General features: G+C 39.2%; 4 protein-coding genes across 7 annotated transcripts; 2 read left to right on the plus strand and 2 right to left on the minus strand.

Moving 5' to 3' along the window:
• Positions 1-17,379: 17,379 nt before the first annotated feature.
• ctsl.1 (cathepsin L.1) lies at positions 17,380-21,112 on the minus strand. Its single transcript, XM_044142044.1, has 9 exons — positions 20,829-21,112; positions 20,443-20,547; positions 20,189-20,331; positions 19,685-19,882; positions 19,404-19,595; positions 18,150-18,315; positions 17,959-18,064; positions 17,755-17,858; positions 17,380-17,600 (listed from the first exon to the last, which is right to left on the minus strand). Exons 2-8 carry the CDS (start codon positions 20,540-20,542, stop codon positions 17,759-17,761), a joined length of 1,005 nt encoding a protein of 334 aa, XP_043997979.1. The 5' UTR covers positions 20,543-20,547; positions 20,829-21,112; the 3' UTR covers positions 17,380-17,600; positions 17,755-17,758.
• A 6,620-nt stretch (positions 21,113-27,732) lies between these two features.
• On the minus strand, positions 27,733-35,395 carry vgll2b (vestigial-like family member 2b). 2 transcript variants are annotated; one of them, XM_044142045.1, is made up of 4 exons: positions 35,095-35,393; positions 34,339-34,687; positions 30,185-30,631; positions 27,733-28,798 (listed from the first exon to the last, which is right to left on the minus strand). In XM_044142045.1, exons 1-4 carry the CDS (start codon positions 35,179-35,181, stop codon positions 28,755-28,757), a joined length of 927 nt encoding a protein of 308 aa, XP_043997980.1. In that variant the 5' UTR covers positions 35,182-35,393; the 3' UTR covers positions 27,733-28,754. The 2 variants fall into 2 exon arrangements, with proteins under 2 accessions (XP_043997980.1, XP_043997981.1); XM_044142046.1 differs by lacking the exon at positions 27,733-28,798 and having other exon boundaries at positions 30,189-30,627; positions 35,095-35,395.
• Positions 35,396-47,533: 12,138 nt separating this feature from the next.
• Positions 47,534-56,410, plus strand: ythdf2 (YTH N(6)-methyladenosine RNA binding protein 2). The gene is made up of 6 exons (XM_044142047.1): positions 47,534-47,754; positions 47,982-48,006; positions 50,078-50,157; positions 51,062-52,756; positions 54,264-54,329; positions 54,617-56,410. Exons 1-6 carry the CDS (start codon positions 47,728-47,730, stop codon positions 54,638-54,640), a joined length of 1,917 nt encoding a protein of 638 aa, XP_043997982.1. The 5' UTR covers positions 47,534-47,727; the 3' UTR covers positions 54,641-56,410.
• A 157-nt stretch (positions 56,411-56,567) lies between these two features.
• On the plus strand, positions 56,568-121,082 carry si:ch1073-358c10.1 (mitochondrial peptide methionine sulfoxide reductase). 3 transcript variants are annotated; one of them, XM_044142050.1, is made up of 9 exons: positions 56,568-56,638; positions 77,682-77,880; positions 86,620-86,688; positions 86,804-86,923; positions 90,310-90,414; positions 104,569-104,675; positions 116,399-116,568; positions 119,268-119,291; positions 120,743-121,082. In XM_044142050.1, exons 2-9 carry the CDS (start codon positions 77,700-77,702, stop codon positions 120,960-120,962), a joined length of 996 nt encoding a protein of 331 aa, XP_043997985.1. In that variant the 5' UTR covers positions 56,568-56,638; positions 77,682-77,699; the 3' UTR covers positions 120,963-121,082. The 3 variants fall into 3 exon arrangements, with proteins under 3 accessions (XP_043997985.1, XP_043997983.1, XP_043997984.1); XM_044142048.1 differs by lacking the exons at positions 119,268-119,291; positions 120,743-121,082 and having other exon boundaries at positions 116,399-116,603; XM_044142049.1 differs by lacking the exons at positions 56,568-56,638; positions 77,682-77,880; positions 119,268-119,291; positions 120,743-121,082 and adding an exon at positions 82,742-83,693 and having other exon boundaries at positions 116,399-116,603.
• Positions 121,083-144,179: the final 23,097 nt, after the last annotated feature.

Here is a 144,179-nt window from a genome sequence, read left to right on the forward strand (position 1 = left end):
TTTGATTCCTTTGTTCTCTACCTGCGTAGACTTTTTATGACTTCCTCCTTGTACGATCTAAATTGTATTTCAGTAAAGTATTCTGTTTACCTCAGGTTTCCTCGGCATTTGGGTCCTTTCTACCTCAAAATTGCACCAAAGAGCATGTGATTTGTCTTTTGAACCAAATCAAAATTCAGTTTCATCTGAATATTTGTGCCTGTATGTATAATTTTGACCTGATGAGGATTTTATAATGTGCATCCACCCAATTTGTGTTTCTAAAGTACTTAATTTTAAGCCCCAAATTATCATACCATTCATCAGTGGTGAGAGTATGTACACTTTTGGCTGGACATTCAGATCCAATCTGCTGTGTTTTCAGAAAATGTTCCTTTTGACTGTCTTATTTAAGTAAATTAATCAACGGAGATGTGTTTTCCAATTTATATTTTTAAATTAATTCATAATTCTCACATTTATTTAAGTAAATTAATCAACGGAGATGTGTTTTCCAATTTATATTTTTAAATTAATTCATAATTCTCACATTTTCCATCCGCCTTAACTTGCCAAACAGATGTGGTTGTCTGCAGCGCTGTCAGTATGAAAAAGGGAAAACCGCAGTCAGATTGATTTTTTCTGGAAGACATCATATTAAAATTCAGTTGTGTTGCGTAATAATGCATGCTGTAATCACAACAGATTTGGTTTGCAAATAAGAATAGCAGTTTGCAGCAGGTAGATTTTAAAAGTATTTGGCGTAGGTTGTTTCTCAGCATGTGTCTGATCAAAGACGCAGTGGATGAATACAGACATGGAAAGTGCCCTCATGTTGCTGAAAGGCAGCTTTGAAAATTTATTCAGAAAAGCCAATACGCTACACACCAAAACAACAAATAAAGCCAGAAATTGCAGTTGCGTGGGAGTGGTTGTTTGTATGTCAGTAAGCCAAGTAATATCAAATCTCCTGACATTGACATCTGATCGCAAACAGCTTTGATTACAGCAATGTTACTGAATGACAATCACATGTTTGTTTGTCATTTTTAATTTTTCAATTAAACGTTTTGGAGGGAGGAAAAATCTGGAAAATAATAGTAGAATTAAAGCTGCAACATGTAACTTTTATTTTTAAAAAACGTTTTTAACATACAAATGCAGAAATGGACAACTCCTGGCCAACAATTATCCTGGTCATACTGTACTGTCATGATGTATTAACAGTTTGAACAAATATGAATAAAAAATATTTATTTTATAAAAGTTTCATTTCACAGCGGATAAGATTAAATTTGTTTTTCATATTTTAGTAACCTGCGAGTTTGTGAGGTGATGAGCTCTAAGTCCTCTTTGGTGCAATCAAGAAAACAACATTCAAGATGGGTTTTGTTGTGAAGAACTCCTTTACAATGTAAAAAAATTTTTATTCAGAGTTTTCTTTATTGTAACAAGTTTAAATTGCGCTGAAGAAACAAAAATGGAAGCTTTTTTTGTGTGTGTTCGATGCACTTCGCCCCTGAGTAAATAAACTCAGAATTTCTTTGCATTTTTATCCAAATGCAAACGCTTTTGAATTCCTCTTGCATCCTGTTGTGGGTTAACCAGCAGAATGGAGACGCTTTGTAAGAGTTTATCTCAGCCGCAGAACCGTGCAAACCACCTGAGACTCTGAGATGTGATTGCTCCTTCCCATTTCACCCCCTTTCTCTCCACGCAGCGACTCTCCACAACATTTGGATGAGTGATGCTGTCTCTGCCTCATCTTTGACTGGCAGAATAAACACTGTAACCACAACAGAAGTGCTGTGAAACAAACTACTAGCAACAACAGAGGCACACAGACACACCGCAGCTGTGACAGTGTACGACAGGGGAGATAAAGCGGTGCACTGTTAGCAGAGATAGGAGTGTGAGCCTCAGGATGATAATAGAGTTAGCAGGCAGATATAGAAGTGTGATACTATGAGAGAAGATTCAGATGAATATGACAGTTCAGGAGGGGGTCTCGGTGAGGAAACTTTGAAATATGATAGCTGGTGAAGGCTCTGACTCTGTGACGGAAAGCTTGACTGGGTTTAGAATCACAACGAGGGTTTGTACCGCAGAACGCTGCTGTTGTCACAAAGACTAAACAGCTTTTTAAAAGCATTAAACAGATAAAGCTGGGTTCAAAACAACAGCCATCCAACATCACTAACCTAACAGATCATTGTTTTTGGTAAAAATTGTAAATCTACATTAGAGTTCCACAGTAGAAACTCTTTCAATGGCAATTAGAATCGTTAAATAATGACTATCAGTTGTAATAGTTTCTTCTTCCTCTCTTTCTACCACTCTGTGACCTTTTGCATTTTGGGGAATGTGATTTGTGTCTGATGTGAGCACCTGCTGTCAGCAGACAGAGTATTACATTAGCATGAAAAATGCAAGTTTACAACACTTGGAATATATTAGCTTAATATCATTGCACTCTGAACAGTCCTTTGTGATGTGAATATTGCACACTGATATAGAGAGGATGATATACTGAGCAGACTTTATCTAAATGGGTATAATTCAATAGTAAGTACAGTAGAGTAACAGAAAACTAACAGATTCAACAGTTGTACATCCTTGTTACAGTGCATTACTCTCAGAGTAAAACAGTTTATTGCAGATCAAAAGCTGATGAAAGAGAAGAAAACTCAAAAGGAAGTGCTGGGAACAAAAGATTACTCAGCTAAAATGAGCTCATATCCTGAAAAATGGGAACCCAAACCAATAACATGTGGGGAAAAAAATGGTAAACTATCACTCACATTGACAAAACGACAATTAAAATTGTAAACCTGCAGTCAATGTTAAGCTCCAGAGTGTTTAAAGAAGATCTGCTGTTAACTGTGAGTTAGCAAGTCCCCATAAAGTTCTACATAAGTGAAAGAGATTAAATGATTCTGAAGAACAAGTTCATTGGCCTACAGAGAACTGGAGCAACATTTGTTAACTGATGAAGGCAAGATTATTCTTCTCCTTTGAGTTGATGCAGTGAGTTTGTTAAGAAAAATGCTGACTCTACTGTTTTTTAACAGATTAATTTTCATTTTTTTCATCAGTTTCTGCAGAGTCAGAAGAAATTTCCTCCATGTTTTTTCATGAGTAGAATATGCAGTTTCTAATGCAATTGTCTGTATGGAAATGCAAGCTGTTTAGAAAAAATGAGAATAGTCTCTCTTTCAAACACAGTGTTATTTTTCATATGGCGAAACTAAGCAGCATTTCATCATTCTCTACTGATTAAAACTAGAAAGTGGTGAGCAAAGCAGAGAAACTCAACCTGGAAAGGATGATGGGTGAGACGTGAGCGGCGAAAGGCAAAGAAGACGATGTTGAAGAAAGAGACATGAAAGCAGAAGGAAGCCGCCTCCAGAAACAAGTTTCCACAGTAACAAAATGTGTGTTAGAATCAAAAGACAGAGCAAGCACAGAACGAAAACAAAAAACAGCCATTCAAAGACAGAGAGCGACGCAGCGACAGGCAGCACAGACAAATGGAGAGATTGACAGGCCAAAAGGGAGAGCGTGAAAATGCACAGCATCAGGCTGATATTGTCATTCTGTACAGCAGCCCGGCTCCAATGTGCTGATTATGAGAGCATCATTTGAGACTGACAGCCTTGTTCCTACAGTACAGCATGCCAAGCACACTCCCAGCCCCCATCGCTCTCTTTCTGCGCTCCCCCACCCTTTCCCACCGAGCTCACACAATTGCTGTCTGATGAGGAGTGAATGATTGGAGGAGGAACGGAGTGAAACGCCAAAGAATAACAGGAATACAACAAAAAAAAAAACACCTAGAGAAGCTACAGATAGGGAGAAAAACACAGCAAGGGAGAGAGCATAAAGGAGGTGTGCAGAACACAGACTCTGTGCAGCTGCAATTAAGTCAGCAATTTTGTGCCAGGGAATATGCTAATTCCTGCTTTGTGTGAGCTGTTGATTGGCCGCTGCACCAGGCAGCGAGGGGAAGTCATGGGCTTGGACGCCGCCGTCTAGCCTCCTGTTCGTCACAGGACTTGTCCGTCTGCAGCGTCACATTTTACAGCAGATTAGAGAGACTAAAGGAAACAAAACATTAGTCAGCATTATTTTAACTGAGTTAATGAAGGAAATAAGATGGGGGAAAATTCCTCATCACTTCGACCTTCATGCACTGGCACCATCTTGGGCAAATTATGTTTTTAAAAATATATTCTTAAAAATCCTATTTACATAACTTTGACTTCTTATTTTAATATACATGACATTACTGTACTGTGTTTTATTTAATCTTTTTTGTGTGTATTTTTGTGCTTTCCATTTTCCTGCCTTTGGCTGCTAACAGAAAAAGTATTATTCAATTCTATTCTAACATGTAACGATTTTACCAAATCTCTAACACATGACGACAGAAGCACGCGTGTTCAAGCAGTAAGGATGCATTATATTGTTGAGACATTAGTTGTCATTCAGCATTTTGCCCCCATGGCCTCACATGTAATTAGACGCTCTATCGAGAACAGTGGAGGTAGAGCATCACACGGCAGCGGCAGCCTGTCAGCCGAGTGCGGCTGGTGATTAGCTCTCCCTGAGAAACGTGCACACCTGTCCTTATCACATTGCGCAGCATGCGCTTGAATGCTGAATCGAAGGGAAAGGTGACATGCCGTGCTGATGAAGCACTTATGGAGGATGCTGTTCTTTGTCCTGCCATGTATTCATCCAAATTCTTAAAATGTGTGGAAGCCAGGCTTGTATTTAGATGTAAGTAAACAGCTGTGTTTGACCTTGTAGCTCTTAACAGTCGTTACTTGTGTGATGTTGAAAACAAGGAAAAATGTGAGATAAATTGGAGAAACACCAAAGGGCAATTAGTGAACCATGGAGTCGTTGCATAAAACAACGGTCACCCAGGAAGAAATCTGTATCTCAAATGTGAGTTGATAAAGTGAATATTTATCCAGTGAGCAGAACAGCTGAGAGCAGGTATTAAAGATTTAAAGATGGGGTACTATGGAAGATTAACTTTTTTTTTTAGCTTTATATCCCTCATCACAAACAGTGTTGCTATGATCCGTTCATGAATGTTTGGGTAATTTGTGAATCTCCAGAGGCGAGGTGTTGTGGTGGCACACTGGTAAAACACAACCCACTTATGGAGGCCTCACTCCTCGATATGTCACAGGGTCAAGTCCAAGCCTGATGACCTTTGTCTTCTCCTCTCTCAGTACCCAACTTCCTCTCCAACCACTCTCAAATAAAGCTCATCAGAGAAAAAAATCTTAGAAAAAAAGAAAGAGCAGAAGCTTCGTAAAGTGACAGAGGACATTTTCAAGGCATCAAATTGCAATGTGAATTTTTTTCTGTTATGTTTGATATCTATGCAGCCCTTTTCTAATGACATAAGATAACATAGTCACTTTATTATGCTACAAAATGGCACTATCTGCCTGGAAAATATAACACAACAAACCACACATCCACTCAACAGTGGATGTGTTGTGAATTTAATCTGCCTACAAAGCATATTGGTGAAAAAAATTCTCCCAACTCTCAACATTTGTCACTAAAATCCTTATATTGTTGCAGACAATCCTTATATTGTCTGCAACAATGTAGTAGTGAATAGAAGCAGCTGACAGTCAAATTTATGAGCATAATTAGGCTGTTTCACTCATGAAGCTTCAGCTGCAGTACAGTCGTGGAACTGTTTATTCGGAACAGACACAGAACAAATGCAAGTCACTGATGCAGTAGGAGTTTTTATGAGATGGGTAAACATGCAGGAGGAGAGTTTGGCGATGGCTGTTATTTAATTAAGTAACTCGCAGATGACGAGAGGTTTGTTACTGACAGACGGCAGGTGAAAAGTAAAAACACATTTTCTTACCTGGGAAACTTTGTTTACAACAAACAACTGCAGTTGCTAAAGCTACACTATGCTGCTAATAGCATTGGGTTACCCCTCCAAATCATTAAATGCTGGTGTTCCAACCAGTCCGGCGGGCCTATTTAACAAGTACATAAAATGAAGCTCCTTGGCGTGCATGTTGTTTCTACCAAAACTGTGAAAGAATCTCTGGAGTTGTGTGAGTTGTTCTGTAATAGGATGCAATCTGTGCGAGAAGGCCTTTTGTGGAATTTCATCATTATAAAACCTTGCATGGTCAACTGTTATTGGTTATTTAACAAAGCGGAAGCAAATACAAACAGCAGCAACTCGGATACAAAGTAATATGCCAGACAGACAGGGATCAGTAGGTTCTGAGTGATAGCCTGCAAATTCATTCAAAGACAGTGTCAAGAAATTCTTGCAATGGTGTTTCTATGTCAGGCCAGCTACATCCAAGTGTTACTCCTCCAGTTTAAATGCAAAGTATCAAATGCAGTCACCTCCACTGGACTCAGTAGTGGAGGACTGTTCTCTGGAGTGATGGGATATGCTTCATGCAATCCAGCATGAGTCTGGGTTAAGCAGTTGTTAGAAGGTCAATAATTACATGACTGTGCAGTGTCAAGAGTAAAGCTTGGTCCACAGGGGATTGTGGTTTGGTTTTTGATGCGGCAACTTGTCAAGACATTTTCAAGAATTTCATTCTTCCAACTTTGTGGGAACATTTTTGTGACGACCTCCTACATGACCTTGGACCAGTGTAAAATAACTGGCCTTCTTGGAGTTTTGATTTAAACTTGAAAGAACATGCTTGGGATGAATTGGAGTGGATACTGTGATCCAGCACTTTTCATCCAAATGAGCATCAGCAATAATGTCACAATTTCCCTTGAATACACCTCTAAACCTTGTGGAAAGCCTTCCATGAAGAGTTGGAGCTGTATGGTGGGCAAGTAATACTAAACCCTATGAATTAAAAATGAGAGGTCCCTGAAGTTGTAAATGGCAAATTAATGCATCTATTGTCATCCCAAATAGAGTTGTATTGCCATTTGGACTTTTTTTTTTTTTTTCAAATAAATAAAAAGCCTGATATTTCTTGCTTCATGTTTCAAAGTTTTTAGGTTCTCTGGATTGATCTGAATTGTTCTTTAACTATTTTAAATGGATAAAATTAGATTACTTTAATGCAGAAAAATGATAATTGCTGAAAGGCACAGTTTCCATTCTCAAAAATAAGGAACAATGACAGCAATATACGTGACCTATGGAGTTGTTTTTCTTTGTTTCTTCGTCTCCCTGTCAGAAACAGTGGAGAGCAATGGCAGGTTCCATCACCATCTGGTCCCAAGAAGAGGGAGGCACAGCAGTTCTCTCGCCATGCACACCCACTCACCAGCCCACAAAACACAACGAGACACACACACGCACTCACACAACTTCACTCTGAGGCCAAATCCAAGATCCTGCAGTACTACCAACATGGACACACACGCCAACACACATGCTGGCACCGCTAGGAGCATTCAGAAGTAAACATACAGGGACAGGCAGGCTTTTCCACCCACCATTTCTCCGAGGTGCAGTCCATCTGCTCTCTCCATAGATTTAGATGGCATTCCAATATGTGGTATATTGGAATGCCAGCTCGGTTTGCAATATAGTCCCTTGAGGTGCAGGTGTCTGAGGTACTCATAAACCACAACATGGCTGCTAAAATCGGCCTATAATATATTTCACTTATTTGTGGCACAGAGGAGCTACTGTGTGTTTGAGGTACTTTACAAAATATGTCGCCAATAAAACTTTGTCCTGTAGGGATCCCAGCAAAGTTTGTTTTTATTGCGCTAAATAATACTGCTCCCTCTATGTCTTGGCATCAATTTTTCAAGGACTAAAATGCTTCTTTTTATGTTAAGGATGTTTTGTTTGTACCACCAAACAACTGTTAACGCAGTTCTTCACAGGAAACAGGCGAGCACAGCTTCAGGTCATAAAATGCCCTGCGGCATTAAAAAGAACATAGAAATATTCATGAATAAAATATAAAAACTGCTATTCCAAAGAGGATATGAGGCGAGAACGCAAGATTGGACACATGTAAATCCCACTAAGTAATAATAAACCAAAAGAGGAACATGCTGAATGCAGGGTGTCGGATGCATACGTGAAAATGAAACTCCCACAGCATTTTAATTGCTGCACTCAGTTCAAAGTGACGCTGAATGCCAACTGAGCTGAGACTACAGACGAGATCAGCCCACGGTACAGAGAGCTCTGAGCGCTCAGGTTGCTGCTGCAGCTTAAAACATCACTGATGGCTGTTTCACCCTCTGACTCACTAAATTAACTCCAAATCCATTTACTAGCGTTGCAGCTTAAGCCCTCCAGTTTGGTTCGGGTCTTCAGCAGTTTCTTCTAATTGAGTTTCTAGTAATTACCACAAGGCTAATGCATTGTAAGTGCCTTCTAAATCAGGGGTAAAGATTTTGTTTCAGACTACAAGAGCAAACAGCAATCGTATACATCAGGATGCAAGAAGGGGGCTTCTGCGATGTGCCAAAAATAAGACAGATTCACAGGAGATCTTTGTGACAAGCAGCTCCCAAAGAGAGGATCATCGCGCCTCACACGGCCTTGTCTTGAACCTCTTCGCCTTTTCTGCTCCCCTGTTTAATCCACGGTTTTGCGTCAGGGTGCCAAGCAGAGGTAGCCTGGCAGACATGCTTCATCTTTGATCTTTGCTGGCAAATTTTACAACAATGAGTGGGCTGATCCTGGTTATATAAATACACTAGGAACTGTGCAAAACCTTACAATATATATGATGGTGTGCAAGAAGTATTTGTCAGCTCACAGATTGCTTGCTTTTTCCTTTGAAGAGAGACTCAAATCTTTCAGATTAACAAATTCATTTTGAAATCACACAAAGATAACCTGAGTAATACAAAAGGCAGCAAAAGTAGCAACAAACTGTCGTTTGTAGTGGTTGTGGCAATGAGTCTTTCACTTTACTGTGGAGTAATTCGAGCCATACTGTTTGATGTCAGTCCACAGCCTCTTAAATACGACTTTGACTACACCACTTCAGAAGGTTAGTTGTGGTTTGGTCCCTTTAGGTTCTTTTCCTTTCAGAGAGCAGACCTTATGGGTCACACAATGATATTGTCCAGGTTCTGGCGCAGGAATCAAACCCAGATCGTGACATTTCCACCACCATATTTGACTATCAGTATGACGCGTTTTTTTTTCCTTCAAATGCTGTGATAGTTTACATTATTTTTAACAGGACACACACCTCCCGAATTTGTCTCCTCAGATCCATCCATCCATTTTCTGTTCACCCTTGTCCCTAATGGGGTCAGGAGGGTTGCTGGTTCCTCTCCAGCTACGTTCCGGGCGAGAGGCGGGGTTCACCCTGGACAGGTCGCCAGTCTGTCGCAGGGCAACACAGAGACAGACAGGACACACAGAGAAACCAATTAACCTGACAGACATGTTTTTGGACTGTGGGAGGAAGCCGGAGAGAACATGCAAACTCCATGCAGAAAGACCCCGGGCCAGGAATCGAACCCAGGACCTTCTCGCTGCAAGGCAACAGCTCTACCAACTGAGCCGCTGTGCAGCCCCTGTCTCCTCAGATCACAATCATCAAAACATTTTGGGTTGAAGCAAATGAGACTGGCAGCGTTTTAAATGTTGTTCTAGGATCTTTTATGACCTCCTGATGTGTCTCTGTGTCGCCATGTGATTGACTGGTGACCTGGCCAGAGTGTAAGCACTTTGTCTTGTTTCTGAAATATGTTACAGCAGTTAACTTGACATAAATTTGACTTATGTAATCCCCCGATGGTTATAGAAAATGGATGGATGACTCTGGTTTCCTGGAGTTCATACTCTTTCCAGACTGATAAATGATCTTTTTCAGTTTCAATTTTATGTAATTTCATGTTGTCAGATACGTTCTTTTTAAATGATTTCTATGTACTATATTTCTATATATTTTTTCGATATAGAAAAAAGTAAAAACAGAAAATCAATTTGGTTGAAATGTCTAAAAACAGTTAGGCTATTACTTAATAATTTAGTGTTTTCTTATCTTTTGGCTTTTTGCAACCTTGTGGCAATTGTGAGAAAGTATCAGGAAGCCTGCAAATAAACACACCCTTCTTTTTCTCTCATGAAGTAGCTTGAGACCTTCCTTCTCACGAAAGACTCCTTTAATTAGGCTTTAATTGCCTTATTAGCTGTGGCCATCGATGGTGGAGACAATGCAGCGAGAGAAAAAGGTCAATCATGGAAGACAGAAGGAGAGGAGGAGACATAACTGGGCAAATAAACAAAGGTCAGTAACAAGAAGAAGCATCCACACACATTAAAACCCTCAATTACACAGAAGTGGATATAGAAATATATGTGCAAGGTGGCACTAAATGGAGGGTTCAATGTGCAGGACTCTTGTAGAAAAGAGTTGTCAGGTGAAATAAAACACAAGGATAAGCTCAGATACATGACCGGTCCTTCAACAACAGGCTCGGAGGTGTGCCCAGGCAATTGACCCTTCACCCTGACCTCGGTAAGGCAGGGGAGATGAATGAGGCAAAGGAGAGGGCTGAGAGCAAAACGAAGGGCAACAAGAAATGATAAATGAGAGAGGTTTGGAGGAAAAGGAGGAAACGGAAAGCAGCACATGGAGAGGGGTTGAACAAGACACATAAAAGAGGATAGAAAGGGAGCAAAAGTTCTGCTGGGGATATTCAGCCTCTATTCTCATGGAGGTATTAAAAATGGGCTTAAAGGGTAGATGCCTTCAGAGACCAATAAGAGCAGAGATGTAAAATGTGCACTCAGACTTGTAGAATTACAAAAAATGACCTCAATAAAAGTAGTAGTTTTAACAACCACACGGAGAAGAAATTCCACATTTAGCACAAAGAGGCGACACAAAAAAGAGCTTTAAGCAAAAGGATGCAAACACAATATGACAGCGGGGTCCACCGAAGTCACATGACTTGGTCTCAAACCCAACTGAAGATACACATTTATTGACTCTAAACCCAACTATAAAAAATTTGCCCACTAATGAGTCATGTCTCACTTGCACTTGAGACTTTTGATTTAAAACTACTTTCACCCAACAGAAAGTAAGATATTGTTTTCTCGTGTACGTCTTAAATCAGCTGTCATTTTGCCAATGTGACTGAAATTAAAAATGTCTGGATCATGTTGGAATTATTAATTTATATATTTCTTGGAATAAATTGCAGCGCTTTGTTTTGTAATGATGCCGTAAGATGGATGGACAAAAGGACAGTCAGACAGAGGTAATGCAAAGACTGGACTTGGACTGGAAACTTGTTCCCTCCCTCGCCTGTGGTGGCGCTGGACCAAATACTGTATGAAACACCAGAAGATGGAGAGGCATCAGATTTTAATGGTTGTAGGAGTTCTCTATTGTCTTTGCCGAAAAACAATTTCTCCAGCTAGAACTAGATTCATGCGTTTGTTTTGCATGTATTTACCCAGAATGCCCTCACCAGAAACCTCACCAGAGTTCACGTCAACAGAACTGAAACGGACCTGGTAGACCAGAGTTTGCTGTTTTGGTCCTCATCAGAGTTTGGTTACACATTCACACCTCCCCAAATGAACAGGACTTTCTAAGAAAATGAACTAGAGTTCGATTAAAGCAGACTAAGCAGCACTGGTGAGAACGCACCCTAAGGGACCTGCTGTTGCATGTCTGTCACAGTAGATTCAAACATGGACGAATGAGTCAAAGCAACAACCCAGAGATGTGTTTGATGATGAAATGACAATAGAATATGACATAAAGCTGAAAAAGTCAAATTTGCATAATATCCCAACGTTAAAATCCATAGTTGCATTCTTGAGAAAATCTTCTTTACTTGGCAGGCTGACTTCACAGACTTCACAATCTACACAGGATTCTATCACTTTCACTGTGAAGTGATATGCAATAATAATTTCAAGTTTTGCTCAAACTTGCATTTGAGATCTGCGACAGACTGGCGACCTGTCAATGGTGACCCCATCTCTCGCCCGAAACGTTCTCTGCATATAGGCACCAGCAGCCCCACTAGAGACAAGGGTGTTAGAAAATGGATGGATGGATTTGAGATTCAGTGTCCAATGTGAGACCAGGAGCTGATGCACTTCTTCAGCTGACATTTGCATCTGTATTGAAGGCTTACCAATCCATCTGTTGCCTTATGTAACTTCATCTATGTTGAAGTGATGCTATTAATGGATGCTGGCAAGAGTGAAGCTCTTCTTGTAATATCTTACTATCTGTACGGTCCTGATGGCAGTAGCTTATACAAGACACTGTTGCTAGTCATCTTCTGTTTTCTCTATAGGTGCATCTCAATGTTCACACCAGTGTCAATTTACACCACTGTATGTGCTGTGCCTGTCACCAGTATAGGTGTTTGGACACATATATCTGTGAAGATGCGGAGAACTCAGTCTATCGGGAAGAAAGGAGGCAGCCTGTCTTCCTCTTCCATTCCCCAGACCTCATTAGAACCCACTCAGTCAATCAAGCATGAATCCTGAACACAATAACATGCAAAGTGCTTTGTCTGTGTGTAATTGGCCTTGCCAGGGCTGTTTTTCTTAGACGGTTAGCTTCACTTGTCTTTCTCAGACCTCAGCCAGCAGCACCGTCCAAGAACTGCAGCTGGCTGATGGAGGACGAGTGAAGGGATGGCAAATTGAGTTAAAAAACGTAGATTTTAAAGGAGCAAAATTACAGTGGTGAGCATCTGTTCCCGGCCTCCTGCTTGCTCATCCATTTAACAGGTTTTTGCACACCTCAGTGTTGTGAGCGGTCATGTAGTCATGTCCTGTCTGTCGCCATCACACATGTTCTCCATTATAAGAATCCACCAAACACCCTATTTCCACAATCAAAAGGGACCGCTCACCGACAGGCGTGACGGCTGAGGGATAACACTCCGGAGCAGAAATATTCTGGCCCCGTCTGCGTCCCCAGAGGAGACACTGTTTGTTTTCAGTGATAGGTGACACGGCTGACTGACACTTTCCTCCAACCAGACAGCCAATCTACTGAAATTGTGCTGTGACATTGTTGATTAAGTGGACATTCAGTGTTCATCGTGTGCGTTGTTATAGTGTGATGGGTTCACTGGTGCAAGAAAATGCAATCTGAGCTTGTGTGTGTGTGTATCTATGCGCGTTGCAAGAATATTTCTCTGTATTACATGTTCCTTCCAAGGACGTGCGACAGCAAATATCAAAGGACTACATTTGACTTTGAACCAGAGCCTTGTATGATTCGAGTCGGGCCAATGGCAGCGGCCCAAAACGTTGAGATAATCATCAGAAGTCAAGTGCTGCCATCTAGTGGCATAAATCAGTCATTTCAGTTGATTGAAATAGTATTTGTAGGATTTATCTAAAAGTTAAATTTTAATTAATCTATTTATTAAGATTAGAAAATGTTGTTGGATCTACAACAGACTACCACTATTAAGAGTAGTAATGATAATCCAAAACATATATAATGATTCAAATAAAACAAATTTAAAAAACATATTATTACTTTATTATGTTAGCTATACATTTTTATTATAGCAAAATAATAGGAAACATATTTTATTATTATCATTATTATTATTATTATTATTATTATTATTATTATTATTATTATTATTATTATTATTATTATTATTATTATTATTATTATTATTATTATTGTTGTTGTTGTTGTTGTTGTTTTATTTTATTATTTTTATCTACTTAATGAGATGCACAGATTCATGATACATTTATAGCTTCTACTCTTTTTCTTGTTTCGTTTCAGTTATCTTTTATTTCCTGCTCTTGTTTTTTAAAGCCAGGTGACTCATTCATTTCGCCAATAAAATTGTAGAACATGAATAAAAAAATAACCTGCACTAAGGTTTAATTACTGAGGCAGCATTCAGTTGACGCAGCAGGAGCAGGGATGTGTTTTTGTTCTCTTTCTTAATAAGAATTTAATTCATGCTTCCTGTCCCGCTACCCGTGTCTCCGCCTCCTTCTCTTGCTCTTACAGCCTTCCCTCAGATCAATAGCTTTGTTTGTTGCAGCAACATCTCCCGGTGTTTTCACTTGTCTCTCTCCGCAGGACGTGAATTGGATGTCCTGTCCTGTGCAGTGGTTATGCTGTGAATCAGAAAAGCCAAATTAAATTTCCTAATTGGTTTCCTTGGGAAGGGTAAAACAGATTTAAATTGATTACCGGTAATGGCCTTTTTGTGGAACCACATTGGGTTCTGCTGTTTGAGGAGGATTTAGCAAAACCAATTAATTTGCCTCACCTCTTACGCGCCCTACTTCTGTCTCCCTTTGTTTCTGTCTGGGAGCTTTTTCATCGTTTACTTTTCCCGCTCTCTAATGCCCTACTTCATACTCACAGAAATAAAAGGAATAATGAAGATAATGTCACCGGATAACAATCATTCAAGCCTAATTGGCTGAATACTGTCACACTGGGGTGCTGATAAAATGGGAAAATTTTTATTTTTTTTACTCTCTGTATGCTGTTACAAGGCTTGCCTGACAAAAGATAATTTAAACCTTTCATTCAATTACTTTGCCTGTGGATGTTTGCTTCCACACTGTGTCTCTTTCCACAGCTGCTGCTTCAACTGAGGGAGGAAAAAGAAAGACGTTAAGGTCACATTTTGTCAGACAAGCTGATTAATTCCTTAATATGTTCCACATCTTTCCGTATCCACAGCCTCTATGTTTTGCACCTCCAATCAAATATTATCACTACCAGACTTAATGTGACATTTAGCATGGGCAATTTGCAGGCACCTAGTATGACTTCATTAATTAGACTGAGGAAACTTTTGTAAACGATTTAAAGAGATTTTAGTAGAATCTGAAGAAAAACTATTTTCGAAAGTCCAGGACTAATTAAGCTTATCAGAACCTCAGTGTAACCTGGATCTGAAGAAACCATCCCCTCTAATATTGGACTTGAAAATTACATTTTACCTAATCCACCCACAAGGACAGCCATCCGTGAACTGTTAAGTGATTTATGTCATATCTGACAGAAACAAATTGCTTACATGCCTGGGAAATTCAGGATCTCAGCATCATAAACTGACACACGGAGTTTCACAGGGCTCTAGTTTAGGCCCTACACTTTTTAATTTTTGCATGTTGCCAAGAGAGACCTGTTCAGTCAACCTCTTCCAAATAATTGTATATCCTTCTGAGCCAGACAATTTCGAGACTCGGGAAACCTTTGTTGAATAATTTGATTAGTGACACCATGACTTTCCAATATTTAACTTTCACACAATAAATTTTACTGCGACAGACTGGCGACCTGTCCAGGGTGAACCCCGCCTCTCACCCGGAACGTTAGCTGGGGATTGGCACCAGCAACCCTCCCGACCCAATTAGGGACAAAGGGTGATAAGAAAATGGATGGATGGATGGATGGATGGATGGATGGATGGATGGATGGATGGATGGACAATAAATTTTAGATTTTCATTATCTGCACAACACATTAATTAACTTTAAATATTTCACTGTGTAATATCTTATAATATTTTGAGTATTTCTGAAATGAGTGACAAAATAATAAAAAGTTTTTTCATAATATTTAAAATGTTTTTAATCTCTTTGTATAAGTTGTTTTATTACACTTTTAATATGACTTTAGGTTGATTTAATGTAATTTAATTTTGTAAATTTTTGATATCACTTATTTCAGAAGAAATATATTATATATTATTATATTATTGCTACATTAAGTCATTCACAAGCTGGTTAAGTGTCAAGCCCAAGAGCACAACAACTGAGACAGACAGAGCAGGAGTTTGAACCGGCAACCCACCATTTACAGGATGAACTCATACCTCCATCACCTCATCTATATGTGCCTTCAGCATTTTCTCCTATTTTAAACCAATTTAGTCTCTATTAACATGACATTTCTGTGAATTCTTGTCTATGCTTAGCCTTGTTTTGCTCATATTTTTTTCTTGATTTATATACTGAAGTCTTTAGGCTTTTTTACATGAGAAAAAATTAGAGTTAAACGCAGTAAAGCTGAACAGTCTATGACAAATTAACAAAAGAAAAATCCAGTACTGTAACCTTATTTATAGCTGACGTTAATCTGCAGCAGAGTTAAGCAACCCTCCACTGCCCAAGGGTCAAAAGAGATGTTCAAATACTGATTTAAGTATCACTATTTAGTTGGATTACATGTAAAATCCCTGAGCATTACAAACGACGATAGAAAGAGGCCAGACTCCATTAAGGGATTTCTTTGCAGACGGTTGGTGTAAGTGTGTTGCCAGTTTGTCCTAACTAGCAGCAGTAGATGATATCTCAGGACAGCTAACAAGGATGTTTCAGACCACAGCAGGTGTGCTCTGGGTGTAAAATGTGAGTCAGAGACTATTAGCAGGAAAAAGTGAACGACTGAGCACAACAAGTGGAGAAGGGGGTAAAACTACTTTTAAAATGAACCAAGCAACACAACAATTTAAACTGTAAACACAGACATCTGGGGTATGAATCTGATTCAATCAAACAAAATGCACTCAATACTAACTACACATGAATATGAGCCAAATTATAAAGTTAAAGTGGTTGGAGTCATATCAGAGTTTTATGATGTCACTACTTTTTAATGAGTTTGTAACTAATCATTTTCTCTCGGCGTAGTCTCACCCATCATTATGCTGACGTTATTATGTGACAAAAATTCTAACATGATTATTTTTTTTCCTCAAATTTAAGGAGAAAATAGGTTTGCTTGGTTGTTTTGAACATATAAGGGTATTTATTGCTAATGGTACAACTTCTTTTAGATGGCTGAGATTTGAACAAAGTTGAGTGTCCCAGCAAGACAGGGATCCCAAACAAATATCAAAAACTGGATTTGGAAAGTGGATAAAACAGGGGAGTTAATATGAGATTTAGAGCAGTTACTATGTAGATCCTACAGCTGAGATGTTTTTTTTTTTCTTGTTACAGGGGTCCAAAAGCTCGATAAAACAATAAAAATATCTCCTGCAGGGGGGAAAAGTCCAAACATTGGAAGGATTTATGGGCTTTGGCAGCTCTGAAAATATTTATTTAAACAAACATTCTTAATATTGTCTAAAGTAAGAGTTACTAATTTAGGGAGAAGACAGATTTTCTCTTTTTAACTCCTCAAATATGTATATATATATATAAATATTGATATAAAACAAACATCACTGAGTTTAGATAAGCACGTTTCTCTCTGTGCTGTCAGTTTAAAGTTATCCAGTGTTTGATGTTTGCTTAAGGCAGATAGACTAACAATCTTCACCGCTTAATTCTTCACTACTCAGTTTAGCATGTAGTTTTGTCTATTTGTGTTTTTCAGAAGAGGAAAAACGTGTAGTGTGGGCTATAAATCACTTAACGTTGACAAAGCAAAGCTCTTACCAGCAATGTGTATATCCAATGACACATTTTATTTCTTTACATTTATTTACAATGCTCATAAACAACTTTTATTACAAGTGCACTGAGGCAAAGAGCCATTGTGTTTCTCTCAAACTTGCAGAGAACAGAGAAACATGTTTAGTTTACAGCACATGACTCAGTTACTCTTAAAAAGGAATTACAGCAAATTACATGTCACTTTTTCCCTCTGTTGAAACGAGTGCTGGACCTGAAAAATCCGATAAACAGAAAGAGGAAATAAACAGGCAGTAAACTGCAGAGTGAAGATAAACAGAGCTTTGGGCTCACATGTGCTGCTTGTATTCTGGCTTTTAGTTGATTTATTTAGCATTTGCAATTACAAAAACTTTTTAAAAGCATACCTGTTCAGACCAGTGGATAGCTGGCTGCAGTGGCGATTCCACACTGGTTGTGTTTGTTCCTGGACATCTTGATATAACCACTGTCTCCCCAGCTAAGACCCCAGCTGCAGAAACACACAAATAATGTTTTTTGTTTTTTGTTTTTGTTTTCAAAGAACCATGGTTTGCTTTTAAGGACAAAGTAAATCTGAACTACATGCTTACCTGTTTTTAACCAGCCAATAGTCAAGACCACTGTCAGTGCCGTAACCAACAGCGAGCACTCCATGATCCAGGTCAGTGCTGCTGCAGTCAGGCTCATCATACACACCTGCAACACAGATCCACAGGTTAGAACAAAGGTCAAATTGTAAAGTCCCATTGTCATTTCTTTGCAGGTTTCAATCCACATTAACCTGATTCATAAAGCTGGAAAGAGGAATGGCCGGCATCGATGCCAACAGAAACTGGTCCGATGGTGGCCACAGCCTCCTTCAGGGCGTCTTCGTCGCCTAGATTCACATCAACATAACCGGTGCATGTGGCTCCAACGGTGTTGGGGTTGTAGCGGCACTGTCCGTCCTGAAGGAGGGAAAACACGCCACAATTCACTCTCTGTGTTTTCCATGCTAATAGATCAAATGCGATTATACGGAAGCATTTTCAACTGTTTTCTCAGTCTTAGCATTTGCTCGTCTCTTAGCAAGTCAAACAGAGTGTGATGAAAACAAAAAATGCTTTTTCAAAATTATGAAAGAAATATAATAAATCAGCAAATTGTCAGCCCTGACAAGCACAATTTTGCAAACACAATAAATGGGTAATTTCTTTTTATTTTATTTTGCGTAGTGATTGTCATCATTAACCACAGTTCTTACAATTTATAAATATTCTTGTATTTTCTAAAAAAAAAAAAAAGTTACTTTCTAGATTCCTGTTTTAGAGATTTAATGTTTTTCTTATCCCATATATATAAGTATAATATTTCAACAAAGTCTGAAAATGTGAAAAACTGACAACAACAATGATCCTGATAAAGTTTTTAAAAATGTGCTCCAAAAGAGCTTACTTTAAAGATTGACGTATAGTATGCATCAATATACTTTCTCTTACTTTTTAAAATTATTTTTAAAAATTAAACAATTATTTAAATAGTATTAATCTCAATCCTGATGCATAGCTATAAGTTTTATGAAATTGTAAGCACTTAAAAGTGATCAAAAATAAGATGTATTTATTTCAATCCACCATTTGCAGAAAAACAAAAAACAAAAAATCCAGTAGTGAAAAACCGTTAACCCTGAAATTTTTTAATGGACTTTAAGAGCAGGGTATGAAAAAATTTTAATTGCAATGTATTTTAAAGCAACAGATTTTGAACTGGCATTAGTGGCACTAAAATTACTGAAGGAATGCTGCATATTAAGCATATTAATATGCATAATATGACTTCGCTCATATTAAGCATATTTATATGCTTAATATGCTTCATATTAAGCATATTAAGCATATTCGCTTTCGCTTTCAGGATTAATGCAAGTACATGTTACATCCAGAAGATGGCAGCATTGTTTACTCATTCAAACTTTTAGCACTCGAGAAGTTGATTTGAATATTGACAATTCTTTGATTCTATTTTGTTTGAAGTTTAAGTAACATTTTTTTCTCACCTCTGCCTCATAAGGGTAGGAATCCTCTGTGTCAATCCCACCGTTAGCCTGGATGTACTTGAAGGCGTTGTCCATCAAGCCGCCATTGCATCCCATGTTGCCATAGTCACCAGAGCAGTCAACCAACTGCTGCTCACTCAGAGACACCAGCTTCCCGGTCTTCCTGAAGGTCTGGCCCTCCAGGGAACCGGTCTACAACAGAGAATTGTTTTCTTAAGAAGAGACCAGTTTCCTAAAGTTTCCTGAATTCAAAAGAAACACTCAGTTCTTCTGGAGCGTACCGTGCTGAAAGCCCAGCAGGAGCCGCAGTCCTTCTGATCCTTGACATCTGTAACGTATCCCTTGTCCCTCCAGTCAACAGACTTGGGTAGATCGTTGGAGTTGAACAAGCTGAGGAAAGTAGAGCCACGGCGAGGCAGGGAGGCGTTGAATGAACGCAGGCAGCCTAGAGAAATCATTCGCCTGTACTCTTCATTTTCCTGGAGAAGAAGAACCGAGTTCAAAAAGTCATCATGGAGAAATAGTTATTTTTTCTTAACCTGTCCCTTCCTGACTGCCTTGTCAGCCAGTGTGATGGATGAATAATAAGAAATAAAGCTAAGAACATATTTATTCATGTCTATATTACATAATAAAGTTATATTATTGGAAACAGAAGCCCAGCAGCCTCCCTCAGAGCTCCACAGATGATACAAAAGATTGAGATGAAATTATAAATCTTAGCTTGAAGTCAAATAAAGTGGTGACAATAAAAGTGAAATGGAAGATGATTTTTATGCATATACCATGTCAGCAAAGTAGGTCATCCCAAGGCGGTATGACTTGATCCCCTGATCTGCCATGATGTTGTGAACCAGAACCACTTTGCGATTGTTGAGCCAGATTTCCTTCCGCTGTGCCTCCTCTGATGGAGAACTGTAAGTCCTTCCTGGAATAAAGAAACAAAAAACCATGAGAAAATAAAGAGGAGACAAAACCTACACACAAAATGCACAAAAATAAGTATTTAGGTATCTTGTTAGAGGATGCAGGATCTCACCAAACTTCAGTTTCCAGGCGTGAAATTCGAGGTCTTCCAGTGAGATGCTTGCACAGCTGGCCACAGCCAGAGCAGCAGCAATAAAGAGCAGGATCTTCATCTTGGCTGAACACAAACACATAAAAAACAAAAACTTGTTTGAGTTACAGGAAACCACACAGGTTATACATAATCTCTTTCACTTCAGCTTTTCTTCTTATGCTTTTCTCAGACGCTTCCTTGACGGGATGTTTGATGTTACCAGTTCTCAGCAGCAGAACTTTAGTTCTATAACCTACTTTTCATGAATATCTCTTTCACCTCTTCCTCTTGCTCCTTTCTCCCCTTTGTTTTAGTGTTAATATATAACAGAATCTGTATGAAGTTTAGGTCTTATTTGCTCTTACCTGCACCTATCTTTGTTTATGGGCTGAAGACAGATGTATTTCCTCCCGTGGGTGACAGAGGTGTGTTGAAAAGAGATTCTTATATAGATGACAACTGTTATGATTAAGGCATTCCAGTCAGGTGGCTGTCAGGAGCCCATAAACAAAAAAAAATAACAAGTAAAGCATTAAAACAAGTAAAAGGTGGAGTTAGAAGTTATGAGAAGCTTGCATGATGTCAAATAGATTCAACCTCAGCAAAATAAGCAACATCAGTTACTCATTTGGGGTTTCTACGAAGTGACTTCATTCAGCAGTTTGTTGGTTTGAGATTTTACAGTCACATGTGACAGTAAAATATTTTCCATGGGATTTTCTGTTGCTTTCAGCCTGATTCCAGTCAGAGAAGTGGGGATTCTTCTGAGTTCCAGACAAAATCTAACAACATAAAAAAATAAATCAATAAAACAGGCTTTGCATGCACTCACTCCCACATGTTTTTTATGAAACCTAATAGGCAAAACAATGGCGCATTGGAAAATACTGAACGTGCAGAACCCGGTGTGTTTCTGTTTCCTAAAGCAGGCTGGCTTCAGTGGACACCCACTCAATTATAGTTACCTGAATTATGAGGGTTTACATGAAATGTTGCTCCATCTTTACCTCTTTAAAAGAATCTGGGCTAAAATAACTCCACAAAAATAAATTCTGTCTAGATTGATGAAAACACAAACAAAAAAATCACACTTCTGCAACTTTGATAATTTTTTATAACCTTCTGAAGGAAGTCTTCTCAGGCTCTGAACACATCAAAACTCAGAGCAGCCACTGTGAGAAACCCTTATTCTAAGTTAGCGTTGATTAAGATTTACGGTAAGTTTTAAGTTTTTTTAAGTTTTTTTCAAGACCAAAGTTTCTTTCTTTGTTTGACTTGGTCCTCAGTGTTTAACAAGCTGCACTGTTAAAATGTGTAGAATTGAACACAAAACTGAGAAGAGTTCTTCTTACTTCAAACTTGAATATTTTTTTATTTTCCAGAATATAAACTATTTAATTTTTACAAAGTGGTAGAAAATGATACAAGGTTATAGTTTTTTACAAATAAAAATCTGAGGAAGGTGTTGTGCACATGATCTAATACTTTCTGGATCAAAGGACAATGGCAAGTCTTTTAGAGTGTTTCTCTACAAGTTTTGCACATTTAAAGCCTGAGATTTTTGTCCATTTCTCTTTACAAAAGACTTGAGCTAAGAAATGGGTGGACAGCGTCTGTGAATGTCTGCTTTCAAGTTAGATTTTGGTCTGGACTTTGAATGGTTCACTCTACAACATTTTTTTGCTCTGAACACAAAAAGGTTTCTTCTTCATTGGCACTTGCAGGTTTGGTCGTAGCTTTAAAAAAAAGTCAAAATTCCCAAGAATTTGGAGTAAAATAGATGAAACTTCACAACAACTCAAATGCATTAGACATGATATATTTATATTAGACTCTGTGATAGAGAAATGAGAAAAGACACACAAGAATGACTGGGGATCTGTACTTCTGACTATTTACATCTCAATAAATCAGACTTCAAAGTTTTGGTTGTTCATTATGGAATTTTTCATCTATAGTTTGTTTACTTTGGCCAGAATCCATTGATGGAAAAAAACTCACAGCTGGACCCTTTGTTTTTACTCATTAGAGCAGCTCTGAAAATGTAGGATTTAAAGAAGTTAGAATGTCAATGCACTTCACACTTTTTAAGATTTTAATTTGCAAACGTGTTTTTTTTTTAAATCCCTTAATTCTCCTTCATGTTGGTCTGTCACATAAAATCCCAAGACGTTTGTGGTCGTAGCGTCACAATACATTGACAATTTAAAGTGGTGTGATATATACACATATATTCCCAACTCATGCCTGTCTACCTCCTGGATGTCACAAGGCTCTTAGTCTCATGACAGAGCTTAGACCATAAAGATAAAGTTAAAAGCAAAAAGAGCTGATAACCAAGCTAAAATGTTACGTAAGTTATATGTATTTGCTTTTGTAGATGCAGTCAGTCTGTCTGTCTGTCTGTCAGTCTCCTGCAGCAGTAAACAAACATAGCTTACTTTAAGAAATTAAGTACATGTTCTTAATTTTAGATTTAAAAAATTTACTGTCATTTTGTTTATAGATGTTTAATATTTGAAGAAAAAACATTTTAAAAAACCACAAGAATTTTCTGTTTAATTAAAAACAAATATAGAAATGTGTTAGAGATAAATAAGTGCTTCTGCTATGACATGCATCCCTCAACAGTGGACCAAAGCTACAAAGAGCAAAAAGTGAGACTGTAACATAGTCTGATTGTGGCAAAGCGCTCACATCTTTGTTCTCCTCAAAAGGTCCCAAAACCTCCATTACACATTGTAAGATTTTACTGTTTGCTAAAAAAGACACGTTGACTCAGAACGAGAGATCTGGATGTATTTAGAGGGATGCTGCCTCTGCCTCTGATTAGTGATCTCCTGTGTTTGTTTCTACTTCATGATTATTTCTGCAGCTCGGCTATCAAGATGACATTTGATCAAGATGTATAATTTTTATCTTTTGTTGGAGCTCAGTCTAATTTTACTTCCTGCTTTGCAGTCAGGATGCAAATAGACAGGATCATGTGAGTCCTGAAAACTATCTTGTGTTTTTCTGTTTTATGCAGTCAGACAAACTGAAAACTGAAAGAACAGTTTTTAAAAACACATCTATGTTGATTGTTATCTAAATATCTAATTCTAAAAGAATGTAGAGTTGTGTATTACTGTTTGACTCTACTAAAGGGTTAATACTTTACTTTCAAAATGTAAACCATGTAATCCTGATTAAATCCTGAAGAAGAATCACATTTGAAGTAATGGCCTGAGTAACAAAAAGAGTTGTTAAATCTGTTCATTCTTGCTTTTGGTTAATTTCACCAGTTTTACTATTTCTTTCATCCTGTTTTTGTCTCCTACTAATAGGTTTACGAACCAGGTGATAAAAGCAAATGTAAGTACAGTAACAGATGTTCTTCAGCTATATCAGTCGTCGATGATCATAGAAAACGATCATCGACTTTTTACAAACTCTAAATTGATTCCATTTGAGGAGGAAGTGCAATGTTTGATGTGCTTTTTGGCAGATCTCATCAGAATTTTCACTAAATGTCAGCTTCCTGTCATAGATAACACCTCCATACTTACATGACTAAAACTTTCTGCACTGTAATTTAGTTTTAAGAATAAAATTCTTGAAACATACAATAAAATCCACCTGCTGACCAGGTGAGTCATTTTCTGCTTGCCCAGCAACAAGCTGATAATAACTTCATCTGCAATGATTTCTGTAATTGTTAATGAAAAGAGAATACAACCCTGAGGATATGACTTCTAGACACTTTCATCAATCCTTAGATTGTGTTTTAAAGTGCATTGCAATAGTATACATACTGCTACAGTTTTTAAAACACAAAGTCAATGTAATTTAACTGGGATTCCATGCATAAAAGTGATATCAAAGCAAAAAGATTTGATGGTTTTAAAAGAAATTCTGACTTTAAACGTCTGAGAAAAAAAGTTTTCTTCAGTAGCCCTAATCCTCTTACATACAAATAAAATCTAAAAAGTGTGATGTGCATTTATTTGCTTTGTGCAGACATGTTTGCAGTTACAGCTGCAGATTTTTTGCGGTTTTTCTCTAGCAGGTTTTTCTCCAGTGTGTAAGAAAAGCTTCCCCCACCACCGTGCTTCCCGTTGAGATAGTGGGTTTATGATGATATGTAGTGTTAGTTTCATACCACACATACCAAAACATTAATTCTGGTCTCATCTGACCAGAGGACTTTGTCCACATGGCTTGTAGCAAACTGGAGGTTTTAGACTCAAACTGGTCCTGATAAAAGGCTCTCCGACTTGAGTTGTAGGTTTCTGTGGTTCTTCACAGCTACCTGAACCTGAACTTTCAGATTACTTTGGTACATTTGCAATTGTGCCATAATCCTCTCATGTTCAGATGATGGATTAACCTCAGTGAGATATTGTTTCAGAACCTAACCCTGCTTTAAATAACATTCTCTCTGTACTGTCTGCTGTGTTCTTTAGTCTTCCTGATGATATTTGTTTACAACCAACTGCAATCTGCTGAGTAACTATGACCTATAGAATGAGAAGCATCACAAGTGTGTTTATGTGTATAAGCACATAAACGGTTGGAGTCACGAGGAGCTCTGAACGACGCTGAAGGTTATGACTGATCTGGAGTTCTACCAATCATTTACTACACCTGCAAAAGCAAATCAGGAGTCAACATAGTAGCAGATAGATAAAAAAAAGAAAAAACATTTATTCTGTCCAGTTTCATGGACCAAAGGTTTATATGAACTTGGAAGTGGTTGGAGAATGTGTTTAAGGGCATCTCCACACACGCTTAGGGGAAATACTGAGTTTGTTCTCCGGAGGCAAAACTGAAACTGGCTTACGGTACAGCAAAAGAAGAATTTCCTTTCCTGTAATTTCCCCTTCCTCTTATGCTGTCCAGCACATGGCTGACACATCATATCTGTTCCTAAATTAATAAATGGCAACAAAGAAGACACATTTCATACCACTTTTATATATTTTTATTTTTTTTGCCACCATTAAAGTTTCTTAAACAAATTCCCCGTCCTTATTTTAAAGCTCTGTGAAATTAGTTGTTTTTAAAAGTGAAAATGCGTGTCATTTCATTTGACTTCCTCCACAGACTGATCATATGACTCGCTCTGCTGCAGGTGTTCTATTTCAGAAATTGTCTGACTGTAAACTGTGACTAAAACTAACTGGCAAGTTATTCTTGATTAATGCTAACTTCCTTTTTGGATGATTATAGTAAAGGAAATAATAATAATCTAAACCATTGCTGCTTATGTATAATTGTCACTGGTTTGATTTTATGACTCATTAAATTATTTTCTCACTTCTCAAATTGAAGGCAGTCAGCAGGATATTAGGACATGAAGGAGCCATTTATTGACATCTCTTATCTATCACTGGAAACCTATTTGAATTAGTTTGTGACAAAATATTGTTAAGTCAAACATTAATACCACTATATAAATGACACAGTGAACTGTTTTACAGTGAAACAGACAACACGGTAAAAGACATTATCATTATAATTTAATCTAACTTGCTGTGTTAAGAAACCACCAGGAGATGGCAGCATTTCTCAAGACATCATTTAAACAGAATACGCAAACTCTCATATATTTCGATCTTTAAACTTGATCAATTGGCAGATTAAATCACTTATAACGTGAGTTTTGTTGTAAGTGAAATAATCTGTCAATGGAGCTAGTACTTTTCAATCTGCCAAGAAATTTATGACTTAAAATAAGCTCGAATATTTTATTGAAATTAAAAGTACTTGTAAGTTTGTTTTGTCTTATTTCAAGTGTACTAAGATATTTGTGCAAAAAAATAGGCAAAGATTACTTGGTAAAATGGTCTGTTTTTGCATTGTAATTTAGTTTTGGTCAAACATTTTGAACACGTCTTCCTGATAAAGTGAGCAGTAAGTGTATATTAAATTTGTACTAATAAAATCAACATGAATTACCTTAATGCTGAGAACCCAACAGTAATCTGAACATTATTTTACATCTAATAGTTGCAACAACTTACAACTGATCAGAGTGCAACGCAACAAGCGCTAACTGTTGCTTTACTGTGAAAACACCAGAAGATGGCAACATTTCCAAAGCATCACAATGTAGATCAGTTTAGAAAACACTCTAAATTTGTATTAACATGATTTTATACAAACGGCATCCTATAAGTAGTTAACGTGACTTTATGTGGGGTTCATTGATGGCTCAGAAATATGATGTAACCAAATTTGTCACATCATGCTGGACCCCTTGAAGGATCCAAAGCAGAAAGAAAAGTCTTTCTAATAAAGCAACGATGTGTTTGGAATTGGAAACTAAGAGGGAAAGCTGTCTCTTGTAAACTCGTCTAATTTCATTACCCTGCATATCTCCTCAGCTTAGTCATTCACACTGTTGGCTGCTCTCACACTGCGAGTCAAAAATAATATATCAGCCTCTAAAGTGCGGTAGTAGTTTGGTTCAGGCTTTACTTTGCAGACTGCGTGATCTGATTATTGGATCAATAACAGAGCAACATTTGAAGCATTGCTCAGATAGCTGGCTTCTTCTCGCGTTGCACATTGCTGCCATTCAGCACTCGTTCTCACTTTATAGGTGACAAAGTGTGAATGCGAGCAGGAATTCAAATGGAAGGCCTTTTAAATGAGTTGAGTCTGGAAGCAAAACCCTGATCGCATCTGGCTCTGCTACCATCTCAGGAACACAAACATCTGTGCATTCCCTGAATTTGAGAAGCTGATCTGACATCTTCAGTTTAGCATGTGTTGCTTATGTTAAATTAAATATTTTCTAATGGTCTTAATCAATAACTTGTCACCTTATTCACTTATCGAAAATACTTACAAACACAAGACATGGACAACGTTTATGTGCAGACAATAAACACATTTCCAAATAACTTACTTTAAATCTATATGTGCTTGTAACTTGTTGATTCTTCTCATAATAAGGTCATATTTATTTATTTTAATCTATAAAAATGACCAAATGTAGCTTGCATGTTCCAACAGTGAGTAAAAAGTGACTTACACACTGGGCAGAAGTAAATCAAAGCCCATTTCTTCAGGTGTAAAATGTATGTCCTGCAGAAAGAAAGGGATTTGAAAAAAGCTTTAAGTGGAAAAAAGTATTTGTCTGTGTTCAAAGAAACTATTGGCAAAAATACCTTTGTGAAACAAGCGAGTTCTGAAGGAAAATACAAGGAAATGAGGGAGGATTAAAGCCTCTTGCACAAGGACGATTACTGTAATCATTCAGGAGATGTGATAATTACCCATAAAAATATTTATTGACAGTAAAATTTTCTTGGACACAAAAATGAGAAATAATTCACACACGGAAAAACCCAAAAATATTCAAGAAGTCCAAATTCAAAAACCACAATAAAAGGAAAACAAAACTGAAATTTCGAACTAAAATGGAACATCTTCATATTAAAAATACTACTTTCCCTCAGAGTGTTCATGGGTAAATATAATCAGACAGCATTTGAAACAATATCCTTGAGAAACTACACTAAAACCACATTGCACTGGCTGATCTATAACTGTCCACTTTTGAAAACATCAACTGAACCACAAGAATCTCAGAACACTGGCCAAGCAATCATATTAAAAATAAACATTAACACTGATAAATAAAAACATTTATTTTAAAAGAAATGTTTGCTTTGTTTTTGTTTTTTTGTTTTTGTTTTTTTAAGAAAGGCCATGTGATGACTGTCACAAAGCACTAACCTCCATGAATTCTGCTCTTGGATATTGCTGCACATTGCATTTGTGAAATGCAGATAAGTGGATAATGACAATGACTGTAGCAACACAGAGCATGAGACTGAGATAACCAGGAAGGTTGGAAGAAATCCCTTCACGCTGTGATTCATCCCTGTACCCCTCTGTCTTTTTTTTTTTTTCCCAGCTGCAAAAGTCTGCTGTGATCCTGTTTCCCAATCCAAACAGGTCACCGTGGCCCTCATCCTGCCAGAGCAACTGGATTCAGAGTGGAGGAGAGATGGAGGAGAGGGAGCAACGATGGTGCACACCATGGCCAGTTCAGATGCTGGGCCTCTCTCCCTCGTTCCCTCGCTTCTTTATCTCCATGGTGCACACACGTCGACCTGGAGCAAGGCCGTGTACTGGCAGGGGAGGCTAAAGGCAGAAAGAAGGGGGTGGATGGGGATGTGGTGTGTGAATGTGTGGGGTGTGGGGTGGGAGTGAAAGGACACAATGCTTGAAAAGCAGAGCAGATCCAGGGACTAATTGGGTCTGGTAATGGCAGGTCAGTGTTACTGAGGGGCTCGTTAGAACCAGTACAGCTCCTTGCCTTTCTTGTGCTGCTGGAGACCTGAGGAAATAAAAAAAACATGGAAACAATGAGAAGGACAACAGTGAACGGCAGAACACAGGTTGTCATGGAGCCTTCTATGGCCAAACATGCTGGTTCAGGCGGGTGAAAAGAGAGCTTCTGTGATGATTATGATGTGTTGTATGTTTTTGTATGCAGGTCTGGACATGGAGGAGGGGTGGGGGGGTTAAACCTGGAGCATGAGTCCCTGTGTGTCTCTACAAATCAGAAATGATACTAACCTGATATAGTATTGATTTTTAAACTATTGATGATCTTGGTCAAACCTATTTATAAGACTTGTAGGCCATAAAGTGAGAGTTCATGATGAGACGTAAGATTTATGAAAACCCTCAGTTCTCAGTTCAATCTGGCATTTGGTTTAACTTATTGTATTGTTTATTTATAAATTCACAGTTTATCTTGATCATCATAAGAAACATGTCACAAATATGTTTAATCTTTTGCATCTGTTTACATTTATTATGTATATAGAACAGATATCATCACGATACACTTTAGAAAATGTCCAACTAATATTTAAAAATAATCCCACCATGTAGACGGTTTAAATATCAGTTATAAGGATTTCAGTTAATTCCTAGTTATGATGTAACACAGTCAGATTCAATTCATAATGCCTGATTTTGCATGTGGCGACAGTGGGAGGGATAGTGTTCGTTTCACAGGAGAAACCTCCAGAAAAAACAGAAACACATCTAAAAATAAAGTTGATGTCTAATTGATTGATTGATTGTATCATAGGTGGTGTAAAAGGTGGCATATTAAGAGTATTAAGAATGAATAAATTCATTTTCATTGGTTTAGAACAGTGTGTTCCTTTATAATGTGCATAGTAAAAGCTTGTACATTTCAGAGTTTTAATATAGCATATAGACATTTGATTTCAAGTTGTCTGATCAGTTTTCTTAAATTTATTTATCATTTTACTTTTGTGCTACTGGATTGACTGGGAAAAAATGACGTTAAACTGCTCCAAATCTATTTTAAGATTTAAAAAAAAGTTACAGCAAAGCTTCATTTGAAAGTGGATTAGTTTATGGACAAATAAACATTGACCACTTTTATTAGCTGTCTTCCTTTGACATAATGTATTTATTTTTATTTACCACTTATTGTTAAATTGTGACACCACATTGTGGAAAGTGTACACCTTCCTACTTTAGTGGCTGTAAAACTGTTTTTGAATTCCTTACTTGCAGCGTCGCTCTTTGTTCTTTTGTTTTTTCTGCATTTTGTTGTTAATGATTATTGAAAGCTCAAAAACTTCTTGAATGAACATTGTGCAAAGACTTTTCTTTTTGCTTTCAAAGACAAATTGAAAGAGAAACACTAGTATGATTGAGGACATTTCTGAGTGGGTACCTGTATCCATGTTGAGAGCCAGCGTCTGGCTGACATCTCCAGGGGGCAGCAGGCTCGGCCAGGAGGTGGTGGGCTCCAGCTTGCCCACTTCATAGTGACTTGGCAAGGTGGGAAGATGAGGTGGTCTCACAGTGGGCATGAGCAGACCCCCATAGTGAGACTCCAGAGCCGACGGTGTGTACAGTTCATGTAGAGGTCGAGGAGGGCCGTAGGCTTGGGCCTGAGGGTAACCCCAGCCCTCCGGTGGGTGGGGGTGGGCATGAGAGTGGGCATGTGGGTGAGGATGAGTATGCGGGTGTGACAGGCCTGGATGCAGCGCCGATGCGTACGGGTCCATGGAATAAGCTGGGGCGCTGGTCTCACAGTGGGAGCGACTGTGAGGTGACGTGTAGTTACTGTCCCAGAAAGACGGGGGGAAGCTGCGCCGACTGTTGGAGGAAGAGCTTTCTAACAGACAAGAGAAAAACTGATAAACATCAAATCAAGTCTTGAGCCCTATCAATCAATCAATCAATCAATCAATCAATCAATCAATCAATTAATCAAGTTTATTTGTATGACACATTTCAGCAACAAGGCAGTTCAAAGTGCTTTACATCATAAAAACATCATACAGTCGCTAATTGTGACTAAAGTAACAGGCATTGCATTTTGCCAAGTGCCATCCTTAAAATAATCAATAACAAATCCAATATATTGGTCAATGTTCCATTTAAGATGATTTAAGAGCAACTCCAAACAGGTGAGATTTTAGCCTTGATTTAAAGGAACTCAGTGTTTCATCTGTTTTGCACCTTTCTGGAAGTTTGTTCCAGATTTGAGATGCATAGAAGCTGAATGCTGCTTTTTGCACAGATGAATCAGAACAAAAGTGAGATTTTATAACTGGTAATGGCATTCAGAAACAAAATCACAGTGAAACTGAACAATCTTTACAATGAATTAATTTATATTCTAAGTTTTAAAGCTCAAAATGTATTGTTTTATGTTTTTATTCTGACATTTAGTCAAATAAAATCATGTAAGAACTCCACCAGCGTGACTGTTCTTTTCCTTAGAGCCCATGACCAGGTACACTTACAATCAAATATTTACATCCACTGTTTAAAAAGACATAAAACTTTTTTCCTTCAGTTTCTGACATTTAATAAGACTTATTTATTTCTTTGTTTTAATCTAGCTATGACTAGCAAAATTATTTCTAACTTCAAATTCAGACATATACCAAGATTTCCTCAGTATTTGGTGAAATTGACCCTGATTGGGGTCAAATGTTTTCAGTGTCATTTTATGATTTCTTACAATAGTTTGCTGGACTTTTAATATATTCTTTCTGACAGACCTGTTGCAGCTGCTTCATGTTTGTAAGCTTTGGGACATTTTCTCCTGTCCAAAATATTTTGTGTAACTTGGGATTTAGCTTATTTCTACGTAATTTTCTCTCATTATGACACCATTTATTTTGTGAAGTGCACTTTCCATTTTGCAGCCAAACATGCTGGTACCCAGGTACCTCACACAAGGGATTGTGTTTTCAGGCTTCCAAGTGTTCTCATTTTTCCCTTAATTATGGAGAAACACTTAAATTTTGAATCGTCATGTCTCCGGCATCTTCAGGCATCTGGAAATCATACCAAAGGATGATTCAGACTTGTGGAGACGTGCCTCTAATTGGTTCAAATGTCATAAATTAACATGTCAGAAACTTACAAAGCCATGACATCATAATCTGGGATCCTAAATTCTGTAAAGGAATAGTAATCTTGGTTTACGGAAACTTCTGATTTTGAAAAAACAGAGTCTCTGAAACTTTTCACTCACTCAATGTTCTGGCATTTAGCAAATCCTTTTGGTGACCCTATTTGATGTAAAACAGGAAAAGCTTAAACAGCGTTACTGACAGATAGTAAGAAGAAAAGCTTAGTTTCTTTTTATACAGTATGTATGTATACAGTATGTATAATACTGTAATATATGGTTTGAACGGTCTAATCACAGTTTTGCCTGGATATTATATTGATTTAAAATAATTCTGTTCACTATAATAATTATTTAATTAGTTTTAATGTTGATAAACATTTATATCAGTTATTTGACTCAAATGTAGATTTGAGTTTAAACATTTTATTTATTTATTTATCTTTCCTATTTTCATTTTGCTTTTAGTTTTAGAACTCACATCAGGATTTTAGAACCAAAGATTTGTAATTTTTCACTCCCTTCTGTTTTTGTTTCACATAAAGCACATTGTGTTGCCCTTACTGTGAAAACCAAGTGCTTTAAAAGTACAGATTAACTGACTGGTTGGTGCACTTATTTCACAGAAGCAAATGAATGGGAATGGATCAACGAGTGCTAAAGCATAGATGTTGCTCACATGACTGCGACACCCTCTGGGTCAGATATCTTCCTCGTTGGATCATAGGGTCACACGACCCAGGTCCAACAAGACACAGAAATAAACACAACCAAGCTCCCATACACTTAAAGAGAGACACAATTTAGAAAGAGAGATGTCCCTATATCCTAGCATGCTATATAAGGCAGACACTGTAACCTGGAGGCAGCCCAGGGCTCAAAGAGTGTTAAATCACTGGCTGTGGTGACACTTCTCACTTTCATGTCAGCCCGGTGCTCCTGAAAATCTAAAAACACACACAAGCAGTTCTGACCCCATGCTAGCACCCGCTGCCCCTCTCTTCTGTGCCCCGCACCTTCACCTGTTGTTGTCGCAACCCCTCCTGCTCTCTGCACGCCCTTGACAGAGATTCAATATGCTGTTATATATTTTCAGAAATATAGCTTTATATTTAGCTATTCCTCAAGAAGACCCACCATGTCTCTCATTGTTGCTACTGCACTGAGAATAGATATAAATCCGAGTAGCAGGCAGGCAGCTGACTGTGCAACCATTGTGGAGCATGAGTTGGAATCAGAGTCAGAATGGCTGCCGCGGAGATGTTTGAAGGGGATACGCCGGCGAGGCTGTATGCTTACAGCCGAGTATAAACATAGCATCTGTTGTGAGGCAGGGAGAGCTCGCTGGTGCCGAAAGGAAGACGTCCAGCCTAACGAGAAAAAAGAGCGCAGAGAGAGCAGAGTGGGGCAGCGAGTGAGGGGGCAGACCCTACATGGAGAGATGAGGGACACCCTGTTGGACGCATAGAGCTTAGGAAGATTTTCAATTTCAGGTGTCCTACTCAGGGCATAGGTTCAGATAAGCAAGCACAGAGTCGTTTTATTGTAAGATGGATTTTAAATATCAAAATTACAACACAAACTCTTACAAATATTTTGCATTTCTTGAGGCCCAATAAATCAGAACTTTTAATGACACAAATTACATAAAGCAATGAACACAGCTGCGCGGACTCTTTTTTTTTTTTTGTCTTACTTCAGACTTTTGGCCCAGCCAGAACCACAGAAGCCACATTATTCGGCCATAGAGCCGTTGACCTGCGTGACCTTCTGCCCTGACTTCTTCGAGACCACATCTACCCTTCAGTCCTGTCACCTGATAACATCACCGGTCCAACTTTCTGCTGTGCTTTGCAGAACTGCCAGCTCCATCTTAAAATTCATGAAATACACCCAAAAACACACCTGGCATGCATTTTGGGCCCAGTATGTGTTTTGCCCAGACTGAATGTTTGCAAAATAGGACTAAGATCACAATACTCATTTACGGGAACCACATGTACTTACTAATTTAAACATGGATCAGAAATACCAGCAGGATACTCCATGCAGGCATTAGGTGAGTCACATTGAATAAATTCAGATCAAATTGCACAAACATTTCTACAACCAGTATGGGTGTCACTTTTTGCCAGTTGTCCAGCTGTCTGTGTTGGAAAATAAGTTTAGGTCTATATGTCTAATAATTGTGATAGTAATAATCATAATCATAATCATAATAGATTGGTTAGTCACAAATACTACATTTTTCCCCAAAGCAACATTGATATTTATCCAAGCTTTATTTCGAAAAGCTAGCAGAATATTGTGTCATCCTGGCCTATATTAGCTTTATTTACAATAATATAACTCATGACTTTAATTGTGAAGACAATTATTTCCCTTAGTGGTGCAAAATATTAACAACATTAATATACCTGGTTCTGACCCATTATTCATGAGAAACCTGCAGTTACCTGTGCCCTGTTGCTCTGGCGCCCTCCGTTTGCCCTCTCCATCCATGTAGGAGCTGAGAGCCCTGGAGAAGTGCTCGTCCACCACGCTGCTGATGTCTCCATGATAGTAAGTGAAGAGCACACAGCGAGAAGTCAGGTACTCTGCCTCGGGGCCCTCCTGCTTCTCCTTGGGGCCCTCCGCTGGTCTCGGTACCGCAGGTGTGTAAGAGGAGGAGGAAGAAGAACTGGACGAAGATGAGGAGGAAGTTGATCCTCCAGTGCCTGGACCCCCAGACATCCCTTCGGGAACGCTGGGAGGTTCCATAAAATCCCGACTGTTGGGCGCAGAGCTGCTCAGACCTGAAGGAGCCTGTCAGGGGGAGATCAGCGGGCAGGAGGAGGGACATAGGAGGGGGAGCAGGGAGAGGGTTAAGACAGGTGCTGCAGAAACACTTCTGGAAATTATTATGAGGCTTTTTGACATGCTTATCATTGTACTGCTGCGCTGGCATGTCCATGCGCTCTAATATAAGGGCGTGAAACATCTGATTTAAGATAAATTAGTCATTCAATTAAAAAAAAGATAAGAATTTCAATCGTAAATGTATTGAATCTCTTGCCTAAAACCAAGCCGATTCACGTTTACGCACAAGCCACATCAACCAGTATAATGTATCCAATTTAAAAATATTCTACATTCATCTCAGTGACTCCAGTTAAACTTGGGGGGAGCGGAGGGGGGTTTAACTGAACTTTAAATATTTGCTCGCATCCTACCTGTAATCTATTGATAAAAGCGGGAGCAGTCGGTGCGTACGGTGCGTAATGTCCATAGGCTGGATACATAACATCCAAACAGCTCATGGTAAACGAGCGGTGTCCTCACTGTTCTGCTGGAACCGACCTTCGCAACCGACTACGCGACAACATCCCTGTTTGTGGAAATGGGGAGAGCTCAGTTGGGGTTATGCGGCGTGAAGCAAAGCCCGTTCCAGATCTGACATAATCACTCCAGAAGGAGCGCACTCCTTCCGCTTCCAGCGCGCTCCTCAACAGCCGCGGTTGCAAAATGTGGAGAGGTTTATGAAGCAAGCATGAGGGTGTCCTGTCCTGTGCATCGCAGTGTCGACCCCTCCTACCCCGCCATCTCCTTCCACTCTTACCCTCCAGCTCCACATTTTAATCCCCGGCAGCGCATTTACATCCACAATTATGAAAAATTCTAATGGATGATTTAGCACAGATCATTTAGATTATGGACAAAATTGCGGACTCCACTTTTCCTCCATTGAAAGTTGAAGGAATTAATTCAATTCACTAAATAGGTGACATTCCCATAATTCATTAATTGTATAAGACTAATAAAAAGGGATTTTAAAAAACTGAAATCTGAGTCTATTGAAAAGTATGCCCAGGTTTATTTGCACAGGACTTTTCATCAAGACATTTCAGACTTTGAATACAAAGTGCTTTACATGATGAAAACATAAATCTTAAAATACAGTCATGTAACAAAAGGAAAGTCAAAAAGTTGGACAGTCAAAGTCAACTAAGAAGGGTTTTTAGTTTTGATTTGACTGTACTATTTCAGGATTTTTACGGTTTTCTGGAAGTTTGTTCCAGATTAGAAGAGCCTAAAAACTGAATGCTGCTTCTCCATGTCTGGGGATACAGAGCAGACCAGAACTAGAAGTCCTGAGTGGTATGGAAGGTCGATAGAATAACATGTATTTTGGTACTTAGTCATTCAGATTTTATTGACAAAATGTATTATCTGAACTCCAGGGAGCCTCTATAAGGACTTTAAAACTGTGCTGATGTCTTCTGTCTTCCTGGTTTTAGTGAGAATGCAAGCAGCAGCATTCTGGATCAGCTGCAGCTGTCTGAGCTTTTAGGCAGACCTGTGAAGACTTTGTTGCAGTTATCAATGTGAATAAAGATAAATGCATGAGTTATTGAAAATCTTGTTTAATCCTGGAAACATTCTTCAGGTGATAGAAGACTGACTTTGTAGCTGTCTTTCTGTGTCTTTGAATGTCCAGGTCCAAGTGCATCAGCCTGATTTCAAGACTGACCTGTATTGTTTCTAGCTGTAAAATCTGAAGCTATGTGCCGACTCTTCATGTGAACACAGCTGATCACAGCTTCTCCTTTGGTCCAAAAATAGTAACTTCAATTTTCATGTTATTCATCTGAAGAAAGTTGTGGCACATCCATTCATTGAAAAAATGAATGTATCTATTCAACACTTGAATGAGTTGATAGTCACCTGGTGACATTGTGCTATAGAGCTGTGCATAATTATCATACTGTATTATGTTTGTTATTATCTGACTCAGTGGAAGCATGTTAATAGCCTTGGAGAAACCCACATGTGATTTGACTGATATTCCTTTTGCATGTAATACGGTATCATTGCTGTGTGGTGATTATTTGCTCTGGTCATCTCATTCCTGACAGAAGACCTCAGATTCTGTGGAATGTAGTTGCGAATAAACACCTGCAGGTAATGTTGCCTCCCAAGTCCTCACTGACTGTGGAAACTCCGTAGCAGCTTGAATTCTCTACCTCTCCATCATTCCTCCAGATTCTGGGACCTTGGTTTCCAAATTAAATGCAAGATGTGAGAAATTGGGGCGATGGCGATGGAAGTTTGCCCTGCAATTGGTGGTTCGCCTGTTCAATTCCCAGTCTGCCCGCCCTCCTCGTTTGTGTCCTTAGGCGAGACACTTCACCTGTCTTGCCAGATAGTGTCAGTCAGAAGAGCCGATGGTGCAAAATTGCAGTCTCTTCTGTCATTCTGTTCCAGGACAGCTGTAGCTATAGCCCAGTAGCTTGGCAACATCAGTGTGAATGTGATGCACTTTATGAATAAAATTGATTATTATTATTAAATTTACTTTCCTCTAAAAATAAAACTTTGGACCACTGAGACAACAGTCAGTTCCTCATTCTCTTAAGCTCATGTAGGTAAATCCTTATATTGCATCTGTTTCAAAAGTGACCGAGTGAAAGGAATGACGGTTGTAGACTAGTCTTGTGTTCATCTGTGTTCTTGAAGTTTCATCTTTGAGTTGCAGCTTTCTGAATCTCCTGCAAACTTTTAAATAGACTATGCTTCACAATCCTCTCAAGGGCCTGGTTCTCCATTTTCTTATGCACTTTATATGCATCAATCACAGGTTTTCTTCTACTATACTTTCCAACATTGTCTTCATCTTCAGTAGCAAAGACCTTTCGTGGCTTCTCTTCTTTGTAGAGTCTCATTTGGAAACCTGCATGACAATTAGATTTCTGTATTAATCCTCTTGGTTTTCATTAGCTATAAGTTATTATTGTCAAGATGAACAGAAATTCAATCCTGACATTTACACCTCTGTGTGTAATTAAGCTATAAGAGTATCATCCTTTGAACTGAAATACTGAAATAAATTTCCTTCTATTGTGAAACATGGAAACAAGTTGTGGTTCCGCAATATCTCATTTCTCATACAAACGGCTGTTAACGACTATGTCATGTTACACAAATAGATCTGGATGAAGTCACTTAGATAAGCAGACAAACAACAATGAGCACATGATACATGTGGTTCTGTGACTTTTCTATTCCTCTGTGTGCACTTTGGATACTTGCAGACCTTGTGCTCTGTCCAAACTGAAAGTGTATCCATGCTCTTAAAACAGCCATTGGTTGCCAAGTAAACCCTCAAGTCATCTGAAGTATTTAGTGTGCTCCCAGTATGACACATAGGTGTCAACTATAGGTTGCATACACTGGCCATACCGACATGGACGAGAAAGGGACTCTGCACAATCTATGACAAATTATCACCTATCAGCAGTGCAAACAAAATATATTTTCACACACATACACAAACAAACAGACCACCAGAAGCACCAAAAGAGCAGAAACTGAAGATCCAATGTGTATCCAGGCTTTACAAAAATAAAAATAAAAATCAACAATGTAAAATTATGCTTTCTTAAATTGTTACGTGCTTCTTGTGCTTGAGGTCTGGGCATGCCAGTCTTTTTGACAGGCATTTCAGAATGCCTGTGAGAATAGTGTGGAAAATTTGCAGAATTCCATGGACGAGTGTCAGATGAGGTGGAATGTCTCTGATGTATGCTAGTGGACGAGCTCCTTGGGAAGTTACATCGTCCCTCTGCTGCGTTCTCTAGATGGAGAACATGACCAACAACTTGCTGTGCATACATTACACATAGTATGAATAACTGAGGCCAGGTTATTAACATGCTGATGGATTAAACATGCTCTCAAACTCTATTGGTGAGTGGATCTTTTATCTCCTAAATAGCAACATTTTCACCAAAAATGTTTAATCTCTCACTGGAAATTGAGAGCTGAATTTACAAAAGAAATACACAAATCAACAACAGTTTACAATAAAAAAACCCCCCATCAAACTGAAGTTATTCAAATAGCTTAACTACTAGCTAATATAACAATCGGTTCCTCCAAATTAACGATATGACATTTTTAGTGAGTACAGCAGTCTCAAAATTATTCAAACCCTCCTTGACATGCATCTTTAGCTCTTAGTGAAGCACTCTTTCACTGTTATGACCTTCTTCAAGTGTGACGCAGAGCCATACAACTTATGAGGAATTTTAGTTCACTTGTTATGAGCAAAGATCTTCAGGTAACTGATTTTACTGGGTGTTCATGCTGCAATCACATCTTTCAAATCTCACAAGAGATTTCTTACAGTTCAGTCAAGTAACTCTGACGGCCTCTGTAGCATCTTCCAACATTCCAGTGCAAAAGGAAACACAGCAACTCCTTAGCATCATGGAGCCACTACTATCCTTCCCCATTAATGAATTACAATTGCATCATCATGTGACAAATTTTAGGTCAAGCTATGGATAAAATTATTGTAACATTAGCTTTACTTAATTATTTGAACATGTTTTACAGTGGAGTTTGAATAATTTTAGGATCAGTTGTATATCTTATATTGTCTCTGTATTTATTTCAATTATTTAATACAGTGCCAGTTTACAACAAATGTCATATCGAGGCACTTTTAAAAGACAAACAGGTCAAAGTCACATGCAGAAATACATAAATATTTGCTTGTCTGAGTTTGTAAGGATATGAATTTGAGTGACATTTTCTTCTTAATGCATGATGTTTATTGCCATTCCACTCCACCCTTTACAACAAGAACACCTTCAACACTTCTGGAAATTTATTTCCTCAATGTTGCATTTAATTTGAATTATTTTGAGCATTCTTCCAGTAAGGTCAAACACTGATGTTGGACGAGAGGGTTCGCAGTCCTTGCTCTAATTCATCACAAATGAGTTTTTATGGTTTAGTCAGGACTCTGTGCAGGAGAGTTAAGTTCTTTCACACTTGCTTTGTGCACGGGTGCGCAGTCATTTCCAAACAACTGGGCCATTCCCAAACTGTTTCCTACTAAGCATGGAGCATGAAATTGTTCATAATCCTTGGTATGCTGAAGTATTAAGAATTCCTTTTAACGGAACTGAAGAGCTGATCCCAACTCTGAAAAACATCCCCACAATATGACCCCCCTTTCACCAGATCTTAACTTGACATCATTCAGACAATTGTCATTGTTCTGGCAACTGTAAGCTTAGTTGTTGCATTGTATACACCCGTGGCCACGGAAATGATTGGATCACCTCAATTTGATTATCTGTTTACTTTTCGCAATATATTTTATCTCCTCAAATCACTCCAACAATCCAATCATTGAGGCAGATTCAAATTCATTAGGGTGCATTTCTATCTCATTTTATATGAGCTTATGAATAAATATACAAATGTAGATTTTTATATGATAATAATAAGCTTTTTTGTTCTCGCTTCTGTTCATAGCCATCAGAAAAGCTTCCTGCATAGTAATGCCGGATGGCAAAGTAGTGGTTGGAGAAAGAGAGTGATGCAATGCTAGAAAGCTCACTGTTACACCAGCGTGATCAACAGCTGCAGCTGACGGAATGGAAGGGAAGCCACTATTAGTATTAACTCCCATGACCAAACTTCTGTGTCTCCGTCTCTCTTTCTGTTTCTGCCTCTCACTTGTCTTCCCTCGTGATAAACACTGCTTCTCCGTTTATAATGCTAGCCTTAAGACACACAGAAATGGGAGTGATTTCATAGATATTTGCCTTACCAAACAAGTCAAAAAGACAACCGATAAGGTAGAGATCCAAAATGAAATATGTAAATCTTTGCAAGCAAAAACTGAATCTCTCACTCATAGAGAAAATCTGTGAACGAGATCTGAGGAGTTGTATACATTTACTTGTGTATGCTGAAAATAAACATAGATTACATCATTCCTTGTGACCCTTTGGTGCTGCTCCACCCCCATTAAAAAGGCTCTGAGCAGGCAGTGTCTCTCATTGGCTGAGATGTTGCAGGCCAGTTGAGGTAGTAACAGCAACTTGGTTTTATTTAGCACACTATTCAAATTGCAACAGCACCTTTAATAGTATATAGTCTGCAAGACATACCTGAGTGCAATAAAAAAAAACATTGGTGGTCCTGATAACTTTTCATAAAATGCTTAAACTTTAATAATCAGAGATAATTTGGATGTTTCAGAAAGCATGTGAGGTTTTAGAGACAGTCTTGAAAGATGTTTAGGTTGCAACATGAACCCAAAATGATATAAGCTGCCTCCTGAAACAACAAGTCCTTTATTAAGGTCTTGGTGTGGCTTGGTCCCAGGAGGGTTGGACCTCAGGATTCCACTGTTGTTTATAAGCCTTGGTGTTCGTGTGAATGTGGGTGTATATGTCCAAGGCAGAGATGTACAGCTGCCCCGTTGTCCACTTCCACACAAACTCATCTCAGCTGTTGAAAATCATCACCCGGTGTCATCGGAAAGACACTCTGGCACACAGGCGCGCTCTTACAAAAGGGCCACATATGGACAGGTCCAGCTCATTCAACCTTCTACACAAATGTTGGTAATAAATCCTCTGTCATAGAGTGAGCAAGTGTGCAGATATTTTCTTTCTCAAACAGCCTACTTATTGTCCTCACAGACCACCAGGATATTGGAAATAAGGAAACATAAGGAAAAACGTTTAATTAGAAATTTGAAATCTAACTTTATGCACAACAAATCAAGGCATGTTTCTTTTCTTCTGATGGATTCTTTTCTTTGGTTTCAAGAGAAACATCAGGTCTGATCAACTTTGATTAGCTAAAAAAGATAGAAGTAGTCAATTTGTTCCTATGATTGCTTTTCAGTTTTGCAGTCTTACAAAATCATTCACAGTATTTTTTTTCACATTTGTTGTCACACTTCAACCAGAAACTGTGTTTTGTAGGGCTTTTTTTGTGATAGACTAACACAAAGTATTTCACCACTGTAAGTGGAAAAAAATTACACATGGTTTTCAGTTTTTATATCAACACTTGTCAACACAAATCTGACAAGTGTGGTGTCAATTTAAAAAAGACACCTTTCACTGAAATCAAAGTTGTGAATCTTTCTAGGTATGTCTTTACCAGCTATGCACATCTAGAAACTAAAATGTATCTTCTTCACAAGAAAGGGCAATCTTAATCAGATTGGTGGTTCTCAAATCTTCATAAATTCACTGTTGCTGATAGGTTTGGACTTTGACTAGGTCATTCTAACAAACAAATATGCATTGTCCTACTCAAAAGTGAGGCTCCACCCCAGTGTAAAGTCTGTTGCATCCTATTAGATGTTCAGATAATATGCAGTTGCAAAAAGTTAAATCTTAATCCATTCTGAAAATAATTCCTTCATACACATATTTTCTCATGTCTTCTATATCTTCTAGCAAACTGAAAACAGATTTTTTTTTTTATGGATTTGGAGCTATATTTATCCTCTCATTCTTTGTCAGCATCTGATTTCCCATGTGCCTCTTGGTGCTTGTCTTATCGATGCTTTTCCTCTTAGTTTAGGTGAAATTCTGATGATTGGTTGAGTTTTCTGTGAGATTTTAAAGACTGTGTTTTCTCCTTATCTTAGCTCTCAAAGCAATTGTTCGGAATATATTCTGTTTACAGGTATCAAAGTAAAAGACGATGCATGCCACATTTTTCTGGTTCTATTTGTGAAGATTGCCGAAAAGCATTTAGCATTCTCTACAAATAAATCATGCTTTCAATACACCACTGACAGCATAATGAAGAAAAAAATCAAATTCTCTGTATATTTGCAACTATTCTGAAGTTATTATTGAATATAAATAGCCTCAGTTATTTTTCTGTAACTCAGTTGAAAACTGTTTGGTTTAATATTTTATGTATTTTTAAAGATTCTGATATTATTTCATTTATTCTATTTGCATATCCATATTTTTTTTATTATCATAAACAATTCAACAGAACTTTAACAAGTACAGTTAATCACCATAAACATATCCACTTCTCTTTTTGAAAGGAAAAGTTAAACAACTAACCCTGGTAGCAAAAAACACTGATATAAAGATGTTCAGAAAATAAAAATAAAAATAGAAATATTAGTGTTTATTGTTTTTCCTTCCACCTTGTTAACATACCAGGACTCGCCAAGGCCAAGAAATGGCTGCAGTTTTTATTTCCCCTTTGTATCCAGAATCTATTTGTACACTTGAGATTAGTTAAGGACCCCCGAAGCTTCCTCACTATTTATCCATAGTTAATCTTGTGAAATGGGCAAAATCTGGAAAAACTGCATCCTTGGCAAGGCTGACAGGTGCTACATTCCTATTACTGACATGGCTGACAACCTCCTGTTGGGCCACTGAAGTTATGCACACACAATTAAAATTACATGTTCGAATCCAGATGTAAAGCCAAAGGAAATCAAAAATGAGGGAGCTGAAGTCTTCAGAACTGACCTGGGGAATGTAGGATTGTCTCTGTGTCAGAGAACGAAGCAGTTAGAGGAGCGATATGGGTGGCAAAAGGTGAAGAGAATGAGATACCAAAGGGGACTGAGGGCAGAATCACAAATTTGGCATGTCACATGGTCAAACAGTGAAGATTTACGACTGATCAGGTTCCTCATCAGCAGCGTGGTGTTGTGGCTCCAGAATGCCAGGTATGGGAGTGAGATCAGACTCTGACTATAGTTTGTACACCCTTTCTGGCAGCATACAGCCGGTGGGACTAGTTGAAAATGGCAGTGTCACCTGTGGGAGAAGGGCAAAAACTTTGATTTCTTTTTTTACATCTTCAAGATTGTAGGCAAGCTAGCATTTATAAATGCAAGCAAAACAGTGAGCATTTGTGTAAGTTGTTCTGAATAATATGAAAACCAAGACATTTTTAAAAATAATCAGAATTACCAATGGAAGTGCGAAATGTAATATTCTAAAAAAAACAAAAACACATCTTTTAAAATTTGCCTCATTTTATTCCCTTCTTCAGTCTCAGGATCTATGATTTACTCAGCGGTGACATCATGGAGACCGCAGCTATTTTTATTGGACGGTAAAGGGCCAGCTCCTTTCCGTGCACCGCCACCTGCCCAATCCACACCAGTCAACAAGACCCTGGAGAGAAGGGGGAAAAAATCATGCACCCAAAAATGATTGAGAGTTGAAAGGCTGAATATGATATAGGCATGCCATGCTACTGTCTGAAGCATGTCTAACAAGTCAAATGTCTTTTCACAGCTACTGGACTGCCATCCCAATTTGTCACACCGATGCACTGAGTGCAGTCAGTTGTGTATCTTATAATGTTCATGCAATTGTGTTTAATCACTGATCTAATGTGTTTTAAGTTTGCTTATGCTCTGCTTTTGGTAATTACTTGCTGAGTTTTGCATTTAAATTAAGATTTTAAATATACCTGATTTAAAAAAACGGTTTGATATACATGTGTGTGTTTGGGTTGTGATGGGTTGCCTGCATGAGGTTATTCCTGTCCTTGAGTCATTTGATCAGACGTTGGTCGCAGGCCATCCATAATGAATCAAGGGTGTTACTGTTTTAACCAGTTGCATAAAGGGAAAGGATAACTACAGATAGAAAAGCAAGAATGGCAATAACTAGGAATAATTACCTGATGGAAAATGAAGAGGGCTATGCAGATCAGTGTGCTTGGGTAATTTGATATTTTTAATTGGGAAGTTTGTGAGGGATGACTCAATAACTGGAATTGTTTTTAAATTAATTCAACATATCCTTTTATGTTCTTCTGACTTTCCTTTTTGTGATGGACTAGTAACCTGTTCTCCTCCAATGCCAAAAGAAAGCATGGTTTTCTCACTGTCCTCTATGCCCCCACGTCCCTCCACATATGGCCAGAACGTGTGCAGGAGCATATTTTTTCACTTAGTCCAGAGTCAAAAGAAAAAACTAAAACAAACAGAGCTAATCTTGATTCATCATTAATAAGAAGCACAAATAGAAACTAATTTTAACTTTGCTTTTAATCAGAAAAGTGTCTCTGAGTCCATCTAGTGGCAGAGGAATGCCATTACAGCAAAGGCTCTTGAATCATCATTACCAGTCAGGGTAATTAGCAAAAAATTACCCTGAAGTACCTTGCTTACATACTTTACTGTAAGCAAGGTTCGTCATTCAGACAGATCCGGAGTCCCTTAAAGTGTTAAAGTCACTTAAAAAGCCTTCAACACTTTCTGGTTCTGGTGAGCTTGAGATTCAGCAGAGATACCGTAATCACTCAATGTGTTGAAACTGTGAGTAACAAATAAGTTCAAAATGTTGTTATTGTCTAGACTCAATAACGTTTTATGTAGTATTTCACTCCCAAAAGCATCTGGGGGAGGGGGTGTTCTCCTAGTTTTATAAAATAACAGATGATAAACAATTTCAAAAAAAGAGACCTTATGAAAACTTTTTTACCGAAAAGCATGTGTTGTCTTGTAAAAGTATTCATAGCCTTGTCTGTAAATAAATATTTACGCTGTTTTTCCATTTTCATTCTTAAATATCTATATTTAAATTATCTTTACTGTGAACAAAGTGCAACCAAATGAAAATTAATTGTTTGTTGGCCCAAACTTAAATCGCCTATACCTAAATCCAACTGAGAATCTGCATTAAGACTTGAAACTGTAAGTTGACCAATGCTTTCTGCCCCATCTGATTTAGGCCTTGATTGAGCTATTTTGCAAAAGAAGGATGGACAAAATCTGTATCTCATGACATGCAAAGCTAGAAATAATATACTCAAAAGCAGTGACGTGCGGTGAGGGGCAATGCTGGTGAGGTACTGACGTAATCATGATCAGATATACAAATGTAGACCACCTGCATGTTTACATAAGGAAATTTTGCGCATGCGGACAACGCTGGAGGGCAAAAAGAATTATTTTATATGCCATCCATAGCCGCACTGGAAATGTAAGTATTACTAATTTTGTGCTATGCTCCACAGCAAAGGGAAAAACCTTTGAAGTACAACTCAAAACCACGTCTTTCTCGCTCTCTGCATTGGACAGGCCACGCGCAGACTTGTTGCCATAGCAACTGACAACGCCCCTAAAAAGCCCCTGAAATATTTCCCACAGAAAGAGTCTGTTGCATTCAGTCTGTTGCAGTAGTATGGTTTTGGGCTTAATGTTTATTTTACGATTATTAATAAGTGATTGCTGAAGTACGAGGAGAAAACTATAAATATATCGCTGCATTTTACTGTATGGCTAACTCGCTATTACTGTCTCTTACTCTGCTGTTGTGGAGTCACAATGTCTGGGATCATGAGCGCCCCCTGGCATGAGACAAGAGAACTGCCTGCCTCACCTCGAATCTGTTCTCTGTGATCGCTCCTCAGCACACGAAACACGTTACACACACAGTCGGTGACAAAAAACACTGTACATTATATACATGAGCTAAATTGTGGAAATTTTTTAACCATTTTATTGACAACGTACAGACAGGAGGAACATGCTCTCATAGAATGGCAGCCAGTAGTTAGCGAGAGGTTGCGCAATCCCAGGTGAGGCTCAGCTCGCTGCTGCCTCACCGACTGTGCTTCCGAGCATTTGAATGGGAAAATGCGAAAATTCAGCGATTTTGAAGAAAAAATAATCAAAATTGGTTAAGATAAATAAAAAATAAATAGTTTACACTACAAACCACAGGGTGAAAATAGTTATTTAAATTATTTTATCATATTTTCCCCTGACCGCACCACGTCACTGCTCAAAAGGACTCAGATGTAATTGCACCATAATATGATTCTACCAAGTACCAGGAGGGCTGAATACAAATGCAGGTCACACTTTCAGATTTTTATTTGCATGAAATAGAAAATTATTTATGATTTTCCTTCTAATTTGTAACTATGTACTACTTTTTCTTCGTCAGTCACCTCAAATAATGATAAAATATAGTTTAGGTTGGTGTGGCAATGGGACAAAATTTTAAAATATAAATACTTTGCACATTGCTATACATGTTGAAAGTGTCTTGGATAAACATTTAAAAGAAAAGTTAAGCTTTGAGTGCTGCAACATGTACAGTTCTTTTCAGAAGTGGGTAATGACTATTTAGTATCGCTAACTTGAGTAAAATATCTGGATACTCTATCCACTGTGTCGTAGGCTACTTCACTGAATGAAGGGTAAATGCATTTTAACTAAAAAAGCACCAGACAGACTCACAAACATAGACTTCATTTTGTGCACATGATTTGTTATTCTTATTTCTATTTGCTGAGCTTGTTGTGCCTTTTGGAAGTCATTCATTTATATTATAATTCTCTTTTCAGTATTTAAAATACTAGAAGTTACACAAAACTATATGTTTTGTCTATTTGATGATATAAGATATTCTGATCAGTTAAGTTAAAAGTAGCCTTTAAATTAAATATCTTTTTAATTCTTTAGGTGGCTACTTTTCATTTTTATATTAGTAAAACTATGTTGAAGTTACGGAGGACGATTAGAGCCACAGAGAAAAAAAAAAAGAATTCTGGCTTTAATTTTAGAATTCAGATTTTTTTTTTTTTCTAAAAATTCCAGAAGTGAGAATTGTGAAATTAAAGTGACTTTAATCTTAAGGTTCTGACTTTTTTTAAACAAAAAAAGAAAAAAATACAGAAAGACCCTAATTTGTTTGAAATAGTGCTACTCCTTCTTGAGTACAATTTAGGGTATTCTACACTCCTTTAATGGGTAGAATACCCATATACTGTATGGATAACAATACAGTATATTCTTCCTCCCAGCCACTAGAGGGCGTGTGTTCGTTGTGAATAAATGTCATTCTGAGTTGACGAGGGCCGCCCAGCCATGTTGAGGAGTCTGTCAAGCAAACTGCAGCCCGCCATTGTGTAGAAACCAGGCTCTGTAGAAAGATAAGACTGCTTGCTTGAAACTCCTTCATAGCCGGACAAATTGTACACCCCGCCGCTGTTAATTAGGAGAGAATACAGTTACACAGGCCGTGGGGGGGAAAGACATGTCAGCCAGCAGCCTTCTTGAACAGGTAAAAAGAGGTATTTTCTGAACGTTTGCGAGGGCCAAATTTGTCAGCATCGCGACGGCTAGCGCAGGTAGCTTAGCTTCGAGGCAGCGGCTGTGGCTCAGTAGTGCAGTAGGCCTGACCACCTGCAAAACAAACTGACTGGTGAAAATACATCTCTTCATCTATTTTTTTCCCCTTCCTCTCTTCTCATAAATCAAACCTTCATGAATCACCTGGACCCAATCCAGAGACCGAAAGGCCAAGCTAATAAAGGTAAGAGCTACTCACTGAATGGGTTTGTGAATACGGATCTCCTTACGTGCCGTGCGCTCTGAAAATCCTGCGTTCTTGAGTGCTGTTAGCTTGTTGCTGGTAAAAGGCCCCTCTGTGGCTATCACAAACTAGTTTTACGCATATTTCAGGATTAAATATAAAACACGCAACGTTGGTTTATCTAAAACCAGTTCTGGAGCGTTTACGGTACAAGTTTTAAAAGGGTCCCCGTTGTCTTGCTAATGTTAATAGCCAAATGATTCACGTCGGCATCGGTTTCCTGGTTAGACTGGACGCTTTTCTGACCAAAGAGCTGAATAAAGACAACGTTTTTCCACTCAGTCTGACTCTACAGCACACACTAAACGGCATTTTAGCTATGTTAATCTACAGGTGCCTTTCTCTATGGCTAATGTTAGCCAAGACCATCAGGTTGAAAGGACTCGTCGCTTGGTAGCGTGCTAATGTTAGCATATTGCTATGTTAACCCGAAACGACACGTCTCTACACATGCTTTACCACTACTTTACGTATGAAGCTATTAAGTCTACATTTAAATTAGTTTTAACCTGTTTCTATAATTTCACTTGCAGTTATCAATCTGTACTCAGATAGATAGTGTTTAGCGGGATCCCAGAAGAAATTTCAGCAAAATTTGCTATCAACATTTTCAGAAGAGTTGAATGTCAAAAGGATTTAATTTAAAACCAACTTCAAATGGCACAAACCTATATGAAAGTTTAGAATGTTAAAATCCAAAATCCTCAAGCAATTATGTCTTCTCAAAATGACAAGTTGCAATCCAAAATGTAATATCATCAGAAAATGTGTGTAACTTTTATTTTTTATATAGTTATGCTATATGTTTTATGCATGCCATTAGCCTAAAGACAATTAATTCCTGAGGCTTTAATCTATTGGACAATAAAATTAGAAATAATTTTAAAAAATCAACAGTAGTTGTAACTTTTAATAGATGTGCTGAATTTGAGATTGTTTATGAAAAATGGTCAAATATCTGTCAAACAAAATGTTCACAAGTCCATGATGTTGTTATTCTGTCTAACATATAAATTCTAATATATTTAGACATTTTGAAAGGAAAATTTAAAAGTCACAATAGACTTGTCATTTATGACATTAGGAGGATTCTGCTACTGATTTTGAGATTTTGCATTAGATGTACTATAAATCATAATTTTGAGCATCATTGCAATTATAAAACACTGCTTGGATGGTTGCAATATTTGGCTGGATACTGTATTTTAAATGCCATTCATTCACATTGTGTGTAATGATATAATATTGGACCAGTTACATTTACTGTCATAGTTCCTAGGCCTCAAACAGGATCTACATGTTTAGTGACTGAGAATTTAAAGCCACACATAGTGTTAGCGACATTGTGTAATGGTAAAGAAGGGAATGTGGAAAAAATGTCAATGTTGTCATCACAGTTTTCCAGCACTAGCATTGAAATTATATTTTTCTGATAATCTCAGCACCATTTCCCCTCTGGTTTGAAATCAGAGATGCCAGATTAGTTGAATTTTGTTTTACTAATACTTTAAAACTTTAGACTATATAGGGTTTTAAAAAATTAGCCTACCTACAAACAAATTTGGCACACTTTCTTTTAATCAAAAGTGTTACATTTTCTCCCTAACAGGAAGTAAGTCGATAAGGAATAGCATTCTGAGGTTACATTATCATTAAAGATCCTAAAAAGTCACTTATGACCATTACAGAACTATCAGCCCAGATTCACCGTTGGTAACATAGCCAATAGCCAGCAGTTAATAACTAACATTTCTTGTGTGTTAGATTTCACTTTATTGTAGTCTTACTCACATTTGTCTTTCATGGGTTTTTATATCATTTTGATCTGTTAACTCTAACAAAGCCTCTTCAGTACATCAAAACATCTTTAAACTTTTAACTTGCTCAGGGTGCTCCCTCATCATCTGATGAGTTTAATCTTGCCATATAGCAGGCGATCATGATGATATAAATTGAAACTGTAACATTTCTATATCGGATTCACAAACCTGTTTGTCTTTTTTCTGTTCAGTGCAAAACGGAGCTGTGACCCAAAAGGATACTTTGAATGACGATGAGTTTGAGCCTTACCTGAATACTCAGGCCAGACAGGTGAGCATTTGACCGATGTTTGAGAAGCTGATGAATCATGTTGACCACCATGACCGCATTTTCCTCATGCATTAATTAAAACATATCTTTATTCTTTTTTGACAATGATGGAAGTGGAGTTTGCAAATTAAATAAAAAATGATCACAAAAACTACCTACCTACTTACCTACAATGGGTTCAAATTTATAAAAATAATTTTGCATGTAAAGGAGTTTGAAACTTGATTTACAAAAACTTCTTTCCAGTTGAATTCTGTTATCTGGGCCATCACTGATTTATTTTCATTCATTAAAAAAAGTCATCCTACACCTTTTAATCTGTAGAGTGTCATTTATTTTGCTTTTCTAACAGGACACTGAAGGATTTTATATCTGAAAACTTTTAACAAGTATTTGGTTGTTGTTTTACCTGTAAGGAAATACCATGGACCTCTCTCGCCCAACCTCTCTCTACTGGGAAGTTACAAAATAAGTGAGAGATGTTGAAGGCCTTTTTGTGCTTAAATATTGGAGGAGATTTTGTTTTCATTATAATCCTGTTTAGTTGCCCTACTGGTAATGCTTTTAGACTAGACTGATATTTGAGGATCAGAAGTCTTATCCAGTATTATTTTTTAGGGGTTTGAAACTGACTTGTTTCTGGTGTAAAAGTTGTATCCATCCTTCAATCTGTTATTGCCATAATTTGCTACCGTTTATCCATCCTCTTAAGTCACCGAGTCCAGTCGGTGTGGAAGTATCTCCAAATGACTTCATAGTGAACTTTTGTATTTGTACTGCAAAAATTGGCTGAAAAGTACACTAGATTCTGGAAAAAATATGGAATTTTGACATGATAAATGTACAGGAATAATATTGAGTGTTATTTGAAACACTATTAATGCCGTGTCTGTTTCTATTGTAGAGCAATGCCTATACGGCCATGTCGGACTCGTACATGCCCAGCTACTACAGTCCTTCCATTGGCTTTTCCTACTCCCTGAATGAGGCAGCGTGGTCCACTGGTGGGGACCCTCCTATGCCTTACCTGGCCTCCTATGGACAGCTGAGCAATGGTGAACCCCACTACCTCCCAGATGCAATGTTTGGCCAGCCCGGTCCCCTGGGGAGCAACCCATTCCTGGGCCAGCATGGCTTCAACTTTTTTCCCAGCGGCATCGACTTCTCCGCATGGGGCAACAGCAGCTCTCAGGGACAGTCGGGGACACCGCAGAGTTCTGGCTACAGCAGCAGCTACGCCTATGCCCCCAGCTCTCTTGGGGGTGCCATGATTGATGGACAGTCTCCATTTGCACCTGCTGCCAACGAACCACTCAACAAGGCACCTGGCATGAACAGCCTGGACCAGGGCATGGCGGGTCTAAAAATTGGTGGTGCTGCCCCTGGTGGGAATGGAGAAATGGCTCCGAAGGTGGTTGGCTCTGGGCTGCCTGGTGGGGGGCCCTTGGGTCCTGTATCTTCTGTTGGACCTCCCAGCATGCCTCCTGTCTCCATTGCCCCAGCCAAACCGGCCTCCTGGGCTGACATCGCCAGCAAACCCGCCAAGCCTCAACCCAAGCTTAAAACCAAGGGTGGCATGGCAGGTGCCAATTTGCCTCCTCCGCCCATTAAACACAACATGGACATTGGCACTTGGGACAACAAGGGCACAATGCCCAAAGCTGCCACCCCTCAGCAGGTGCCCTCTATTCCCAGCAACGGGCAGCCGCCTAATCAGGCTTCTCCGCAGCCTGGATCCACAGCTGCAGGGAACCCACAGATGCCTCTGAGCAATGGACAGCTGGTTCCACCTGTCTCCCAGCTGGGGCAGCATCATCTTCCACCTACTGGACAGCCAGGTATGGCTCAGATACCCCAGCCCCTCTCCCAGGGTCCGCCACCGCCAAACCACCAACAGCAGCAGCCTTCTCAACCAACTCGCTGGGTCCCTCCACGTAACCGGGCCAATGGGTTTGGAGACGCCGGCGGAGGCGGATCAGGCCAGTCGCCTCCCTCCTCTTCCAGCATCGGCGTGGTTCCCGGAGTCCCGTCCGAGCCTCACCCTGTTTTAGAAAAGCTGCGCATGGTTAACAACTACAACCCCAAGGACTTCGACTGGAACCTCAAGCAGGGCCGCGTGTTCATCATCAAGAGCTACTCCGAGGACGACATCCACCGCTCCATCAAGTACAACATTTGGTGCAGCACGGAGCACGGCAACAAACGGCTCGACGCCGCTTACCGCTCGTTGGCGGGCAAAGGGCCGCTTTATCTTCTGTTCAGCGTCAACGGTAGCGGGCACTTCTGTGGTGTAGCGGAGATGCGTTCACCGGTGGACTACAACACGTCTGCTGGCGTGTGGTCGCAGGACAAGTGGAAGGGCCGCTTCGACGTGCGCTGGATCTTTGTTAAAGACGTTCCCAACAGTCAGCTGAGGCACATTCGGCTAGAGAACAACGAAAACAAACCGGTGACCAACTCTCGGGACACACAGGAGGTACCGCTGGACAAGGCCAGGCAGGTGTTAAAGATCATCGCTGGATATAAACACACCACTTCCATCTTCGATGACTTCTCTCACTATGAGAAGCGTCAGGAGGAGGAAGAGTGTGTGAAAAAGGTAAAACACCATTCCTAACATGATTGAAACATGTAATAAAACATTTCTTCAACTCTGAATGTCTTTAAATATTGCATTTTTCTGTCATATTATACAGAATGAAAGGTTTATTACTACGAGTTTGATTCTTATTCTAAGTTTAACTATTTTCTCTGTAATGACTTGCTTATCCCTCCTGTTTATCACTAGAGCTGCACAACATTTAAAAAAACAGTGTTGTTGTTGGTAAATGTAATGATTGTACTACTAATTAGAAGAAATCCACTTTTTCGTTTTACTCATGACCTTTGGCAGATTACCATAATCTGTCAGTTGTGGAAATCTACAGTGAATCTTGTATCCATCCTTATTGGCATTCAAGTGTATATTGATGACAGTTGCTGTATGTTAGCCTTCAATTACTGCTTGTCAGTGTTAATATGCAAACACATGACAATATAGCAAAGTATTGTGCAGTTCTTAAATATTTAGTCATAAGTTATGAACTGGAAATACCCTGTGTGAATGACTTCTTATTTTTTACATGATTTATTTTTCAGCTTAGTTGCCATATTGGTGGTGGTTTTGTATGCAGGAAATACAGCTGAACAAAATATCATTGCAACACGAGTGCGTGCAATATGTCTGGAGAGCAATAATTGTTTGTTAATATTTTACAAGTGTTATGAACTTGCATTTTACATGCTAATGTAATATTTAGTTGGAGTCTCATGGCAGCAGATGCTCACACTGGACACAAATGACCTTGGCTAAAATGCTAAAGGCCACAAAGTGATGGAAGAAGAACAAAGGCATGCATCACACCTATCTCCAGATATTTCAATATATCAATGTGTGCAGTAGCTACTTGCCATAACAGACAACAGGGTGTTTGTATTTAGTAATATTTTTACACATTTTCTGATATAGTCCAGAAGCTTAGCTCCCTAATTTTTGTAGTAACCTTTAACCTTTGGCTTTAGAATGAACCACATAAAACCATGAAACTGTGAAATATATTTATTTTACCATTGTTGCACTTTATTTTTTACATAGTGAATTTAAAAGCATGAGGAATAAAAGAATCAAGCAGCAGATTTTGGATTCTTCCACAGGTTGGGGTGTTTGATAAAATCTAATATTTATTCCTTTCTTTCATGGGTTTGCACACAGAACAGTTTTACAGTTAAACTGTACATGTATGATTTTTGGAAACATACTTTTACAGACCATAATGCGTTTTTCTTTTTTTTTTTCCTTTGCTGGGTAGTTTTACATCTCCTGAATGTCGTTTTGAAAAATTTAAATAAATGCTTACAGTTTATTTTCATAAATTTCTAGAAATACTAACTTCTCCTTGTATTGGATTACTGCTCTAATTGTTCTCTATATCTCTGAAGCACAACCTGTATTCTTTTTACAGTATCAAAGTTGTTTTTAGTCTAAAATGTTTGGTTATAATTGAAGTCTATAGATGGAAACCACATGTTTTTATGTTGTGCTCAGTTTTCTGTGCTGTGTTTGACAGGTGGAGGTCCAAGGCAGCGAGCCATATCCCAGCAACCCAAGCAACAGGAGTCATTACAGGCTTCAGGTAACTTTGCTTGAGCTCAGGAGTAATTTGATGCACATGTATTGTTGATTTATGCCCTGGTACGTTGACGTTTTAATAAAAATGTGTTTGCTCTTCTATCTACATTGTCGGTTATTTGATACAGTGATATCCAATCTTCACAGTATACAATCTCCTTCTGCTTGTTTACATGCACCACACGTCCCCTTCTGTTATAATCCATTGGAAATTGAAGAAAAAATGTTTTAATTGTACTTTATTTTGTAATTGTTGTTTTTAATTGTTTTTTTTTTTTGTTTTTTTTCCAGGAGCGCCAAGGACGAGTCAAGTAACAGTTGGTGCTTTGGTCAAAGGACTGCAATGCCCCTTCCTGAAACCCTGTCCGCTCCAGTACATTATTACATTCAGATCTCTAAGAAATTCTAATAGGGGTGAAGATTTAACAAAGGACAAAAGGAAAAAAAACTAAATGAAGACTTTGATTTCTTTTGACTTTAAAGACTTACTTCGAACTTGTAGTAAAAGGAAACGATTATTCATAGGACTACAACTAAATGCATAGCATCCTTAGCTGAAATCTTTTTTTTTTTTTTTTTTTTTTGTTTTGCCCTACCCCATTCCACTACATACGCTTTTTCCTTGTATGCTGCTTTTTCCTTTCCTTCTTTCTTCCGTTTTTTTTTTTTTTCTTTTTTTTGTAAACACAAGGATTGGCATCCGTTTTTTTATGGTCCAAGACTTGAGTCTGTAATTCTCACACAAACCTTAATGATCCATACAGAAAGCAAATAGAAAAATTTAGCATCCCCCTCTGCCCAAAAAAAAAAAAAGAGAATGGAAAGATTTTCATCTTTATAAGCAACCCTTACACCTGTCTGCAAGTGATGCTCAGATCGTCAACCAAGAAACCCAGAGCAACTTCTTCCAGAGTGGATTCCTCACCGACGGCTGGTGCCAACTTTTCTCACTTCAGTTTCTGTTTGTACATGCTTGCCATGTTTTTGTTTAGGAGGACTACAGATGTTCGTTTAAAACAAAAAAAAAAGGAAAGCCCTCTGTGTTTTCACATGTTGTCGGAGTGTGTAGGGGAGGTGGGGTGAGGAGGATCAAGGCAGGAAAACAAAGGAATGGGGTTAAAGGTTTAAATTCAGAGAACATGTTAAGTTGATGAGCTTTTGCTCACTGTATAATTTTATGGGGAAAAAATGGGGCCGTCTGTTAACAGTCTTCATTAGACTTTATTTACGCCTTTTTTTCTTTCTCTTGAAGAAGTTGAGTCATTGTTGCTATGGGCTGCTTTTTTTTCTTCCGTTTTCATATGACTGATGCGAGTGGCCTTGCCCCCACTCTTTCTATTAATCAGTTCAAAAGTAATAAATGTGGTATATTCAGCAGAGTTGTGTGCATTCCTTATGTTCGACTTGAAAGTGGCTTCTTTACTCAGCTTGTTTTTACATGGTATTAATGTTTTCTTTCTGCTCAGTTATAATCAGCCTGCAAATGATGGAGGCTCTACTTTAACCCCGCTTTGCCTTTCCTACTGCTCCACTTTTCTGTCACCTTGTCCTCCACACTCCCCAATTCTTATTTCTGCTCAGCCAGACATTCATAAATCATTAATTGCAGCCATGCATTGCTCGGTGTCATTGTCAGTTTAGAAAAAAAGGAAACCTTGAGAACTACTGGCTTTTATTTGTGGCATAATAAAGATGCTCCACAAAGTTATGTTGGGTTCTGCTTCTCATTGGCTATTTGTACTTGCACTTATTCTACTTTAGACCAGGAAAGTTTAAACTGATGTTTTCACAAGGGTTGAATTCCACCTCTGCATTGGTGCATGTCAAACCACAATTTGTTTTATATGAATGGAATGCAGTTCTTGCAGACACACCTTTGTGTTCTTTATGCATTCAAGTCAAATATCTGCTGTGAAATTGTCCGGGTATATCCGTCAACTTTTCATAATTGTGTTTAGAATAATGCATCTTCTACCTGCATAAGGTAAATTGAAAATACATCCTATAACTACGTATTTCGGATCGTTTCAGTTATTTTTTGGCATGAAATGTGATGTCTCAGCTTCATTAAAAACCTTACACTCACTCATTGGTGGAAAATGACATTTTGTAAAATACGACACGTACAAGATTTTGTAATTATAAATATCTGATTATTAATCCACATTCCGCCATTTTCTATCTTGGAAATTATTTCTGTAATAGTCGAAGCGGACGCCAGAGGGCGATACAGGATCGTTTACCCAGCCAAATTCTTCAGGCGGGTTCAGTTCATCGTCCTTCCTTCCTGGACACGAGGACTTGTGTTACGAGGTAAGCGATACTGTCTATAAAGTGTACTGGTGTGGAAATTTATCACGTCAGCTGATTAAAAATTGAGAAAAGCTTTAAAATTTGCAAGAAACGAACTGAATTAGGCCTTTCAAGAATATTTGGTCACGCTTTCGCAACGTTGATGTGTATATGAAGAGCAGGCTGTATTACAATTTTCATTTCGGATTTTCAAAATTTCTGAACTTGTTTCTTAAGGGATAGAGGTGTCTCGGCGGTTTGTATAGGTTTTTAAAATAGAGATTTTAAAGTGATGTGGGTATTAAGTGCCATGATAATCACCGTAATGTCTAGTTTGATATCCAACAACATATTACATTTGGAAAAAACTAATTGGAAAGGGTATATATTGTGCACTTTGACGCATTTTTCTCATTTAAACAAGCAAAAATCTCACATTTGTACCGATGTAGATCTGTTAGTAAAAAATAAATTGCTAACTATTTGATATTCTTGCAGTCAGACTAATTGTCAGCATATTAAAGTAGATTGAAGTAGGACATAAATAATGGGTTTTTAGGCACCTCCTAGCCAACAGCAGGAGGTCAGTGTTTCAGCAATTATGCATTTTTCTGGAAATTTGCTCCTTATTAGTGAACCATAAAATGGAACGCTGCTTCTCCTTGTTTGGTTCTGATTCTGGGAATGCAGAGTGGACTTGAACCAGAAGACTTGATTGGTCTGGAAGCGTGATAGAAAAACAACAGCTGTAAAGTATTCTGGTGCTAAGCCATCTAGTGATTTATAAACTCAAAAGTATTTTAAAATACATTTTCCGTCAGCTTTTGGGCCTGTTCAGTAGTTTTTAGCTGCAGTAGGTAACTCTCCATTGTGCATGTTTGCGTCCTAAGATAACTTCAGTTTTGTTTGTGCTGAGCTGGAGAAAGTTATGGCACATCCATGCATTGACTTGTTTCAAGCCTCTCTTCAGTGCTTGAATGGGTTCGTAGTCAGTCTGGTGACATTATGATAAAGAATTATGAATCACCTGCATACCTATGATACCTATGGTAGCTAATCTCATAATTACTTAATATAACGTGAGCTAGCGGAAGCATGTATGCTAAATAGGAGGTGTCTGAGGATGGAACCTTGGGGAACCCCACACGTGACTTCTGTCATCTCTGATGATTGAATCAGATCAGAGGCAATGACAGGAAAGTTGTTGGTAGGAAGAAAAACAGAATCTGTTTTAGTCGAGTTATTTTCTCCTACTAAATGCGTTTTTTAGTTGACCTGTACACTAGGCATGTCGCGTTATAGTTTTTTATGCTACAAAAATTTGACCCTTTTAACAAGGTTGTGCACATTCTGATATTCTCTGTATGTTCATTCTGTCAGAGGTTTCACACTGATGGTTTTAGGCTTTAATTTGTCTATACATCTGAATGACTCGGTGTAAAAGACGTTATAGGGATGATCTGATCGAGTTTTTTGCTGCCGATTCCGATACTGATCATCAACCAGGCAGATCTCTGGTCGTAAATTTTTTTGCTTTAAGTATAAATGGTACTATGTTAACTGGCAAAATGGAAAAATGATCTGGCAATAAATTCACCTAATTTAGACATATTTAAATGTTTTTTTAAGTTGCATGCTGCAGCTGTTTGCTGTGAGGGTTCACTGTCTGGTGGAGGTTGAGCGGCACTATGTCTGTGAAATATTACTACCAGTAGCGCGTAGCGGCGGTCCAAGAGCAAGAGCAGAACCTAGCGTCTTAAACCGCCAGCTTGAAAGCTTGAATTATTTTTCAAGTTATTTGTTTAGTTTTCTGACCGTGATGTTAATCCGGGTGAGTGTTGGTAGCTGTGTGCTGCTTTACCTGCTATCTAGCTGCTCCGGATGTCCTTTTTTTCCTGCATTGAGCCTCGATATAGCCACACTTTGTCAAGTGCTTGTTCTTTAAATGCCATATTAGATTTGTTGTGTTGATGCAGTTTGACTTGCTTCACCACCGAGGTAATTTTTCTCCGCAACATGCGAACGTCCCCATCAGTTATATGAATCGTTCTGATCACATTTATGGTAGGAGTGGGAGATATCGACTTAAAATTTTTATCACAATATTTTGTAGTACTGCTGTGTTACATGCAGACGTGTGACTGCACACAATAACAGGTCTGAATCCCATTTTCAAATTCATTATATTAATTTACGCTCTCATTAAACAAACTGAAGAAAGTAGTAAAAATAACAATCCCTCTATAGGGACAATTTTGGGGATTTTAACATCATTAATAAGAATTTATTGCAACGATAAACAATACAATAAATGCCCACCCCAAATTTTTTATTATCACAACAGTACAGCAAAATATCATGATAAAACTTTAAGTCCATGTCGCCCACTGCTAGGGATAACCCTGGGAAATCAGATTCACCTTTATTAAAGGCAAGTTTATCGTGAATGGACGGCAGCTAACAAAGTGACAACAGCCCATAAAAGAGCCACGGCTGGTGAGCGTTGAGTGTGTCGGGAGGGAGCTCCATGGCACGTGTCGTCTGTGTGTTGTGGTGGGGGGGAGGGTGTGTGTGCGAGGCAAGCGTGCCGCCCTCAAGGGGTTCTCCTGTGACCCTTATCTGCGTGTCTCTGGGGACGCCTTTCAGCCCCTCCTGGGATGCAAATGAGCAGCCATAAAGCAGGGGCGCATGGAGATGCCCCATACGGAGAGGGCGGCGGGGAAGAAAGAGAAAGTGGTGCTGGAGGTGGAGGAGGAAGAGGAGGAGGAGGAGGAGGAGGGTCAGCTTTGGAACATCCCACAGAGTGCATATTACGCTGAGAGCATGCCGGAGATGAAGCAGCAAACTAACAGACATGATGGGAGAGTTTGAGATGGTGTTTGATATGGCATCCTCAACCCACATTTTCTTTTCTGTAAATGGATCAAATCCATAAAATAAAAAATAAAAAAAATCTGAATTATCATACAGCTAAGATTGAAGATATAATTATTTATATATATTTTAAATCCTGACAAGATCAATCCAGAGAAAAAAATTTCGACTCAAGATTCTTTTGTGGGCGACGTATTACACGGTTTGGGTTCATTTTGCACTGCAAGGTCATGGTTCTGCTTTATTTTCCCCTCATTATCATAAGGCATCCATCTCTTTCTTCCATTAGTGACGCTTCGCCATGTCGCCAACCCGACCTCTATTTACGTGACTAAATTAGATTGCCTCTGTCTTCTCCTACATTTTACTGGAAAAAATTAATCTCCAAATGAAAATGAGAAAATGAATCCTCTAAATATCATCATGTAGTTTGTATTAAAAGATAGATCTCACAGTCTTTTTCGGAGAATATTATTGTGTCAATGCATTTTAAATGCATATTGTTAGTTGGAAGTTCCAAAATCATCTATTTTACGCTATTTATGTTTATGTTATTTTAGTATTAATTGAATATGGCGGCCTCATGGCATATTCTTACCTCTTTTTACTTACATATATGTAAGGGGAAAAAAAAGATGTTATGTTGGGAGATCATTTTTCTCTGAGGTGGGGGAGGGGCCGTCTGTCTATGGTCACCTGCTCTCCAGCACCAGGGGTTCTGCAGTGTTTGATGTGTTCGGCATCCCCCTCCCCATGTCTCCTAATTGTATTGAGCATTGTGACGATGCATAATGTGCAGACAGGCAGAGGGACCTGAAAACAGTTGATGACCTCTGTCTCAACATATGTGGCACGCTCACCCCCTGCACGCTTTGATTGTGAGGAGATGAATGCATGCGAATAGAAATGCGTCGATATAGACCTGCTATATAGCTGTGGCATCTATTTATTTATTTTTTTTAGAATAAGACACGGCTTTTGCTCTTAAATAAATTTGTTTGTGAAGTTTTTAGCTGCTGTTGTGTGTGATCTGAAATAAAATCTGAATTATCAATGTCAACTTATTGTAAATAATGAATTTTTACCCAATAATTCTTATTTTTGTACCTTCTGCGTATTCTGCCTCCATCATCTGGGATGTAGGTCAGCTCACATCTTTGTTGCCTGCAGTGATTTGCAGCTTGAATCATTCGATGTAGGGCTGTGATTTTCTTTTATTTAATACAGTAATTTATGCTCATTATTAAAATTACTTGAGGCTTTGTCATTTTGAATTTTTTTTGTACTTTAACAAGAAATACTACAGATAGAAGTTCAGTCCATAAAACGACGACTTTATTGAAATGTTTCAAAGAAGGAAAAAACACAAGTGTCATGCTGAAAGTCAAAAATCCAAATGGATCATTTCAAAAGTAGGTAAGCGTTTTGCAGCTGAAATCAAAGCTAAAGTTATAAACCAACATGCAGGAGGATGACTTTGAGTTTTTTACTAGACAAATACACAGCAGGAGTTCGATTTATTGCTTTCCATAAGTTGGCAGTATTTTTATATATATTTTTTTTTAACCTCACAAGGAAGTGTACTCTCACGAGAAAATACACAGACCTTTGAAGTGTCCCACTGTCACCACATGGCAAATCCCCCCAGTGTGATCCCTCTGTCCACTTGGCTGCAGGAGTAACACTGCAATGCTGCCTATGGTTCTGTTTGCTGGGACAATATGGAAACCAGTATGTTAACCGACCAGTGCCCAGTGGTTGTGGGTCTGTGTCCTAAAATATACATTTGCTCCTCTTCGATCTGTGCGTGCAGCCTCTGGCGTGTGTGGTTAATCTGGATTGTGAAGCGCGTTAATCTGTGCAGCCCTGTCCTGTCGCCTACACGCTGCAGGTGAGGGTCGACTGTGGCTTCTCTCTTGGCATTCACCGCGTGCCTTAATTGTATTGAAATTAAATCAAGGTCCACTGTGAACACAAAGAGCTCAAACCCAAACTTCCAAGCATTTGCAGCTAATGCTTCCATGTTCTCCTCTAATCTGTCTTGTACTGCACGTTGAACTTCACTCCTTCTTTTGCTGCATTTTTTCTCTTTCTGTTGCAAAAGTGCAAAATTTTTTTGCCTCTGTTCAGCTGTACTTTCTCGTTCCCTTTTCCTCACCTGTGATCTGTCCTCCCTGTAGGCTCAGATGCGGCTCTGCGGGTCTTTCACACGTCAGAGTGCCAGCCATGTTAATTCCACACAAATGTGCAGTCTGATTTTAAAAAAAATATATATGTTTTCTGTGCAGATAGTACAGAAAAAGACACAGACACACACTACAAACGGTGGCTCGCACTGAACGACACATATACATGCACGCATGCAAATGTGGATGTGCAGCAACAAAATTTGAGGGGGGGAGAGTAAAAAAAAAAGTGTTGTCATCAAAGCAGGGTTCACAGCCTTCAGATGCTGTTTGGGTAAACAGAACAGAGAGACGAGAGCGGCAGAGCGAGCGAGCGAAGCTACCTTTGTTGCACCATAAAGAGAGCAGCTGCCCGGCTACCTGATCGCTACCATTCCTGCAGAACATCTTCCCCCTGAGAGCAAAACAAAGGAAGGATGCTCGGTTTTTTCACGAGGACCCACCAACGACGCTCCGCAAGGTCCTGATGTGAGCAAAGCGCCGGACTCTACACGTCGCCTGTTCTCTAGAGCTCAGTACGGCTTAACCAGACCAAACCGATCTTCATCCCAGTTGGTAAAGCTGTGTCGCTATCTCCCTCTCACCCTCCCTCCTGCTCTCCATCTCTTTACTGTTCTCTCTCGCTCTGTACACTCTGCGCATGTATCTGTACAGACCAGAAAGCAGGACCTAAATATCAACACACACACACACACACAAATCAATTGGGAAGCAGTAAAGTGTGATGGAAAGAGGGGAAAAAATTTCAGAATTGAAGCTTTTTATCATACAAATCACTCCAGGAAATCACCGTTTTTAAAAACTCGTCATCACTGCAATCAGTCTCTTTTTCCGTTTTACCCTACACAATGCTACCACAAACAGAATCTTTCTTTTCTCTGATCGAATATGTCCTTCCTCTCTAAAGCTGAAGCGAAAAACAGCAGAGAAGATGGAGAGTGTGTCCTCCTTCAGATCCTCGCTCCCGGTCTTGTTGTTGTTTGTTGCCGCTGTAGTTGTGGCTGCGCTGCTCCATCTCCATCCTGTCTGGGTTCTTCTGCGTTCGGAAGAAACAAGGGGTGGTGGGATAGCAAACAGGGGGGACTGAAGGGACGGGATGCAGGCAGGTATCACGCATGCAATCGAGGGGGAAAGGAGGAGAAGGTAGCAGGAGGAAGAAAAAAAAAAACACGGACTCAGCTAAATTCTAGCCGTTCATCAGCTTTAGGAAAAATCCATTTGGATCTGCTCAAGACAAAACCAGAAACAACGGGAAAAAAAGCCCACGATGTAGAATATACATATATAAGCCAGGTAGGTATATATGTATGAGGATCCAAGGGAGAAGGAGGAGAACAGGGAAATAAGGGACGGACGGACGAGGAGGACAGGCGACTGGCTCACACGCAGACACAGTGCGCTGAGGAGAAGGCACGGGCTTCAATTTATGCTTTCTGGTCGACACCACCCCCCATCTCACATACATCCATACACACACACACACACAAACACACATCTATCGAATGTCCCGCCCCTATCTGCCCCTGTCCCTATCCTGTCCCGTACTGGATGCATGGCCCAGCTGATCAGTGCACAGGGATTAGCCAACAGGGCCAGCTGGCAGGGATTACACAGGCAAAGTGGGGGGAGGTTTGCACTGGGCGGTGGGGTGAGGGGGTAGCTGAGGGGTGAGAGGGTAGATCTAAAACTGGGGGATGAGAGGAGTGGGGAGAGGGGCTGGGGCAGTTCTCTTGTCTTGTCCTACACACACACACCTGCATATAAACACATTAGTGCACTCACACACTAGAAGCAGATGAACGGTTTGGAGCGACCGCAGCAGAACAGAAATGAGCTGCAAGAGTGACGTCTGTAAGCTACACATCGCATCCTCTCTTCCTGCTGCAAGCAACAACAATGCACCAAGCTGGTGCATGGATGTTAATGTGGAGGAGGCCGCGGGTCGGCGGGGTGGGGGGGGGTTGACGGCAGAGGGAGGGAACCCCATGAGAGAGTGGAGCAGGGCTGACAATGCGAGGCTTTGACCCTTGACTCCTTCCCCGCTCCATCATCCGCAGCCATCAGCTGATTCTGGTAAATGGGCAGCGGCCACCCCCCCCCCCCCTTCCCTCTCTCTCCCTGTCAAACACACACGTGCACACCGACACGAGCCCCGCTAACGCTGCTGAATCTACCAGGGATGACCTTAGCTCTTTTTTTTTTATTACCAGCCCTTTTGCAGCTCCCGCTCCCTCCAGCGCACCACTGCTCTTTTCCGTCTCATGCCTCACTTCACCACTTAGCTCATCCCGGTATTCCCGCTGCTATAACCATTCCCGTTCTTTAAAAAGTGTCCACAGCTGTCGTATCCACACAGAAACGGGAGCATATTTTCATCTGGTCGTTGTTGAATCATATTGAATTAGATTTTCTTTCTCACTGTTTTTGTGAGGCTGTGAACCTCTTCCACATTACAGATGAGATGTATTTTATCTCCACTGGTATGTAGAAGTACACAAATACTTTGGTTGAAATCAATAGGTCACATTAAAAATCTTTTAAGAGAGAAGCTGTTACTGTTGTTTCTTTTTTTTTTACAATAGACAATGTAACTTTTTGTTATGGCTGCCGATCTGATTTATTCATACATCAGCATCACTGCTTCCTTTATTCAGTGTGGGTGTTATTATTATTATTATCCTTCATTAATATTCAATTATCAGAAAAAAATTGGAAAGAATAGTTAAACTGATCTTATTTCAGCTTCTGCAAAACAATGCAGAGAAATCTTTAAAAATGTTCCTTAAACACACGAGGGGAAAAGACTGACGTGAACAATTTATGGAACGTAGACACCGTCCACAGTCTGTCACTAACTCCTCACAGTCTTATAGATTGGAAGCAATAAATCAGACATCTTTTGTTCATCTGTGTGCAAACTGTTTGAGCTTCCGTCGGATCTTTTTGTAAAGACGTGTCAAATATATGCAAAAAAAAATTTAAATGCATGTACAGACCTGAGGAGCAGGCTCCTCAAAGTGTTTTTCTGTATATTTAAAGTGACATTTTATGTGGCCTCAAAGGCTCAAAGATGCAGACATGGCTGATCTGAGACATAAACGATGTTAGCTTGGATGTTTTCCACCTGAAATGCACGGACACATTGGAGCAGAGCTCTAGTGTGAGACACCAGAGAGATCCTGTTTTTCTGTTTGTGAAGACAAGATTACATTTTTTTTTCTTTAATTTGAAATATTTTTCTGTTAAAAGGTCATTCTTTAATTTTCCCTTTAATTGCATGCTATGGTGTTTTAGCATAAATGGTGCTTTTTCACAAAACATTGTAAAATCCTTGTCCACGTCGAAAATATGGCAGAACGAATATTTTTTACAGCGTTTTTTACGCCTTCACACTTCGTCCTTAATTTTTAAAGACGAGAGTAGCAAGCGGGCGCGCAACCACTGCTAGCTGGCAGCTCCGAAGATCAGAAAGACTCGAGAAAAGATTTTTTTCATCAGACAGAGAAACACGGGCAAAAAAAAGAGTCCAGCAATTATATAAAGAGACAAGCCAGGAGAGACAGACAGGCAGAAAGAGACAGACAGACAGGCAGGGACAAATAGGCAGTGCTCGTCTCCCACTTTGGTAATCTGATGGGGAGATTAGCAAGCAGGCAGCATTTGGGTCGGATTATCGGGTCATTAGAAAAGACTGGTGCTCTAGAGCCTCTCTCATGTGTTAATGTGGCTTTACAGGTCCTGAGCGCAGTCTGTGCAGATTGCAGAGGATGTACATGACATCGTCTCTAAACATGCAAAGAGGGCCGCATCACCCTAACACCCCTCAGACCTGGTGTGTGTTACTGTATATCTATGACATTATATAAATGATTTTGTTTTGTCATATCTGACTTGCCTGCAATTCTCATATTTATCTAATAAAATGTATAATATTAGTTGTCTCTAAATATCAGATTTAACTCATCCATAGAAATGTATCATTTTTAAATATCCTCCAAATGTGCACATGTAATTTATTTTTATATCGCATTTGAATATTTTTTTTTTCTAGACAGTTTTTTTTTTATTTCTGATTTTAAAAAAAATATTTACAGTTTTTAGATAAATTACAAGTGCAAGATTATTCCTTAATAAAAAGTGCAGTTTATCAGAAAAAATACATGGGACTGAAATTTATTTATTTTTTAATCATACATAAGTTCTTGTTGAAAATATATTATATATAATCTTCTTGTGTTTTGTTATATATTGGTCAGGGATTATTGGGCGGCTCATTGATAGCTGATCAATGGTGCTGCTGTTCTCTGTGTCAGTTGTGCTGATGCGCAGTATTGTTGCAACGCTGCGAAATTGGTCTCAATTTCACAAGAACAGACAATGAAGCCTCTGATAAGTAAGCATGCTTTATTGTTGTGTGTGCGTGAGACTTCATGCCGAGCTTATTGTTCCAGCTTCACACCAGCCCAAACACAGATCTAATGAGCGTTTAGTGTTTGCAACTTTTCTTCCAGGATCGATCACTTTCTCCGTTAAAATCTGATCTCTGGTCCCGAAAACCTTCCGCTGCTGCTGCTTCTGCTTCTGCATACACCCTGTCCCAGTTCCCAACCCCCCATCCCCTTTTTGTCAAATATATTGCTATGTGACCTACTTCCCATTTTGCACCATTTCGCTCGCATTCGGATATTATTGTTTGAACATGAGTGATTTGCTTTGGGGCATACGGTATCAAAGAGGGCACATTGTGCGGTATACAAAATAAGGCATGCTTTACTGTAAGTGGTTATAAATTAAATATAAAAATGTCAACTTCAGCGTGGACGGCGTTTTTGTTCTGAGTTTTATCTGTGGGTTGTTGCAGTGCTGCGGCCTCTTTTACCACTTTTTGTTTTTGAATTTTCTTGTGTTAATTGTAATTAAAATACATGGTTCACATATTTTCTGATTAACACATGAAGTAATTCTCAGAGCAGAGAGGATGTGTTTGTGTTGGCCATGGTCAGAAAATAAGGTAAATCAATTTTGCAGCCTAGCTAAGCAGAAAGCACACTGGTAATTTTTAGTAATAAGCATTGCTAATTTATTGAGGCACGTTGCATTTATAACCCAGTTAGATCTGCACCAGTTGGCATCCAGTGTCCTGCCTTGACTTGTGGTGCAATTTTTAAAAATCCACACTGATGCGAGGATCCTGCATCCAAAATAAAGTCGTGGAGTGCCGCAGTAACTTGATATTATTTTTGCACTCTTATTTTAGGTTTTGTTTGTTTTTTGGGTAGAAAATTTTATTTCTACCTGCATTTTTAATTTTCAACTGAAAAAGTCAAATATCTCCATGTGTACAGCTGTGAGTCGCTGTGTGTCTCTGTGTGTGTGTGTGTGTGTGTGTGATCAGGGTTTCTTCCTGCAGAATCCCTGTGATGGAGCAGTGGCACCAGAGACCTCACTGACCCTGATTTATTGGGATCAGAATCCACATGACAGCAATTAATTTACGTCCATTAACAACATTGCTTGCTCTCTCCTTCTTGCTCTCTGAGGACGTTTTCTGAGCACCCAGTTCGAACGCTTTTCGCTTCTCTTCTTTGACTTTTTTTTTTTTCCCATCCGTCAGTGGGTGATCTCGCTTTTCGTCAGTCACTACTACGGGTCCACCTCTACATGCAATGATTGTAACGTAGCTGTATTTTTGTTCTTTTCACAGAAATGCAACAAAATGAGGAACTTTTGATTTTAGATATTTTAACGGGTGTATCCACTCTTAATTAAAAAAAACATACATGGTGAAAAATGTGAATAACTTAAACACCGCTAAGCAAATTGACTAGAACTACACAAGGAATTGGATATTAACATTATAAGCTGTGCATCTTATGATCATGCCACGACATTCTGCATTCTGTTTTATCATGAAAGCATCATTTCATTCAGGTTCTTATGCTCAAGGGCCTTTTTATTTTTCCCTTTATATTTAAGTTTCCTTATTCATCCTCACTGGCCTACATCTGCCGCCACTTCTGCAACTTTAATTCTTCTTTTCTACCAGTATCCGTCAGCCAAGTGTTATTTTTTTCTTTTTTTGGCCTTTCAACTCAAGATGGGAGATTTTGCTTGAGGGAGAATTTGCCATTTACTTCTACAGACAAAGAAAATAGAAAAGAAAAAGAAGGGAGCATTAGCACTTTGGCTCTTTATTTGTCTCCTTGCTTTGTGCATCTTTGCTTTTTCTTTCTCCACCTATTATAAAAGCCTTCCTCCAACTCAGGCCTTCACATCTTCACTCAGTCCCCCGGCTAGAACAGAAATCACTAAATGCATCGGGTAGCCTTGATCAGGAGCGAAGACGGAGGGATGAATTGTTTAGTTATTCCGTCCCGAACTTGAGTGTAATAAAAGTCCTCATGGATGCAGACCTTCTGTGTTTCACTTTGTAGAAATGAATAGATTTCTTGTTTTATTTTAGCAAATTTCTGCAGACGCCTAATTTCAGATTTATTCTAACCGAGGAGATAATCAGTAAAACAAAAATCCTTTGCAAGCATCACATCGTGCGGGGACAGGCTCTCCCAGTGTTTGCTGCGGGATTTCCTGAGGACATGGTGCGGGAGGAAAAGTTGCAGTTGGCAGCATGCAGAAAGACGCTGCAAAGGGAGTGGGGGTTTGCAATAAAGGATTTTAAACCAAAGCCTCTTTGGTAAAGCAGAGGAAGGGAGGTAGGGTGGAAAGAATGGGGCTGTGGGGGGAGGTGGATGGATACAGGATGACACAAGGTCCAGATTAACCCTAATCTCAGGTCTGCTGGTTTAGGTAAGGCCGGGGGAGTGGAGGAGGCTGTGCCATGATGCCAGGTGGTCATGAGGAGGTTAAAGCTGGAAGTGGAGGTGGGATCTGGGCAGGTGTTGCTAGGGAAGAAAAGCAGCAAATAGAGTAAGGTTTTTGATATTTTTTACTTTGAGCAAGCTTTTTTGCAGATTGAATTAAATAAAATAAAAAATTAACAGACAGAAACCAGAATGAGAGAAGCTATTGTGGTTTGGGTTTGGAGTGGGGGAGGTTATTCAGATACCAGCCCAGCAGGGGGCTGCGACAGAGGCGGCCGGGTGATTGGGTGGTTCGTACATGATGACAGTGGCACATGCCCCGGTGCATGGGATTAGAGGGACAGTCGGTAATCTGCTGTTTAGGCTGTATGTAGGGCAAGAGTAGCTTAGCCCAGCCGCTCTTAGCAAGGCTGGAGCGAGAGGGAGAGGAAGTGGACCGGCATTATGGAGCAGCACTCAACTCACTCAAATCGCCCATCAGGTCGTTTTTGTAATTTTTTGTTTGTTTGTTTTTTATGTTTTTATCCACCCGCTCTCTGTCTGGCTGCTTGTTTCGCAAACAGCAATGTGTAAAAGTCTTCACACCCCCTGAACATTTTCACATTTTGTCACATCATAACCAAAGACCCGTAAAAATAAATTAGGTTTTTTATGTGATAGACCCACATAAAGATAACAAGGAAAATGATGGATGGGTTCACATTTTTTAGAAATGCAAATTTGAGCCCCCTTTAAAATCCACATCAAACCTAATTAGAAAACACAGTCTGCCAATGTGTAGTTTAGAGAATAAATCAAGCTGTTCTCCGAAGGCCTGAGGTTTGTTACAAAAACACCATGAAGACCAAGGAACATAGGAGACAGGTTTAAAGCAGAGTTAAGTTATAAAATAATCACCATAGCTCCAGTAAACTTCATAAAATCCGTTCTATTTATGAGCTTTTGAACTCTGCAGCATTAAATTGCATTAAAATAGTACATCACATTTCATCAAACCTCCTATGATGTTCAGGACGCTGCAGTCTCTCCAACCAGCAACCAGTATTTTTCCCAGGTGTTGTTTTCTTAGTGTTCTGCTTTAACATGGGTTTACATGATTAAGAAAGCTGCTATTCTCACAAAGTAATACCTAAAATGTACTTTCATCATTTATTTGCAACAGTAGTGATGAGCAGATAACATTCCAAAAAGGTCCTGATCGAATCATCCAAATATATTTGACGACTAAAATCTTCTTGGCATTCTGACAACTAAATGTTCACAAAATCTTACTGTGGAAAAATACATTTTCTAGAAAATCAATAGCTAAAAATGCTAACATTAGTCTCTGCTCTGTTGTAGTATGACCTGTTGATGATTCAACTTATATTGTAGTTCGGTTCCAATTAAGTTTGTGTCAACAGAACTGACACAAAAAACTGTTCTGTCTCATAAATTTAAGCTTAGCTTTGAAAGTCATATATTTTAATGATTTCCAGTTGCTCTTTTCCCACCACTCTGTCTCACTACTCACATTTAGCTGTCCAGGGATATCTGAGCAGATCACATGACACAAAGACACTTGGAACATTACTAAGTGAAAAACTAGTAGTTCCCAGATTTGTCGGATCAACAAAATAATGTTCTACTTTCTTAAAAGTTGGTTCTGCCAGAGGCGTATTGCTAGGCTTGCAGAGATTGCAACTGCTGAAATAACAGTCAGCAGGTATCAGAAGTTGAATTTGATCAGGGTCTCCAACTCCAAGACCCAAATCTGATCTGAATGTCTTACTTCATATTTTTGACCATCTTTAAAAAAATATGCAAAATTTTGTTTCTGAAGTCTAGAACATAAGAACAATATACTCCTTCCTAAAGAAGTCCCAATAACTAGTTCTTCATTAGGAGCCTAATCTATTTATACCTTACATGCATTTTTGTTTTATTTCATTATGTTGAGAAGACTAGTTTCCATGGAGAGCACTTTCATTACTAAACTGCAGACCTTGATGTTCCTTGTGGTATTAAGTTTTGAGAACACTCCAAATTTGAGTTAAACTGTAAATATTGACAATAATTTAAGAGTCACTTCATAAATGGAATTAATTATTTGAACTGCTGGCATAACAAATGCAAAACTAAGTTCAAAACGCTATGCTACATGAGTCTAAAGTGAAGAACTAATTGGAAGCCTGTCCTCAGAAGCATAGGAAACCTAAGTTTACACTGCATAGGCTCAGTTAGTGTCAAATGAGAGGAATGCACACAGAAATATGAGAGCATGTAGTGTGTAATCACTTTCAAACACAAGAGGTTGTGACAGCTTTCTTCTTTAGAGTGGAGACATTTCAGAAGTGACATTAATGCACTTCACTTAAGTTGAAAGTCGTGTTATATTTAAGAATATTTTAGAGGCAGTAATAATGTTACTGTGTTTTTTTTATTATTATTTTTGCTTCATTTAAGTCTTATAATGATCAAACAGTTAATCAGTGGAACAACAGGACAAGCTCTGGAAAACATTTGTATTACAAAGGCTTTTCAATTATCCAACAAAATCTCCCATTTGTGACTCCTCTAGTTTCAAAATATTAACATGTCTGAGGGCCAGTTTGATGGTTCAGAGATTAGAGCAGTGAGCTAACAGGACAGAAGGAAAATGGTTTAAATCACAGTAGTTGGAACACCCCACTCCCATGCAGGGGTGGGTGGGTTTTTTCTGATGCGTCAAGTTCCTGTAGTCCAAAATTAAGTACTAGGATATTCTAAGTGGACAGTTGTGTTTCTGAGTTGGTTTGGTGGGTTGGGTGCGTCTTTCTGCACTATTTTTGTCCACTTCTCCTCTTTAAAATAGACGCCTAGATAGATTTTCAGTGTTAGACTGATTTAGATTGCAGGGAGGCAGTTGAAGAAGTCAACCAAAAGAAATCCATTTCCTGCAGATGAAGAACAGCAAAAATGTCAGGAAGAAAACTGTGAAGAAATTTAAAGCAATGTCTATTAGAGCTCTGCTAAATCCATCAACTGTAAATCTACCAAGGCATGGATGTCCACCAAAGTTGACAACTGGACAGGAGAGCACTAATAAGAGAAAAAGACATAAAGTAGCAATGGTAACTCTGGAGGAGCTGCAGAAATCCACAGTTCAGGAACGAGGATGCATTGACAAGAAAACTTTTATTTATGCACTCCATGAACCTGGCTTTGATTAAAGTCACCTCCTTCCAAGTTATTTCTCTGTCCCATATATGGCTTTATCGCAACTAGCAACTTGTGTATATTTGTAGACAACTTATGTTCACCATGTAAATCCTTCCTACAGAGTTGTGGGTTTCTGCAGCTCCTTTTCTTTCTCAGTCTTTCAGTTTGAGAGGACGGTCTGCATTTGGTCCATCCTATGTCTATCATGTACATGATAGACATAAAATGAGGTACGGTTTTTATTAAAGCAGAAAATCTCAAGGGGAATACATGCTTTCTTAAATTACTATTTATATTGAGTAAACGTGTCTTTGTACAAATTCTAAATTTATTCAGATTTTATGAGCACAATAAAAAATTCTCCCCTTGAATCTATAAAAGAGAGGTTCAAATAAATCAACTTATTAACATGTCACTGTTTGCTGCATCATTTTCACTTTGTTACATTGTGTTGGGTCTCTAAAGGGAGAAAAATGAGTTTCTGCTACAGCCAAATGACCTATGCAGAGTATATATTTGCCGCAAATTCTTGGAAATGCACCATTGTGCAAACCACCCTCACCTTTCCACGTGATTCAAACTAGTCTCCATCTCTTCCCAGTCTGCTGACTTATGTCAAGTGAACTCAAGCACAGGCAGGCATATGAATGAAAATTTGTCCAGTTTGCTTTTCCCACTCTGGTCTGTGAATACTGCCAGAGAACCACATTGCCCCTAACTGCCTGTAGCAGCTTCAGCAGAGCAATCAGAGCCTTTGTTTTTTTCTCACCAGCCCACAATCCCACCTGCTTTGGCGAGACGAAAAGATTCCTTTAAAAACACAGAGGCGGCATGATTTATTATTCTAATTAGTCAAAGTGAGACTTTAAAAAAAGCCACAATTACACTAAACAAACAAAGCAGTTTCCAGATTGACGACCTCTCCTTCTGGTCAGATGTTTATAGAAGTGCAGTTCTGGTCAGAAGCTTGCATCCATTCTTTATCTGCAGGAATGTCATGTTAATTTCAACTTTTCATGATGGGGTTGGATGGATATTCAAACTCCAATTTCAGTGATGATTTTAAGCAAGAATTGTGTCCGAATTTACTGTTGATTTTCATAAATCCATAGGGTCCAAATTCTGCATTGTAAAAACAAAGGTGGGGCAGATCTAAACTTTACAATGGTATGCATTTTAAGTTCTGGATCTGACTTATTTACTCACCTGAAACAGCATCAAGTTGTATTTAAACATCAATGGTACTGGGGAAAAATCATCTTAAATTCAAATTAAGCTGTCTGTAGCATTAACTTTGGATTAATGTTCCATTAATGGTCCAAGTTCACAACATCAAAAGACTTGCTCTAGATATAGTTAAAAACATTGTAGGTAATCTCCTTTCTTTTTAATCTTGTGACAGCCAAACAAACCCACAGCATGATGCTACCTCCACCATGGGACAATTGATACTGAGTTCCAGGCACGTGCAGAAAGGTGGGGGGAGGCGAGGGGGCTTGAGCCCCTGCCCCTTTTATCCTTGATGCCCCTAGTTCCCTTTTTGAGTTTTTTTTTTTTATCTGTATGTCAGAAAGCCTGCTTGTGCCCCTCAGCAATATTTAGCTAAATATAATAATTAAGCAAAATAAACTAGTCTGGCTGCCCTCAGTCTAATAAAGATTCTCAGTTTCTCTGCCTCCATGTTGTTTAGACTCCGGGTTCATGGTGAGGAGGAAGGGATCTGTGCCCTCTTAACTATCAAATTATGGGCAAGAATATTTTTTCAAACACTGGTTTGTGAATAAAAACGTAGGTCTGATGTTGACGTTAGAAAAACTGTTTCTATTTATATTTTCATAATTGACCTTGCAATAGCGGGACAAAACCCGCCTCGGCCCTAAACACAGAAATGCTTCAGCTGCAGAGAAACTTCTGACTTTAACTTCATCATTCTGCTGAATGCCTGGTTCACTACAGGCAGTCTGAGTTTGTCCCACCGACAGATAGAAAGAATATCTGTCTTTACATTCTGATATAAGACACGGTACCAACTATCACCACGAGTCGTGTTGCACCTCAAAGCCCCGGTACCACCTGGTACCACCTGCTGACAGTTCGCTCTGCTTCTCCTTAACGTTTCTACCAGGCGGGTTAAAGCCGCTGCTGATGGGATCTGGGCTGGAGGTTCGCGGCTGCAAATAGAAGTTATTGCAGAACCTCAAGTGTTAAAGGAAGATTCGGTCCAGAGCATTTAGAGTTCATAAAATAAACATCAGAGAAAATATTGTAGCAATAATTAGAACCGCAGCATAAAGCCAAACATGCCACAATGAAATGAATCAAAATGTCCCCAAAGCATCGGCGGACTGACATATGGGCCACCAGGGGATTCCAGGTGGATTCCAGGTGGATTCCAGGTAGATTCCAGAGATGCGCATCGCAGTGGCTGTTCATGCAGGGCCGGCCCAAGGTAATATGTGGCCTTAGACAGAACACCTTCCCCTTTGCCCCCTAAACTTCAGCATCACTAACATGTTTAAATATTGATAAGGTGAATCTTTCAGAGGGAGACCAGATTTATTGGCCGAGTTTAAAATCAATCACTGATTATTGGTTATTTGCTGTGATGTATTTGTGAACAAACTCAACTCAAACACAAAGATTACACCATATTGTTGTCATGGTAACACAACAATCAAACTATCAAGATGATTCTTTTAACTTTTACAAAGTGAACTTCCTAATTAAATCCTAAATGTACTTTTTTTCTCAGCTGAGTGCATTAAATAAAATGTAATAACATTGTCATTCTCTATAAATGATGCTACAGGATTAGCTCTGTGGTCTGTGTTACAATTAAACCATTTATAGGGGCCCCTGAGTGTCTGGAGGGCCTCTAGTAGTAGCTACTGAGTTTCCTTTGCCTTGATATCCCAGTCTTAATATTCTAGATCTCAGAGGTTAAAACATCAAAGCATTATGTAGAGTTAACCCCTTTGAGCTTTTTGGATCTATAAATCAGTCTGCAGCCAGGTTGTTCTAGAGGTTAAATAGATATTAGGGCTTAATTAGTAAAATGGCAGCAAATGTTCTTATTTCATAACTTCATAACCAGCGACCTTCTTTTCTCTAGTTTGTTTAACAGCTACAGTCTCAGATCAACTCAGCCCTCCAGGACTGTCAGCAGCAGAAACAGAAACTTTATACTTGTTGGGAAAAATATAGACTACATTTGCTTTGCATTGTCCCTACATGATGGCGATGATATAGTTGGATACAATTAAATTCTTGATTAAAATGGGTTGTTCCTATGTTGTATGGTGTTTTTGTTCAAAGTGCCCCTTTTTAAATTTGTATCTTAAACTTAGACTTGTCCATCTATTTCTTGTTTTTAATATATATTATAATTTTTGATTTTAAAAAACATTCCACTCTGTTCAAATAAATCATTAAAAGCCCCAAATGAATTAAATTGATACGAGTGACGAGTGAATGCAAACATTTGACAGAAACTATATTTTGAGATGTATAAAAAGTCTGTCTAAGCAGGATTTTATGTCTTCATGAAGTGAATTACAAGAAGCATGTCGACTTACACGCATATAGCAGGTATGTTTCCTGGCTAACCAAGTGTCTCCCATCAAACCCGGAGCTTAACATGGAGTGATACCCTGGTAAAGTCTGCCGCAGTGTTTAATTCTAGGGCATTTCATAATCTCTTTGATAATCGCATCTGCACATCTCTCCGCATTCATTCTCTAACAATCAAACAGCTGCAAGCTGGCATGTTCGCTAAGTCTTCCGCTACAACATACCAGCTACGCAGTCAAATATATACATGCAACCACTCCATGCATGCATGTATGCACAAGTCCTTGTAAGAAAGCATGTTCGTACACTCATGGACAAATTGCCTATGTGCACAAAAGCACTTAAGCACACACAAATCCTCTCCTTCTACATTCATTTTATCACAGAAATTTCTTCAAATTAAAGTAGATCCTTCTAAAATCACAACTCTGCAGAGGTTACATGAATGATATTGATTGATTTTTAAGTAGAAATCACATTTTTAAAAGCAGAGAAGAATGGGGAGAAAATGAACAGTGTGTCTACTGTGCTTATGTAGTGTCTTCACATCCCTTTGGTCCTCTGTACCTCATCGTTTCTTCTCTTCCCACACCGCCTCTCCAAACTCACAGTTACACCCCAATCATCCGGCATCAACAGGCATGTGAACCTAGCACTTGGTTCATCTCTCCTTCTGCCTTCCGCTCTTATTCTGGCTGCTCTGTTTTCATCTGTGTGCTTCCACTCTCCTAGCTTTCGGGTAATTACCTGGCATTTGCATTGCAAAGTCCCTCCGTTCAGCATTCAGCTCTTCCACAGGTGACTGAGCTTCATTTCTCTGGCAGATAAGAGGGGAAAAAGGAAGACAGGGAGGGGGGAAGGACTGTAGAGGAGGCTGTGATGTTATTTTGGCTTGCAGAATATGGGAACAATGCCCTGAGTACTTCTTTTTTGTTGTTGTTCTCATTGACTGGATCAGAGAACAAGGAATAATGCTTCATGCCCCCACTGACAAAAAATTATCGTCATTACCGTCCCATCGCTATGTCTTCCTGAAGTTCAAGTTGAAAGCAGTGGAGAGCTGTACCTTTAAAAGACTTTGATAGAAAATGTTTTTCTTTGATGGTTTAATTTACCCACTTATGATATATATATATATATATATATATATATATATATATATATATATATATATATATATATATATATATATATATATATATATATATATATATATATATATATATATATATATGATATACTAAAGATTTGTTCTGGGAAGATCAAATCTTCCCAGAGCAAGATTTGGATCCAGACTTTTGGAGGTCTGGATCCAAAAGTCCTGAGAGGTCTGGACTTTTGGATCTGGTCTGCTTTGCTTCCCCAGAACCAGAATCAAATATGGAGAAGCAACATTCAGCTTCAATGCACCACAATAAACTTTCCAAAAACTGTCAAACAGCTGAAACTGAGTCCTTTTAAATTGAGACTCAAAACCCACCTGGTTAGAGTTGCTTTTGAACAATAATAAATGAAACCCTGAACATGTTTGATGTGTTGATGATTTTAACAAATTCACTTCACAAAATGTAATGTATGTCATTGGTTTCACAATTGTTGACTGTATCATGTGTTTATTGGTGAGTTTTGTATGTTTTCACAGTGTAAAGCACTTTGAACAGCCATGTTGCTAAAATGTGCTATACAAATAAACTTTATTGATTGATTGATTGTATATAATGTAGATATACCACTTTCATTAGCTTCTGAAATGATTGTTGTCCAGTTTACTATTGAACAAATTTCATTTGGAAATGTTTCCTCTCAGTTATTTTATATTTTAACTGTTATGTATTTGTGTTTATTTTTCACTCTATGAAACACCAGAATTTGCATAGTTTTATATTTTTGTCTGCCTAATGACATCGTTTTTAAATATTAAATCAGATATTATTTATTCAGTACAAGATCAAATATCAAATACATATTTACTTTCTCTAGTTTTTTTGATAGCTGCTTCGCTTTTTTGTTGAGGAAAATTGTGTTCAAGTAGTGCTACTTTTACTTGGGGACAGTTTTTGGCTACTCTAACCACTTCCGCTAGTTTCTAATGAAAACATCCAATTACCAAAACTTCCTCAGACCATTAAGACTAGTATTTTATACATCTATACTTTAACCTGCTCCACCAGACGCACCTCCCACAAAACGGGAGCAGATAATTGGTGAGTGCTCATTTGCATGCTGAATGTGGTGGATATTTATTTAAATTTAATTTCGTTCCCGCACACGGTGCTCTGCAGGCTTTTGTGCCAAAGTCATATTAACCCCTTGACTAGTTAATATGCATCGCACGACGTGGCCCACGTGCCATGAATATTCATACTGATGGCGTTTTTTTTTTTTTCTCCCTTTCCGGTATCGCTCCCTCCCGTCCTCGCCGTTTAACGTAAGTCCGTGGTGGAGGCCGTTATGAAACCTTCCCAGAAGGCTCCGCCGTACTCGGGCTGGTTTCCACAAAGACTCAGAAAGTGCGCAGGGCTGCTGCTGGTGTTCGTGTCGCTGCTCGCCGCTGACAGGATGACAGATAAGACCGAGCTGCCGAGCAGAGAGCGGGCTCTGAAGGGGAGGGAGGAGAGAATGGTCGTAGCAGGTAAATTGCAGAGTGACGTAAGTTTATAAAAGTTTATCAAAATTGCGGAGTTGGATTTTTTCCTGGAGCCACGTCTGCTGAAACTATAAAGCTTTGTTATGTAACGTTGGAAAAAAAAGACCCACACACTCATTGAATGTAGAAGAACTGAGGTTCAAAATAATGCAAGGAAACAACTTCATATATATTTTTTCATTCAGAATTTGATAACATTTTTATGCATACCTAAATCACAATGGAAAGCTCAGCTTATTCATTTGCAGCAACAGATGGGCAAGACCTCATGAACTGAAATGACTTTTATAACCAACTCACTGTATATAAATTAGTTTAACCAACATTCTCCAAATACAAAATCCTAAATAGAATACACAGATCAGGCATAACATTATGACCGCCTACTGCACTAGTGTGTTATTCAGGCCTACAGGCAAAACAGGCAGATGGCCAATTAGATTTAGATCTGGGAAATTTGGAGGCAAATTCAACTCTTCAAAACTCCTCTAAGGCATTTTGGCTTTGTGACATAGTGCATTATCCTGCTGAAAGGAGCTGCATCCATCCTGCAGGGTCTTGAAGCGCTGGGTCCTATCCAGCCTGTACAGGTTTCCCGTCCATCATAGAAAAACACAGACAAACAGGACAAACAACAGTAAAAGGTAAATTTCGAGTGGCATATTAATCTAACATGCATACTTTTGAATGCTGGGAGGAAGTCAAGCCATCCTCCCAAATGATGTCCAGCTGCCATGTAAACCGGGTAAACAATTCCCCATGCTTTGATCCAAGTGTCTAGTCACAATTTGGTTCTTGTTAAACTCGTACAAATCCCTTCTAACACACAAAACTTTCAGGACAATTGTCACTTCTAGTATATCCCACCCACTAGCAGATGGCATGTAGAGGTTTTCATATCAGTGGTCATAATGTTATGCCTGAATGGTGGTGTATATTGCTTGTCAGGGGAAGCTAGAAATGCAGTAGTTTTCTTATTTTAGAAAAGTAGTGAAATGTCAGTTTTTATGGATTAGCCTGCCCTGATATAGTGGCTCAAGGGTTCAAAACATTAAAAAACTCAACATTTCCAAAACCTCCCATCAAAACAAAATATCCAAAGGTGGAAACAACTGAAAATAATATTTCCTAAAATGTTTTAGACAACAGTTCCTCAAAACAGTCGAGGTCAGACTCCTGATGACTGCGTCCAATTCATTGGAATATGATCATCATTAAAACACAGAAAAAAGATTTCATGGCAGTCTGTGCAAACAGATTCAGACACATTTTAGGGTTTTTTTCATAAAGGTTAAAGAAACATCCAGATTAATGATCCAAATGAATCAGAGACAAATCATAACTGAGGATCACTAATTTCAAGTTCAGTGAATACCGTTAAAATTGCTGTTTTTAATGTTCTATTATTTAAAAAGTCCCTGTGTTCTTGAATAAAAAACCCATCAACTTTCACCCTCAACTGATGGACTTGAAAAAACAGCATATTTCAGTTCAAAGTTCTTAAAATTGAATGCTCCACTGAACAACACTGACTGTATATCAGTATCAGAGCTCTTCAACAGTAAACCTGGCATTGCAGTTAAATAAAAAGTACGTGATTACATATTAACAGAAGTTTAAACTTTGGTACACTTACTGCTACCACTCTGTGTAGATATAAAACAGTTTGGATGCAAACAATTACTAATAAGACTTTTTTAGTTTTGTGCAGGTGAGTTTAAAACACAAACCGGTGCATGATTGTGATGTGAAAATAGTACATGTTTTACAAATGAAAGTCTAAGAAGTGTGGCATTCATCAGTATTCTGGCCTCTTTATTCTAATAAGCCTAAATATTAAATCTAGTTTACATAATGGTAATTTGATCTCAGTATAATTCAGATGTTCTGTGTAATAAGTCAGTGATCAGGTTGTCAACACGTTTGGTTGTCACCTGACCAAATGTGGAAAGGTGTGCAGAATGATACTTTTGTTGAATATCTATCTTAGAATATCAGTAGCTGTAAAGTGTGTCCTGAAATTAAATTGTGTACACAGTGACGTTCATTTACACATCTTTGAATCAACGGTAACTTTTAAAATTCTTGTCCAAAGTTAACCTTGGCAACCAACATGTATTGTAAAGCATTTTGAACCGCTGTAACTTTTTGAGATCTAATCTTTGGACACTGATAAACTCGTTTTTAGTGGTTGTAAGAGCCTGCTGGGTTGTTTGCTGTTAGTAGTTGCTGTCAACAGTTTTATTACTTGGCTGATCGCACTGTGACACTTTCATTCACCTGCTTGGGTTTCTCTTATGAAACAGGATGGCCTGTTATGAGAAACATTATGCAATCTGAGTCGGCTGCTTGCATTTGTCACCAATTCGGACACTTGCGTCCGCTAAGTGCATTGTGGGAGCCAGGCGTGAGTGCATAGGAGGAAAAGGTACTACAGCATCCAGGGGCCCATCTGGGCATTATGCGCATGAAGGCTCCACCCCGTCGTAAGTTGCCTCTCCGTCTGTCGAAGCAGCTCGGAGACACGGCATGGCAGAAATCTGTTCCTCCCCTTTCACCATGGGGGTGGCAGTTTAGATGAGGATGGGTTTTTTTGTCTCCGGTGTGTGTGTGTGTGTGTGTGTAGTATCTCTGTGGTCCTCCAAGCAGTAATGATTTAAGGAGTGTCTTCACATGTGCCCAGTTCAGTCCCAGCCCTGTGAACCTGAGAGCGGACACCATTTAATTCCTCTCTGCATCGAACAGGACTCGTTTTCAGATTAACCTTTTGCCCTGGCACCCTGATAAAGTTACTCCTTGTTCCTGGTTCTGTTTCCTGTTGCCCTTCATTCCCTCCCTCACTGTGGTCTGTGTGATGTAGTCTGTGACCTTGGCAAGAATTATCCAATGGCAGATTGCTACATGGTAGGGGCACAGTAGCTATTATTTTGAGTCAGGGCAGGATAAACTGCCAATATTTCTTCTAAACAGGATGGGGAGGGGAGGCAAGCTGACTGAAATCAATTTCTGCTGTGTGTTTCGCTGTAACTGTTATAAACAGATTCATGGCAATGATATATTGCCAGTATTGTTTCACAGCTCTCTAGATGCCCTTTCTGGTTTTTATTCAGTTTGTGAGGAATGACAAAGCAGTGATGCAAGTTTACAAGATAGGCAAATGTTAGCCAAGTAAAAAAGGATTTGCTCTATGTGGAGGAGGGTTTCCTAAAATGTAAGTTAGTCATTTCCTTTTTGTACTGACATTGATATTAGAAAACCTCATTCAATCAGAAAAAATAGGTGAATAAAAAAAATCACGTAGATTTAACAATAGTTGACAGAGAGCAAAAAAAATAAATCTAATTCTATACACAGAAATGGAGAATACGTGCTGTGACCTATAGTTGGGACTTGAATTTACAGCTCTGGTCAGAAGTTCGTCCATCTTATACATTAAAGATCTGCTGCTGTTGTATCAACCTTCCAGAATTCTCAGGTCTTCTGGTTCTGGTTCTGCTCTGCATCCCCAGAACCAGAACCAAACGAGGAGAAGCAGCATTCAGCATCTATGCACCACAAATCTGGAACAAACTTCCAGAAAACTGTAAAACAGCCGAAACGCTGACTTCCTTTAAATCTCAACTAAAAACCCACTTGTTTAGAGTTGTATTTGAAACGTAATCAATTGCAAATTTATTGACGGAATCTGACTTGATGTTGTGTTTTGATTGTTGATTCTATGTTGCATTGTGTTTCTGTGTTGGATTTGATGTAAAGCACTTTGAAATGCCTTGCTACTGAAATGTGCTATACAAATAAAATTTGATTGATTGATTGATTATACCATTCACTTTCTGCAATCTGTTATGTGAAATATGCCTTTTGCATTATGTGGTCAACCGCATGCTCTGAAGCTGGTACAATGTTTTTAGGTCAAAAGGCCTCATCTTGACTCCTTCAGGAACACTTTATGTTCTTTGTCTTATTTTGAAGTCAAAAGTTGAACTTAATTGTGTTGATTCTTTGATACTTTGTCTTTTAGTTTCTATATGTGCTGTAACATCAGTTGTCCATTTGGGACACGAGTAAATCTGAATCTGAATCTGAATGAATTTGAATCTCATTTTGGAGCTGGTTTCAGTCCATATTGATGTTAAAAACTGGCTTTGATTTGGACAGAGACACTGCTGTTCTAGTTACTTAGTCATTTTTAGATGTCTGGGGTCACACTGCTTCCTTATAAACCTTACCTTAATACAAGCATGCCCAGGTGGATTCAGGTGTTCAGATACACTCCACCTGTGGTTGGCACTAAATGCATCTTTTAGTTATATTGTGTGCTTTTCAGTGACATTGCTGTTTTATATATGCATGTTGTTGTTTGTCGCTGTGGTTTCTTGGTTCTTGTTTTTCTCTCTTTCTGCAGGTGCATACACAGATTCCTAGTATATTTTCTTGTTTTCTCTCATTCTGTCTCCCTAGGCCTGTCATAATAGATTTTACAGCACAATAAGTTGTCCCAGTAGTTATTGCAATAAATTATATTATTGTTTTGAGGCCATTTTCAAGTGATTTATTGATAATAACATAATAATGCAAGTTTGCTCTCTCCTAGATAAATAAACTTGAATATTTTTAAGCACTTAAAACTGGGACTAGAAAATATTTTAAATATCCAAAATAAAACCCACAACAACAACAAAAAAGAAAAAAAAATAGGAATAAAAACCACACAACAGAAACAGTAATTAAAACTGATTATGAAGTCTGTAAACGAAATTGCCCTAACATATTAACAATAAGGGTACAAATTATTGACCTCATTTTAATTTATAATGTGATGAATTGATTAACTGTTTATTGCGACAGACTTACTTCTTCCTCTCCTCTATTTTTATTTCCTGATTTTTTATTTATGTTTTACCTAACCTCTCTTCCTTTATTTTTTCGTTTTCCATATCTGTGTCCATTGGATTTGAAATGAACCAAAATCAATTTATAATAACATAATATATTAGGGCTGGGCTATAACACAATAACAGTATCAATCTTAATTGTCACATGATCAATATTAGTAGAAAATACGTCAGATAGAATGCCCCAATAAATGTAGTGAAATCTGTAATGCTCCAGATGTGAAAGTGAATCTGTTGGGGTTCTCACTTAGTCATTTGTGGTTGCTACACTGCTGATCAGGACATGCAAAAAAAAAAAAAAAAAAAAAAAAAACAGCAAAAAGAGCATTATTTGGATGTGAAGGAGCGGAAATGGAAATTTGTAACAACTATACGATGCTGCTATCATGTCAGTATGAATCAACATCTCGTTGCCACTAATAATTCAAAAGAGGGCTCAGTCAGATACAAGCAAGGTGTACCTAATAAAGTGGCCAGAGTGTGTATGTTTAAGTGTTTTACAAAGTTCTCTGGGTTGTTTGAAGGCCACTCTCATTAGTTTCTTAATTTACCTCTTTTTGTTGTGTAAAAACAGATTTCAGTCTTCCCCCCGTCTCTTCGCCCCCCTTGCCCCACTCTTTTCTCATCCCTTCCCTTCCTCCCATCCAGCAGAGGGTAGTTGGCACCAGTATAAAGCATCAGCCTCCTCCGACGACTCGTGCCTGACTCCTTGCCAACCTGTGCGCAACTAGAAAGAGGAATGGCAAGAGGGAGGGAAGGGAAAGAGAAAGAGAGGATTTTTGGAAGGAAACAAACCGAGCGGTCTGGAAATCAACCCAACGTCACCAGTTTGGCATGCTGGGATGGTACCTCTTCCGTGTCTCTATATGAGGAGGCAGCAGCGCTTGGACTTCAGTTGTGCGGGTGAGAAACACAGGACCATAGGTTGAATCGGAAGGTATCAAAGGCTAAAAAAAAATCCACCACAAGACTTCAAACTGGGCATTTGTTTTCCGCTGAGCACCAGATTGTTGTGTCCCTGAACAGTAGTCACCTTGATTCAAGCAGAATGGTAGGGCGTCCGGTCCAATGTTTTGGTTCTGATCCAGCCGCCTACAGCAGCTAGGCTTAAAGCAACAAAAGGTGACCAAAGGATTTTGCTTCATTCCTTATGTGGCGTACACTGTGATCTGCACTTTCCAGATATCTGCAAAAACAAAGGTGTGCTAAAGAACTTAAGCCTGGATCCCATCCAAAACAGGAAAAAAAACCTTTTCATGAGTCCTTTCCACATTTTCAGCCTGTTAACTTCTTTTGTAAACCCAGGCAATCTCCCTCCCCGCTTGTTTTTTATCGTCTTCTTTTCTTTCTTTTGCTGGCATAGTAAGGCAGCGTAGTGAGTATTCAGACGGGTTCTTTCTCGATGCGTGTGTGTAAGGTGGGCTAATTCTTGCAGAGTGGGGTGTGAGAAGGAGGGTGTGTTGGACCGGGCACAATGAAAAGCGCTAGCCTGGCACTAACTGGACCTCTGCCAGCTCCTCCACAGGAAAAAAAAAAACACAACAGCAGTTGATGCGCCAACAGTTGTGCTGCAGATTGCATGCACGTCACCATGCAAGTGATTGTCAGAGCAAAGTGCGTTGGTGTGAGGAAGCGAGTGTGAAGTAAAGATAGAGAGCAGCTGAAACATGCGGATATCATGTCAACAGGTTCTTAGCTAACTTGCCTTTTCTTTATTGTATATTTTCTCATTTGTGTTTGTTTTCTTGGCGTTCTCACTTACACAAAGTGCTTTGTCTCTTTATAAGGTGTCTGACGGTTTGGTTGTCTGTAAGCCAGGGGAGTCTTTCGCTTCCTCACCGGAACTTTAATATGTTGCTTCTAACTGGCGATTTACTTCTTTTTATCGTTTTGGCAGGCGGATATCTCCTCCTGTGACTATTCTTTCCTCTCCTCCTACTCCTTTATCTCACACTTAACTCCCTCTCACTCTCTCATTTTACCTCTCGAAGTCATTTGGCAACTCCGGGGGGTGATATCTAGGAGACGGTGAAAATGGGAGAAGACAATTTCTTCAGTTCTTCCATCGTCTGAAGTCGTCCAATGAGACAGAGAAGATTTAGCATGTCCGTCACATGGATGTGCTTTGATTCTGCAGCCGACTGTGCTTGTGAGCGTGACCTGGCAGCGCCAAACAACCTCCTGCTAAAAATAAAAAAATAAAACACAGAATTGCCACTCAATAGGAGTCCACGATGCGGCTGCCTGGGGGCATCCAGGCCTCCGTGACATTTTAGTCCTTCATGTGTCTGCAATCTGTTACTGCACAGAAAACCAAACGATTTTGTGAAATATCAAAAATGCCTCAATACAACAAGACTTGTATTATCTGTTCAAGCATTTTTTCTTCAGAAGACCTTATCTTTAGAGTCCCAGCATGGGAAAGCATTTTCTTTTCAGAGCTTCAGTGTGGTCTGTCTTTATCGTAATCTCCTTTAAGACTGAAGCAACTGCAGGTAGCTAATGGTCTTTGGCCTTTTGTCACAGCTAAGGATCATCCCAGGCCTATCTAGGAAATGAACTCTTCTGTCTGTATCAGATTAGTGATTGTTAGTATTCAGGTCAGTGTCACACATAATGTAACTTAATCGGACAATAAGCGATCACCTCATGGAACTTGGAGTAAGCATCCATTACCGACATATAGCCAAGCTCTTAGTGTATGCTGTGGCCTGTTTATCTGGAGACAACTATTAGTGATTGCAGTACAAACCAGCCTTGCTGAGTGGAGATTTGCACGCTAAGTCACCTCAGTCTTCTTAAACCTTAATCCTCCTGACATATCTGAGGGCTACACACACAGACACGCACACACACCTCCTATTTAGCACTCTAAATTCAGGCTGCACTGATTATAGTTCAATGTTTTCACTGTGATCAAGACGCAGTTGAGATAAGACTATTATGTATAGCTGAAGAACATATCAGTTGATATTGATAATTATTGATGAGTTTTTTGTTTTAAATATTTGAATTAGCATAAAACTTATGGCTTTTATCCATAGTTTACACTCGACATTATTAAGCATTTATGAGGCACAGTGGCAAAGCATAAACTGCTGCTGTGCAAAGTACTCAACAAGTTGTTGCTAGGTAACCAGAGGGTGAGTGAGTTAGTTGATGCTACCAACCTTGCCTTGGATGCTACAACCCTTGCAGGAAAAGCTTCAGCAGCCTACATCCTTCAGAATGCTGTGTAGTTCTGGGTCAGAGTTCAGAGAATATTTTCTATATTGAATATTGAATATTACCTGTTGATATGGATCACATGTGTCATATAATGTAAATCCTGGTGCCTTACAAAGATATTTTCATCGAACCTTTCCACATTTTGAACAACAATAAACCTGAACGTATTTTTGTGGGATTTATTGTGAAATGAAATAAAATCCCAAATAAAACCTGAAAAGTGTGGTGTGCGTTTGTACTTTATCCTCCTGAGTCAACACCTGTATTTACAGTTACATCCGGAGATCAGGTGACGCAATAGGGACACCTTGTCTGAACTTTGACTGGACGTTTGAGCCATCTGAGTTATAAAAGCTGAACAATAATGCCATAAATGTGTGTAGATGTATAAAGAGAGAACAGCAGGGAGAATCAGAGGGACAATCAAAGCTGTGTAATCTCTTAAATATCTTCTCGTAGCTCTGATCCTTCAGGATATTGTTAAATGAGGGCTGCTGAGGCCGACTTGACGCTTCTTTCAGGCTCTCTAACACTGAAAGTCACACTGTTTCGTTTTACTGTTATGATCCCATAACACATTTTCCACTGTTTTACCTCACAGACAAGCATGCCGTTAACGGGAATCCCACTGTGGAGCCTTTTCCAGGAGGCATGGAAACCATCATGTTTGGTGAGGTGGCACAGTCAACCGTTTATAAAGCCTGAAACTTTACCGCATTCATAAAATCTCTGTGTGACGCAGTGCAAAAAGGCCTAACTGTGCCTGTGTGTGTGTGTGTGTGCAGGAATGGGCTGTTTCTGGGGAGCTGAGAAGCTGTTCTGGCGGCTTCCAGGAGTCTTCTCCACCCAGGTGGGCTTCGCCGGGGGCTTCACACCCAACCCGACCTACAATGAAGTCTGCACAGGTATTGCGCATTGCACATTTTTTACTGGTATTTACACCTCCCACTCTCCGATTCCCGCTAACAGATCCTTCTGCCTTCCTGCGAGGAAGTGAAACAGGTTGGCAGAACGTTTGGCGCTGCAAGTGTCAAGGTTAAAGAGAATTTAAAGAAAAAAGGAAGCGGATGCAGAGGAAGATTGTTTTAAATAAAGCTCTCTCGTCTTGGTTCTTCCCTTCATCTGCAGTCAACTACTCAGAATGCACTGCTCCAGATGGGCTGCACCCCCCCAATATCCCCACCCCCACATGACCTACTTGTGAGGATTTTGCTCTCTGCTGTGCTGTATTGCGGTGTTTTTTTTAGTAACGGAGGTTTCTGCGTCGAAGGCGCCATACATGGGCTTCTTTCCCACAGAAATGTGATTTGCAGAAACAGATTCTGTTCTTGTTGATCGTAATGTTAAGAAAATTCTCGTTATGTTATTGTAGCAGTCAAATGGCTTCGTAGGAAGGTGATGCATATTGAAAATGAAGATGATCAGCTGTTCGGTTGGGACTTCATGAGAAGGGGGGCAGTTTTGAGTCGAGGTGCAGACACAGGTGCATGAAGAGCACCGACAGGATGCTCTGTCACATGATTTCTACCAGCAGCCTCCCCTGTTTTTGCTTCCATCAGTTTCTCAGAAGCTGGAGGAAAATGGAGAAGGATGAGTAAAACGACAAGACTAAGTGTTCAAGCGAAGGAATGAGCAAAATAAACTTTTTAAGGGGGGTTAAAAAAAAAAAAGCGTGAGAAAAAAGCAGTGGTACTGTCCATCGACACAGAGAGTGCAGGCGTCGCTCCAGTGGCCATGACGGAGCAGAACACTGCGACGGCACGTGGCCGAGGAGCTGTCAGCGCCGCCGTGGCAGGACAGACTGACTGAGAGGGCTGATGGAACTGTCAGACGAGACGGGAAAGGAGAGGCAGACAGGTGGATGGCCTGACTGACAGAAACAGGGGAGGATGGAGAACAGGCAGAAATTCCCTTTGTAGAAGGAGAAGCATCTTATTATCAATGAGCATAATTTACCTCATTTACAGCACAAGCACAGTCTTAATGCACCAAACAATTGCAACGCAGAATGCAAAGCTGTGGAAGAAAAAATGTTATTTACCAAGAACCTGAGTAAAATGATCGAACCAATAATACAACTTCTTGCAGTTTATTGAAACTGTTTTGTACTCTGCAACGAGCTCAAAGGCCCTTCTGGCATTTTTGTTTTTTGCAAATCATTCAGAAGAGACACAAAACATGGTTGATGCCACGCAGGTCAGGACCTAAATCTCTTACATTTACAGTTTAAATAAAAAAACACGAACCTCATTTATTTATGGAGGAAAAGGTTTTATGAACAAAGTAACATCTTCAATGATTACCAAAATAATAAATTAAGATAAATTTGAAGGCCCACTGTTTAGAACAGCTTGAGGTAAAGTAAAGTTACCATCTCTGTTACAAGATGTTGCCTAAAATATGAAGCAGAATGTTTTTGTTGGAGTTGCTGTCTGAATTAACTGGGATCTGTTTTGACTCATTTCCAGCTCAGTCTCTGGTGTTGTAAATACTCTGGCTTTTTTATTTGTGAATGCATAAATAACATTTTTATTTTATTAATTTTTGCTACATTGAAATATACTTGCTACATTATACATATATTTCCATTTAACTCTATACAGACAATTCCCAACAGGTGTTATCTCAAGGCACTTAAAAAGAAGAAAAAGATCCAATTTAGTAAAATCAGTTCAATTATTTAGTCACATTCACATTAAATTAAACACATTCCTTTTAATTAAATGTGTTCTAATTTAGTTCTTGCAAAAATACAATTCAGTCAAGTTCAGGTTATTATGCCAGATGTAAAAAATATCTTTCCAAGGATGGTTGATTAAAATACTAATATAATTTATGACTTAAAGCAAAAAACTTAGTTCACATTTTATTTTGTGGGATGCAATCAACGACATGTTTTATTGTAAAGAAATAATTAACTTTTAGAGGGGGAGGAAAAATAATTACTGTATATAAATGCATACAACACAAAATGTGATTTAAAAATAATGTAAAGGTGTGAACACTGCACAAACAGATTATTGCATTATTATTTTTCAATTTATTTTTCCTTTTTTAAATGATTTGTTTGTGTTGCATTTCACTTGTAAAAGATCATTGTCACATCATATGACTTTTGACATGTTTTTTTTTTTTACTTTACAAAAATCTGATCCAAAAAAACACAATATTAGGAGCCAGTGTACTTCAGGATGTGTGAACATGACACTTTATCAGTACCTAATTTTACTCATTTTAATTAGTGTCCAGAATTGCATTGCTTGTTTTCAGAGGCTGAGGAGTTAAACAGGCTTGTTGATTTTGTAGCTGACGGATGACTGGTCCGTCAGCAGAACTTTAAAGCTCTGGCAGCTTTACTTTTCCCAGCCTTTCACCCTCTACATGTGGAACAAGCTTTGAGAAATTTGCACATGATCACCTTTTCCAGAGAAGATCTTGTTTGGTCCAAATGAAATTGCCGCTTTTGGTTATGGCTAAAGTCTCTGCAGCTGCTCCTAGCCCAGCCCATGCAGTTTGTTGCTGTTAACGAGTATTTGATGCTTCTAAACTGTCATTTCAGTATAAAACTATGTAAATGCTTCCAATATATATTCCTATTATTTGTTGCAGCTGTTTAGGATTTTTTTCTTTCTAAGATGATCATATACAAATACATGTTTTATAAAAAATTTTCCAGGCTTGTTGGCAAATCATATTTCACAAATTTTGTTTTGTATATGAACTTGGTCATCCCCTGTAACCTACATTGTATCGCTGTACATATGTCTACAGTTATATTACCTCTACAGAGCTGCAGAATTTTAGATGATGCCTCATTTACTAATAAAATATGTCTATGTTAAAAAATGTAAGATACCTTTTCTGCTATAAACGTGCACAGATGCACATGCAGAACATATGAAACCTAAAGCAGCCTTCAGTTAGAGAGCGCCTGCAGGCAGTTCGCTGAGGCTACAGTATCCTGGCAGCTGCAAACAGGAATGAGTATCTGTGAGCTTTTGGCAACCTCCACAATTAGCTCCATCTTTTTCTTTGCCTTCATTTTCTCTCTCTCCATACATCCCTCTGTTTCTCTCTTTCTCCTCTGGTGCCATGAGAAATAGCAGCTCATAGGCGATTCAGCCTGAGTGTTTTCTACCTGTGGTGCATGGACTCTGATTCTCTCGTCTGCAATTTTAAACCTGGAATTTCCTTTTATTTTTAGTATTAAAAATGTTCCTTATTTGTAAATAAAGGGTCTGAGGTGGATGGCATTTGTTTTGAGCGATGTCGATGTGTGATTCCCCCTCAGGTCTGACGGCCCACACTGAGGTGGTGAGGGTGGTCTTCTCCCCTCAAGACATCAGCCTGGAGGAACTCCTCAGACAGTTTTGGGAGAATCACGATCCTACACAAGGTAGGATGAGCGCGCATCCAAACAAACCGCAGTCACCCTCCAAAAAGGAGCCATCCCAAGGGGGCGAGAGTGTATTAGAGCAGAAGGGTGATGCCCAGGCATGCGCTCGTGCATGTTGCAGTGGGGGGAAGGTCTCATGGGTGCAAGTCAATGCCAGACAGTGTTAATGTGTCTGAGACCCAGCCATCCATGATGGCGCACACCACTGTGGTACAACATTCAAGCCAAAATTGTGGAAAAAGTATTTCTTACATTGTGCACAATTTCCCTTTTTTCTAAAAAAGAATAAAATAAAATAAATCTCCATCTTGCAAAAATAATAATTTTTCAAACTCGAGCCTCTTGGAGCAAATGAATTCAGCAAATTTGACCTTCTTAGAGTAAAATTGCACCTGATTTAAGTGTTTGCCTTATGATGCATATTGCTGCATTATTGTGAAGCCTGCCACATATTTGCCACCCACACGTGCACAGCGTACCCATCCCCCACTAAAAGCCATCTCTCCATCTCTTCGAGTCTGGTGCTCTCTTGTTTTCTGTACTCACTGGAGGAGGTGATGTAAGAACATTAATGCACCAGGAGGACACATGGAGAGTGTGTGTGGGTGTGTGTGTGTGTGTGTGTGTGTGTGAGATGACAGGAACGGGCCAAGTGGCACTTTGCTAGCTCATATTGAATGTAGGGATGGGTGGGACCAGGAGAGACTGATCAAAGATTCATAGGCCAGACCTTCAGAGGCGCACACACCTCGTTCAGTAACATCACTTTAGGAAATGCCATAAAATAAAATAAATGTCATAAATAAAAGAATTCATATCCTTAGACGATTTTATACATTTTTGTCTTTACAATCAGAAATTTTAAACGTTTGGTGTACATATTTATTCATTTAGGGGTATTTACTCTAATACCCCCAAATGAAATCCAGAGCAAACCATCGTTAAGCTCTTTAGTAAAGAGTCCATCCCCGTGTGTGTAATTTAATCTCTTTAATTAATCCAGCTATTCTATTGAGACATCTTCAGTCTGTTAGAGAACACAACTAAATTCAAATTCACTTCAGTTCAAAAAACTTTATCTCAAAGAGAAATTAAATGCTGCCATAACTCTTGTCATTCATGTATCTTCTAAGAGTCGGTGATGCTACAGCAGGAAGTATCTCCAGTAGCAGTCAGTGTTGCAACAAATCTGAATAAGTTTCTGACTCAAGACACTGTAGATATTTAACAATCTCATGACAAAGCATATTAAAAGCTCAATATCAGGGCAAAAGAGATGATATTCTACAGTAACATGACAAAGATATATCATTTCCTCTGTTTAGCATCATAGCAACTGTTCAAAAACTTTAGAGCAAACAACAGAATCACAGCACACAGGTTAAAAAAAACATCCAAAAGGTTCACATTTACTCTGGAGGAGCTGCAAAAATCCATGAAAACTACTAGAGGTGCATTCCTTATACCTGGTTTTTGTGGAAGACTGGCAACAAGGACTTTTTTTTTAAGAAAACCACACAATGTTTGCCACAATTTATGTAAGCTCCACAGAAAACGCATGGAATAACGTACTTTAGTTGGAAGAAACAAAAAACGTTTTTGGCCTATATGCAAAACTTTATGTGGTTAAACACAGAGTCCATGACATTAAACACAGAGTCCATAACATTAAACAAAGAGTCCATAACATTAAACACAGAGTCCCATCATGCAGCTTTATCTCAAAAGGGACATTGAAGCTGGTCAAAGCTGGGCAATCCCGGAGGAAAATGTAAGAGGCTGCAAAAGACTTGAAAATACGGTGGAGGTTCACCTTCCAACAGGCTGAGGCTAACCGTACAGCTAAATTGACAATCTAAATTTATCAATGTATTAAAAGTTCAGTCAAAGTTCAGACCTAAATGCGATTGAGAATCTGTGGCAGTCTTCAAAATCAACCTAAAGCTGGTAGAGAAATACAGCCAAGTTTAAAACATGCAAAACAAATGCATGTTTTACCTCTGGTGAAGATCTTTAGTTTTACTAAACCTTCAATATTTTTGTTTCTTTTCCACTTTACAATAACATTCTATTCTGTGTTGGTCTGTCACACAAGAACAGCAATAAAATATTTAGAAGATTGTGGTGGCATTATGATAATTTGTGAAAAAGTTTTGATTGGTGCTGTAAAATAAATCAAATGAGTTATGACTTGTTTTGTTGTTGCTGTTCGGGTTTAGGCCGACCCATTGTTCGGTATGTTTAAGACGGGAGGCAGGGGAAGACATAGACTGTTTTTTTTGGTTTATCTGAGAACCACATTCTCCTGATTAGAAGAGATTAGTCCCCTCTTCACAGTAGCCGAGGGAAGAGACACGTCTTACCACAGGCAAAGTCGCAGACAGACTTGAGCCGACACGCCACAGGGCAGAGGCAGCGAGGCCAAAGGAGTCGTCATACATTTCCCCCGATCTCATCTCATGTTTTATTAATAGCATGCAGCTAATTTTCTATGCACTCTGTTTTGTTAGTCACAGTTAAAACCGACCGACATATTGAAAAATCACCGCAAACTCAAAAGTACTCATATATATAATATTTTTTCTAGGAGCTCTGCTCCTCACGCGTGACTTAAATGCGAATCCGTGCCGTTCCTCTACTCTCAGATCCGGGGTTCACGTGTAGCAGAAATTCTTCTGATTTGACAAATGTGGCGTGGAGTGGTGGAAAGCGGCCCGCTGGCTGTGCCTTCATGCATGCTTAAGCTTCAATTTATTCTGTCCACCTTAGAGCTGGGCTTAAAAGAGAATGAAGAAATTAAAGAAGTTTCCTCTTTCCGCTTTGACCTGTGTAGATTCACTTGAGATGGCATGTGGGGAAAAGCCGAAGAGCGTTTTGGGATCCCGTTTCCTCCTGATGTGCATCAGCAGGAAGACCAGGCTTATTTAATAATCAGTGTTGGCATGTGATTGAAACCGTGCATAGGTACTTATTTAGTTGCATGTAAAATGTGCAGCTGCAAATGCGGGCATGCATGTGCGCGTGGGGGTGGGCGAATGTGTTTTGATATCTATGCCTTTGCTGCTTTGCCTTAGTTCAAAAGGGTTTAGTCCCAACAACGTGATGTCGGGCTGCATCGGCTCCACCAATCCCAGCCTGGATAGCAACATTAGCAGCCAATCAGAAACTCCCAGCAGCCTTTGCTGTGTGCCCTCTTTCCATATTCAGCAACGTTAGTCTCAATCCGCTGGCTTCCCTGGGATGTTGCATAAACCCCACCCCACCCCACGATGCCCCCCTCGATTCAACACGCTTCCATATCATAAGTTTCTTATGTCTGTGTTTTGACAAGCCCTCAGCAGCATACCTTCGCATGCGCTCATCCACAGTTCTCAGGCACAAACAAATTGTCAACAAAGTGGCTTCTTTGTGTCAGAGGGTCACAGCAGTCCTGTTTCATCATCATGACTGAAAAGGTTGTTTGATTTCAGGATAAATATTCATGTGGCAGCACTTTAACCAATGCACATACACATAAACATGCAAATAAGGCCCACTAATAGCTTTATGTTATATTTTTGTTTATATTTTACCGTTTATTGTTTTCAATCACCTTCAGAGGCCTGTAGGTCAGGTTTTCCTTAATGATTTCTTAAACTTTGCGGGTAAGCAGTGGAAAATGGATCATTTTGTGCAGCTTCTCTCTGTCATCCCGTCATTGCATCTTTGCATCAGTTGCAACCCTCTACTTTTCTCTGTTGCCCCCCTTTTACCTTTTTTCTGGTTTTGCTCTTTCTCCCCCGTTTCCCCCTCAGTTTTTGTGTTCTCTTCATCTTTGCACATTTTCCCATCCTCCCCCAACTTGTCAGGTTCACCTGCACCCCCTCCCCCCTCCACCCTTGTCCTCTTTGCAGCGAACAGAGCGAAGGGGCGAGTGAGTGAGCAAACGGCCCGGAGCCCCTTCGGTACATCCGCAGAGCGGCACGCTGACTCGGCCGCTCCCTCAGGCCATCCGCTCATCACACAAACACACTCACATCCATTCGCTCCTCTTTTATCTCTTAGTCACTATCTCCTCCTGTTCCTCATCCTCCCTCCCCCCATCTTCCCTTCTTCTCCATCCTTTTCTTCAAACCCCAGCCGCCCTTCATCTTAACAACCTATGCTTTCCCACCCTCCTTGTTGTTTCCTCCTGATCCCTTTTCCTCCCCTGTACTTCCTCTTCCCTCATTGCATTCATCCTCTCTATTTTTTGGGGCCATGCAGTATTTATGGCGTGGGCTTGCTGATGCTGCGTCAGTGAACAGGCAACTCAGGCGTGTGCCGATAGACACAAAAACACAAATGCACAGCTAAAATGGCCGACGCAGCTGTCCTCATTTGATAACGTCTGCACGTACACGCACACTCACATCGGTTTGGAAACATTTGTGGAGCGGGATTGTCGTGAAGGAGACATTCTGCATTTCTGTCTGACACGTTTTTGAGATGAAGTCGTTCACGGTTTGTTTTGACATTTTGCAGAACCTAGATTTTTAGATTCCCTTGTAAGCTGTGCAGCACCGATCCACAAAATGAAGATGCTGCTCATCACAGTTATAGGGTCAAACAATCAAACGGACATAAATCAAGCTGTCTTCCATCTGGCGGCAGTTTCTTTCTGACAGCTGAAATGAGCATGAATATTCCTTTATATAATATCTTTACCCCAGCTGGCTGCGACACACGCCAATTCCCTGTTGGGGTACCTCCTCATATCCCCCTATGTCACCCCGTCCCTTAATGTTAGGGGTGCCCCTGCCATCTAAAGTAAACCCCACTCCCATGAGGAGGCCTTGACCTCTGACCTGTGGCCCCAGCCACCCCCACACTCTCCTAACCTGACCCCGTTTCTCCTGCTTGGTTGGCTGATGATGGCCTGCTCATTACCAGGTGTCAGTCATTACACTCTCACACGTGCTGCAACCCTAATTTATGGAGATTGCAGCATGAGTGTATGCATTGTGGGGGTTGAGTTTTAACCCCCATTTAATTCTGATGAAATGCATTTTGTGATATATGTTTTTTAAAGAAAATGAGGACTGATGAGGACTAAAAACCGAAACTCTGGTCTGCCTAAAAAGTTAGGTCTCAGTTTGATTGAAGAGAACTCTGTCGCAGTTCAAATGCAGAGAGATCGTTTCAAAGGCAGGAAGCGTACCATAGTGCAGGACATTCCGGGTAAATACAACCATAACAAACGCATGGGTCTAGTGTCAGCGGGAGCAATAGCGAAAGAGAAATCCTATAACCACTAAAATATGATGCCACTCCATTTTTGTTTACAGAAGGAAGTTGCCCTCAGTGTCTTCCTCTGAGGTTTTTGTCACTTCCTTCAACAGTTCATGGAAAAATAAATAAGTTCGTCAAGACTTCCACAAGCCTGGTTTAACCTCAAAATGCCTTAATGTGTGATTTTTGTTTGTTGCTTTAAAATGAATAAGTGGAGTATAATAAAGACAAGAACATAAAATTGAAAAATAAAAATGGCTGCATCCATTTGAGCTTTTTTTCATATTTAAGGGTCAGTGTTCGTTAAAGTTATGACCAAAGAGATTACATGTGCAGAACCGCACAAGGTCTCTTGGATTTAATGTCAAATGATGCCTTTTCTGATCTGCTGCTCTCATTGGAGAGCAGTAGAGAGAATCTTCTCTTATAGCAGACAATCCCCACCACTCTAAATGTTTGCAAAAAGCACATAAGAATCTTGCATATATTTTTATTTTACTTTTAACACTGGGATATCTCAGAAGAAGGTGTGTTCATACTTCAAAATCTGGGCTGGGGTCTTTCTGCAGGGAGTTTACATGTTCTGCCCATGCATGCATGCGTTCTTTCTGGGTACTCCGACTTTCTACCACAGTACATAAAACCTGGAAATCTGGCAAAATAAGACCTGCAGCAACACAGGACTATGCTGTTTGACTGAGAGGATGGAAAGTCCAATATCTGATCCGGGAATTACTTCAGTAATTTATACTGATATAAGATCAGATTGGCTCCGTCTCCTATTGTCATCTAATTTTAAAAGGGCAATAAATATAACAAAATGAAAATATGTGGAGTTGTTTTAGAATCCATTAATATTGATGAGCATAATTTTTATGGAAATCTGCCTCAAAAAAAGCTTCTGAGTAAAAATACTGTTTAATGTTGACGGTTATACATTTTGAGGAGTAAAAATTTTGATCTTATGCAGTGGCATCAAGCTTCACTTATTCCATTTAGAAGCAGCTAAAAATAAACAGTTAAGGGCCAGAGTTACAGTGTTCTGACAGCGTGCCCAGAACCATGAAGTGATCATGTTAGAGAGCGCTGCGCCACTAAAAACAGAAAATAAAGCTGTTTTTAACGCGTGCAGCGTCTGCAGAGTGTAAACTCAGCCTGCTTGTGTCTCTCTGTGTATTTAATGAGCAATCAGATGATAACCGAGCGAGATGTGCTCTCCTTTCTAGAAAACAACTGTGGTAATGTGCATGATGTGTCATGTGCAGAGTCACCGTTGTGATTTAATATCGCCTCTGTATGTGCAAGCATAACGTCGCTTTCTGTTCCCCTTTCCGTGCCTGTGCATGCGTACGCAGCCCATATGGAGGGGTGTGCAGGTGTGTGTGTCCACCAGGGAGGCTCTCACCATCCCTGCTCCGTACTCTGCCTCTGTCTCCAGCGCGTTAGCAGCGGCTTACATAAGAACAGGGCAAAAATAGAAGTCGAGAGGAGAGAGGAGGAGGAGAGCGCTCTGCTGGCACGCACACAGCCGGAACGGGCCTGCAGGGCACGGCACAAACACTACTACTATCACACATGTACGGGGATCTCTGCATCTATCTGGAATTACAGGTTTTCTGTGTATTTCTCTAATAAAAAATAAAAAATAAAACCCCATCAGCATTAAATCATCTCCTTTTGATGTTGGAACAGATGTGGGGCAAGGTTACAGTTTTTACAGATGTTATTGGGTTGATATTGCATTCAAGGGGAGGATGATGAAAGGATAAGAGGGTGGGGAGAAAAAAGACGTAACAGAAAATTCATTAGATTGTTCATTAGTGTTCACCTTACACCATCTAATTGGACAAATCTAGTGCAATAATTTTGAGATCAAATATTCTTCCTTCATGCTCAAAAACATGGCAGCAATAGAAAAACACCAACAATAACTGGACACCAGAGCTAGCTGGGTTTATCAGTAGCTGTGTTTCCATTACAGATGTGTGTAAAACTTTATCAGTGTTCCGCTAATGTTGGAAAAAAATAAAATGTAGCAATTGTGCTGTTTCCATTAAATAAGAAATGTACTTAAAATTACAAGTTTGTTCACGCAATAAATCATTAAAAATCACGGCGCGCCATCATCCTCCTACCACTTCCTGTTGTCGTCTTCTTCATGGTTTCCACCAGTGGCAGCATCCGGTTGTTGATTATGTGACTTGTGTGATTGGAGAAAAGTGGTTTGCAAATTTTGATTGTTGAATCAACAATGAGTTTTTTTCAAAATTGGTGTGTTTCCATTAAGTGAATGTATGTTTGAAATGTGAAATTGCCCAATTATGTCCATTGGAAACGCAGCTAGTTACTTCAGAAAGAAAATAATAGAAAGTTCAGAAGCAAATAAAATCTTAGTCTCTCATTCATTTCTCATAAATATCAACATCATTTTCAAACTGATTACCTTCTTATTATATTTTTATTTTGAAATATAATAAGGTGAAACTCTTTTGTGCTTTCTGGAAGACGAATCATCTCAAACCCCTAAATCTACAGGATCTTCAATTTTACAAACGGGGGCTATAAGGACACACATTAACAAGCGACAAGCCACGAGCTGGAGGAGAATGGAGAATTAGAGCAAAATCTGGAAGCAGAGACCTGAAGAGAAAGTTGGACGTGGGGGGAAAATGACAGGCTTTTATTCCCGGCAGCCAGCAGGGACAACTTGAGTGGAGCCATTTTTTTTCCCTCCTTGCAACAAAAACACTGAAGAGATTTTACGGAGCTGCAACAATTCTCAGCGGGTTTGAACACAACCAAAAGTGTTTGCGTGTACATTTGTGTCCTTAGGTTTGTGCATGACTGTCTCCAGGAGAGAGTCACTCCCTTAGCGACACCCCCTCCACCCGCTTCCTCCACCCTCCCACTTCCTTTTGACTTTAGCTCCCGTGTAAGTTAAAGGAGCCACGTTAAAATTCTCCCGTTTTTGGGAGGGACTATTAATTAATATTTTCAGCTCTGTGGGCATAGGTCAGTGACCCCTCAAGGCGATGTGTGCATGTGTGTGTGCACATGTGCGACCTCTGGCCCCTCCTCTTCTGTCCACCCCCATTACCCTCTGCTTTCAGAGGCAAGGCTCTCATGCATAATGCAGAGAGAACAGGGAGGTTCTCATTAATAATTACTGCTGCCTTTGATGGATGTAGAAAATAACGAAGGGGGCTGTTAAAAATGGAGAGAGTGAGGTGAAGGCGGGAGGTTTTATTTTTTTCTTTCTTTTTATGGGGGGTTTTGTTAGATTTTTTTTTAGTCATGGAGACGAGGATCTTATAGAGACCGTTATGGACATATATTTTACTCTGCTACTTTCTTCTACTACTCTCTAAACTGCATCATTTGCTCATTTTTAAACTGTTGTCTGTATGTTTTCTCTCAGTTTATTTCCTTCTTCTGGTCTGATGCTCTGTTTACCTGTGGTTGCTCCCAGGAGGAGATGATGCTGCCAACAACTAAACATTCCCCCTCTTTCGTTATTAACTTTTTACTTTTTGTAACTCTGAAAGTCTGTATCAGTTCTTCTGTTTCTGCTCTGTCTTTTCAAACCTCCAGTCATTTGTGGTGGAAGGATGCTTGTACTGAATCAGGTTCTGGTTCTGCTGGAGGTTTCCTTCTGCTAAAGCAGAGTTTTTCCTCTCCGCTGTCACTGCATGCATGTTCATATCGGGTATTGCAAGTTTATTATTCAATGCCAACTGCTGGGTTTCCTTAACTGGAAAGCTTATGAGTTCAAGCATTTTGGTTTAGGTAGTCACTGATACTGATGCCGGTCGTACCAATAAATTTGTATTTATGCTTCTCACAATTAGCTTTTTAAAGCAAATTTATTTTATGTAGGACAGGGAGACTCTTCTTCTCTATTCAGACTGTATTAATAAATTATAATGAGAGCAATACAGATAGTTCCATCTTCAAATGCTTTATCAAATTACTTGTTAAAAGATTGATTTTTTTTGCTATAATTTAGACCCAAAATTTGGTCTGGGGCGGGCCGAAATGGTTGTGTGATGGGTTTTGTGTTTTTTTTATACCAAGAACAAAATGAACACATCTGGACTATATTTACTAATCAAGTGACTTCTGAAAGCAATAACCTGCACTGGATTTTATTTTGAGGTAAGAAAGTAAAGGGGCTGAATATATGCGTGCCACAAATTTTAGACTTTTATTTGTAAAAATCTTTGAAGACCATTTTCCTTCCTCCTCCTAATATTGAGTTATGTTTGTTGGCCTACCAATTAAAATCTAATGGAACACCATTAAGTTTGTTGTTGAAAAGTGCCAAAAGCAAATAAATCTTAGGATATGAAAACTTTTACAAACTGCAACTCAATTTATTGTTTAATTTAGGTGTCTGATCACTGTGCTAACTTTCTTTCTTTTTTTTTTTTTTTTTTGCTGGAACATAGCTGGGATATTGTTCTTTAAGAACTGTCTGCACTGAGAATATATAAACTTTCACAGATTAACTTTAGTGAAGTAAATTTTAGCAGAATTGCATCATCACTCAGCAGCATTTCACAGAAAAAAATTTCTATGCAAGTGCTAGAGGGGTGAGAAATTCTGCAGCGTTCTGCACGATCTGCTGCCGTAATGTTAATGTAGGAAGTGGTTTTACTGGGAAACATCTGGATATTGTTTGGAATTAAGATGTAAAGAAAAAACGTCAGTTCATTTGTAATGTTCTGAATTATTTAATGCATTATTGCTTCATAAAAGAATAAGGAAAGTTCTCCAATAACAATGGATATTTAAATGAGATATTTCCTCTGGCTTTTATGCAAAAATATATACAAAGTTACTGATGGCAAAATAATTAATAAGTTATTGTTGTTTTGTTTAAATAATTGTAGGATGAATGTATGAACTGATATAACAACTACAGTAACTGCTGCTCTCCTCTGTTTCAAAATCTTTGTATTTGAAAAATGTTTCCCCTGAATGTTGTCAGCACAAGTTTCTGTAATTCCGCTTTTCCCCTCTAATACACATTTTCATCATATTTGAACCACGCAAGAATGTAGTTTTATTGAGGAACATTGAGTGAAGCAGATTCTCTCAGGCAGCAAACATCCCTTATTGTGAGTTTATTCAGTGTGTGTCACAGAGCAGCCGCTGGTTGCTTGTCTGATTTGATTTGAATGACGACCAGATGAATACTTATGGCCGTTCCGCTCCAGCAGGCCGCTTCGCAGATAGGTTGTGACATTCCATGATGTAAGGTAACGTTTAATCTAAAGACAACAAGATATGCAGATTACTGTGTCAAGGAGACGTTTTCTGTGTCAGTGGAGATTGTTACTCTCCCGTGGTGAAAACAGAAAGGCGACGCAGCAGTACTGCTGATGCATTACTATGGAAGTAAATATGTGCCATTAGGATTTGAATAAAAAATGTCTCTGAAATTTGAAAGTTGTATATTTTTCAGTGTTAAAATAAATTCAGAATATATTTTTAACCTAAAAAAATTTCAGTGTCATTATTTCTATATGAAAAATAAATTCAGTGTCATTATTTGTACATGCTCGCAATTTGCATTTGTTAAAAAATTCACATTCTTATTTCAAAGTGATCAAATTTTCATTATACATATTTTTTTCAGTTAAAATTTTCAGTGTTAAAAAATTCAGCAAATAAAAAAAATTCAACTTTTCAAAATTCAAATGCAATATTTTCGGTGTCCTCCAATTCAACTTGCTCAAATTCGCCGTCTCAAATTCAGCGTCTAAAAATTTGCTGTAAAAATGGCCAAAGTTACTTCAGGTCACAGACATTAGCAATGGATGTCAGACTCCAACACCCAGCTAATCACGTGACACAACCGTCATATTGAAGAAATACCAGCATCACGAGGCTGGCGACCATGGAGGCGAACGCAAACCCAACGGTGAGTTTATTGCTTTCATTTTTCTGCAGTAAATTTAATTTTGCCCCTGAAGTTTGATACATTACCTTAAAGGTTTTCTTTAGGTTAAAAATAAATTCTGAATTTATTTTAACACTGAAAAAGTAAGCACTAATATACAACATTCAAACTCCAGAGGCATTTTTTATTCAAATCCTGATGGCACATATTTACTTCCATACATTACAGCAGAGTTAACTTACAGTACTGTGATCACAACTGATCCATTCATTACAATGGATAAATACAGGCAACAAAATCTCAACTTCTGCTTTGAGGCTTTGGTTTCAGTAGTCAGGCTTCGGCCATCTTGGGTTAATGCAGCCAGAAGTAACAGACATCTTAGTTAAAGTGCTTAATGCATCCTCTGGGTAATTCCCAAGCTTGCCAAATGTCATCCCAGATTTTAAGGATCAGAGTAAATTGCACTGAGGTCAACATAAGTCCTGTTGTATGAAAAAGCACAAACGTTGAATTTTGGTATTTTTCTGGTCTAATTTCTCACTCATATAGGAGTTGACAAACAGAAATGCTTTACTGGGATGCAGCTGGACTTTTCTCCTGTTTCTTTTCACCTTTCGCCTCTCATCCAAACTTTACAGCTCAGCATTTGGGAAGTTGTTTGTTGCTAACAATGCCATGTGAGCAGTTTTGGACACATGTCCCAATGTGTGAAGTGCTGACTCGTCTCTGGGGAGACAAGCCTGAGCTACAGAGCAGTCTTACATCACTGCTACCTCCATCCTTCTGATTGTATTAAAGGGGCAATATTATGTGTCTTACAGGCCCATAGTACCATTTTATAGTACATTAAAGTAACTATGTTACCTTCAGTTGTTAGAAAAATGTTCCGTACATCAAACAAGATGTCAAAGAAATTTGACATTGCAGTTTAGCACTTTGAAAAACTAGCATTTCTGCACCCTGAATGGCTTTCAGGGGAGATTGCAGGATGTCTCAAGCATGCATGAAAGAATCAAAAGTATGCTTTTGATGAGGGAATAATATTGTAATGGTAAATAGACTGAATTTATATTGCACTTTTCCAGTCATTTTGACCACTCAAAGCACTTTACACAAGAGTCACGTTCACACACACATTTATACACCGATACGCAGATCAGCAGGCAATTTGGGGTTTAGTGCCTTGCCCAGGACACATCGACATACGGCAGGAGGAAGCTGGAATCAAACTTACAACCTTGCGATCACAAGACAACTACACACAGAGCCACTGTCACTGTGGGTAGACTGTGTAGAGCTCAAATAATATAATTACATAATGTCTCCCCGTTAAATAGAGTGGATAACCACAGACCAAATTAGCACAATTCATAAGTAATGTAAATATTTGTTCATTAAAGTGTGTCTGCCTACCACAACTCTAATATGGATTGATATGCATTTCTTAGATTGATGTGGGCAGTATTATGATATGGGATTATTATGATTGATATTATTAACCGATTTGTAAAATGATTTGCACTTTGTGTTATGTGAAAGATGTCAAAGCTTGATAAAAACCATCAACTAATTATTATCGTTTTACACAGAATAACAGTTTTGGTTTCTGTGCCAATACTTACATCTAGTTCAGTTGTAGCTCTGGCATATGGCAGCACAGAAAAACATCACCCAGCCTGGGCACCCCGAGTTACTATTTATTGAACATAGTAGAACATTTAGTGATTGAAAAGCCAATGATTTCACTCAGGAGGGTTTTTTTATGTTGAAACTCCGATTTGTTGGATGAGCTCAAACACAGCTTGGAATCCAGCACTGGTGCATGTTTGATATGCAACCAAGAAGCCGTTTGCCAACTCGTTCTCACGTCAACTTTATAAGGTGATTAGTAATCACTGTTGGGTTTACAGCTTGAGCTTCTCCTTGAATTAGTCCCAGAAAATGACCGAACACAATAAGAAACGTTCGAGAAGTCCTGAAAGGGAAATGTGCCTCTTTAGGGGAACGCTGTAGTTGTATTGAAGTGAGCTGATGGTGCGTTCAGTTGACTGGAAGCCGTATCTGTTACAACCTCCACTGACTGCAGCTCATAACAACCAGTCAGAGATGGAGAAACGGCAGCATTTCCAGTTATGGATGAGCATAAGAATCAGACAAAAAGCAAACGGTGCAGCCAGCAGAGAATTGCACACTGATGCATTCCTTGATGCAAGAGCTGCTCAGGATTGTAGCTTCTTAAAACCTTAGAGGTGATGGAAGCTGTTTAGCCCTCTAAATCAAGGTGCTTTAGGCCTGGCCTCCTTCCAAATCCACTGATGTAAATCTGATGAAAATGTTGAGAGCGTCTCTCAGATTACAGGAGACGAAAATGCATCTACCTACTGTCCTATTTGCTCCTCTGCAAATTAAAATCTGCTTTTACTTTTTGTGATACTTAAAGATTTCAATAAACAAAGCTTAATATCAGTCAAATATAAACCGATTAAATAAACCACAGTTTATTTTTATGGGAATCTGATTTACTTAGAAACAATTACTATCCAAAAGCAACTTGGCATTAATTAAGAAATTCAAGAGCAGATGGTAAAGAAAAGTAAGTAACATCTAGCAGAACCAAATCTTATGTTTTACAGTGTTGTGAAAAGATTTTTGTGAATTCTTCTGGTTTTTCTTTTTGCTTGTTTCAGATTGGCTAAAGAATTATATTGGGAGAAGATAATCTGAGTACATACAAAATGTAATTTTCAGAAAATTTTAAACAAAACGTGGCCTACTTTATGTTGTCAGACAAGTTCTACTGAAGGGATGTCTAGGTTGTACATGTCCAGGACTAATCAGGCCTGAGCAAATGAAATGAAACTCAGACTTGGTATTGGAAGTGTTTCTCATTTCATGAAACTGCAGTGTGATGACGTTTTCATGCAGAACATTTCCATCCTCTGATTGTGCTTCCCTTGTGTGGCTTCTTTGTTCATCCTGCTTTGTGTTTTCTGCAGGTATGAAGCAGCACAATGACAGCGGTACTCAGTATCGCTCAGTCATTTACACATCCAGCCCAGCTCAACAGGAGGCTGCACTGAAGAGCAAGGAGGCCTTCCAGAAGGTGATCACACACAAACACACACACTCCAACATGTGTGTGTGTGTGTCCCGTTATGATTTTTCTAAATCATGCAGCTCACCGTTGTGCTCTAGATGGCTCACAATGGTGATCTTACATGGCACTCATTAGATCACAGTATTTGCACATCTTTAAAAACTCTTTCAAAGTTTTAAAAACATGTATCTAAAACTAAGGTTAACTTACTAAAATGTAAGTTAAGTACTAGGTTGAAATCTGCTTTAGTTACAGGTACAAAGTATTTGGTTAAAACGGCATCGCCATGTGAGTTTGAATTGACGAAAGGGTAAAAAGAAACAAACATGGCGGGCACTTCAAACAAATAAGAATAAGTTCATACAGTTGATGTCTTTATTTCACTCTGCAACCGTTTTTTTTTTTTATTTGAATCACAATAACTAGCCAGTGCTTTTGAGTTTTGACCTCTTCGTTTGAAAAAGCGAGTTCTGTTTGGATCAAACTCATCTCCATCTTTTTAAGCTGAAAGAAGGGGAGAGGGTCAATAGGTCATCCTAACTGATTTCCTTTCAGCAGCACACACGTTCCCCTTTTGTTCTTTCAGTCCATCTGTCCATCCATCCATCCATCATTTAAAATTGATCCCTGCATCTTCTTGGCTCATTCACCTCCTCTCAGCTCTAAATGGCATTCATGGACTTGCTGACGGGGGGGGGCAAAGGAGAGCAAATTATCATCTTCCTGGTTACGTTGGGCTCTCTGGGTCAGCAAGCAAGGGCTGCTATGTTGTCGTGGCAACAACCTCTCAACCTTGGCCTTGAGCTGGGGTCAGGGGTTAGGGGAGCTTTGGCAGCTGGGTCCAGAGGGATAGGGAGGCGGGGAAGGACAGCAGAAACAGCTAAAGAGGGAAGAAGCCATGTCAGGGGGCCGTCACTGCTGACAGGCTGTCAACTGAAGCACACACACACACACACACACACACACACACACACACACACACTTTCTGTGTTTATAAACCAGGCACCCTTACTGTTTTAGGCATCATGAGACTTAGAGATGTGCAACTCAGAGTTTCTACATTCACATCAAAACCTGAACTAAACTAAAAATTTCACAAAACCTGAAGAGACATTTCTTTCTTTTTCTGCTGACCTAATGTCCCACACTGACTTCCTGAAACACATAAACCTTATTAAAGCTGGTGGAGCTATCTTTATCTTTTTAACTAAAACTCATGAATTGAGTTTTAGCTACTTCTCATGCATTGAACTGAGCAGCTCAATCATAAAATGCCAGTTAAAGCCAATTAAAATTCTGTACAAAATAGATGTGTAACAAAACATCCAGCAGGTGGAGCTACTGAGTTCACTGGAACAAGGAAAAATGAGATCATAAACAATATTTATGAGTCTTTCTTTTTATTTTCCAGACATGAGTGTTTAAGGAATGTCAAACGTTTTTTTAATTTGCAATCGGTGTGGAATATTCTAGGGATTATCTACAGAACTAGTCTGTGTACCTAACTCAGTTATAATCCTAGAGCCAAATAGAGATTTCATATTTCAAGCTATGTCTTAAAATTTATGAGGTTTTGTGATTTTTTAAGTATATATTTTTTTATAATTTTGGTTTTATTCATAGGCTAATTTTGTTGACTTGTTTTCAAAAATCATTTTTTGAAAACACTTAGATATTTTTTTTTTTTTTATTTGTAGGTGTAAAATAAATCTTTGTGTGTGTGTGTGTGTGTGTGTGTGTGTGTGTGTGTGTGGGTGTGTGTGTGTGTGTGTGTGTGTGTGTGTCTGTGTGTGTTTTTATTAATATATATAGTTTTTTTTACTATTACCACCAATAAACAAAAAAGCACTATTTTGTGCAGGCAGATCAATTTATTATAATCAACTTTACACTTAATTAATTATATAATAATCAATGTTCACTTGAAGGCTTGCAGTTTAATGCCACAAAAAACTAAAAAACATAAATTTAGCGATGATGAAAAGTGTTTTGAGGTAACGTCAGCTTCTCCAAATAAAAAGCACCTCCAAAGCATGATACTCCCAGCGCCGTGTTTCATCATGAGTTATGTTGTGATCAGATTCTTCCATCCATTTTCTGTCTCTAACAAACTGCGAACGACTTCTTATTGCTTTCCTTCAAGAGTGGATTTCCTCTTGCTGCACTTCTGGAAAGAAATGATTTGTAGTTGTCCTGGTAACGGTTTCTCCCACCTGAACTGTGTATTTCTCCAAAGTTTTAAAGGCTCCTCTGATTAAAACTCTCTTTCCATCATCAGAAGATGGATTGAGCAGAGCTCTGTGAGATGTTCATAGCCTGAAATATTGATTTAAAACCCAATATTTATTAAGTCATCTGCATATCTCCCTCCTTGACCTGTGTGCTGTGATCCTTTGTATTCCTGATACTTTCTCTCTAATGTTCTATCTGAGGCCTTCACAGAACTGAATTACACTCAGGAGGACTGTTTTAGATTACTTTTGAAGGCAATTTGTTGATAAAAAATTTATTTAAGGGTATCGGAGTAAAGAAAATATATCCACACACACAGTTCTGTTTTACTTGCTACTTTTAGATAATCCGATGCACAGAATCAACATATTGCTGCCTTACTACAGTAATAACATGGATCAGAAGCTTATAAAAACCATGCAGGGACATATTAAAACACAGTTGTATTATTTTGTTTTATTGATTTCAAGGAAGGTTTACAGTAGAAACTCTCAAAACACATTTCTACACACATTCAGACTCCTTCCTTCTCCCCACCAACGATGCTGACACAACCAATCTGTCAAGCACTTTAACGTCACCTCGCTCCCATCAACGGGCCACTGGGGCTCCCATCTTCCTAAAGCGGCTGACACAACCCCAACCAAGATGGCAGCGCGCTGCTCTCCAGCACTTGTCTCAGAACGAAGCTAGATGAAGGCGCTCCTCCTGCGTTCGGGGTCTGGAAGACTTTCGTGGCAGAAACGAAGCCTCGTTCACTGAAGTGACAAGAGGGAGTGGATGATGACCAGAGATAAGACAGGCATCGCAAAAATCCAGATTCCAGCCCACTGCCGGGGCCGTGAGTCATAGACGTACACACACGCATGCAAACATACATCTGGCACATACACACACAGCCCAATGAATAATTAACCCATATGAGGAGTCTCCTCTGCAGGGCTTTCAGTTCCTTAACTTCAGTGTTGAGGGGGAGGTTTGGGTGAGGGGGGGGTAAGAGAGTGAGGCAGAAAAGCTTGTTTAAGCACAAGAGCGAAGAGGGAGGGAGGGTTAGTGGAGGAGGAGGGGGGAGCGCTGGGGAGAAGGGGGTTCTCTGTAATGAAATTTGAAATTTGCAGAACATCAAAGGCTTCTGTAGCCCAGCCGCTGTGGCAGCAGAGCAGAGAGGAGGAGTGCTTCTCTTTCTCCGTCTCCCCGATCTCTCTTCTTCCCCTTCTTCTTCATCCCTCCCTCTCTGCCTGAAAGTGTCTCCCCAGAGCTGGGTGAGGGGTGTAGGGTTTAGTGGAGGGTGAGAGAGAAGGGATGGGAAGAGTTGATTAGGAGGAGACGGAGGTGGCGGGTGGGGCGAGGGGCTTAGGGATGGGTTAGGGGTTTGGAGAGAAAAATGGATGAACGGGGGCTCCTATATGTGCATGTATGAACAATAGGGTTTATCAAGCCAGCTCTGAATATGCCGTGCGTGTTTGTGCATGCACATGTGTGTGTGTCGGGCCTTGGAGGAGGGAGTGTGCCCTCTGATAAAGCATCCCAACTTAATGAGCTTGAAAACGGGATGAAGAGGGAAGGGGGAGTGAAGTTCTGATGATGAGTGCAGGGGGAAAAAAGGCATTTGAGGTTAGAAGTGACACGCAGAAGCCTGAGGCTGGGGAGCATCAGCAGGTTTTGTAATCAGACTTCAAGTCACAAGTTTATTTTTGCTTTTTATTTTCCGGAAAGTTCAAAAGTGGGATTTTGATATTCCAATTGTTCCCCGATTTCTGCAAAAGTTATTGCTTCTCCTAAACTGATTGGTATTGCTGAGAAATCCGTTAATGAAATGAGTTGTTCTTAATCTGGGATGTCTCTTCAGATGCGTTTTAACGTGAAATCAGGACGGACCTTCTGAGATTTTCTTTCTTCCGCTTCACATCTGCCTTAAAAAACAACAATAAAACAAGTTTAAGCGCCCATCCCCTCGCTCCAAAAAGCACGTGCATCCCTCTCTGCTCCAGGGATGTAGGAGTGCTGGCTTCCTCGCTCACAAAATGTAGGAGGGCTCGGCGAAGATTAGAGCCTGACTAAAATGGATCCTGACCCGTACTGCAGCAGGGAAAGACGGATGAGGAGAGCAGAAAATAAAAATCCCTTCATCCGTCGGGCACATTCAGGATGCCTTCTTATCTCCCGTTACTCTTTTTTTTCCCCAACAGTTAAATGTGTTTTATTTGCATTCATTTCTCTTCGTTATCTCCCTCTTTTCATCTGCTTCTCTGCGTCCTGCCATTTCTGCCTCTCTGAGGTCACAGAGGGCGACCCCGGGGCTGCAGCGCGCTCGTCGGCTTGCACCATGTCAGGCTTTTTTATGTATTTCCAGGCTGAGCCACAGTCTGTCTATTACTAGGGCCTCTTCACCGTGGAGCAGCTTTGATGTGTGCAGTGCGTGCTCAAAAGTGTATTTACATTTTTAAGATGTTGAAGGGCTTTTTTTTTTTCCTGAACTCCAGAGTTCAGGTGTGCAGCTGCAGTCGACGCCACTCCGGTTTTAGATCAGAGCAACGGGAATCCGGAGCAGGATGGGAATGGAAATCCCTTCATCTGTTATATTTTTAACGTCTAGATTTATTTAAGTAAACTCATCTCGGTTAGAAATTTGCAGTTTGTTTTCATTTTTTAACTTTAGCGCTACATATAGCGTTTATTTTAATATATAAACCTAAAACCAGCTTAATTACCAGGTTTGAGGTATTTGAAATCCAGAGAAAATCAGAGCCGTGCTCAGAGGACACCAGCTTTACGTCGCTGCATGTGCTGGAAGCTTAACCTGTTTAATGAATAAAATGAAAAAATTGTTCATTAAAATTCATTTTGTAAATGTTTGGTCTGTTTTCTTAACATGTGGTGGACAAAAAAAAAAAATTTGATTCAATTTTTGTATTGTAAAAATAATACAAGTTTTAGCAAAAATTTAATGAGCTGGCATCACAGAAGTGATCCAGCAGATTTCATTTTAAATTATTTCTGCATGAGGAAAAAAATATATATATATTTACTCTGATACACTTTGCTACGAAGACTTTCTGCTTCTTAAATGCAAACTAAATTCAGTCCATATCTTTAGTAATGCACTAATTTGGCTTTGCTTCCTGTTTTTTATTTTTTTTTACCTTTTGCAGTTGCGGTATATCAAACCCCTTAAATTTATTTACGTTTTGTCACAATACAACCACAAACTACAACATATTAATTTTATTTTGACACCAAGTAGCTCATAATTGAGAATTGAAGGGAAAAATATACATTTTCTTTACCGATTCAAATCTCAGAGGTGAGATTTCCACTGAAAGCTTTCTGGGTATGTCTGCACCATCTTTTCTATTTTTAAATTTAGTTTTAGGCAGTCGAAACACACAAATGTGCTTTGGTCCAAACCATTTCATGAACCCTGCGCTGTATGTGTAGCATCAGTTTTCTTCTAAGGATTCTTGTGCATTTAGTTTCACCCATTCTTCACTTCAGCCGTCCACACAGCATGATGCAGCCATCACAATTTTACGGTGTTTGTTTACAGATGCGCTTTGCATGTAGGTCTAAAAGTTTGATTTTAGTCTCATATAACTAGAGCACCATCTTTTTGCTCTAGCTACAGGAGGTATCAGACTCATGAATAAGTTTGAAGTTGCTTTGCACAGAAAATTTTAAATTAAATAAAGAAAATTATAGACCACCCTGACTAGCTTCTTCATGAGTCTGTCTTAGAGAAACACTGTCTTTAGTCAGAGGCGTCTTCAAATTTGCTGTAATATAGACCGCTACAGGAGATTGTTCCTGCCATCACTATCTAACTCTTTGAAAATTTTTTAATAAATCTGAGTTACAACAACACTAAATTTACCTGTGGGATCAATAAAGTATTCAATTTGAATTGATTTACGTTAGTACCATTACTAATCTGCTAGGAAAATATACTGTAAAAAATAAAATATTACATAGTATTTTTGGTATAATTTTAATGCAAATCTTAGTTTAAAATATGACAAAATTAGCTTAGGAATATGAGAAGTATGAGCTTTTTTTAAGTAAATACAATTTCTTAATATTGATAAAAAAGTATAAGATCCATTGGCAGATTATTTTACTTATAATGACACATTTTCCAATGTTGTAAGTGAAATAATCTGCCAGTGAAACTATGACTTTTTCATTAAGGAATTATTAAATAAAGCTTCTGTAAAATAGTTTTGTCGTATTTCAAGAGTACCAAGATATTTGCACTAGAAACTAGACTAGATATACTTAGTAAGATTCTGTGTTTTTGCAGAAAAGCTAAGAAAACAGTCAAACTGAGGTCATATCCATTTTCAGATGTCTTCACTGTGAGTCACAAACTCTACGTCTGTGCACTTGTCTTCCCCACCGCTGTTCTGCTGAAGGCCCTCAGAGGGAAGGAGGGACTGAGGGGTAAAGAAGAGAAGGAGGGAGAGTACATGTTCTTCTTCCTCCCTCCTCTTCCACCTCTGCCCCTCTCTCGGGGTGTCACGTCCTATTTGTGTCCTGGGGTCGCCTGTGTGGCAACGGCGACGTTGCTGGGGGGCAGAGGAGTTCTCTCGCTTGGCTGGGAAGCAGGGAGGACATTGGAGCGTTGGTCTGAGGGAGAGAGAGAAAGCAAGAGAATGAAAATCCATCAGGAGATGTAGAGAGTGGAAGAGGAGGAGGAGGAGGGATGCACCCATTCAGCCATGTCTTTGACATGGGAGTGTTTCCGACAGGCGTGAAGAAAGGAAGGGCTGACTGGGCTGAGTGAGCGCCGCTCTGGCAGCACACACTCAGGGATGTTTTTCTCACTCAGGACGACTTAGAGATTTTAACTCTGAATTTAACATTAAATTTAACCACATTTGGTTCACATCCGACTCCAGTTTTGTCCTAAAGCCTCCTGAGCTGAGGCAGAGATGCCCTTCTAGCTTACATTTAGGATTCACATCCCAATATTAGGTGTGTTGATGGTTTCCAGAGATGATTTCTGTCGCTTTTCGGACACTCCTCACCCACTAATGCACAAAACCCAAACAGGTCCGCCAGTTTCAGTCCAAACGTCCCGATTAGCATCAACCTGAAGACGTCTTGCTAACTCCGCTTCCCTCCATGTTTGACGCTTTTATCCTCCATATTCTTTCCTCCATTCCTCTGCCGCTGCTGCAGTGAGAGAGAGAGAAAGTGAAGCCACATAAGGTTATACACAGTGGCATGACGCCATGCATTCTGATTTATAGATCTAAAATGGCTGCCATGTTGTGACTGCTGTAGAGGCTTGGATGGAGAGCGAGGGAGTGGTGCGGGGGCGTCAGGGTGGAGGTGTGTGTTTGGCTCGGAATAGCAAACCTTTCCTTGGCCGTCCAGAACGCCCCGGAGGGTTCTGCGGCGCTGACTGTGGTTTGTTGGTGATAACTGATTAATTAGGCCACGGCGTGCAGCACTGCGCTTCCGTCAGCCGGCTTTCCACAACCCTGCTGATTGAAATCATCAAAATATGGCCTTTCCTGGCGGTGTGTGCATAAAGTGAATCTGTCTGCTGCATTTGTTAAAGGCTGCGCTGGTTGGATCCTGCAGGGTGACCAGAACCCTCACTCTGAAGCAGCAGCCACTGAGGAGTTAGAGGTCAGCTGCTGCCTCAGCCTCTCTGTGGGGCTCAGAGCTTTGATTTACCGACTCCTCTGCATCAGTCCCAGCTCTGCCACTCCGAGCCGGTGCGACACTGCCTCCTTGTGGACAAAAATGCACACAACACGGCTGTTCTCTAACAGGATGTTCCTCTCAACCAACGGTGCCCTCAAACTGAGCTGCGAAAGTTTCCATTATAAAATAAGTGTGCTGGATTAAATTAAATGTAATCAAAAAGTGGTTTATCTTTGCATTTCCAATCAAAAACACAAACTATATATAGATTTACGTGATTTATTTCTGTTAAATGGAATGTTACACTAAAACACAAAATCTTTCCAAGTATTTCTGGTTCAACTTCTAGTGTAAATATTTCAGTACACTTGAAATAAGACATAACTAACTTCCAAGTAACCTTTCAGAGCAATATAGGAGCTTGTTTTACATCAATAATTCTTTAATATTGATCAAATAATCAACCAGTGGAACAAGACACGTTTCCCATATTACAAGTTATAATGTTTGGTTCCACTGACAACTTTTTTCACTTATAGCTACTGCTTTTTAAATTCAATATTAAAAAATTATTGACTTAAAACAGGTTAATAACTTGTTACTTGTGCAGTTACTTGTAAGTTAGTTTTGTCTCTGTATTAGTTTTGACCTTCCATTTCTGATTTTGACCAATACGGGGTTTTTTTTTTATCCGAGATGTCATTAAAAACAGCAAGAAAGTTGTATTGTTGGCAACAGTGGGGTTACTATTGTTGATCCCACCAATAAATCACCCAGTTTAGTGGGTGATTTATTTTATCGGTACACTGTAGCTTGTGGGTCATTGTGATTGGTCAGCAAACAGGAACAATGTCACAACCACAGCAGACAAGCTGAGGGTCAATAATAAAGCAAGAGCTACAGGCAGATCCTTCCATGTCATGCTGCACTGATCCACTATTTCATGCTAAAGAAGCCACAACCAAGCAGGAAAGCTTGAATGCTTTACATGGTTTGTGTAAATTATAAATGAACGTTTTCAATGATAATCTAACTTGTTAAAATGCAGCTATAAGCAGTAAAAGTTATTATTAGGATTCGAATTTGTGTTTTTCAGTGAGAAGACATAATTGAGGTCAATGTTTTCCTCAGACGAGTTCAACAATGTTTCCTTTTCGTCTGTTAGGTTTTCTCGACCAGTTTCTGATGGTTATCTCACTGAAAGGTCTCACGCTGCCCACGGCTCCTTTTTCAGAAAGCTGTCTGACCTTTTCCTCTATAATTTCATCTTAATCCTCTTCAAATAAAAATTTCCTTTTACTCTTAGATGAATCAGATTGCGGGGCAGTAATGAATCTTTAAATAGAGCTCCTTTCATTAAAGTTTAACATCCTCAGCATTGTCAGGAGAACAAAACACAGCCGTTGTTGAATTATTTTTTGTGTTTATCACCTGTACCTGCAAATCTCTTGTAGGTACAGATACAAAACTTTCAAAATACAAAACTTGCAGAAACATGCATTCTCCTGGTATGTTTTTCCCAGTAGCATGAACATGTACTACACACTTCTCATATGCAAGCTCTTCATTTAGAATATTTCTATGATTCAGCAGCATTTAATGCTTAAAGTTGCAGATTTTATACAGCAACCTTTAAAAACCTTAGAGCTACAACTTTGATCAAAACTTAAAGTTAAAACTGTCAGCATGTCGTGACAGTAGATACGAGACAATCTGTGAAAAACTAAATCTCCTCCTCCTCCTCCTTCCTGAGCTGTCGAAAGAAATGTACCGCTCCCAACCAAAAACAACCAATCAGAGCCAGGAGGCGGGTCTTAGCGCTGTCAATCAACATTGTAAATGTTCTGCTGGTGACAAACACCTGTTTATCTAAACTTAGCTTTCACAAGGGGCTGCAGCCAATCAGAGAGCAGATGGGTGCGCCATGTGAATGGCATGATTAACAGCACTAAGACCCGCCTCCTGGCTCTGATTGGTTGTTTCTAGTTAGCACTGGGAGAAGGCAGAGAAACCCAATTTTTCATCCCAGACTGCCACAACATAATGACAATTTCAACAAACATGTAAACAAATATTTTTTATACAAGTAACATACTGCCACTTTAAAATAAATTGCCATAGAATGCATCCTTCCCTCAAATAATTTAAGTTTTGTTTGCCGGCCAACTTTGCAAACATGTCAAATATCAACTTTTGTCTCCTTATCAGGAGCAAGATATTTAAATCCTACAGAAGGCCGATGTAGGCTGATGAGAACAACTTGAGCCCATATTGAACACGCTCTGCTTCTTTCTCTTGACGCCTGCTGAACTTGGCGTTCTTCCTCTCAAAGCAAAACAAACCTCCAGAGTGCTGCAAACTGTTCTGATGCGGAGAGACCTACTTGTTGCCCACAAACAGTCTCAGTGCTCCTCCAGCTTGTTGCGTCAGCTCCAGCAGCAGTGATCTATAGAGGACTGAACGCTTGTATTATTAGATGGAGAAAACCACTCAGCACAGCAGGTATAGCTTTGATATAGCTGTTAGAGGGCTCAGTATGTGGAAGAAAGCGTTGTTTTAGAGCGTTTGAAGGTCTCTGTTGTCATGTTTAGAAAAAGGTAAGCGTGAAAATGTCTTGAGGAGTTCTCAAAGCGAGCGGATACTCTTTGATGCTTTGTCCTACAGAGAGCCGCAGAAGACATGCTGCACTATATGAAGAAGCTGATATTCCTTTCTAGTGTCACTCAGTCACGAAATGTTGAAAATTCACAGCTGTGAGGGTAAATTCAACACATAAATAAAATCCTTTATATGCTTTGTAACTTATATACAACAAGGAAATTCAAATAAAATTACAATTCCTTAAAATAATAAACAGATTTATGAATATTTAAATGTTTAAATGAATAATTACACATATATGTATTTGTGTTATTTAAAACAAAATTAGCATGATTTTTGACAACCATAGTGGTTGTTTTCAAATATGAAATAATTAAATATTGAAATTATGAAGTATGATTTTAACACTTAATTCAATCAAATTATAATTATTTTGGTGTTTGATTATTCAATTGTGTTTTTAATACATTTGAATTTTTAAGACATATATTAATTGTTTTAAATATATACATTTTTATTAATTTTGTGTATGGTTTTATTGCATATATAAATATTGATGTAAAAAATGACATATTAATTGAATTATGGCACTTTTTGGCCGGGGGAGTAAAACACAACTGAATGCATAAAATTAATGAAAAGAAACTTAAAAAAAAAAAAAAAAAAAAAAACTTTTTTCAGCATTAAAGATTTAGATTTAGTGATAAGTTAAATACAAGACTTTATCAAATCATTTAGATAAATGTATAGTGAAATAATTCATGTTCAAATAATTAGAACCATTTTTTTAGGTATTCTGTTTGATTTTATAGTCATAGTGACAATTTAAATTATTTTATGCTGAACAGCAGCAAAGAAATGTAAAAAAATTACTTAAAATAAATAGTTACACAATTCTGTAAGAATAATTGTGATCACTGAAGTATTTTATGAATTCAACAAATAATTAAAAATGTTATATCTGGTTTTAAAGTGCTTTATAAATAAAATTGACATTGGATTTAAAAAATTATGTATATGTGTATTAATTATTTTTTGTTTTATCTTTTTTTTATGAGGCATTTGTCTCTATATTTCAGTATCAACATACTTCAGATGAAAAGATGCGTTTAAGTGCTGTATTGGAAAAAAAGCTATTCTGAATGTTTGGAAGGAAACCGCTGGGAATGAAGACGTTTCAGCACTGATGGTTTCATTTGACTTTTCCTGCTGCTTGGATTTACGTTTTTGTGTTTGGTCTTTAGGAACTGGATAAGAAAGGCTACGGTCCAATCACCACTGAGATCCTGGAGGGACAGGAGTTTTTCTACGCGGAGGACTACCACCAGCAGTACCTGAAGAAGGTACCCAAAGGATACTGCGGCCTTAAAGGGACCGGGGTTTACTGCCCCATTGGAGGCAGCAAGGAGGAGCTGTAAGGCATCTGTGGAGGCAATTAAAACTATATTGTTGTTTCACATCAAAAATGTTGTTTCACATCAGCAAAAAGCAATAAAATCAAGCAACATTCCTAAAATATGCTAAAATATATGTATCATAAAAACATTTCAAATTTGTGAAAATGTCACAGTTTAAAGCAGCAGACTGAAAAATAAAACAATGGAATAAAGTAAAGAAACCTAAATACTGAAGAAAAGTGGAGCTTTGTAAAGAAGGAAATGGAATCAGTGACAGATTTAACATGTGTAGCAACAGAACCTAAAGATGTGAAACAGAAATAACATTCAATGCATATTTACTCTTTATTATCTTTTGTATATACAGTCTGACAAACCATACGACAAACTGTAAAATAATTGCATGATTCCAGTAAGTACTGGACAAGAATACACCATGAACCTTTTCAATTAGTTTTTTACATCAAAGTCAGAATCACCACTTTTTCACAATTTCCTAACATTAAAGCAGCTCAGAAAGAAAAACATAACAGGACATTTAAGACAGAAGACATCTTTAAACACATTAATATTAGTTTGCACAATTTTTCCAACTTGTGGGAAGAAAAGAAAATGACTTCTAGTCAACAAAAGTGAAGACCCAGTGATAAAATGTCAGGTTTCTGTGATGTAAAAAATGACACCATGGTGAGTCATTTAAAAAAAATTCCACCCATTTGATTTTTATCCTGCACAACACCAGGGTTCTCTGGTTTAACTCTCCCTGTGACTCGGCCTCCAAATGTTTCCTTCAGCTCAAAAATATACTTTAATTTTATAAATAAACAACAGTAACAACTCTTAGGTAACGCTCTCTCTTGCTACATGAAAGCTTCTTTGTGAAGTTTAAAAAAAACTTGATAAATCAGAGCAAGAACATAGAGCAGCAATGCATAGAACAGATGATTGTGCCATCTCTCTGCTGTTTTGTTCTGTTCCTCAACAATCCAAGATCTTCATACCACCCACCTCTAATTCCAGTATATCTACATTCATATCTACATTTATATCTACATTTAACCTCAGGATGGCTGTCACATGTAATCCTGAAATGATAGAAACTCATCAGCCACTTGATTATCTACACCCTCTTACCTTCAGAACAAGCTTAATATGTTGTGGCATAGATCTAACTGGGGTCAGAAACATTCCTCAGAGATTGTGGTTCGTATTCACATGATGACATCACACACTAACTTGTTTCACTGCATCCCAAAGGTGCTCTACCTGGTGGCTTTCTGGCACAGAGTAAAAACCAGTTTGTAAAGATTTGGCCTTTATGACCTGATTCATTATCCAGATGGAAGTTGGCATCAAAAGGTTGTGGTCAAAAAGGGATGAACAGTAAAGGACTCTAGTAGTTGTGTGGGAGACAGTTTCATTTCACCCCATTCTGACGCTCGACTCCAGAAACACTTCACCTAACTGCATTGAGTTACTGTCATGTGATTGGTTGAGTCACTGTTAGTTTTTTCAGGTAACCTAACAGGCGTACCTAATAAAATGGCCAATGAGTGTACATAAACAACATTGTTTATATAATTTTATATTATTCACATGTATTGGAACTATTAATAAACCTGAAATTAAATATTTAGAGTTTCAGCTAAAGTGTGGAGATGTGCTGCATTTATGACACAAAAAATACTTCTTTTTCTTTTACAAAAATAAAATAAAAGCCTTTAAGATGAATGAGTAAACAAAAGTAAAACAAAGATCTGATGTTATTTTAGAGAAAATGCCATAATATTTGGACTGCAGCTACACTGAATGACCACACGGTGGTGGTATTTCTTAAACATGATCGACTTTCACTTGCTGTTTTCATGTTAAAAATCATCATCAAATAAACTCACAAAACTTTTGTTATGTAAACTTTCTAACCTGAAACAATCTAGAAAACAAATATAAAGGTGCTTTGAGTCAGTAGATGTTCAATAACTGTGAAACATTTTATGACAATAACAGAGATTAATTGTTTTATGTACAATTTCCTGTTGTTATTGTTATTTTTAACATTTCATATAAATTTTAATTAAAGCTGTCTCGTAAGCTGTCTTTCATTTAAGAAACAATAAAATTAATCTCTTTCATATTTTTGATTGTTGCATGGATGATTTTTATCTAAGTGTCAGTATTTGTTTGTGCACACACCTGCCCACTATTTTATGCTATATTTATAAACTATTTTGTCCCGTCTGAGAAGGGACGCGCCACAGCAGCGAGGGAACATCTGTGACTCAGACACGCATTCAGAGAGGACTCATTTTGGAAAGCAGAATGAGAAACTCTGAGCCTCTGTGCTCTTTGTCTGGTTCGGTTTTTGCTGAACCCCTTACCCCACTTCATGCAAAACCACAATTAGGATTTAAAAAAATAAAAAAAACTTACAGCTGAATGTCTTAAAAATACAATCATTCAGAAAAGAAACAAGAAATCTCCGGAAGCCGTTCTGCACACCGTGTTTTTAAAATTAAACACGCGGCTGTGAAAGTGTAGTTAAAAATGAAAATCACACTCATGGTTAGAATCCAAAATACAGAGATGATATCTAGAAAAAGCTTTCTGGTCGACCGCAGTAGTGTGATTCACCCCGCTCTTGTTTTTCCCCCTCCCTCTCCGCTATCTCTCTTTCTCTGTCTGTGTGTATGTGTCACATCCTGACACCTGTGTGTAGGTGTGGACCAGGGCACAGGTGCAGGTGCAACCTCCCCGGGCCTATTTTAGTATTGGGGCAGATATTTTTGCATGTGTCTGCATGCAGGAGCTGTGCGTGCGTGCATGTGTGTGTCGAGGCATGTGGAGCTGCGGCTTGCTTGATCGAACTGCTCTGAGTGGTATGTGGTTTGGCCAACAAGCTCTTTTCCAGAGCCTGCTTATACTTTGCATGTCAGTTTGATTTTTTTAAAATTATTTTTAACAGTAGATAACCTTTTAATAAAATGAGCTTGTTGAGTTCCTCAGGTTTTGATGGTAAGCGAGCTCTAATCGCAGGCTGGGATCAGTGATCAGCTTCTCCGCCACCTGCACCAGTGGCCTCAACGAGCTGCTGCTGATTTCGTCCACACGCACTGGGTTCAGAATGAGTCGAGATGTGCTGCGAACATTTCATGCAAAAATGAGTCACATTTAGAAATAGCTGCAGGAGTGTGTGGTGTCTTTGTGATAGGTTAAAAAGGGGCATGGAAATGCATGGTACTGTCATATAGGCATCCACACACAAACACAGTGGGGCGAGGCAGGACAGGAACCAGGCTGTGTGTGCCCATCAGACAGAGCCTATTGTCTGCAGATGGGCTTATAATGGCCCCACAGCTGGCCACAAACTGCGTCTCTCGCTGAAACATTTTAAAAATACACATCTCTTAGTTAATAGGTTCAATAAAAACCCTCCTAATGAAGGAATGAGCAGGTTTGTGAAAACAGGTGGCGCTGAGAAACAGTGGGCTGAGACGTGGAGATAAAGGTGTCGGTTGGTTATCGGAGGTTCTCTGCACTTTTACCCACACACACACATTCACGTAAACACACGTCTCCACCAGCAGCAGCAGCAGCAGCAGCTCCGAACGCCATCCTGTACCGCCGCCTAATGCAAACGGGGAGCGCCCACGCAAAACGAGCAAAAAGACACCAAAAAGACACCTTGCACAGCCGTGCACCCACGCAAAATGTCTTGTACCGATACGCTCTCTATTGTGTCCTCTTCTCACAGCTTTCTATTTAACTTCCCTTTGACAACATCAATAGATCTTAACTTATTTTTGTGTGGTATTTATACACATGATTGAAAGTTGCTTTGTTTTCTTGGCGTTTCCTCTTCATGTCCTTTGCAGTAACATAATTTGTTGCTTCAGACACCAGCACGACATTGTTTGGTTGGATGTATAAATAGAACAATAGCTTGGAGTTGTGCTGTCCTACCAGCTGGAGAATGTCTGCGCCTTCTTGTTCTACTCCTCACATAATTGCTTCATCCAAATTGTAGAGCTCCAGCAGGCATGCTTTAGATATGTCTGTTTTCTGCTTTTTTTTTTAATTGCTCGTACATTTATCTCCTGATGATATGAGCAGCTATGTGCGGGGGTTTTCAGATGCCAGATGTGTTCGCATCCCCTCCCATGCTCTCCCTTCCCCTCCCTCTGGTTCCTGCAGGGGCACACGGTCTCAATCAGAGCGTCGGGGCTCCAGGAACCAGAGCACAGCGGCGTCTCTGTGTTGCCCAGAGAAGTGCAGCCTTGTCTGGGTTCCTGCATCTGCGGCTTGGGGGCAAGCTGGGGAGAGAGGGCAAATCCTGGTGGCCCCTGCAAGCTGGTTAAACTCCAGGTCTGATCTGTGGGTGATGATTCAACAGCAAGGGAGAAGAAGTAAATAAACGCAGCTACTGTGCATGTAGTTATGTGAAAGTTAATAAAAAGGTTATCTAAAACAGTTTTGTGTGGCGCGGCGAGCTCACACATGTTCACACACAATGGTTTTTAGTTCCACTGAGGAAATGTGACAGAGTTTGTTCTCTGCCCCTCTGGGACTAGAGCCGTGTTTCGGGTGGAGGGCAGCACGTGCTGCAGGGCCCAGTTGACTACTAACTGGCCCACAGGCTTTCTGGCTGACGGCCCACTCCGTGACATGCTGCACCTGTGTGCCTGCGTGTTGTCAGCCATGCTAGCTAGCTCAAGCTACCACCGCATGACACACAGGAAACCCAGAAATAACTGCTGAGTGTCTTCAGTGCAGTTACTGTGCACTGGGGGCGTGCTGCTGACAGAAAGTGGCTGAAAGAGGCATTAAAGGAACAGGGACCCCGGCTGGAACGGCGCGGAGCGTTAGCGTTTGGGAGCAGGAAGAGAAAACTGGAAGGGAAAGTGAAACACGGAGATGTTCAGCCTCTGTTGCACCTGTGCATGTAGCTTTGTCTGGCCTTGATTCAAACCGGGGGATGAAACATTCATATGGTGCGCAAATTTGATAACATGCAGCATCCGCTTATCATTTTGATAAGCGGCTTCAAAGACCATCTCAACCATTGACATTTTACAACCGAGACGCTGACGAAACAGTCAAATTTCCAAAACATCTTCCTCCCCATGTTCATCTTGAATCTTTATCTTCTCTGTCCATCTGCCTCTTGAGTCATCTCAGCTCATCTCACACAGCTGTGCAAGTGGAGGAAAGTTTTAACGTTGCCAGCGAGCGCCGCGATTAGAGCTCGACACAGGAAAATGTTGTGCAATATTCAAGCTTTCAAGTGGTGTTGTGCTGATGTTTCACCATTACGTGGAAAGGAGGACAAAAACAGGACAGACGCACAGGCACACACACACACACACACACACACACGCCCACACCCGTGTACGCACATTGTGTTTGCATTGCAACATGCACTAACTGTTTTCTGTGTGCGTGCCAAAGCCTGCTAATTTCTGCCAACGGTGCAGATTGAATCTCAAGTTGAGCCAACATGAGATGGTGGTGTGATACTGTCTGTTTCTCGCTGTGTAGGAGAGGAGCAGATTTTTAGTTGTTGTTGAAAAAAGGAAAAGAATAATTAAAAGTCAAGGAAATGAGAAGATGGAGGGAGTGAAAGAGAAAAAGGGAGGAGAGCTGGTGCTCGCTGCACCAGGAGGAAGCTAGGTCTGATGCGTCTCCATGCAGCTGTTCCCAAACACCCACACTCTTCCTGTTGGAGTGTGTGTATCTGAGCAAGAGCTAAAAAAATACTATTTTGTCTGTAGTTTTGGTGTTTTACTTCCATATATGGAAGGACAAACTCATGTTGTTCAGATTTGGGTGTCTTTTTTGTAAGTAACCTCAAATTCATTGTTTTAAAGTTAGACGAGACACATGAGAAAAGTCAGCTTCATTAAAATGTTGAATTTGTGTCTGATTCAGATAAACAAAAATAATAAAAAGCTGATAAAAGGTGATTTCAGTCAGTGGAACAAAACGTGAAGTATCCACCAGAAAACGCGGCTTTCTCCGGCCCCCACTGAGGCCTTGTGTTTCTTCAAACAAAAGCTGGCCTCAAAAAACATCCGCTGGTGGAAAATTTGGCCTGTTGCTCAGTGAATGGAAAGGTTTGAGGTGAGAGTGTGGCCACACTGAGGTGTCAGCAGGGTGTGTGATTGTGTATGCGTCAACTATGTGTGTGTGGCAGCCTTTTTAGGTTTCGTACCCAAGGTAATGCAACGACGTCTTTCGTGGACCGCATTGCTGCTGCAGCTAACCGATGGGTGTTCTGCATCGTTGCTCACTGACCTCGGAGAATCACCTCCAGATGGCTCCTTCCATATTCTTCAGCATGACTTAATTACATGATTCACGTTTTACCAGTTTATGGTTTCTGATCAACATATGAGGATTTCTAATGAGAGCTATGAGTGTTAACAATGCTGTAAGATCATACACAAAAAGCCATAAATGTATTAACTTTGTTGTGAATTCCACATGAGCACTTTTCAAAAAATAAATTATAGCAGCAGCTTGTAAAAGAGTCTTTCGTTTTGACTGACATAAAGTCAACGTTTTTGGCTCAGATAAAAATACGAAACAGCTGCCATTTACTCAAACATGTGAACTCGTCGGTTGTAGATCGTCGGATTAAAAGTTGAACAGAAACTAACAGATAGATTTGAGCTGCTGCTAGTCGTATGTCTGTTTAACATGATGCTATTAATGACCATCTACTTCACATTGCAGATGTGTGTTAAGAAAATGTGTGATGGGGCTGTTATAGTCTTCTAAGAACAACTTTACCGTAGTTCATTTGAAACTTAAATAAATATGAAACAGACTTTATAGACTCAATTTAAAATGCTGTTTATTTAATCAACCAGGACAAAGTTGAAGTATTTCAATTGTATAAGATCACAACTGAAAAATTCAGCTTATTTCACCACAGCCTCCCTTAGTCAGAAGTTTATAGATCTACATTTTGCTGCAGTTACATCTCCAATTGTTTCTACCAGCATAAAACATCTAGAAACTAATATTTCTAATGGTTACAACATTTAAAGCCTTTAACATTTAACTAAGTTTATCCAAATGTGGTTTTCTGACACTTTTGATTGCAATAGCTCCCCTTTTTTATGATTTAAAAGATATGTTCAAAACTTCAAAAATAAAGCTTGCTGAAAATGTTACAACAATGAAACTTTTTATTAAGTCTTAGAAAAAATTAATTCCATTTTGTAAATGAGCAACTAGTGTTAAAATGATCCATTTAAAGTAAAATAAAAAAAAACAATTAGATGTGAATAAATGTTAGCAGCACCATCTGCCAAACATACAGTATAATTTTTATTACACCTTTACAATAAAATAAAGGAATTTTGCACACTTTTGTTTAAAAAAGTAAAGATAAAAGTTCTATATTTTTAATGCTGACTTCAGTATTGCTGAGTCCCAAACACTTAAATAAACAAAATATCAATTTTAATCTTTTTTTTTGTTGTTTGTTTTTGAGAAGCTCAGACTCAGTATTTCAGATCCAGATTCCAGTCCTGGACTTAAACAGTAGAAAATTTAAAATTACAGCATAATCAACAAAAATAAATTTTTCACACATTTATAACTAACAAACATTCAGGGATGCCTGAAATCTTTGGCGGATAAATCTGGTTGTTAATTGTACTTTCATATTTCAAACGTTTGACTTTTTTATTACTTCAGAGTAACAACATCACACAGATTTTGTTCTTCTAAAATCTTAAAACAATTTTCAATGTTATTTCAGTCAGATAAGTTAATATATTAACATGTGTGCATCATGTTCATAAGGTAATAGCATATTCATTAATGTTTAATAAACAGTGGACAGCAACATCAGAGGATACAACACTCTGTCACTATTTAAGTACTTTGATTACTTATATTACTTGTCTATAACTAATATAATGATAATGGTTTTGAAAGTTTTCATAACTTCATCAGTAACTGAATTAACCAGTTATAAATAAGAAGTAACTGGTTTCCATCAATGCTGAACAGAAAGAGTTGATACATGAACCTGTCTGTCCTGCAGACGGGTTCATGAATACTTTCTCACTGCAGTCGAAGACAAAACTAAAATGTTTTAGCATATTGGCCCCCCGCGAGAGTTAGAACCACAACCACTTTAGTCCCGTCTAAAAATACTTATAGCAGCCTATTTTAGTAGTTAAAATATATTATTTCAACAAGAAACAATGAGAATAAAAAAACGTCTGTCTTTTAATCATATTGCAACAATAAATTCATAAAAACATGGGAAAAATGTTATATGTAAGTGAAATTCACAATAATAATGGCTCTGAAGGGGCACAAATTTTTCTGAAAGGCTTTGAAAACCATTTTTAGTTGTTAGGGTTAAACCCCAAAATTATTGTGCTACTTGCACCAACACAGACAAAGTTATTCAAACATAAAAATTAAAAAAAACAAGAAAATGACAAGAAGGACAACAAATAAAGACGAGCACATAGGAAAGCGGCCAAATTTAGATTTATTACAGATTTTTTTTATTATTAGTTTATATTCAGATAAGTCCTAATGAGAAATTCCCTTCTACTTCACCTGCTCTTCATCTCTTCTGCATATTCTGATCTGTCTTGGCCTTGTTCATTGACATTTTCTTTCTGACACACACTTTTCCCCCTTGTTCTCTCAGGGCCGTGTGAGATCAGTACAAGACACAGGAGAGTGTGAGCTGTGGTGAGCCACAGACCAAAATAACTGGTACTTTTTTTTTATTTTTTATAAAACACATGTACATCCACCCACACATAAAGTCACACATGCGTGCCCCGCTTCAGACAGACACTCGCTCTCACAGAAGTTCCTTTTTGCACGATGATCCCGGGGAGAGATGTGCAGCTGACTGTGCTCGGACGCTGAACGGAAGTGAAACTGTCCACATGTGGACACCTTTTAGGATGGAAAGTAAAAGCAAAAGTTTAATTAACACACATATTTCTCCGTATTCCTTGAGTTTCCCAGAATTTGGCGAGACACTACCCTCCATCTGTCTCACTTTCTCACTTGGTCTTTGTCGCCTTCTCTCGTGACAGATCCTGCAGCCTCCCTGTCAAGCTGGCATAGTGGCATCATTCTAAAACTGGTATTAGGCATTTCCTGCTGTGTCCGTTGGCGGGTGTAAGGGTGTGTGTGTGTGCGTGTGTGTGCCTGTGTGTCTGTGCGCTCGTGTGTGTGCGTGTGTGTCGGGGCGGAACGCACCTGGTCCACGCAGCTGTGGGGATCCTAGCAGGGGGGAGACAGAGAAAGAGAAAGAGATAGAGGAAGGAGAGAAAAAAGGAGGGATGGGACGAGATCAAAAAATGGGGCCCTGTGTGCTGTAGTGGGGACCCACCAAGTTTAAAAAGAATGAAGAGCAGTGGGAGAAACTGGAGCGTTTTAAGGCTGTGGCCGGGATTTTTACACACCGAGCTGAACGATGGAAAAACCAGAGATGCACTGATCCGATATTTATATCTGTATCGATCCAGATATTGAAAAAATCAATTATTGGGTATCAGTCAGTGTGCCCGATCCATAAGGGGATATCTAGTTAGTCTAATTCTATGCTTTATTCTCTGAGAATTATTTTTTATTGTATATTATATTCAGAATTTGCTCTTTCTGAACCATTTGAAAGAAGGTTTGTTTGGATTTTTACATGTTTGACCAAGGTACTCAACCTTTTGTTGTTTTATTCCTAACTACACCGACTGATCAAATCAAATGTGTGCTGTTTTTTGACCAAGCTTCTGGAGCTATTGGTGTGTTTAAGTCTGCCGTACTGATGCTGCAATATCAAATAAATTTGTATTTCAGTAAAATTTATATCTGTGTTTTTTTTTTTTAAAGAAACATTTTTAGTCAATCCGTTACTGTTTTTCTGAATTTTAGATATCTGTATTGGTATCGGAAGTAAAAACAAAGTGGATCGGTGCGTCACTAGTAAAAACTGCCATACTTTTAAGAACTGATATGAAAAACTGATCTCATTTCATGGAGAATTACTCTGAAATTGTGGATCAGACAGTTTTCCTTCACAACATCTGATTTCAGCTAAATTTATCGTATATAATTATCAAAATTATCTCAATTTGCCAGGTTTGTGCACACAAATAAGAAATTTAACATCAATTCAACACTCATATATGAGATTTTATAAGATTGAATTAGTGTAAATATGAACGTAATAGTCTGGACACTGACTGTTACTGTTCATCAGAGAGACAGAGTGAGGGAGGAAAATGTCTCTCTATAACACTGACCTGAAGTTTAAACAGTTTGTGTCCAGGATGTGTGGGGTCTGCAGACATGTTAGCTGCCCTTTTCCTGACCCTAGACATGTACAAGTTGTGGGTAGAAGGAAGGTCAACCCTGATGATCCTCTCTGCAGACGTAATTGTTCATTGCAGTCTGATCCCGTCATGAGTTGTGGATGAATCAAACAGTAATCAATAACTTATAATATCTGTTCAAGTTGGGCTCATTAGTCTGATTAAAGTTACCTGTTGAAAATAACCTCTAGGCAGATATAAAACATGCTTTTCATTAAGCCCATATTTGTATATAGGACTTTTTTTAATTGCTCCTATTAAAAATGTCTTAAATACATTTAAGATTCATTTTGATCTTAAATGTCATGTTTTCATTGACTGTAAATGGAAAAATCATCATAATTACCAGAAATTAAGGTTTAAAACATCAGCCTGTGTGCAATTGAGCTAAACAATGTGTTTAACGTAGCAAATAAATTCACAGAAATAAATGAAGCTTTTACAAACATTTATTGATGATATGTTCAATATATAACTGAAATAGATAAAATAAAACTCTGCATGATAAATAACCATGTGAAATATACGCAACATTTCAAAAGACAATGTTTGTATATTTATATAAAATCTTTTGAAATGTTGCATATCTTTGAAATGGTCAGTAAGTAACACAAAGTAAAACATTTACTAGTTGTGTGGACTGTGGCGCTTCTCACAAAAGTTTGAAACTCTTATATAGACTTTAAAAAATCTTAGACTTTGTCCTTGTATCAAGTAAATGATAAATTAAACTGTCTACATGACTGCAGTTCCTCTGGTCCTCTGCAGAGGGAGCAAGGAATCTGAGGGGAAAACTATGGAGCAGATTTCACCTTGCAGACTGAAAGCTGGACAAACAGGCCACTAAATCAGGTGGAAACAGCTAAATAGTTTGCATAATAGGTTCTTTAGGCGGTAAACAAATGTGTTTACTGACCTTTTTAATTTTATCTGAAGACCACAAAGCTTCTTCAGGATGCAGCAAGAGCACAGATGTGCTCAGGAACACACAGAGATTGTTTCACAGCTGGATGACCAGGGAGTCATGAGCACTGGAAGGGCCAAATGGCTGGGTCAAAGGTCAAACCACAGAATACTGCAACAGAGGAAAGAGGAGCTCAAGGGTATCAAGATCATGGTACGCAGCAATGCGCGTGCACACGCTCTTATTGATGTTTTTGTCAACACAACTGCAACTCCTGACCTCTCAATCCAGATGGGCAAAGAATGCAGAGAAAACACTCCACCCCTGCGTTAGCATGCACAGTATTTACATTTACACATTACAGCTTTTTTTGGGATGCATTACTCATAGGATGTTTGAGTAGACAGTAGTGCAAGAAAAATTATTTGCACCTTTTGTTTTGACCCTCTTTGATATTTCAGATCATCAAAGAGTCTGAACACACATTAAAATCAGTTTTCAAATGATGATTTAATATGAAACCAACCAAACTCTGTATCAAACAGAAAGTTTAGCCAAAAAGCTGAACTTAAAGTCAATCAAATCAATCAATCTCCTGCCGACCAGATGCCTGATGGATTGCAGAGTTAGTAAAAATAAATTTATGTTCACTCTTTCAAGCACCTCACTGAAAAATAACACATGGACTCAAGTGTGTTCCAATCAGTGCTGATCAGACAGAACCATTAAATCTCTCCATCTGCAGACACAGGCCTGGGTGAACAAACACTGCAGCCAGATTCCAGAGCCACATGTTGCCTTTTTATTTTATAATTTTGTAAAAAAAAAAAAAAAAAAAAAAAAAAATGAATAAGACTGAGATTATTTACTTTACTGCGACAGACTGGCGACCTGTCCAGGGTGATCCCGCCTCTCGCCTGGAACGTTAACTGGGGATTGGCACCAGCAACCCTCCTGACCCCATTAGGGACAAAGGGTGATTAGAAAATGGATGGATTATTTACTTTATTTAGTTAAAAACAAGCCACAAAAATGTTATTATATTTAAGTGGAAACACAAAAATAATTTTGTTGTTTTTTTATGTGTACCTTTCCATTAATAAACTAAACATCATATTTTTATATTTTATGATTTTATTTTTATTTATGAGTGACCATAGTGCCCTAAAAAAATTTCAAAAATGCTCACATGTGCTTACTGAGCAAATTTGAATTTATTCCAAGGCTTAAACGGCTCTGGGGTTGGATATTGAAAACCACTGTTTAAATAACACTAGCAGATACGGTATCATTCCCTCTGTCACAAAAAGGAAATATTTTATTTCTGAGTTCAATCATAAGGCAATGCTAGAGCCTGAACTTTTTTCCCCTCCCCTCCAGGGGGTCTTTTTGTGGGCTCTAGTGTCCCTCATATGAAAGTAAGCTGGCAGAAAAGGAGAGGGGGGAAGACAGAAATATCACCGGGTCCAGGAATCTTACCCGCGACGAGGACTCAAGGCCTCCAAACATGGGTCGCGCTGTGCCCTACGCCGCCACAGCTCGCCCGAGCCTGAACTTCTGACCAGCATCCCTACAGCTACAGGCTGCTTGTTGATGATGCTCAGCAGAGGAAACGACAGGACTTAATCACAAAGAGGTGACCAGACTAATGTGTCACAACCTGATGTTCGAGTTAGTGCTCTAATTATAGCAAAGTGGATTTAGTGTGCTATTTCCAGATATCCTACCCAGCATGACCTTGAGCTATACATTTGTATGTGTGAGTTTGTTACTCTGTTTATTCAGATCCTTCACAGATAATTTAGGAAATCTATTCTTAGACTGAAGTCAAATTAAATTTCCAAAGATTGTGTTTTAAAACTCTATCAACCTTCAGGTCGTCTGTCTCCTGTGTTGTTACCATTTGTTAACATTAGTCAAATCAGCCTGTTTCAGTGGTTTTTATTGCAGCAAGCTGTGAAAAAGACTTCTGATATGCAGCAGATAACATCTGTTCTCGTAATCTAACCAGTGACACCTACAGAAACTCTCATTTTCCTCACTTCCTGGTCAGTTTGTAAGGAGACTTCAAATTACCTGTAAAGTACGCAAGATCTCTTATCAGTGCTTTAGGAAATGCGAACACTCATGCATGGGCAACGATGCATGCTGGTGAACATGGACTCAGCATGCTGGACCTGTGATTCATTCAGAGAGGGATGGAGGCTGAGGAGGAGGAAGAAGAGCGTGAAACGAGATGTGAGGAAGGTGACGCTGCAGCCAGAGTAATGGATGGATGAGAAAACTCAGAGATGGGATCTTTGCAGGATTAATGGTGCCTGACCCAATCAATAAAGATCTGAATCAGGTGAAGACAACAACTTTAGTGGTTGTTTTTAAACTAAGAAAAGTCTGAGTCATGGTACAGACACACTTTGTGTTTTTCTGGAAGAAAACAGTCTTTAACTCAAACCTGCATTTTGTCCATTTGATTTCCCTCTTTTTTCTTTACATATGTCAAAATGATGCATGAGGCGGCTTACATCAGTTTTTATTTAAATAGTTCAACTGTCACGTATCATTTTTAACACTTTAATATTTATTTGATGAAGATGCTGCTCACTGAGAAAGAAGAAGAGGTATACAACCCAGAAGAGAACCAGGACAGGTTCTGTTTTTCAGTTTTTGTACATACACAGACACACACACACACACACACACACCCACACACCCACACACACACACACACACACACACATAAATATATATATATATATATATATATATATATATATATATATATATATATATATATATATATATATGCACACATTTTTGTGTAAGACTTTTCTGGGTTAAACAGGTAAAAAACTTAAAAAACAGCAGGAACAAACTTTAACTCTTACAGTTTTATCTTTCCACCAGTAGAGTTGGATTTTCAGGCTTTTTCTGGGTAAAAATGATCTTAGTTTTTCTTTTAGGTGGAACCCACTGATTCATTTTAATTTTTAGGAGAAAACAGATAAACGACAATTAATGTGCTGAGATTTTTTGTTAGTAATAGTAGTTTTAAATCTAACTGAAGATGAAGGAATTACAACATTATATTTATTAATGTATCAGTGCTTTTTTCTCTAATATCATTTTGTTTTTCTCCAAAAAGAATAATAAAGTAACTCCTGTTGGATTTTTCTATTTATGTGCATTTATGTCCTCAGTAGGATAGAAGAAATTAGTTGGTGCATTTTCTAAATAAATAAATATTTTTCTTCATTTGAACTGTCAGTCAGAATTAATCAAGTGAAATTAGTTGACTGGTTTATCATTATATAAAACAGAAACTAATCTAATTATAATTTTAAAATATGTACTAAAGTATTTTTTTGTTTGTTTTGTTTTCGTATCAGAGGTTTTCTTTTTGTTTCTTTTATATACAGATCAGGAAAATCTGTTCAAAATGGCTAAACTTACAAAATGACATATGCCAAATTATTCAACCCTGTCTTTTGTCTGTTTCAAACTGAAACTTAATTATTCTGGTCCTGCTTAGTTATGTCTTTTTTATCGTCTTCACTTTATTTTTGAGCATTGCAACCAAAAGTCTCCCATTTATTTGCATTATATCAGGTTATTTTTTTCAGTTCTACTCAGTTCAGCTTGCTTATGGAGGGCAGATTCACAGCAAATGTCACCTCAACACAAATTCAATTTAATTTGATAATACCACGTTCAATTCATATCCAGAAATATGTGCTCAAATCACATACAATTCAGGATCAAGACCCATTTATTACAGCAGATGGTAGGTGTTTCACTTTTACAACCAAACTGGTTCTTTGATTTGTCTTTTCTTTTTGTTTGTTTTCACTATCTGAGATAGATCTCACCACCAGCTGTTGTAATACCATTCTTAGTTCAGAATAAGTGTGAAAACAGCCACTTGGATTATTACGTTTTGTTTGGAGTCAGAAAGATGTCCACCAACTGTATGTAAAGATTTTAGGATTTTCTTAGCCGGAGCTTTCAGACCATGACTCCAAACATCTGTTTATGGTTTGAAACATTTGTAGAAATTGGACTTACAAGCACCCATACATTAACAAATGCAGTCATTGTAATCATGTGACATAAAAGATGTCAAAACTTAATATTATAGCCATGAGATCTTGGATGTCAATGAGCTTTCAAAGAGATTTCTTCTCAAACATATATCAGCCTTCCTTTAAAGCAACATAAATTATAAGTTACAAACTGATTAAAGATGTGGAGCGTAACTGAAGCCCAATACAGCAGCTGAACCTGTAAAAAAGTGATATATTATTTAGGCATAAGGAAAAGGAGTACGCCTGGGAGCACCCTGTGCCCTCTCTGTCTCCAGCTAGTCTACTCCAACATCTGGAGCTCACATCAGTTCTCTTCAGAGACTGGCACTGCTGGAGTCGAGGATAAGAGAAATGAAAGAGAAACAGCACCTTCTAAACAAGAAAAAAGTAGAAGAACAGAGCAGTTTAGTGTTGTTTTTCATCAGATTACTGGTGGTTTTTATCCAAAAAGAACCTGAACTTTACAAATTAAGCATGAAGTCAACAGCAGGCTGAACAGTAACTGTGTTTGTGTTCATGCAGCTGTGTGTGTGATGTGTTTGCTGTGCTGATGATTTTCCAGTGATCAGCTTCACTGCAGAGCAAAGAGCACATGAAGGCTGGTTAACTTCTGTGGTGAAACACGCAGCATGGCAGGAAACAGAGCAACCTGTGATCTCTGCAAAAAATGCTAATGGAAAACCTCGCTCAGATAGACAACACCAGTGTGTGTGTGTGTGTGTGCGTGTGTGTGTGTGTGAGAGAGAGAGAGAGAGAGAGAGTATGAGCATGACAGCACGAGCCAAAGAGAGTGAGCTTCAAAAATTCAATTAAATTAATTGAATTTTAATTTAATTGATGCTTCCCCAAGGGAAATTAGATGATGGAGGAGTTTTCATTATCAAAGTTTCTTCAGGGGGTAAATGATGGACGTTTGAAGCTGTTTGGAGGGAGACACCGACTTTTAAAAATATGTTTCATAGACTTCTCTTACCACATTTTATCTTAAGCTGTCTAATATGAGATTGGACACAAAATGAAGCTGCTTTTGTAGCATTTTATGTGTGAACCACAGCCTTTCCTTTACAGATAACAAGTGAGGCCGTGCAAACTGCGCAGGCTTGGTTGCAAACCCTAACCTTTAAATAACATTTTAGTGGGAGTTGAAAAAAAGAGACTAGACGCCTCATGCCACTGTTTACACAGCCTGTTGCAAAAATATTCACACTCCTTGAACTTCTTCTAATTTTCACCATGTTACAACCTCCAAGTCAGTCTATTTTGTTGGGATTTTATGTGACAGAGGAAGTCAAGTTGTGCATCATTGTGAAGATAAATGTAGTTCTTTTGCCAATTAAAATTCAGAAAAGTGTGGAGTGCACGTGTCTATGTCGTTTTAATATGACAACCCTGAATAAAACACTAAAATCAAGTGTTTTTGGTCTAGTTTCTACTGCAAAAATCTTATTACAGATTAATCAAGACAAAACTAACTTAACTTTTTAGGAAGATGTAGCAACTTGTTTTAAGTAAATAATTCCTAAATGTTGTTGAGAAAATATCGGTTCCGCTGGCAGATTATTAAGATAGTTTCCCATATTGTAAGTGAAATAATCTGCCAGTGGAACCAGTACTGTATCAATCAACTCACATCAGTTTTTCTTTGTATAGTGAAAATGAATTTCAAGAAGCTATACAATTGTAACAGTTTCATGGTTAGTTTTATCAATACTCTCCACGACAGCCAGTTCTTTGAGGACATTCATGATCTTGGAAATGAAAATAATCCCTGTTCTAAACAAGCACCAGTTTCCTGATAACACAATAAACAAATCAGCGCTGATAAAAGCTATGCTTAAATGAAGTTCCTGATTTCTGCTCAGTTTGTTTTTTAAAGCCTCTCTCCTTTACTCTCCTTTACTGCCATCACTGCATCATCTGAGACAGTGATGGCAGTACATCACTGTCTCAGACAGTGCAATAGATAGACAGTGCAAGATGTTCTCTGGTGTTCAAACAATCACAGGAAACACTTCAGCTTATCACCAGTAACACAAATATTCAAAAATGTTGTCCTGAGATACGATGCATAGACATTCTTTTTTTGCCGGGGTTATTATATTAAGTGTTAGAGAACTTTTTTTATATAAATTAACTTCTGCTCATTAGTGCTGATCTCAGAGTGTTCACAGGAACTGATCTGACTTTTTTTTTTTTGCCTTTTTGCTAAATCAAAAATATTTCTTAATAACTGAATGTCTACAGCCACAACATGACTGACTTATTTGTCTTCACTTAGAGTTTTAGTTGGGTCAGTAGTTGAAATATCACGGTCAAATGTACTCATCTAGCCGTGTGAGCGGTGGCAGTGTGTGAATGCGTGCGTGGGCGTGTGTGTGTGCGTGTGTGCGTGTGTGTGTGTGTTGTCAGGGGTGGGAGGTCACAGGGATGTTCTTGACTGTGTCATCTCCAGCAGCTGTTTCCCTCAAACCCTGCCTCGCCCACTCCTCCCCCTCCTACTCCATCGTCTCACAATGAAACCAATACAAAGGGACAGGAAGTGCCTCCCGTTAACTGGGGCCCAATCAAAGCCATCATTATTCCTGTGTCAGAATTTTTACAGGAAATAGCTTCTCAGAAAATATGCCAGCTGTGCAGAGAGTGTGGGATTATTGTCTTTTAGGTCTTCTCTGTTTTTTTGTTTTTTTTTCCTCATCTCCTCAGTCAGTGCTAACAAAAGGACACATAGGCCTGTAGGAACCACGTGCACGGCACACTGCCACAGTGTGCGCTCGCTCCGGCACCAGGTTCTCCGGGCCGGGTGGGTATTGTGCGCCATGTGAAAAGGGCTTCCCTGCGGTGCACGCTCCAACTTCTCTGGTTCCTAATTGTCTCTCGATGCTCTTGAAAAAGCAGACAGCAGAACCTTTGCAGGCAGGCAGACACGCATGATCACATACAAACACACACGCACAGGAAAACACACGGCTTGTCGAGCCGCCTCTGCGAGCGTCCTGCTCAGGTTACAGTGTAAACGGCGGGTTCAGGTGAAGCCTAACATTTGCCAGATGCTGCGGTTAAGTCACCAGGAGGTTAGCCCAACATTGGGGTGTTGTTGTTGGTAGGGGAGGGGATGGGGGATCATCTGCCTCCCCAACAGGAGGGGCACACATCTGGCATGAAAAGAAACTAAACAGAGTGTGGATGATAATGATATAAAAATCACACTAGTAGCTCCAAGGGCATGTGTGATGTAGAAAATATAATATCGCCCATAATGTGTAATCCTTAGAGACAGCAGGGCATTCAATTTTCTGTTCTCGGTTGTTTTATTCTAGTATGTAGTCACTTGACACAATATATCTAAATTAACCTCTTAGTTTTCTGGATGAGAAATTGTCCCAAAAATTATTGCGATAAACAATAATATTGTCGTTTTGATACTATCTTCAACTAATATGATGGTAATAGCATAAATTAATTATGCAGGTTTGACCACCAAAAGACTAAGGCTGTGTTCAGACTGCTGCCTGAAGTGACCCAAATCCGATTTGTTTGACTTGATGCGACCTGTATCTGATCTTTTCAGGACAGTCTGAAAAACACGAGCCAGGCTGCTTATCAATGCTCCATAGTTAGTTCTTTGAAGTCTTCTTTCTTGAATGGATGGTATGAAACATTTGTTTTAATGATAGTCTGCCAGTCTAGACAGTTAACTGTTTGTTCCAGCCTTGGCTACATTGAACTCAGTCTGTATGAAATTCCCGGCCTGGATTATTGTCCCGGTCCGCCCCTGGTGATAGCAGTGATGCTCCTGCTGATGAGCCTGAGACTGAGAAGAGCGAGTTTCTCTGTTTATCTCCTCCTCGGTTTGTCTTCTGTAATCTCTCTGTCTCTGAGGAATTGCAGACGTCTGGAGGCCAATAATTAACTCACTCAACACGTTGACACAGGTGAGCTCTACTCCACTTGTTAAACAGTCATTATGAGGGCTGTTGTGATGTGAATGTACACACACACACACGCACACACACACACACACACAAATTGAATGACCTCCAACATTATCATGGCTTGTCTGTCACGTTAGGCTGAATCCCATTCAGTTACAAAATGCCACTGTTGACAGTCCTTGCACTGATTAGATAAAGGTGAGTTTCCATCAGCCAGAAACCTTTAAAGCTCTTATCCTCTCCTGGCATTCAGGAGAAGAGCTTCCAGCTCCTGTGAATACAATCCAGAGACGTGGATGTTCACTCATGCCGTGTAAACCGGGCCTGTCGAGCCTATCTCCTGTTTTGACCTGAGGAGCTGCTCTGTGTCCTTCACAGAGAAGATTATCTGCTGTGTTTGAAGCGTCTGTCCTTATCTGAGAGCTCCATGTTGAGGTCATCAGCCTGGATGCCTTCACCGCCCACCCCTCCTTTCTCCATTTAATCTTAGAAAATGTGGGGTAATTCAGTTCAGCAACAAATTGCGACAAATGGCGTCTCAAGATACAAAGAATTCTGGTCGAAATTCAGGCAAGCCAGTTTATTCTAATACAGCCCAAATGTATTCTCTGAATCAAACTGCACTGCAGATCTGATTCCAAGTGCAGTTTACAATCAAGCTCACTTAGCATTTAACCTTAATTTAGATCAGAATATTTGTTAACATTAATTTTAATGTGCTTTTATATGAAATATGCTACTATTTTATAGCAAAATACTTGTGGATTCAATTCAGTTCACTAGACAAATACTTTATTTATCCCAAAGGGAAGCTAAAGGGTTTCGTAACTCCTATCATTTATGGTCAAAGAGTCAATTAGACGGTGATGCTGTGGGCAGAGAGGATTTCTGCAGTCAGTGATGCAATGAAACTGACGAAACCATTGACTGAAAGCTGTTGCTGTTTGACTGTCTCCTGATTGTCAGAACATGCTAACATCTCAATGTCCAGACAGCAGAGACAACATTTCACAGCAACATATCCTGGATGACACCATCATTTGTTGGCAAACACTGCTAATCCACCTCGCTTGCTTTTGCTCCTCCTCTTTTAGTCTCTGTCTGGATATCTCAAGGATATGATCATAATTCATGTGTTATTTGAGCTATTGCGATGCTAGTTATTAGCTCACATTTGTAAAAACAATACCTTGTTGCCATGGTTACACATAAAAACAACTGTCCAAAAGTAAAAAACAAAAATATGAGCAATAATCATTCCAGCTGCACAGAGTCCAAACCTGAATGAATAACTGTCCAAACTGAAGCCTCAACCATTAAAAAATGGACAACAAAGGTTTACAAAACAAACATATCAGAAGTGATGTTGTTTATTATCTTTATTCTTATGTGGAGAGAAAGTGCATTCATTTTCAGAGACATGAAAACTAATTAGATTAAGTTAAAGACTTTTTAAATAAAATAAAGTTTATACTGTTAAAAATTAGAGCAACTTAGGCTCACAGACAATCAGCTGAAGCTACAAAAGGAAATAATTTCTGCTTGTTAAGGTTTAAGCATTATTGTTAAAGGAAATTTGGTCATTACTATGTTCCTGACCTTTGACTTTATCCTGAAATCAAAAGTGGACCTTTGAACATGGAGTTCATGAATCCACAATCTACAGAATGAAAGCAAAGAATTTAACAGTGATAATAACAGCAGTAGCAAGCGTGCAATTATAGATAGAAAAGAGTGAGAACATAAAGTTAACAGCAGGAATAGTTCAGTCAAAGTCTCAATCCAAAAAAGAGACGAGTAAACACAGAAAGCACAAAGTGTAGCTTCTAAAGAGGAAGAAAAACAGAAAGATCAAAACAAAAGCAAGGAAGTGATCTTCACTTGCCAAATGTTTCCTGAATTTAGAGATGTGTGGGTGTTCCCAAGCCAAACCCAGAAGGTTGTAGGTGTCATGTGGTTGATGAAACTGAAAATAGCTCTATGTTTTTAAAAAGTTTAAAAGTAGCTGCTATAACGGTGTGGTGTTATATGGAAGTTATGAGAAAAATAAACATGGTCCAAGCATTCAAGTTAAATGTGCACATCGTTATAATGTGGTCAGAAACGGCAAATCGTGAAAACAAATAGCTGACTAAAGCTTTTTCCTGGCTTTATACAGCAGAGAAAACTGTTGCTGTGAATACACACTCAAAAAAGTGAACTCAGTGTATTGTTGAATTACACAAATGGAGCCAAAATGGATCAATATATGGACTTCAAACGAAACACACTTTAGTAAGTTTAACTTAAATATTTGACTTGTTAAGGAAGACATTGTGAATGCTCAGAAACTTATTCTGTGAAGTAACTTAAGTGTACAACCATTTCTATGCACTTTTGGTGCAGACGTATTCCTGAAACATTGAAATTGTAGAGAAAATCCCATAGTTTATGGTTCCAACCCTTGTCACTAAAGGTCAGGGTACGGTACTTGTTTCTGGGAAGTAGGAGAAGATCAGAGAGAATGGCTTTATGGCCCTTAAAAGATTATTTTTAGGGCCATATGTAGATATGTAACTCATATCTTAACACCAGATGTGCTAGTAACTTAATTATCGCATAACAAAAGACAGCAAATACTCAATATAAACCATCACAGCAATCATTATGATGTGTAGTTTACTGCATACCAGTGATTTATGATTGATTTTTCAGCTCTACTCAATAAGAAAAACAACTAAAGAAAAAAAGCTTCATATATCCGGGTTTAAAATAAAACTCGATCTCTGAGAACTTGCTTCCATTGGCCATTTTTCTCTTTTGGTCTCTTTGAGTGACCAGAGGAAGGAGCTTTTTTAGACTTCTTGAGTGGCTTTAGCTTCGGTGGAGGAAGGATATTTTCAGTAATTACAGAGTAACCAGGGAATGTTAGCAGGAAATGTCCGTAGTACAATATGCAGGCCAAGCGTGGCCGAGCAGATAGAACTTCCTGCAGGTTTTCCTCTCTTTGGGGGCGACTCTTGCTTGTGTTTCTATTTTTCTCTGGAATCATAATGGAGATTTTGAGGCAATTTTCTTTTCATTTACAAGAAACTGATACACCAAAGCTAGAGGATTAAAGCAGGCTTACCGAAGTCCAGTCCTTGTGAGCTGCCATCCTGCAACCAGAGGCCAAGTAACTAGCAGTTAATTTGATTCAGGTGTGTTCAAGCAGAGATCCTTCTAAAGGTCTCTGGAGAAATGGACTTGGACACTTCTGGACTAAAAAGTGGAAGAAAGTTCTGTCAAATTCTGAGATGGCATGCAAATCGTTTCCTTATTTTGACACATCACAAGAACAAATTTAAACTGTATTGGGATTTATGCAGTATATAAACACACATGGAGCGTAATGAGGAGGAAGGAAAATGATTTTCCGTAAAAGTTCATTTATCCATTATAGGCTGGACAAGGTTATGTTTTTATGATGTCAAAAAACATTCCAAACATTAGAATGCAGAAGACCAGCAGATAGCATTAGAAATGATTAATTCATTATAGAAAACATCCTCAGAGCAAATAACTCTCCCAGTGGAGAAAAATACAGACTTTGAAGTATATATATGAGAATGATGAGAGTCCATCAGGAAGCACGGAGTGTGTTTCAGTGTGTGACTCGTCATGAGTAGACAGGCTTTTATTCAGGTCACCTCTTTGCTGTCACTCTGGCCTCTGACCAAGACGGACACCGCTGACCCGGATTAACAAAGGGTAAGTGTGTGGGGGGGCGTGTGTGTGTGGAGAGGTGGGGGGATATCAGCTGTGTATCATGTCTCAGTCTACACCATTTTAATTCATTAGCAGCATAAGGAACAGACAAGAGAGATGGGAGAGAGTGTGTGTGTGTGTGTGTGTGTGTGTGAGCATGGGTGTGGGTGTGTGTGTGGGTGTGGGTGTGTGGGTGTGTGTGTGTTGGGGGTTGCGGGCAAGAAAAGAAGAATACAACATCAGTGACAGACGGAGAAAGTCACTCGGTTTCTGGGATCTACTTGACCTAGAAAGCCGTGACACAGACACACACAGGTGCACGCATACTCACCAGGGACTTACATGTGTGTGTGTGTGTGTGTGTGTGTGTGTGTGTGTGTGTGTGCGTGTGTGTGTGTGTGTGTGTGTGTGTGTGTGTGTGTGAAGTCCGACCAGCTGATCCCCTCGCAGCAGCCACCACCGTGACGGACCCCCTCCGCAGCTTTCGTCCCTTCGACCCATCTCTTATTCTGTCACCATCCTTGAGTTACTTTCTCCCCTCTGATGCCAGACACACAACACGCCCATCAGACATTTTCCACCTCGGTTTTCTTTGCTCCTGTCTCTTCGAGATCATTTCCTCCTACTGAAATCTACATCCACTTACTGAGGCACAAGCATAAACTTGTGCGTGAGAAAGCACAGATGTATATTTGGCTTTGTCTTCAAAAATGGCAGCTCTGTCCTCTTTAACTTTTTCACCAAACGTCTTTGACTGCAACATGATATGTCGTTGGACAAGATGAAAAATAGTGGGATTAGTTTGTTTCCATTTTAGTTACCCATACATGTATCTTCTCCAACTTGGATGTCTTGAAGCAAGCAGATCCAGCTGTCTTTTAAAAGCCATTGGAACGTCCAGGATCAGATCTGGATGGCCAATTCAAAGACTCATTATTAACAAGCCACAGTGTGTGGGATTCCAGTGTGCAAGCTTATCCTTAAAAGCAAGGTCAAAAATCTAGCTAAGAGGAGTTTAAAGTGTTTTCACCGCAATGCAAGAGCTTTGCAAATCTGCAGAAGGAGTTGCTGTGACACAAGAGCGTCTGTTACAAAAAAAATAATTACATGGCCGTCATCTGGTTGTAATCTGCAAAATGTTTCATCCATCGTGATTTTGGTTGAAGTTGAGAATGCAGCTCTACAAAAAACGAGCTGTGGAGAAAACAGTTGGCCACTTTGTCCTGTCTGGAGGCCCAGTTCAACCCATTCTCCGATGATTGTCTAATTGTTAGTGTGGTAATTCGGTTTTTGGAAGTACGGCATGCTGGAGCTGAAGAATCCAGCTATCTTTTTATGAACCGATAAAAGGTTCTTGTCCAAAATGACCAAATTCAGAGTTTTCTCCAAGTTGCACCAGTGGAATGATGAAGGTGTTGTGACTGATCAGACCACACTCTCCTACACTCAGCAAAGCGCCAGCTACCATAATAACCATGTCTGGCCTTCCTTCCACAACCCCAGATGTTTGTCCTTTATGGATGGCCACAGCACAGACCAACTGTTCCAGTAAGTTGATGAAAACGACAAAACAATGGTGTGACCAGCACCTGCCGTCCTCTGTCTCCTGAACAGTAGATTCAGCTTGTTTTGCCCCTATGTGGCACCTGTGGGCTTTATGACTTTCTGTGGGTCGTTCTCCACCTGCTCACAGAGAGAGAGAGAAAGAGAGAGAGGCTGGTGAAATCTTCACTTCAAGGACGTGGATGGGCCACCTGACAACATGAGGATCTCAACAGCTCATTTCCCACAAAGCCAGGCCTCAAAATCAGAAACGTTTTGAGATTAGGGGCTTAATCTGTCAGGTGTCAAAATTTAAAGCTAAAGCTTCAAGTTTCTGTGCCATAACTGCTGCCTTATTTATCTAAAAACATGCAGTTCCTTAGATAACTATCATTTGTATTTTATTTTTTAACATTTTAACATGTTACAGCTGGAGCAATTTTAATGTATTCAGTGGGTTTTTATTTGATGGACCCAAACAAAGCAGTCCATTATTTTATTTGCATTCAGGCATCCTCAGTCAATACTTGTAGAAGAGTCTTTTTTCACTACAATTAGAGCTGCAGTTTTTGGCTCTAAAACGTTTTTGGACCATTTTACTTTGCAAAACAACTCAAGCTCAGCCAGATTCGATGGTGGGAATCTGTTAAAATCAATCTTCAAGACTTTTCAAGGCTACGGATAATCAATCTGGACATGAATCTGCTTTGTTCTAAAGTGTTTCAGTGCAAGCATACATCCCGCTGTTTGTTTAGGGTCATTTTCCGGATGGAAAGTGAACATCAGCCCCCAGTCTCAAGTCTTTTGCAGGTCTTTTTCTTGGATTGTCCTGTTTTTAGCTCAGTTTGGCTTTCTGTTAACTCTGGAAGGATAGACTGTCTTTCTTCCTACCAAAGATTAATTTTTTGTTCCATAAAATCCCAATTAGTTGCCTTGTTAACAGATTCTCCCACCTAAGCGGCCAATTTCTGCTGCTCCTCCAGAATTCACATGGATATATTCACAAATGATATACTAAACAGCACTTGGGATGTTATTTTAGAATCTAATCTTGCTTTAAACTTCACAGCCTTCACAACCTCCTCCCTGACCGGTCTGCTGTGTTCCTTTGTCTTCTTGATGCTGTTTGTTCATTAACATTCTCTAAAGAGAACAGTTGAATTCACTGTGATTAAATATCTGCAGAGTTAAGGGGACTGGACAGAAATACATGCCACACTTTCCCAAATAAATTTAGGAAATATTTTCACATGCACTATGTATTGTATTGTATTGTACTTTAGTCTACCACATGAAATCCCAGTAAAAAAAAAAAAACACTGAGTGCTGTGGTTTTTACATGGATGTAAGTCATTTTGCAAGACATTGCATATATTCAGATGTTTAGTGTCATCACTTTCCAGAAAAATTGTTTCATCTCCATAATTAGATGGAAAAGGGGATCCTTGTGTATAAATTTTCCCCCACAGCTCCTCTCAGCCACAGAGGTCACAGAGTGGGCTGCTCTTGGACTGAATGAAATAACGTGATACACGTCAGTTAATTTCCTCAGAGATTAGGTGCTCTCTTTCTCCTCCTCTCTGTCTTTCTTTCTGTCTCTCTCATCTAAAATTCCTGCAAAATCATCATCATGCATAAGCTTGAACAAGAGACTCCAAGGCTCCTAACAAGCGGCCGATACAAGACAACAATGTGCAGAAAATGTCGTGTCACCGCCTGGGTCACAAGGGACAAAAGCTGGGGATGTGTAGGCCGTTCAAAGCTGGAGAAGAAGACTGAAGAGTCTTTGATGAAGCACAGACAAAAAACCCTGAGCAGAAGATGACAAGGAATCCTGCATGACACACACAAAACACACCACACACTCAAAGAATTGAAGTTTTGGTATGTTTCTTGCCCCCCTAATTATCCGACACTGAAAGTACAATACAGTCTCTCCATTGGACACTCCTTTTTATCTCATCTCACAAGATGACTCCCATTACTCCACACTCTTTCCTGTTGAGTGAAGGGAGACAGTCTGTTTATCTTAAAACACGCTGTTTGGGTCATAAAGATGAACGGTGAGAATATGAGCAGCTCAGCAGCTGTGGAAACACCTAAGTTCATGAGTTCTTCTCTTGTTCAAGGAACATCACCATTTTCTCTTACTCTTTGAAGTAAGTGGTTATAAATAAAATACAATGGTCTAAAATTTAATTGAGAGGCAGATAAAGAGTGAGATAAAAGGGAGGGGGAGCGGAGAGCTGCTAATTATGCGTGACGATTGTTGATGGCTTGATTGTCTGCGTCCAGCTGCACAGAGGAGCAGAGAGAGGCGAGGGGAGGGAGAGGGAGAGGCAGACTCACTGACGCCGGCCTCGGAATTCTCCCATCCATTGAAAGAGAGACCCGATTGTGTCCGCTGCCTTTCCAGCGAGCACCTGATCTTTGCCCAGACACACTGCTGCGTGTGTGAGTGTGTGCTTCCCACAGATGTACCCAGACTCATGGGCAGGCAGGGGTATATGCAAAAAAAAAAAAAAAAAAAAAAAAAAAAAAAGGAGGGGGGACAAAACAAAACAAAAAAAAGTTTGGTCTTTCTAAATGAAATAACCGCAATTTGATGAATTGACCTCAGACCAGTTCGTTTCCTTGGTAGCTTCATTCCCTTAAGTCAGCTCCAGCGGTTATTTTCCCATCAGATCTGGGAAATGTGAAGCGATATTTCTCCTTCCCCCCCTTTTCTCTTGACATATTTAAGAAAGCTATTTAAGGTCAAAGTTTTGTTTGCACAACCGGCGCCGCTCACATGATGCCTCTTTAAAACAGCGCCGGATCGAACTCTTGTCTCACGGTTCAATATTATGGTTTGCTCTGAAGTGAGGTCGTTGAGTGACTTGTCACATAGGGTCAGTGGTTGTGAGGAGGAGGAGGAGCAGGAGAGGTGGAGGGAGGGTGGGGGTGGGATCAGGAGGAAGGCAGTTTTAGCTTTAACATCTGCTCAACCTCTGCGTAACTGGAGAGATATCTCCAACCGTGGGCTTTTACGCATACAGTCTGAAGATAAGACGTTAATGATCTTCTTAATCCCCCATGCCCCTC

Source organism: Gambusia affinis, linkage group LG16 (assembly GCF_019740435.1).
Source record: "Gambusia affinis linkage group LG16, SWU_Gaff_1.0, whole genome shotgun sequence".
Taxonomy (NCBI): domain Eukaryota; kingdom Metazoa; phylum Chordata; class Actinopteri; order Cyprinodontiformes; family Poeciliidae; genus Gambusia; species Gambusia affinis.

Excerpts from the sequence above, each read along its gene's own strand:
- ctsl.1 (XM_044142044.1), bottom strand. The coding sequence starts at position 20,542 with ATGAAGATCCTGCTCTTTATTGCTGCTGCTCTGGCTGTGGCCAGCTGT. Across the intron at positions 18,316-19,403 it reads CCTACCCTTATGAGGCAGAG|GACGGACAGTGCCGCTACAA; the intron begins GTGAGAAAAAAA and ends TCCCTCCTTCAG. Across the intron at positions 17,859-17,958 it reads TATTGGCTGGTTAAAAACAG|CTGGGGTCTTAGCTGGGGAG; the intron begins GTAAGCATGTAG and ends GTGTTTCTGCAG.
- vgll2b (XM_044142045.1), bottom strand. The coding sequence starts at position 35,181 with ATGAGCTGTTTGGATGTTATGTATCCAGCCTATGGACATTACGCACCG. Across the intron at positions 34,688-35,094 it reads CTTTTATCAATAGATTACAG|GCTCCTTCAGGTCTGAGCAG; the intron begins GTAGGATGCGAG and ends TCCCCCTGACAG. Across the intron at positions 28,799-30,184 it reads GGCTCTCAACATGGATACAG|GTCTCCAGCAGCACAAGAAA; the intron begins GTACCCACTCAG and ends TTATTTCCTCAG.
- ythdf2 (XM_044142047.1), top strand. The coding sequence starts at position 47,728 with ATGTCAGCCAGCAGCCTTCTTGAACAG. Across the intron at positions 48,007-50,077 it reads GAAAGGCCAAGCTAATAAAG|TGCAAAACGGAGCTGTGACC; the intron begins GTAAGAGCTACT and ends TTTTCTGTTCAG. Across the intron at positions 52,757-54,263 it reads AGGAAGAGTGTGTGAAAAAG|GTGGAGGTCCAAGGCAGCGA; the intron begins GTAAAACACCAT and ends TGTGTTTGACAG.
- si:ch1073-358c10.1 (XM_044142050.1), top strand. The coding sequence starts at position 77,700 with ATGAAACCTTCCCAGAAGGCTCCGCCGTACTCGGGCTGGTTTCCACAA. Across the intron at positions 116,569-119,267 it reads GGAGGCAGCAAGGAGGAGCT|GTGTGGACCAGGGCACAGGT; the intron begins GTAAGGCATCTG and ends ACCTGTGTGTAG. Across the intron at positions 119,292-120,742 it reads GGACCAGGGCACAGGTGCAG|GGGCACACGGTCTCAATCAG; the intron begins GTGCAACCTCCC and ends TGGTTCCTGCAG.